The following is a 124879-nucleotide window of genomic DNA, read 5'->3' as shown; positions in this document are numbered from 1 at the left end:
TCGAAAAATGCAGCTCCCCCCCCTTCCTTCTGATCCCTATCACCATGACTCTCTGGATCCCAGTTTCTTCCCCCCTTTCCCTAGGATTCCTCCAGACAATTGCACCCTTTAATAAATTCCATTCCCCACCATTCCTTTAGCTAAACTTCTTGAGTTAACCTCCCTTTTGACTAAAATCCTTTCTGAATTAATCCCCACTTACTTGCTCTGGTCGGGTTTGTTGGCAGCAGCCAGTGTTTCTTTGGCAAGTTTGTTGACTTGGTCAGGCTTTAAACACTTAACTACGATGAGCAACATGGCATATGACCAAGACTTCACATTAACTGTTTGACTCAGTGAGCCATTGCACAGTGTTTGCGCAAAGAAATTATATGGTTATCCCTGGTGGTTTAGTGGTTAGGATTCAGCGCTTTCACCACCGCGACTGGCGTTTGATTCCCGGTCAGGGAATCTGGGTTTATTGGGGTGGCATGGTGGCTCAGAGGTTAGCACTGCTTCCTCACAGTGCCAGGGACCCGGGTTTGATTCCAGTCTCGGGGGACTGTCTGTGCGGAGTTTGTAAGTTCTCCCCATGTCTGTGTGGCTTTACTCTGGGTGCTCCAGTTTCCTCCCACAATGCAAAGATGTGCAGGTTTGGTGAATTGGCCATGCTAAATTGTCCATTATGTCCAGGGATGTGTTGGTTAGGTGCATTAGTCAGGGGTAAATTTAGAGTAATAGGGTAGAGGAATGGGTTTGGATGGGATACTTTTTGGAGAGTCAGTGTGCACTTGTTGGGCTGAAGAGCCTGTTTCCACACTGTAGGGATTCTGTAGGTTATGGAAGGAGCCAGGTTTATGAAGAAGTCTGTCTCCACTACAGCTTGGAGGAAGAACTCTAGCCTGCCACATACATGTATACATCTGGTTTGTGTACACACATGTTTACTGTTCATAACCAAACAAGATTGCCTGTGAACAAATTCTCATGGACTGGGGTGCTAAAGTGTAGTCATGGAATGCTAATGAAAAGTAAAAAGCTGAGAATTTAATATCAAAATTTTAATCCACCATCGGGAGCTGAATTATTGCCTCCTGGCCAATTAGGTTCCCCCACCTGCCCTTCTAAAAGCTCCAAGGAGTTCTGGAAGATGCTGTCCATGATCATTATCAGTGCGACCAGCTTTATATCCAGATTATTCATTAATAGAGTTTAAATTTTACCAGATGCCATTTAAACCCTTGTCTCTGAGCATTAACTGCAGTCTCTTGATTACTAAACAACTGACAATAGCACTATCCTACCACTTTCCCTTAAATGGGATGTTCTGTGATTTGGAGCAGACATGGAGTTGGTGATGTTTTCATGCGTATGCCAACTTTGTCCTCTGAGTCAGCAAACGTTTGGAATGTGCTGTCAGAGGAGTCTTGCGGAGTCGCTGCAGTCCATCTTGTGGACAGTACACACAGCTGACAAAGGTGGAAGGAGTCAATGTTTAAGGTGGTAAATGAGGTATCACTCAAGCCACTACTTTGAGCGAGATGAAGTCAAATTTCTTGAGTATCATTGGAGCTGCACCCACCAGCTGGATGATGAGCTTTCCATCACACTCCTGACTTGTAACTTAGAGATGGTGGACAGGCTTTGGGGAGTAAGGAGATACGTTACCCACTACAGAATTCTCAGTCTCTGACCTGGTTCTGAAGCCACGATATTTAGATATCTGTTAAGTTAAATTTATGGTCTATGGTGAAACCCCAGGTTGTTAACGCAACTGAAATTCACCAATGGTAACGTTATTGGATGTCAAGAAGTAATTTTTGATCATATTGATATAACTATTGGGAGAAGTGGTCAAATGCCTGCTGTTTTGGGCTCCAGTTTGCTGAATAGGATCCTGTAATCTCTGTAAGCTCAAGACAGGGCTCGAAGGCTTTTGAAAAATTAATAGTGTCAGGATGTATTCATGATTAAATACAAAAGTGAAGTTTCAACCTTCCTATCCAAAAGGTCTTCGTTACATCACATCTAAAGCAATGTGAACTATTTAAAACTCCTCAGTTGGTGTGTGATAAAGATATCTTAGAAAAGACTTTGAGGAAGCAATATATAATCGGCTCACAACCTATTATTACAATAAGCTTCAAGGACTGTGGACTTCTACTCTGGAAAGTGTGAAGATTGAGGAGTTAAATGAAAAATGCTGATTGGAAGGAACAGATGAGAGGTAACTGACCTGGGATGTTAAATATGTTTTGCTGTGCACAGCCTGAGCTGCTAAGTAGTTCTAGAATTTTCTGTTTTTATTTCAGATTTTTAGCATTGCAGTCTTTTGCTTTCATAGAATTTAAGCCAGTTTGATTTATGTTTCTAAGGATATGATTTAAGGAATTAGATTTTGCCCATCCATCATAAATTATTGAGTTTGATAGGTTAAGAAGGATCAAAGGACAAGGGACCCAAGCATCCTTCACTCCGACTCTCAGCTTTCTGTCACTCAGCCAAATTTGTATCTATGTTGCCAATTTCCTTTTTTTACAACTTTGTTGTCAACTTTGATATACAGTATATGTTATCAAAGGAGTCCTGCAGTGATTGATGATTGGTGGCTCATCTGGGCAGCATTTTCACTTCTGAGTCAACTAGTTTAGGGATTCAAGTCCCACTTAAATGATTTGAACTCAAAATCTATCCCAAATAAAATGCAAAAGAACTGCAGATTTGGAAATCAGAACCAAAACCAGAAATTGCTGGAAAAGCTCAGCAAGGCTGGAAGCATCTGTGGAGAGAAATCAGAATTAAGTTTCGGGTCCAGTGACCCTTCATCAGAACCCTGGGAGATGAAGAGATCAGGCTTGAAACATAGACTCTCCTGCTCCTTGGTTGCTGCCTGACCAGCTGTGTTTTACCAGTGCCACACTTTTTGACCCTTCATCGGAATTCTGTTCAGTTAAGTTTGTGTTCGTGTTTAAGGTTCTGAGGAAGGTCAGAAATGGTTTATAAGATGATCAGAGGAATAGATAGAGTAGACAGTCAGAAACTTTTTCCCCGGGTACAACAGAGTGTTACAAGGGGACATAAATTTAAGGTGAAGGGTGCAAGGTATAGGGGAGATGTTAGGGGTGGGTTCTTTACCCAGAGAGTGGTGGGGGCATGGAATGCGCTGCCCGTGGGAGTGGTAGAGTCAGAATCATTGGCGACCTTTAAGCGGCATTTGGATAGGTACATGGATGGGTGCTTAATCTAGGTTAGAAGTTCGGCACAACATCGTGGGCCGAAGGGCCTGTTCTGTGCTGTATTGTTCTATGTTCTATGTTCTATGTTCTGTGTCACTAGACCCAGAATGTTAACTCTTATTTCTCTCCACAGATGGTACTAGACTTGCTGAGCTTTTTCAGTTATTTCTGTTTTTGTTTGAAAATCTAGACTGACCTTCTGGAACTGTAACAAAGATGTGCTGCATTGTTGGAGCTGCTGTATAGTGGTTAAATATTAAATTGAGGCTAGATGTACCAATTCAGCTGATTACAAATGATCTTCCAAAGGAAGAACAGGAGAACAATTCATCAAATGTTCCTAACCAATATTTAAACCTCAACCCTTATCACACAGAGAGGTGTACTGTTCATTGCCTTATTGCTCCTTGTGGGAGTTTGCTGTGTACAAATGGTTTGCTGTGTTTCCAACATTACATCAGTGATTATACTACAAAAATATTTTATTGGATTTAAAGTGCTTTGGCATATTGTCAGGTCAACAAAGATGCTGGATACATTCCAGTCCTTTCGTTATGTCAGCATAGAGCCAGTTTAAATGTCAGGGTGGATTTATTTTTATGCGGATTCACTGATCTATGGAACAAGATGGTGCCTCGTGCAGTGAATGTGGACTGGTTGCAAACATGCAGAAGAGAGCTTAATGCATTCCCAAGTGTTTCCAACATAACCAAGTACAAGATAGAACTGAGGTTGAATGTTGAGTGATGTGTCTTCCAGCCATTGTGAATGCCTAGAACGTTAAAATTGTTTTTCAAGACAAGAGAGGAAGTTTACAGGCTTTTTTTTAGCCAGCTACAAAAGTATGGTCATAGGGAACTGCTGCACCACCACTTGCAGAAAACGATTGTGTTTTAAATTGGAAAATCTTTCGACTATTATGATTGTTAGATCATTAGTTAGCCATTGCAGATATGATGGGCTGAATGGCCTCCTTCTGAATCATAACAGTTCTGTGATTCTGTTATTCCTTCCTGGTTAAGGAAGCATGAGGAAAAAAAAACATTTCTATTGTATTGTGTTTTTCACATTGCCCAAAGGAGTTGGCAGCCGATGAATTGTTTTGGAGTGCAAACACTACATGGAAATGATAAATGTTACAGTATAATTGTGTATTGTAAGACTTAAAAACATTGAAACAGAATTAAGGGATTTTATGATGTGCTGTTAGTAGAGTAGGATGTCAGATCCAGATTATTGCTCTGCGACATGAGTTGAAATCCGACCAGTAAGGGGAAGTGACAACCTGGTAGTAGTATTGCTGATCTGTTAACCCAGTAATGTTCTTGAGACCTAGGTTCAAATTCTGCCATGGCAAATGGTGGAATTTAAATTCAATAAAAATCTAGAGTTAAGAGTCTAATGGTGTCCACTGTCAATTGTCAGAAAAACCCATCTGATTCACTCTTGTCCTTTCGGTAAGGAAAATAGTCTGATCTACATATGACTGTAGTCCCACAGTAATGTAGTTGACTCTTAATGCTGGCTTAACCAGAGATGCCCTGATCCTGTGAATGAATAAAGTGCAGTTTGTGCATCTTAAATGTAATTAATAATTGAAAACTAGTCTTCGTTCTGATGACAGTGAGACTATTATGTTGTAAAAGCCTATATAGTTCACTAATGTCCTCTAGGAAAGGAAATTTGCTGTCCTGTCCCATTCTGGGACTCCAGACCCACAGCAATAAGGTTGTCTCTTTCTGAACTGCTCTTAACTGCTTTCTGAAATGACTTTGCCAGCAGTCAGTTTAAGGGGTGGGCAACAAATGCTAGTGATGCCCACAACCCATGGAGGCACGAAGAAGCATTAAAATTGTCAGTAAAATTGTTAGTGGTGAACTTGGTTTGGGGATAAATACTGGGCAGAAAACCGAGGAAAGCTCCTCGTCTGTACAATTTCCTGACAGGCAATAATATCATATACACTTTGCAATAAACAGGAGTTGCTCTGGAAAACGTTGCCCGCGAATGATGTCATTGTGATGGAAAGAAGTGACTGAGCTGAGCTCCTTCTCGCTGCAGATGGGAGGACCGAGGGGCTCCCGTGGGACAAACCTTCCTGAGATTTCCAAAGCGAAATAATGTCGCTCTTTACCGCGACAACTTAGACGTCTCAAAGCTGCCTGATTGCCACAGATGTACTTTTGAAGTACAGTAATCGAGGAGGGCTTGCCAAGGAAGCCAGAACTGGGAACATACCCTCAAAATTCCGAGGAGTACTGTTCACAGCCTAATGCAGGAATTGAGAATTACCCCTTCAAACCCTCTACTTTCTTTTTGTCTCCATAAATAGCCTCTTGCTGTTGAGGTTATTTCTGTCTTTGGGAGGGTTTCCCAATTTTGCGTCATGAGAATTGAAAGGAATCCCCTCCCACATCTATTCCCTGTGTTCAATTTGGCGGATCAGAGATGTCCCATTTGCCTGCATCAGACCGAGCTCGCGGTGGACGGAAGTCGCGGGGACAGATTTGCCGTTGCACAGTTGGGAATAGGCTCTATCCGCGGTGTGGAGCGGAAACCGGGCGGGGGATTATATGAGTGCGACGCCAAGCGGGGCGGAAGTGGCTCTTGGCGTGGGTTCCAGGTGGAGGCTTGGAGCGAAACTGTAAGAGTTTTGGAGAAGGGAGAGAGAGCGCGAGAGAGACAGAAAGAAAGAAAGATTGAAAGAGAGAAGTGGAGTGGAGAGGTGGGAAAGAAAAGCAGAGCAGAGGAGGAAGGAAAGAAGGGATGGAGAGAGAAATGAGGGAATGGCGATATGGTAAGGAGTGTAGAGATACAAGGTGAGGGGAGTGGGAGGCAGAGATGTGGAATTACAACAGTGTGTACTGATTGTAAAAGGTTGCAGGGTAAATCTTAACTAATCTGATAACAATTCAAGGGCACAAGTGACAGCTTTAAATCTGGGAGGATGATGGATTGGGCCATACTTACTCTGGATTAGAGTGGTGCTTGAAATTCAACATTACCTGGTGTTTCTCTGGAGCTTCGCTCTGGCTTTGGCATTCCCGCCACATTCTTTGTAGAGGAAGAGAGTGTGTGCTTAGAAAGTGCATGATTTGTTGGCCTCTGTTTTCTCTTGGCTGGCTAAGCTTTGTGTTTTTGCCCTTTCAACAGTCACCCCCACCAGGGGGCACGGCTGCGAATGATTGTCTCCAATTGACAGTATCTGCCATCTCACTTGCAAGGTATCCTTATTGCAGAAGTATGGACACTCAGGAAGTTGTGACCCAGCATGGTTGAATCAGCACTGACTTTGTTGCCTTACCACTGAGTGTATGCTTGAGGAATTAGGATACTCCAAAACCTCTGAGTTGGCGACCTTGTTCTGCCAAAAGATCCGGCATATACATCGGACACAGCAGAAGTGGAAACTATTCAGCCTTTGCTCTGCCAAGTATGTGTTGTCTACGTTTGATAAATATAGAGGAATGTACTAAGGCTATAGGTTTAGTAGATTTGAAGTTTCATGTTCTCAAGGTGCTATACCACACTCTCATTCAGATCATACAGAACAGTTGCAGCTTTTGTGATGTGTGTTGATTTCAGCATTAGGTGACAGATTGCTGGTGATTGTGGAATCTTGATACTAAAGCTTTAGTGTTGCACTGTCAATAGCAGTGTAGCAACGTCTTGGACAGTGGTAGTAGCCTTCCTGACGTTGATGGTCTAACTGAACCCTTCACAGGTGTGACAGTATCTGCTTACAGGTAGTCACCACTATCCTAAAGTAGAATGTTCCCAGGAAACCTTTCACCAACCGAAAATGGTGTAAAGCGAAGGTGCATGATTTATATGGGAAAAAGTATTGCTGTTTTTCGTAAAAATGAAAATCCTCTTTGGATTTATGAAAACAGGTACTAATGTAGCTCTTTCGTAAAAGTGAAATTGTGTAAAGCGAACATTTGAAAAGCAAGGGATGCCTATATTTGCTGCTGAGGATGTTTCTCAATATGAAATGCTTATGCAGCATAGTCAGTGTGGGGCAACTCCCTGCTGAAGACTTGGTGTACTTTAGTCTTGGATCTTGGGTGAGGCAGGTTGAACAAATCTCTGTCAAATCTGGTATACATACACCCTCTGTAAGTTACCTGGTGACATATGACAGCAGCAAAGAGGAGGCCATGTCAGAAGTGTGAGTGCCAGAACACAATCCTGTTTGAATCCACTGGGAATCTTTAAAGTTTATTTTCTTGATGACATTTTCCATCATGTTGTCATGCACACAGAAGATCACATTGCTGGGTACCCAGTGTTCAGCAATAGCTTACATCGACCACCTTAACTCATGTAGTTAATTGCCTTTGTGAGCTTACTGTGAAAATGCACACTGGTCTCCTCTGTCCTTGACGTTTCATCTTGCAACTCTGAACTGGAGAGAACATGTCAATTCTATATTTTCTAGTTCTGATACAACACTGGGATTTGGGTTGGACGTCTTCTGACCTCTGACAACGGCAACATAAACAAATACTTCACCCGTGATGCACAGCAAAGGGGACACCTCGATTGTTGTTGGAATCACAGTGGTTGTCCTTTTACAGAGTCACAATTGTTGAAGCATGCAAATTCTTGTGGTATTGCCCCCTCTCCCCAGAAGAGACAGAGGAGTTTGTGCAGATGCTGCAGGAGTGCTGGTTTCTCCTGCTAGATGAGTTTGGATGGTATGGTATCAGTACCTTGAGCTATGCCAGTGGTAAGTGAGTCAATAATTTTGCTAATTTCCTCAATTGTGGGTTCAATATCCTGCTTCAGTGTCCAAAGCACCCTTTTTAAAAAATGTCAGTCTGGGCTTATCTCTTGTAACTACTGCGTCATGTTAATGCTGTGCAGTGAAACTGGAGTGTCCTTTCTGGGACACCATCCAGAGCAAAATCTGTGTAAGCCCTAGGCTGCCCAAAATGCCAGGGTACACTTCATGATCTTCGAGGAGAAAGTGAGGACTGCAGATGCTGGAGATCAGAGCTGAAAATGTGTTGCTGGAAAAGCGCAGGTCAGGCAGCATCCAAGGAACAGGAGAATCGACGTTTCGGGCATAAGCCTGAAGAAGGGCTTATGCCCGAAACGTCGATTCTCCTGTTCCTTGGATGCTGCCTGACCTGCGCTTTTCCAGCAACACATTTTCAGCTACACTTCATGATCTCCCTAGTTTATTCAGAATTAATGCTTGGCATCAGCTAATTGCAGGAGATGCCAGAAGGCAGCATATCTAGATGTTAATATGGGTTTTTTCCACATTTGTGAGCTCAGCATCAACTCTCCCAAGGTATCCGCATCCGGCGGAATTACTTCCCTGTAGTTTGGGGTTTGAGTCATGAACCTCTTGGCCTATCCACGTGCAGACCTACAAACTACATCTAGGAATCAGACCTCCGTCGAGTTTCTCTGAAGATTTCAGACTGGAGTTGTGAGGGACTCAGTTCCCATGTGTTGCCAGAAGGAGGCACTAGTTAATGGGAGAGGCTGTGTTAGTCATAGGAAATGATAAACACATTTGGCTGACCTTTCACATTACAACTAGGCAGCAGTGTAGGCTGAAAATGAGAAACAAACTAGTATGCACAAGCTGAAAGTATGTTAAGTTTCTTCACCCACATACAAGACATCACGTTTATGCATTGGACACAACTGTAGGAGAGGTAGGCATTTGGAGACTGGAGCAAAGCACAATGGGAACATGCAATACATGGGCCAGGAGCAGTACAGAGAGCTGAAACAAGAGAGACAGAGAGAGAGAGGCACTGATGTGTGCTGCTGCCTCTAGTTGTGCCTTTTCCCTCCTTGACATTTCTTGCTCCACTTTTATTCATACTTTATAATTTTATTTCCTGCCAAAATGAGCTTACCTAACATGAAGATAGCAGAATGAGTGGTCTGGGATGGGTCAGACCAAAGCAAGTGTTTTCTCTCTGAAATGTGCTGATGCTTCTTTCTATCCTTAATTGAACATATACATTTGCTCTTGGTACAGATTAGTCATGTTGTATCTTTAAATCGATCCCACTAGCCAGGTAACTACCCATCCCTCCCTTTCAGGTGGGTTTTTGATTTTCATGCTGAAAGATTGACTCCTGTCCAGTTCAGGGCTCAGTGTAGGCTGGAAGACCTGACATGGATCAGGGCTGAATACTGGACTCTGGAGTGTGTGTATGTGTCAGTGAGCGACCACTCTCTTTATCAGATGTTGATTTCAGTTGTGGGTTTTGAGCAGTTGCAATGTCAATGGAATGGACCATTGGTTCCAGAGTGCATGGATTTCTAAACAAAGTTCCCAGATGACCTTATTTTATGTTTAAAGATTGCAGGGTGATGGTAACAAAGAACAGCTTCCAGTCTTTTATTCAGCAGTTTATAACAGTTAAGAAGAAGGTATTAGTCGTGGCTTATCATTAGGTCTCTTGCCTCAAAATCAAGAAGGTCACAATGCAGAGGTTTGAGTCTAGACTGACACTGCAATGTGGAACTGATAAAGTGCTACACTGTTGGAGATACCATTTCTCAGATCAGATGTTAACCCATGGTTCTACCTGGCCCCTCACATCATCCTATTTCAAAGAAAAGCAGGAGAATACCTGGCTTTGTGGTAAATATTACTGTGCCACACAGATTTAGAAGGTGTTGGTTCTGATCTTGGGTCTCTACTGAGCTAGTTATTTATGGGTTTTTTTGGCCTTTTTGCATCCAAGGTGATGAATAGTGAGATGGTAAATGAACCAGTGTTTACTTTGCTCCCACTCACCTGATTGCAGTCAAAGCCACGTTCCCTGATGGTTTGGGTGGACAGCAGATTGAGTCGAGAGAAGGTTAGGCAGTGGAAACTCATGCAGTGAAAGATCTGTTGCTACTCGCAGCTTGGATTAATGGGTAAATAATGGCCAGTGACCCTGGGTTTGCACTTGCCAATGGATGGCACCCTAGTCAGCAGCTGGAAATCAGCAAGTGCTGATCACTGTTCTCTGTGATAAGGGTTGGAAGAATGGGATATTGGATAACTGGTTAGGCCCCAACTGTTGTATTGTATGTCCAATTCTAGGCAGTCCATTTTAGGCTTTGGAGAGAGTGGAAAGTAGATTCATTGGCCTGAGTGACTGCAATTTTGTGGAGAGATTTGAGAATCTAGGGTTGTTTGCCACAGAGAAGGCTCGTGTAAGATTTAGTGAAGGGATTCGGAATTGAGTGGTTTGATAGAGTAGACGGTGAAACCGTTTCGCGTGGTGGCAGTGTTGGTAATCAGAGGTAGTTATTGAAAGAACCAGAGGAGGAGAATGATAATTTTACTTTAGGCAGTGACTTGTTTTGATCAGCAAGGGTTCAAAGGGTTGATGAAATAAGTTCAATGGTAACTATCAAAAAGGAATTGGATCAGTCCTCAAAAAGAAAATGTTTGCAGTACTGTGGAGAAAAAGGTAGTGCATGGGATGAATTGAGAGCTCTTTCAAATAACTCTCATTGGCCTAATGGCTTCCCATGTTGGACACTTGCTACTCAGTGAAATCGCAGCTTAGAAATGTGTTGTTGGAAATGACTTATCTCTGACATGTACCTTCAAATGCAGTGAGGCTGACTGGACCACTGTCCCATTTACAGGACAACCCAAACCGAGAAGGATGCTGGGTAGGCCGAAGCCTGGAGAATCGGAGGATGATCTCCTTCGGTTCCAGCAGCAGTTCCTCGCAGCGGGAACATCTCCAGCTGCCAAGATTGTAAACAAGAGGAAGGTGCAATCACAGAATGCTGACGGAGGTCCAGTCAATGCAGGCCCACGGGACACGGTCACATTGGAAGGTTTGAATTGGAATTCGTAATTTAACCTTACTGTGCGAATCAGATGCTTGGATCTAATATAGTGATGTGGGAAATGTAAAGAAGTAAACCATTTTTTTCTCCCCTTCTGTAGGAACCTGGAGTATTGGGACACTTGTTTATTAATTGAAATAATAAGAGCAATGAATACAAATTGGGTAGGTGAATTAGCCCTCGCAGCTGTCACACCACTCAATCAAAACATAGCCTATTAGCAAATCAAACTCATTGCCCTGTTACAGCTCCACATTCTGTGATTTTGTTGCCTAACAACTAACAATCTATCTCAGCTTTGAAAGCTCCAGTTGATCCATAGCCTTCAGGCGGAGTGTTGAGAATTCCAGATTTCCACTACCCTTTGTGTGTTTCCCCTGAATGACATAAACTCATAAGGTTACCTTTCCTTGTTCTTGGTTCTCCAACCAGAGGAAATGGTTTCTCTCTATTAAATTGCTTCTAACAGTTGAAGTACCTTGATCAGGTTGCCTCTCAATCTTCAAAACCTAAAGGCTAATCAGATGAGATTGAACAAATTGAGGACCAAGGTTGTCAAACTGTTATTGAGTTTGTCTAAAGCAGAATGCTGTGTTGGAACATTATGCTCTGGTTTTGACTTAGAGATACACTCTGTTTTGTTTCTTTTTTTTTGACCTGCTGTTCATAGCAAACCACTCCAGGATTTCTGTGCATTTCCCGTTGCTGCAATATTGTTAGTCTTAATCTCTTAGACCTGTGCTTTATCTCTGAATATTGGGAATCCCATGCCTGCCCAGGAGTCAAACCAAGCATCAGTCTCTTCAGCTCATGTCCCTTTTGACATTATTATAAGGACGTAGAGGCATTGGGGAAGGTGGAGAGAAGATTTAAACAATGCATTATATTATAGATATCGTTACTATTATGAAGAGTTTTAAAAGAAGGTTTAGAGAGAGTGTCTTACTTGTAGGCAAGAACATAACTAGACACTATCAATATGAGATAATTACCTAGAAATCCTTTAGGGAATTCTTTCACCTCAGTGTGATGGGAATGTGGAACTTGCTAATACAGGGGGTGGTTGAAATAAGTGGCATTGAGGCATTTATGATGAGACAAACTTGTGAAGGAGATGGGACTATTGAGTTACAATGATAAGTTTAGAAGATGGAAGTAAGGCAGATTGGCCCCTAAACATCAGCATGGATATGTTGGACTGAGCAGTCTATTCCCGTACAGTTTATCCCGTGTAATTCTACATTGTTTATTCCCTTCTTCCAGATTTCTCCTTTAAATTTTTAGGAAGATGTACATTAGAAGTGATTTCAGTAATTCAGTAACCTCTCCTCACTGTTTACGTGCTTTGTACTGTTTACGGTGACACCAACACTGTGGGTTCAATATCCGCACCATCTGAGGTCACCATGACCTGCCTTCTCAACCTCATCCCTTACCTGAGACATGGAGACCTCAGGTTAAACTCGTCTCCAGTTGTCCATCCCGAATGAGAGAGCAGCCTTATGGTCTTCTGGGGCCATGGCAACTTTACCTTTACGGCATACTCCATATTGATAATTTTTCTATTTCTGACGGGGCACCTTTTGAGACGTCAGTTTGAAACATAATAGCAAGATTTTATGAAAGACAACTCTAGTAGGATAGATAAAGGAGAACTAGTAAACATGGCCCAGTTTTCTATGCTTAACACAAATTACTATTCATTACAAATAAATCAATTATAATGACAGGTAAACAACTATAAACTGGTAAACATATCACTTTACTCGTTAAACTCTAACCTCCAGGCTAACTGCCCCAACTAATTGCACTTTACAGGTACACACAAAAAGATTAGTGTTATGGGTGGAAGGATAAAATTCTTGGGAAGCAATTTACTGACTCCTTTTCTAACAGTTTGTTGAGATGGTCACATGTTAGTATTACAGGTGTGGTCTAACTAGAACATGGTGTGACTGTGGCGGAGCTTGTTCACCTCTGTATTCTTAACCACTTGTTATAAAGGTTAGCATTGCATTCGCATTTTTGATTAGTTTTTGGATCTGCCTAGTATACTACTCTTGTGTATGAATCGCTCCATCTCTTTGACTGTTCCTAGCTTGCCACCAACTAAAACTACTTAGTAGTTTTGGTGACCGAAACGTTAACTCTGATTTCTCTCCACAGATGCTGCTGGACCTGCTGAGGTTTTCCAGCAATTTCTGTTTTTGTCTCTAAAACTACTTCATGCCTTTTTAAAATCAAAAATGGATGAATTTTGTATTATGTTAAGATGACCACATTTCAAAAGGTATGGTATTCTGACAACACCAATATGGAATCTCGGCACACATTTGAGTGCAGTACTGAGGGAAGTGCTGCACTGTTGGATGTGCAATTTTTCGAATTTTAAATTATGTCTCACCTCTCGTATTGATTAAACGCTGTTGGAAGAAGGGGTTGGGTGTTCTCCTTGACCTTCCAGCCAATACTCAAATCCTCACTAAAGATAATGACCTGAATATGACCTTCCTTACTAATTGTGGGACCTTGCAGTTACAGACCAGAAACCAACAGCCTCTCTATTTTGTTTTAGCTCTTCCTGACCTTCCTCCATCATTACTGCCAGCTCCGCCAAAAAGGTCCAAAGCAGGCCATGTTAAATTCCAAGGAGATGATAGCGAGGAACAGATGGATCTACAGGATCGACATATCACTGCCGTCCTGTCAAAGATCATTGTAAGTTTTAGTACAAATACGAGGTATGCTCACATCTTGATGCTCCTGTGCTTATTTGTGAAAAGGTTGCAGACAGCCTGGATGTCTTATTCTCTGTGTTGTTCTGTTGCTGCATCAGATACACAATCACAGTATGTTAATAAACCTTTGACACCACTCAATAGGTTGGTGATCCCTCCACTGTCATTGGGCATTGCATGGCCAAGTTCCTTTTGGCTTAGTTGCTAGTACTGTCACCTTTTGAGACAGAAGGCTTTGTGTTCAGTCCCAATTCAGAGTCTTGAATACAAAAACTAGGTGTGCCCTCCAGTGTAGCACCAAAGGAGGTTATTTTTTAGCATTTTGAGCCGTTAAACTAAAATGCTGTCCATCCAACTTTTAAGATTGCATGGCCCTGATTTTGAAGAACAGTAATTCCAAGGCTGTGCAGGTTAGATGGATTGGCCATGCTAAATTACTCGTAGTGTCCAGCGATGTGCGGACGAGGTGGATTAGCCATGGGAAATGCAGGGTAACATTGATAGGTTGGGGGGTGAGGAATGAGTCTGGGTCAGTTCTTTAGAGGGTAGATGCGGACTCGATGGACTGAATGGCCTGCTTCCACACTGTAGAGATTCTATGATTCTGTTCTAAGAATCAAGTCAATTGGCCACTATTTCTCACTCAAATTGTTATTAAACAAATTGTCTGGTCATTATCACATTGATGTTTTTTGGATCTTGCAGTGTGTGCTCATGGTTGCTGTATTTTCTATCTTAAAACTGATTGTAATTCAAGAAGAATTCATTGGCTGTAATACATTTTGGGCAATTCTGGGGTTGTGAAGTGTGTGATTTAAATGCAATTTCTTTATTTTTGTCATTGTTATGCTGAACAAAGTTTTAATTTTTGGATCAGCACCTTAGAGCACTTCGAGGCTCTTCACTCTCCCACAGCTTTTCCTATAGAATCGGTTCATTCAGTAGATCTGTATTGCATGGAACAGGACAATTATAAGATTTTGAGTATTGAAACTGAATGGCTGAAGGAACTTCTGTATTTGTTTGGATTGTTCATATTATGGTAATTTCTGTTTCTGTGAAGTATCTCATGGCGACAGTACAGATGATCGGATTGTTATTATCAAGCTAACTTGGGGGAATTTGTGTTCAAATTTGACTGCTGTGGTTTTTACATTAGACTAGAAACAGTACTAGAAAAATATTTAACAAAGTGCTGAGGGAAGTCCTGAAAACCATCAAAAGCAAGACTTTGTCATAGAGTCCTACAGAACGTACACAGGCTCTTCAGCACAAACTGGTCCATGCCAACAAAATTGTCCATCTACGCTAATCCCATTTCCCTGGGAAAAAGACAGTGTATTCACCCTATCCGTCTCTCTCATGATCTTATACACTTCGATAAAGGTCCCCCCTCAGTCTCTTATGCTCTAAAGAAAGAAATCCTAGCTTGTCTGACCACTCCTTATAAATGAGACTGTTGAGTTCCGGCAACATGCTTGCAAATTTCTTTTGCACTCTTTCTAGTTTAATAATATCCTTCCGATAGCAAGGTGTGTGGCCTCACCAACGTTCTGTACAACTGTAACATAACTTCCCAACTTCTATACTCAGTGCCCTGACTGATGAAGGCCAGTGTGCTGAAACCCTTCTTCACTGCCCTTTCTACCTGTGACTCCATTTTCAGAGAACCGTGCACCTGAACTCCAAGGTCCCTCTGTTCCACTACAGACCAGATGCTGCTTGTCCTTTTGATTTCCTTCATTTTTCTCCTTTCTCCTGATGGAGCTTGGTCCCACATGATCTTGACCTCCCAGTCATCATCTCCAAATTTCAGGGTTTTCTTCACTGTATTTTCATAAGATTCACAAACGAGTTATTTTATAAGACCAGAAGAGGAAATATATTCAGCCACTTGAAAAGTAGATAAAAACATTTTGGTGCTGTAACCTCTACAATTTGTATAAATTGAATCAGCTGATATCTGATTACAAAACCTTCTGTTGATAGCAATAATTTCTACTTTTTACCAAAATCCTTCTTCATTTTCAGCAGTTCTGTTCAATCTCGTGATCACCTTCTCTGTTGTAAGAACAATCTCACTGCTTCTAGATTCTTCGCACAAGGGAAAGTCCATTTTAGAAGATTTTGACAGATTGTGAAGTTTGTCACTTTACTAATTTCTTTGTTGTGTATTTTTCTTGCAGGAGAGAGACACAAGGGCATCTCCAGTATCCCTCCCTGTATCGACAGGTCTAGCCTTCCCAAAGGTCTTTCATCGGTCAGAAGTACAGAGTGAGGTAGTGCTTTGTTTTTACATAGATTAGTTTTTCTCATTTGTGTGAAAGTAGGGACTTAATAACTCTTTTTTTTTCATCTGTAGCAGATGCTAAAAGAATTTAAGATGTATTTTGGATTTTTGTGTTAGGAAAAAGGCAATGGAAGCATGGAGAAAGTGCCATAAAGATTTAGTAGAATGATGTCAGAACTGAGAGATTGTCCCCACCAGGACAGATTAAACAGCATGTGTAGATAAGAAAATAACCCAGGAATTTTGATGGATAGGTTTAAGGTTATAAAAGCATAGAGTGGTCATGGATAAACTGTTTCCACGTGTGGGGGGGAACGACCAGATTTATAAAACTGAGGAGACAGTGCCATAATGTGATGGACTAGTAACCCAGAGGTGTAGGCTGTATTGTGGAACACAGGTTTAAATCCCACTGTAGCAGCTGGTGAAACTTAAATTCAATTAGTAAATCTGGAATTGAAAACGTAATCATGAAAATATAATCGATTGTTGTTAAAACCCCATCTGGTTCATGGATGTCCTTTAGGCAATTCTGCCATTCCTACCTGAACTGGCCTTGATGTGACTCCAGAACCACTGTAATGTGTTTGATTCTAAACTTCCTTTGAAATGTCCTAGCAAGTCACTCCATTCAAGACATTTAGGGATACAATCATAGAATCCTTACAGTGTGGAAACAGGCCCTTCGGCCCAAAAGGTCCACACCGACCATCTGAAGAGTAACCCACCCAGATCTATTCCCCTATTACTCGACATTTACCCTGACTAATGCCTCTAACCTACACATTAATGAACAAAACAGGACAATTTCCGATGGCCAAGTCACCCGAACCTGCACATTTTTGGATTGTGAAAGGAAACTGGAATACACGGAGGAAACCCATGCAGACATGGGGAGAATGTGCAAACTCCACACAGATAGTTGCCTGAAGCCGGAATTGAACCCGGGTCCCTGGTGCTGTGCGACAGCAGTGCTAACCACTGAGCCACCGTGCTGCCCCTACAATGTCATTGAGTATCACATGTTGGTTTTGCCAGTGACATCCATATTGCAAGACAGAATGAAGGCAAAGTAAAAAGAGCCCCTTTGTTTGGGGTCTATAAGTACTCCTCTGTCAAAGTTATGGTTTTGTTTCTGAGAATTGCCACTTATAAGTGAAAGGACTTAAAGTGGGTCATGAGTTTCTATTGGAATCAATGTTAAACTAGATTCTGCAGGACCTTTCCAAAACAAAATTAAAACATTATCTCTTTTAAATTGAAATACATAACATTGCTAAATTCTTACATTTCTAAATTAAATAGCTATGAAAATAAAATACATTTTAAAATGTAAAACAAAAATGCAGTGTTCGACTTAAAGTTCAGTTACCCCCTGAGCTTTCACATACCTGATCTCCAAGAGATGATCTTAACCAAACTGAAGCAGAAAACATTTTCATTTGGTTCTGGTGATTTTTGTTAGGCTAGGATGTCTAATATTAAGAATTAATCATGGGAATTGCCCTCCATATTAAGAAAATTACATTCTAATGCCGCTCCCTGGGGGTAGGCATCAGGGCTAGATTTGAGTTTGTCGATTGCACCCCTAATAGGCATTTCCCACTACTGAATCCATTGGCCCAGCCCCAAATTCTCCTGTCACCCTGCGAGTAACAGGGTTTGACTGATCCTGATCCCCACACACTGTTTCCAGCAGTGATCACTGGATGTGGTCAGAACCCTGCTGTTTTGGCTTTGTTTGTATTGTCCATCTCTATGTTTACTATGCGACAACTATTACATCACACACAGTTGAGAAAATTGCATTTGTAAATTGTTCATGTGTATCTTTTTAGATTACTTACAGTGTGGAAACAGGTCCTTCGGCCCAACAAGTCCACACCGACCCTCCGAAGAGCAACCCACCCAGACCCATTCCTCTACATTTACCCCTTTACCTAACACTATGGGCAATTTAGCATGGCCCATTCACCTAACCTGCACATTTTTGGACTGTGGGAGGAAACCGGAGCACCCGGTGGAATCCCACACAGACACAGGGAGAATGTGCAAACTCCACACAGACAGTTGCCTGAGGCGGGAAATGAACCCGGGTCTCTGGCGCTGTGAGGCAGCAGTGCTAACCACCCTCCCACTTGGCACAATATGGAAGCACATTGATACAGCTGTTGCTGCTGTCCCTCACTGGCACCGCTTATTTCCAGAGTCCTTTTCACAATTAGACCTCCAGCATTGCACCAGATCAGGGAGAGGCCGCAAGTCACTGGAGTCAGGCATTGGTAGAGGCTGTAAGTCAGGAGGTAGGGACAGTCACAGGGACGGGTTACAGAAAATGGCATCAAAATGAATTTTGCAATGTTTATTGAGATTACAGACCCTATTAACTTCACATGTGAAAGCGAAGTGCTCTATAACAGGGAAAAATTAAGTTAATTGTAGTTAGAACGTGGAATTTTCGACTGCACAGGGCGTTTGAAGTGAGTTGCATCGGAGTGGCTAGCATCTCAGCTTGATAAGTACACAGAAAAAAACACAAGGTTTTGCTGATGGGGTTTGGTGAATGTACATTGAATGACCGGTTTCAGCAGTGTTGTTTTGAAACAATAATTTGGGACAAACTTAACAAATCATTTGAGGAAATAGGGCACAGCTTTGTACAGGGCAAATGAAGTTTAATTAACTTGGCTGAGATATCTGATGAGGTAACAGAAGGTTGAAGGTAATGGGGTTGATTTGGTGGAGATGGACTTCCACAAGAGATTTGATGAAGTGCCATACAAGAGACCTGTGAGTAAAATTCAGCTTAAAAGGACAGTAACATCATGGATACCAAATTGCCTGAGTAACAGGGGATAGAGCAATGGTGAGCGGTTGTTTTATGGACCATTATACTGGAGCTCTCCAGAGATTGATGTTAGGATTCCTTCTCTTCTTGATATGTATTAATTACCTAGACCTTGGTATACAGGGCACTATTTCAAAATTTGCAGATAATATGAAACTCTGAAGTCCCGAGGCTCCAAAATTTCAGCATGTTCCACTGAGATGAGCAACATCTGTGTTTAACTGTCATTCTATCTGAGATTGACACAGAACAGTCAGTGTCACTGGTGGTCAACATGATGAACAAGCTATATGGACGTTCAGTGGCCAACTAGTTTCAGTTTAACTGCTGGCAGCTTAATAACCGCAGGGAGACAGTGAGGTCTGCAGATGCTGGAGATCAGAGTTGAGACTGTGTTGCTGGAAAAGCACAGCAGGTCAGGCAGCATCTGAGGAGCAGGAAAATCGGCGTTTTGGGCCGGAGCCCTTCTTCAGGATTGTGGCCTGACCTGCTGTGCTTTTCCAGCAACACGCTCTCAACTTAAAGAACTGCATTGTCAGAATGGAGTATAGTAGTTGGGAAGTCGTGTTGAGGTTGTACACGACATTGAGGTTTCTTCCGGAGTACCGTGTCCAGTTCTGATCACCCTGTTATAGAAAGGATATTATCAAGCTGGACAGGGTTCAGAAAAAGATTTACCAGGATTTTGACAGAATGGAAGGTTTGAGATATAAGGAGAGGCTGGATAGGCTGGAACTTTTCACCGGAGGTTGAGGGGTGACCTTATAGAGTTTTTAAAAAAATTATCAGGGATATGGGCCAGCACAGGCAGATGAGATTAGTTTAGTTTGAAATTATGTTTGCCATGGACTTGTTGTCCTGAAGGGTCTGCTTCTGCGCTGTATGATTGTATAAATGCTGTGTTTTATTGAGGAATTAAACTAAAACTCCCTTCTACCCTCCCAAATGGTTAAAAATCCAATTGTATTATATTGCAGGCAACATGCAAGTCCTCACAGTGTCCTGACCAATGTCTATCCCTCAAACAAAATCTTAATCAAAAAAAATGCAGATTATTACAATATTGTTTGTGGGATCTTGCTGTGTACTGATTATTGGCTGTATTTCTTACAACAGTGACCACACTTCAATAAAAAGACTCAGCTGCTTTGGGACATCTGAATCTTCCTGTCTGGACATGCAACTGGAAAACAATTTGTGTAGCTTTTTAGAAGCTCATTCTACTTTTGCAACATCTAGTGGAGGATCAATAGATACGTTGCTGGCATCTCTTGCCCGATACCTCTTATGTCAATATTTGGAATCTGTTGGTTAGGTAGGGGAAAATCAACACGACTTGAGATTGTGACTGCTGGTGTCCCTGGTCGGATGTAGGTTGGAACAAGACTAGTATATCAAAGTTCTTGCTCCGGTTCACAGTTGAACAGGAATGGGATCCCAGGTGGATGTGGCACCCTAGAATTATTTAAAAGCTAATTAGAATTTAAGGCCAACTGAGATGAATAAATCAGATTAATCCAATGGCCCTTCTCACTGCGAACATTCTGCAGTCATAGAGTCATAGAGATGTACAGCATGGAAACAGACCCTTCGGTCCAACTCGTCCATGCCGACCAGATATACCAACCCAATCTAGTCCCACCTGCCAGCGCTTGGCCCATATCCCTCCAAACCCTTCCTATTCATATACCCATCCAAATGCCTCTTAAATGTTACAATTGTACCAGCCTCCACCACATCCTCTGGCAGCTCATTCCATACACATACCACCCTCTGTGTGAAAGTGTTGCCCCTTAGGTCTCTTTTATATCTTTCCCCTCTCACCCTAAACCTATGCCCTCTAGTTCTGGACTCCCTGACCCCAGGGAAAAGACTTTGTCTATTTATCCTATCCATGCCCCTCATCATTTTGTAAACCTCTATAAGGTCACCCCTCAGCCTCCGACGCTCCAGGGAAAACAGCTCCAGCCTGTTCAGCCTCTTCCTGTAGCTCAGATCCTCCAACCCTGTAAACATCCTTGTAAATCTTTTCTGAACCCTTTCAAGTTTCACAACATCTTTCTGATAGGAAGGAGACCAGAATTGCACACAATATTCCAACAATGACCTAACCAATGTCCTGTATAGCCGCAACATGACCTCCCAACTCCTGTACTCAATAATCTGACCAATAAAGGAAAGCATATCAAATGCCGCCTTCACTATCCTATCTACCTGCAACTCCACTTTCAAGGAGCTATGAACCTGAATTCCAAGGTCTCTTTGTTCAACAACACTCCCTAGGACCTTACCATTAAGTGTATAAGTCCTGCTCTGATTTGCTTTTCCAAAATGCAGCACCTCGCATTTATCTGGATTAAACTCCATCTGCCACTTCTCAGCCTATTGGCCCATCTGGTCCAGATCCTGTTGCAATCTGAGGTAACCTCCTTCGCTGTTCACTACGCCTCCAATTTTGATGTCATCTGCAAACTTACTAACTGTACCTCTTATGCTCGCATTCAAATCATTTATATAAATGACAAAAAGTAGAGGGCCCAGCACCGATCCTTGTGGTACTCCACTGGTCACAGGCCTCCAGTCTGAAAAACAATCCTCCTCCACCACTACCACCACCCTCTGTCTTCTACCTTTGAGCCAGTTCTGTATCCAAATGGCTAGTTCTCCCTGTATTCCATGAGATCTAACCTTGCTAATCAGTCTCCCATGGGGAATCTTGATTAATTGTCTGTATTGCACAAATACCTGACATGCTTGTTGTGTGTTTGTCTTTTTATTTTGTAACAGGTGAAGCCAATTTCAGGAAAGAAAAGTATCTTTGCCCAGAAACTTGCTGCAAAGAAGGCATCCGAAGCGACTCGTGTAGTGCCTTCTGTGAGTGGGGTCAGCACCCTGACTGGGATCCCACAGGAGCAAAGATCAGCTCCAACTCGAGTTATAGAGATGTCGGAAAAGGAGCAATCATCAGGTGAATTTGCGGGAAAAGCCCTTATTATTGTAGACATGTTGAGGAATTAAGTAGGAAAAGCAAGTGAGTCTGGGCCATTCTCAGCTCTGAATCCTCTCATGGGATGGCAGGGGTGCTTAGACTGCTCCTGAGATTGAAACCTCTGTCCCTGCTGTTGCTGTCAGTCTGTTCTGTGAAAGCCCTATATCTTAGACTGGGCAACTCACCAATATGACTGCTTCAGCAATATGATGAACAGAATTAACAGAGACAGAGTGAGAGAGCTATATGGCCCTGGTTGATCACAGTGGGCCCAGTTTAAATTGGAAGTGTGCAGGTACACCTGCTGAACATTTCCGTTAAGTCAAGGTACAGTTTGGTCATGATCTCATGGAATGGCAGAACAGACACGTGGGGCTGAATGGAGTACTTCTGAAACTGATTGTGAAGTTTGTTAGAGCCTCATTGAGAGAGTTTGTTTTTGTATGGATTATGATATTTCATCTTTAACTGGTTGCAGATAGTGGATCTGGAGAGAGACTGGGTAGGGAATTAAGCCCTCAAGAATTACAAAGGATTCATGAGGAGAATGTCACCAGACTGCGGGCCATGTCGAAAGAGGAGATTGAGGAGGAACGCAGTAATTTGCTGGCTCGCTTAGGTGAGTAATTGTATCACTGCAATAAACCACTAAAACTTGGCTTTCTTCATTCCAATTTCTTTCTCCAGCTTTCTCCTCTCCTCCTCAAGGCATGGAATCGATAAGTGCTGAGTGTCCAACAATTTCACTGTCTTAGTATTCCCCTGTGAAGGGTGTCATTTTCCCTACTATCTGGTATGGATCATCGAATGACAGTCAAAAACAGACGTCTTTTGCTACTGCCTTTATCTCATACCTCCTTTAGCCAAATGCAAAGGCCAAACTGCCTGCTGCTGCAACTCACAAACTAAGTTTAGTGAATTCTGGCCCATATTTATGCCTGAACCAATTGTCCAGTCATTAAGAGCTTGCTTTGCATGCACTATCTGTTGTGTTTCCTAAATTACAACAGTGATTTTACGTAAAATGCACTTAATTGGCTATAAAATACTTTGAGGTATCCTGAGATAATGAAAAGCATTATATTAATGTAAGTCAATATTTCCATCTCTTGCCCTAAGTTCTGTTTTGTTCTACTACTACCTTGTCTGATATTAACCAACTAACTAAGCACGAAAGAAGTCAAACGTGGGGCTTTTTGATGGTGATACCTTGTCATGTATGAAAGGCACTGAACAATGATATATGTAAATCCTATATGCTCGCAAAGTTACTGCATGAATACAATGGCCAGGTCAGAGGGTGGGATTTAGTGATGTGGACCTCCCCTCCTGACTCCCTAAACCCTGTTCCCCATCTACAAGGCTAAAGTCAGGAGTGTGATGGATACTTCCTACTTGCTTGGATGAGTGCAGCTTCAAAAGCACATGAAAAGCTTGCCACCATCCTGGACAAACAATCCACTTGATCGTTACTTCATCCACTAGCTTGAGCAGTTGCTCCCTTCACCACTGGCATACAGTGGCAGCAGTGTGTACCATCTGCAAGATGCTCTGTAATAAATCACCAAGGCTCCTTTGACTCCTTCTAAATTAGTGACCTTTACGATTAAGAAGGACGAAGACAGCAGATACATGGGGACATCCACTGCATCCTCTCCAAGCCATTCACTTTCCTGACTTGGAACTATGTTGTTGTTCCCTTGCTGTTGTTGGATTAAAATCCTGGAACTCTTTCTGCAGCAGCAATGTGTATGTCTTTACTGAGGACTGCTGTGGTTCAACAAGGTAGCCTGTCACCACCGTTGCAAGGGCAATCCACATTATAGGAAGGATGTGATAGTGCTTGAGAGGGTTCAAATGAGATTCACCAGGATGTTGCCTGGACTGGAGAGTTTCACTTTTGAAGAGAGATTGGACAGACTGCGGTTGTTTTCCTTGGTGCAGAGGAGATTGAGAGGGATGTGATTGGATATACAAAATAAAGAAGGGCACACATAGTCCCACTGCTTCAGAGGTGTATAATAACATCTCTGAACAGGTCACTTCAAAATAAACGAAAACAGAAATTGCTGGAGAAAGTTGGCAGGTATGGCAGCATCTGTGGAGAGAAAGCAAAGTTAGTTTTGATCCAGTGACCTTTCTCTGGCGAGAAAAACATTGCTATATATTCCTGAAGATGGGGTTGGGGGTAGTAGGGGTGAGATGGACGCCAGAGAGAGAGAGAGAGAGTTGTGCAGACAGAGGAATGAATAGCTGCCTCTGTTTTTCATCATCTATATAAGTGATTTGGATGTGAACATAAGAGGTGTAATTAGTAAGTTTGCAGATGACACCAAAATTGGAGGTGTCGTGGACAGCGAACAAGGTTACCTCAGAGTACAAGGTGTCTTGATCAGATGGGCCAATGGCTGAGGAGTGGCAGATGGAGTTTAATTTAGATAAATGCAAGGTGCTGCATTTGTCAAAACAAATCAAAGCAGGACTTACTTTTAAGTGTATAAGTCCTGGGGAGTGTTGTTGAGCAAAGCGAGCTTGGAATGCAGGTTCATAGTTCCTTGAAAGTAGAGTTGCAGGTAGGTAGGATAGTGAAGAAGACTTTTAGTATGCTCTCCTTTATTGGTTAGGGCATTGAGTATAGGAGTTGGGAGGTCATGTTGCAGCTGTACAGGACATTGGTTAGAACTTCTGGAATATTGTGTACATTTCTGGTCGTCTTCATATTGGAAGGATGTTGTGAAATTTGAAAGAGTTCAGAAAAGATTGGCAAGGATGTTGCCGGGGTTGGAGGGTTTGACCTGTAGGAAGAGGTTGAATAGGCTGGGGCTGTTTCCCTGGAGTGTCGGAGGCTAGGAGGTGACCTTATAGAGGTTTATAAAATCATGAGGGGCATGAATAGGATAAATAGACAAGGTCTTTTCCCTGGGGTATGGGAGTCCAGAACTAGAAGGCATAGATTTAGTGTGAGAGGGGAAAGATTTAAAAGGTACCTAAAGGGCAACTTTTTCACACAGAGCATGGTACGTGTATGGAATGAGCTGCCAGAGGAAGTGGTAGAGGCTGTTGCAATGACAGCATTTAAAAGGCATCTGGACGGGTATATGAAGAGGAAGGGTTTAGAGGGATATGGGCCAAGTGCTGGCAAATGGGAGTAGATTAGGTTAGCATATCTGGTCGGCATGGACGGGTTGGACTGAAGGGTCTGTTTCTGTGCTGTACATCTCTATGACTCTATTATGGGTTGGTAACTGTTGGGTTGGATAGGAAAATGGGAGAAGATGCTCAAGCTGTGAAACTGTTGAACTCACTATTGGGTTCAGAAGGCTGCAGTGTTCCCTTATTGCTGGTTAATCCTTTCAGAGAGCTGTATGTATAACACTGGCGACACTGATGTTGTTACTTGTTTATTGGATTGGAATTACATGTGGCAGTGATAGTTTTTAAAAAGTAATGAGAGAAGAACAATTTTTCATTAGTTTATAACTTGTTGAGATTTATTAATTGATTATCATATGTTTCAGCTTCATTGGACATTAGATTTTGTGATGAGGTTATTTATTCACTAGGTATATCACATTGGCCATCAGTGAACAAATTGCACCAGTATATGTCATTGAGTATTACATAAATGATTTGGATGCGAGCATAAGAGGTACAGTTAGTAAGTTTGCAGATGACACCAAAATTGGAGGTGTAGTGGACAGTGAAGAGGGTTACCTCAGATTACAACAGGATCTGGACCAGATGGGCCAATGGGCTGAGAAGTGGCAGATGAAGTTTAATTCAGATAAATGCGAAGTGCTGCATTTTGGGAAAGCAAATCTTAGCAGGACTTATACACTTAATGGTAAGGCCCTAGGGAGTGTTGCTGAACAAAGAGACCTTGGAGTGCAGGTTCATAGCTCCTTGAAAGTGGAGTTGCAGGTAGATAGGATAGTGAAGAAGGCGTTTGGTATGCTTTCCTTTATTGGTCAGAGTATTGAGTACAGGAGTTGGGAGGTCATGTTGCGGCTATACAGGACATTGGTTAGGTCACTGTTGGAATATTGTGTGCAGTTCTGGTCTCCTTCCTATCAGAAAGATGTTGTGAAACTTGAAAGGGTTCAGAAAAGATTTACGAGGATGTTGCCAGGGTTGGAGGATCTGAGCTATAGGGAGAGGCTGAACAGGCTGGGGCTGTTTTCCCTGGAGCGTCAGATGCTGAGGGGTGACCTTATAGAGGATTACAAAATGATGAGGGGCATGGATAGGATAAATAGACAAAGTCTTTTCCCTGGGGTCGGGGAGTCCAGAACTAGAGGGCATAGGTTTAGGGTGAGAGGGGAAAGATATAAAAGAGACCTAAGGGGCAACTCTTTCACACAGAGGGTGGTACGTGTATGAAATGAGCTGCCAGAGGATGTGGTGGAGGCTGGTACAATTGTAACATTTAAGAGGCATTTGGATAGGTATATGAATAGGAAGGGTTTGGAGGAATATGTGTTTGGTGCTGGCAGGTGGGACTAGATTGGGTTGGGATATCTGGTCGGCATGACGGGTTGGACCGAAGGGTCTGTTTCCATGCTGTACATCTCTATGGCTCTATTACATTTTGATGCAGTTTATTAGTGGGAATTGTGTTTGAACACTATTTATTCATTGGACATTACGTGATGCTATTTGCTCATTGCAGCATTGCTCGTTGATGTTTGGGTACTGATTGTTGTTTATTGTGTATTGGACATGGCCATCTGTAGTTGGTTCATTGGGCTGTGCACTGTGCTATTTCAATTTTAAATCTTGACACAGTTCATTTGTGAAGATGCTTGGCAGTTTCCGACTGTGACTGCTACAGCTCCCACTTACTGACATTATGTCAAGAGTAAAAGCACCAGAAAACACCATCATTTGTTTCATTACAAAAGCAAACAAGTGACTTGTCCTTTCTCCTGCAGGCATGTGATTAACTTCATTTTGTCCCTCCACTTCCTGTTTAACTAGATCCAAGTTTGGTTGCTTTTCTAAAATCAAGGAAATCTGGAGTGACTTGCAGTGAAGACACCAAAGGTAAAATGGAATCATGTGAAACAGAGAAGACCCATGAAGAGGATCAGATACAGAATCTAGCTAGAGAATCTAAGACCAACCCAGCCAAGGAAGAACCAATGGATCAGAAGCCTACAGGTAAAAACCCACCTAACCCTGAGCTTGACATTGTCCCTCAGAATGCAGCTTCTAAAGGTGGATGTTTTAGATGATGGGGAGTTTGGGATGATACATCAAGTATCTGAGAGTTGGAGTGATTTATGAGTAATGCAATTGGATGGAAAGGTACTGTAATGTTACTGAATTCCAGGACAAAATTTGAACTCGCTTGAAACTCATTCACTTACACAGAGTTAAAATTAGACACAACATATGTGCCACAGAAAATGAATTCAGCTGATAGCATTATATTAACAGACACCCCGGTGGTCAAATCACAGTCTTAGGATAGTTGGAAACGCCCTTCCAACTGTAGAGTCAGGAACCAGCTCTGTGTAAAATAATATGAGGAATAAGAAACAATGCAGTAAGTTTTTTTTTTGTGGAGTAGGATTTTGCAACCTGCTGCTCAATTACATCTCTTCTGAAATGCCCATGTCCCAGTTTTCACATTTGACTATTTATCTTCAGTTCAATTTTTTTTTTGCCAGTTTATACATTCACACATTCTGAGCAGCACTGGCTGGGCTAGCATTGATGCCCATTGCTAATTGCCTTTAGGAGGATGGGGGTGACCTGCAGCATTGAATTGCTGCATTCTGTTGGGCAACTATGCACACAATGCTGTGAAGGAGTGAGTTTGAGGGTTTTGACATTGCGATAAACAAAGACAAGTCGATACAATTCCAATTCAGGAGGGTGAGTGGCTTGGAGCGGAGCTTGCAGTTGGTGACGTTCCTATGTGTCTGCTGCCTGTGTTCTTCTAGATGTTAGCAGTCACTGGTTTAGGAGGTGCAGTTAAAGGAGCCTAGATGAGTTGCTGCAGTGCAATTTGTCAATGATACACATAGACACTCCTTTGTGCTTGTGGGGAGGGAATGAATACTGAAGGTGGTAATTGGTATGGATAAATGGACTATTTTTTTCCTAGATACTGTTGGAGCTGCATTCATTCAGGCAGGGTGGCTAATGGTCCTTCTCCATGTGTTCCAGTGACTTTACCTGATAGCTTTTACCCTTTTTATGTATTTTAAAATAGTTCCTTTTGACAACATGCTGTATTCCTAATTTTCAACTTGTTTTTTTCACTTGAGCCAGCTCTCTAAAATGCCCTTCATAATCTTGAAAGTTTTATTTCATTTATGTCAAAGTTGCAGCTAAGTGCGTAAACTCAACTTGATATCTCTGTGTATGTTTAACTCATGCTACTAAGAGAGATGTGATGGCTCAGGTTTGAGCACAACCTAGGGCACCAGTGCTACTGTTGTATTGATAAGCAAGACTATAAAAGATGTGTTTTATATGTAGAAGGAAGCACAGATGAGACCTCTTAACTTCTGAGATGCTTCGCAGCTAATATCCCAACTCGAATGACCTGCAATTGGTACAAGTAATTGTGGGAGCTTTCAGCTCATAAAAAAGGAAAGTACATGTCTGGAGTGCGCTCAAAATTCTGACAAAATGCAGTGTGCCCAGAAATAGTTGTAAAGAGTATTTTCACTACTTATGGGGATTGATAGCTATGAAATGGTCCAGGCCTCAAATTTAATCCATCATTACTCATTTTGCAACATTTTATATTTTGCTATGTAATCCCTTTCAAGTGTTTTTCCTCCCCATTGAAAACTCTGTCTGAGGTTGCATGGAGTCATGTTTGCCCATCATACTGAACCTTGAGACATACTTCCACTCAAGCGTTGTCTTGTTTTTAAAACTCTTGCTCCTCATTCATATTTTTTCATTTTGCTCTCTAATCCCTGAGTTTTACAGCCCTCTGCATCCCTGCATCCATCTGGGCTCGAATGCATTCCCTTTTGTTTTGCTCTCTCATTATGGTTCAGCTGTCTTGGACATAATGTCTGGAATTTCCTCCTTAAAGCTTTCTTCATGTAAATACCTCTTTTCTCCTTCAAGCTGTTCCACCTATGAACAAGGATTCGTTCACTTCTAAGATCTCCTTGTGTGACTCTGTGCCATATTTTGTCTGATGTTGCTTCTGCACAATGTCTAGAGACATTTTTATCATGTTAAAGATGTTCTGTAAAGGCAAGATTTTGCCATGAGTATTGGTAATTCCTGTTGAAATTCTGCCACTAATGTTTGGTTAAGACGCAGCAGAGTTTCCATTCCCAGCAGTGTTGATGTAGTTTCAGATTCTATGTCAGTGTTTGCTCATCACCTGCCAGTGTTTTGGGGCTCAGACCAATATTTTAAATATTAGCTATAGTGTTATAACCATGTCAAGCTAGTTTGTCCCCAGAGTTGGAACTGTGAGGTTGAGACACTGATGGACATTGATCAGGCCAGTCTTGCTAAAATCAATTAGAATGAACGATATTGCTGAGGGTATCAAGTAGTTAATAATAATGCTACAGAAGATCCTGACACTCGGGCGTCCAGCCAGCAAGCCTGCAGTCCTGTTCCTGAGTTTTGTAATGTAACCTGTGCTCAAATTACTTTTTTGTTTTTGGAGGCTTTTCTTGTATGTAGACTTTACTCAGCACTGAGCTCAGCTATAGAGTTCTTGAATTCTACATTATAATTCTATGGTTCTTGAAGTTTCAGCAAACATCTGTAACTTCCCAGAGTGGGACTGACCCAGAACACCCAGCAAGATTCCAAATTGACCTGTGCTGGTCTTTCTCAGGATAGATTACTACAATAGGTTCCAATGCCCACATGAGTGGAAAAGGGCAATGCCAGCAGCAACCTTATTATAGTAAATATCCCTAGCTGCATAACACATCATCAGACAAAATTTGATAATGAACCACATTATGATACAGTTGGGGCAGGTGACTGAAAATTTGTCAAAGAACTAGATTCCACAGGGCATCTTAAAAGGGAGAGGTAGAGGGGTTTAGTTGGTGGGAACCTTCAACTCATTTATAAGGATCCTGGCTCTGCGTGTGAAGCAATTTAACTTAGAAGATCACAGACCAGATGCTGGGAAATGAGATTAGGATGGGCGGCTGGTTTATTCAGCCACAAAATAAACAAAGACCTTTCTGACATGTAACGTTTCTGAGTTTCAAAAGGAAGTTTCCGAAATTGGGGGCTAGGCAACAAAGGGCACATTTATTTAAAATAGTAACATTTATTAATGCTAAAATTGGGAGGAGTGTGGATATCTCAGATGTTTGTTGGGCTGGAGGAGGTTACAGAGGTTGGGAGGGGCAAAACCGTGGAGGCATTTGTAAACAATGGTCGAAATGTTAACGTTCAGGAAGTGTTGTCAGGGAAGGAGTCTGTGCAGGACACTAAAGCACAGAGTTAGCATTCAGGCAGTGAACAGGCAGCAGAGCTTTGGATGGTTGTGGGTTTATGGGGAGTGGAAGATGGTGATCATGAATCTTTTGGATTAATTAAACCTAGAGGTAACAAAACCAGGGATGAGGGTTTCACCACTGAGCTGAGACAGGACAATATTATAGAAGTGGAAGTAGATGATCTTAGCATGGGAGTGTGGTCAGGAGTTTTCCTTGGAATCAAAACTGACTCCAAGATCAAGATCAGTCTGTTCACCCTAATTGCTAGGAAGAATTATAGGATTGCTAGCTCAGGAATGTAGTTTGTACTAGGGACTAAAGATAGAGGCTTTGGTCTTCCCCATTTAACTAGAGGCAGTTGCTGCTTATCCTACTAGAAGAAGTCAGAAGTAATGTGCTCAGTCAGAGAGAATGAATGAAGGGAGATGGTGATGAAATGGATTTTGGTGTCACCAGCATTCATGTGGAAAATGCTGCTGCATTTTCAGTTGGGGAGGATGTCGGTGCTGAGCAAGAACAGGAAGAGAAGTCATTACAAATGGTTCTTTGACTGCAATGACATAAGAATGGAGCCAGCCGAGTGCAGTCCCACCTACCAGGGTCAGGGTGGAGGGAGGAATTGGAATTTGAATTGACTGATGTCATCCACTGTGTCAAAGACTGCGAGAAGGATGATTGAGAAGATGATGAAGGACATTTCACGCCATCAGATACAGGTTAGAATGTATGGTGTTATCCAGCAGCCAATGTAGGACAATGAACACAGGGGTTATAGGTAAATGTGGCTTAAATTTGGACAAACTCAAATGGGGGAGCAGCAGTCACAACTTGTGAGCAGTTGTGAGGTGAGAAATTTCACAGTTGAACATTCCAGTATGAATGAATCCCTGTGATCAGAAGAGGCTGAATTGGGGTCTCTCTAACTTGTGTAGATGATGTGGCCAGTGGCCAATGGCCAGTGTCTGCAGGCTCCTGGTACCAGAATGCATGAAGAACCAATAGTGCTGCTTTAATATGTGAACCTTTGATGGATGACAGCACCTCCCTTTGCCTCTGGGAACCTACATTGTGTGAGGAGAAGATTGAGGCTTCTGAAAAAAAAAATCCACAGGGTACAGGGCAGAGAAGAGAAAAGAGATTGCACTATTTTGGAGGTGTACAGAAATCAATCTTGACTTGAAACCTTTGGCTAAGGTCCTGTCCAGTTCCCATCCACCTCTGTACTGGACAGACAGGAGAGTTGTATGTTGTACATCCTTGGATAATTGAGGGTTAATAATCAAACTTCTTTGTGCTTTGGAGTTCTGAGCTTTCCAAGATAGATGACTTGAGAAAAATCATGGCTTGTCTAAGGCTTTTAGTGTTTGAGCATTATATGTGAAAAGTAGTTGTGCAGGGAAATAAGTGATAGTAATGACTGAGTGATTAGGGCATAACATTAGTAATGAACGTGGGTGGCAGGCTCCATTAATACTGTACGGACGACTAATGGTTAATACATCTACACTATATTGGACTTGAACAATTAAGTTTGGAAGACTTTTATTTGAGAAAAGTATGTTTGAAATAAACAATTACGTCTGTTCACAGATGGATTTTAAAGGATTCAGGAACAGGTATGTCTGAAAGCATGTCTTAGATTTGGAAAAAAAAAGGAACATGATGGGGCCTAGTTTTTAACAGTTATCTTGAAGGTTTGAAGGATAAAATCAGAAACCGAAAGCCACTCTGTGTATAGTTAGGTTGATCGTGTGTTGTACCTGAATGAAGTCTGTTCTGTACACTTCTCCATCAAGTGTCTTATGCTTTCTCAAAGTATGCCATTGTGAATCATGAAGGGAAGGAGGTTGACTAACAGTTAATCTTGAACATTCTTGCTTCATTCACTCATCACATCCTGGCTAAGGAAGCTACAAAGAGCCACCCCTCTGCTTAGCTTAGTATTAATGAGAACTTAATTGGGTTTCACCTGATAAATGATTTGGCAGACCACTGTGTGGGGATTTTTGGTTAGTGAGCTCTACAGCTGAGCATTATCCTGGTCTCGCTAATTGCCGAATCTATGAGATAATTTCAACATTTATGCGTATATGATTATAATACATCACTGCCTAAACATCACTGAAATAACTCCATGAAGGCTGGTTGCCTTTTATCGCTGAGTTGCCTTTTATTTACATGTATATACTACAAGACACTGACCCAGTTAACACAGAGCTGGTTCCTAGAGTGAGCAGAATCCCTGACACTCCTGTTTATATATTTTCTTTTGGTTGTTATATACTTCAGGCAATTTAACTGTACAGAGTGTAGTTCCTTCCAAAATGAAGATCAAACAGTCAGCTTCATGAAACAGATTGTCCCAATAGTCAAATTACTCCAGCACGTTTATGATTGCTTCTTTAGTTTCTATCCTAAGCAAGGCCTCTGCCCGTTCTATCTTACCGGATGCTGCTGATAGTTCAGCATTGGCTTTGTCCAGATTAGCCTATGCAGCTGTTAAGTCAAATTCATCCAGAGCCATTGCTTTGTCAGCCAGGAGCATTCACTGTGACAGAATTATGGCGCACACAATATTTTGTTTGTGCACCTTCTTCATCACACACTGTTAGGACCATAGGTTTTAGTACTTGCAATGTTAATATGTGGGCAAGGAGAATACCAAAGCTTCCAGTCAACTTGTTTCACATTAGCTTCATTATAAAACACCTCAGTGGGATTTGCGAGTGTAAAAGACATCTTGGTGGCTGCAGCTGCACTGCTATTGCATAGCGCCTGACGAGTAACCCCTGCTGGAACAGGTGCAGCCTGTCAGGGACAGCTGTGGTGAAGTTGGTGCAAATTGACGCCTCCCTCAATAACCAACCCACAATTCGACAAGGACAAGCCAGCACCCAGCCTGCCCTACGGCTCTATGTAAGCACAGAGGCCTGCCCGACACGTTAATCTCCTGTTTATATCTGTCAGCTAGGACTCCCCTATTGCACCAGGTTAACAGCCCCTCATATTCTGAGAGATCCACCTGGCAAACATTGCTCCGATCACTAAGTGAATAGTTCCCAATTGAAATCCTGTCAAACTTTTTGTCAGCACCTTAGCTCCTTGACCATAATATGAGAAATTGCCTGGCTTATTGTTCTGTTAGGCAGTTCCATCTTTTTATATTTTGAGTGTATAAAGCACCAACTCCTTTTATTGACTTTGGTTCCCTCCTGCATATGACCACTCATTATGTGCTTTTTTCAAAATTTAAGCACTGGATTTGGTGAAAACCACAATAGTCACCATTTTTCTGCTAGCAATCCGTGCAGGAATTGATTCCATGGATAAATCTCTTGCTGCATTAGAATGTAGTCAAGGCATTGAATCTTTGAACCTCCTGAAGTTCTGTAAATGGAACATTTCCTATTTATTGCTGATGATGAGATGTCAGTGACGAACAGTGTGGAAATAGCTGTGGTCTGCACTGGATTGCAGTACTTTTGACTATTTGACTGATGCCCGCTGCTGTAAGGTGTGATGGAAGTTGAAATGTGATGATGGCCAAGTGTTGTTGAGATGAGGCTACTTGGATTGCAGGTTGTTCCTCTTTCTCAAAGTTACAGGAGATTTGTTGAACATTCCATCCTAACTAGAATATATGACTCAGTGTTCAGTCACATAGTGTGTTTATACAAAGGAAAAACCAAAACAAGCCTTTCATTTATGCAGCACATTTACAACTTCAGATCATTTCAACAGCTGATGAAAATCATTTGAAGCTTTGATTTTGATGTGATTTCTTCTAGTCAGTTACTGATGTAATATGATAAACTTGACAGCCAATTCTGGTATAGCAAGCTTCCACAGACAGTGGTAATGACCTGATAATCTGATTCAGTGATCTTGATTGGTGTATAAACATTGTCCAAAATATTAGGAAGGAATAATGCCACAAGGTAATTTATGTTCACCTGGGCAGACTGGCAGAGTGTAAGGTTTCAAGTGGAGACTGGCACCTTTAAATGTTCAGCTTTCCCTCATTATTGCACTGTCATATAAGCCTGGATTCAGTTGGCTTCATAGTGATGCAGAGCGACACCAACAGAGCGGGTTTGATTCCACATCAGCTGAGGTTACCAAGACAGCTGTCCCTCGCCCAAGATGTGGTGATCCTCAGGTTAAAACTCATCACTAGATGAGAGAGACCAGTCCTATGGTCTTCTAGACTATGGTGACTTTACCTTGCATTGCTGTATAAATAATGTAAAGGTGTTGCATATTGAAAAGGTGAGTTGCATGTCGTAAGTAAAATTTTACAGAAAGCATTTACCCCCCCCCCCCCCCCCGTTCCATTTCAATTGGACCTCAAGTGTTACACGAGGGCTAAAGAGCAGACATTTCAGTCCTGACAAAGGATTTGGCCTGAAATGTTGACTTTCCTGGTCCTTGGATGCTGTCTGACCTGCTGTGCTTTACCAGCTTGACATCTATTGACACTGGCTTCTAGGATCTGCAGTCCTCACTAAGTCCTGCCTTGTTCTTAAAATTTTGGCTGCCTCATCTGCATTCTTTGCTGTGCTTAGATCACTACAGCTCATTTAAAGCATTAAGCATGGTCAGTAATTATTTAGAGAGAATGAAAAAAAAATTGGAAAGATTCCAATCCATTTTACCAGGTAATAAAGAACTGTCAGTCTACGGCATGAATGCATTGCTGAAATCTTAAAGAACAAAGCTGCAAGATATTAGTCTCGGGTTTACAAAAAAATGACCTCACTTAGAAACCATGGTAAACAGGAACCAGGGCTTTCCCTGATCTACAATGAATAAAAACTAACACAGGCAGAAGGCTAATATTGACATATGCAGTAAATTCTCAGACAGAAAAGCAGAAATTACTGGAGAAACTCTGGTCTGGCAGAATCTGTGAAGAGAAAGCAGGGTTAATGTTTTGAGTCCAGTAACCCTCTTTCAGTTCTGGGCCTGAAACGTTAACTCTGCTTTCTTTCCACAAATGATAGTCAACATGGCTTTTTGTGCATGGGAAATCATGTCTCACAAACTTGATTGTGTTTTTTTGAAGAAGTAACGATGAAGATTGATGAGGGCAGAGCAGTAGATGTGGTCTACATGGACTTCAATAAGGTTTTCGACAAGATTCCCCATGGGAGACAGATTAGCAAGGTTATAGCTCATGGAATACAGGGAGAACTAGCCATTTGGATACAGAACTGGCTCAATGGTAGAAGACAGAGGGTGGTGGTGGAGGGTTGTTTTTCAATCTGGAGGCCTGTGACCAATGGAGTGCCACAAGGATCGGTGCTGGGTCCTCCGCTTTTCATCGTTTATATAAATGACTTGGATGTGAGCATAAGAGGTATAGTTAGTAAGTTTGCAGCTAACACCAAAATTGGAGGCGTTGTGGACAGCGAAGAAGGTTACCTCACATTACAACAGGATCTTGATCAGATGGGCCAATGGGCTGAGAAGTGGCAGATGGAGTTTAATTTGGGTAAATGCGAGGTGTTGCATTTTGGGAAAGCAAATCTTAGCAGGACTTATACACTTCATGGTAAGGTCTTAGGGAGTGTTGTTGAACAAAGAGACCTTGGACTACAGGTTCATATCTCCCTGAAATTGGAGTCGCAGGTATATAGAATAATGAGGAAGGCTTTTGGTATGCTTTCCTTTATTGGTGAGAGCATTGAGTACAGGAGTTGGGAGGTCATGTTGCGGCTGTACAGGACATTGGTTCGGCCACTGTTGGAACATTACGTACAATTCTGGTCTCCTTCCTATCGGAAAGATGTTGTGAAACTTGAAAGGGTTCAGAAAAGATTTACAAGAATGTTGCCAAGGTTGGAGGATTTGTGCTATAGGGAGAGGCTGTACAGGCTGGGGCTGTTTTCACTGGAGTTTCGGAGGTTGAGGGGTGACCTTATAGAGGTTTATAAAATGATGAGGGGCATGGATAGGATAAATGGACAAAGTCTTTTCCCTGGGGTCGGGGAGTTCAGAACGAGAGGGCATAGGTTTATAGTGAGAGGGGAAAGATATAAAAGAGACCGAAGGAGCAATTGTTTCACGCAGAGGGTGGTACGTGTATGGAATGAGCTGCCAGAGGAAGTGGTGGAGGCTGGTACAATTGCAACATTTAAGAGACATTTGGATGGGAATATGAATAGGAAGGATTTGGAGTGATATGGGCTTGGTGCTGGCAGGTGGGACTAGATTGGATTGGGATATCTGGTCGGCATGGGCGGGTAGACTGTGAAGGGTCTGTTTCCATGCTGTACATCTCTGACTCTAATTGTGAGAGGCTGCCAGACTGCTGAGCTTCTGCAGGATTTCTGATTTTGTTTTAGGTTTCCAGCATCCTAGTTAGTCTTTTCCTTGGTCTTCTGAATAGGGGCAGTTCATGTCCAGATGTTAATCTTTAACCGGTATCCCTGCAGTTACCCTTCACCCTCTCCTTCTGCACCATACCCAACTGATAGTTAATCTGATGAGAGTTTAGTCAGTGCAAGCAGCCCATTTGATGGTGCAGAACATCAGAGTTCATTGCAATCCTTTCCTTGGGACCTTGGATATCAACTAGGACTACAAATGCAATAAATTTTTCATGCAGCACCACAGCCATTGATGTCCATGATCTATTGGGGATGCAATTTGGCCTGTTTTGGGCAGAAGTATGTAATTGTGAGATTATGTCAACCTCAATGTACCAAAACAGGTGTCATCTTTGGTTCAGCTGGGAGTATTAAGTTTTTCTTTTTTTTTTTGTGTGGCTATCTCAGTTTGAGATAACCATGTTGAAACATTTGTTACCCAACTTGTTAGACTTACTGTGTATATTACACACGTCATATTATTCAGTTTTGCATTTTGATACAAATGATCAAAAAACAGATTAATACTTAACCATAAGAGGCCAACTCTGCCATTCAATAGGATCGTGGCTGATCTGACACTCCTCATGCTCACATACCTACCTTTTCCCATAATCCTCGATTCCCTTGCTGATCAAGAATCTATCTCAACCTGAAATATACATAAGGACCCTGCCTGCATAGTGCTCTGTGCCAAAGAGTTCCAAAGAAACTCAACCCTTGAGAGAAGAAATTCCTTCTCATTTTGGTCTGAAATTGGCATCCTAATATTCTGAGACTATGCTCTCTGGTCCTAGATTCTCCCGTGGAGGGAAACATTCTCTCTGCATTTACTCTTTGGGTCCCATAAGAATTCTGTATGTTTCAGTGAGATCATCTCCCATTCTAAACTCCGTGAGGAGGGTCCCAACCTGTTTAATCTCTGCTCATATGTCTCCATACTGGGGATCGTTTTAGTGAATCTTCTCTGAACTGTCTCCAATGAAATGATATCTTTCTTTAAATAGGGGGACCAAAACTGCTCACAGAACTGAAGATGTGGTCTCACCAGTACCTTGCACTGTTGCACTAAGACTTCTCTACTCTAATACTCCAGTCCTCTTGAAGTAAGGGCCAACATTCCATTAGCCTTCCTGATTACCTGCTGTATCTGTGTGCTAGCTTTCTGTGTTTTGTGCATAAGTATCTCCAAGTCCCTTTGTGTTGCAGTTTGCTGCGGCTTTTCTTTGTTTAAATAATACTGTTCTTTTGTTCTCCCTTCCAAAATGAACAATTTTGCACTTTCCCACATTATACTCAATTTGCTAACATTTTGCCCATCAATACATCTCCATACAGCCCCACACTCGTCCACACAGGAAACAAGAATGTCAAATATGCTTTGCAACCTCAAGAGCTGAGGCTCCTTCAGCACTACCTCCTGGATCTCTCTATTGCCTTATTGGTAGTCACACACTCCTATACCTGACCACTGACCGAATTCGAGATAATTAAGGGATGTTATTGCCGCTTGAAACACAGTGTCCAGATAACTTCCTCTCCATGATGTTTGAAGTTCAGACTCCAGCTCATCAAATCTGAGCTGGAGTTCCTCAAACAACTAACTCTTGCAGCAGATGTGGTCACTGAGAGCTACAGTGTGGTCCATCCAGCTCCTATATCGTGCAGGTTCAGCACATTGCTTGGCCTAGACTGAGACTCACTGCAGATTTCCAAGAAGCAGAGGGATCAAGGTGTTCTACTGTATGAGTCACAAAATGGTGGTATGAACATATAGCAAGTATTTGAGAAGGCTAATCCAATGTTATCCTCTATTACAAGAAGAATTGAATAGAAAATTAAGAGAATTATGCTTCAGTTTTCCAGATTGCCTTTTGAGTGCAGTTTTGCCCTTCTTATTTAAGGAATGTTATAAATGCATTAGAGGTGGTTCAGGGGAGGCTTACTCGATTAATATCTCGAATGAGGGAGTTGTTTAATGAGGATTGGTTGGACAGGTTGGGCTTGCTTTCACTGGAGTTTAGAAGAGGGAGGGTGACTTGATTGTAGCATATTAGATCCTAAATGGTCTTGACAAAATGGATATGGAAGCTTTCCTCTTATGGGTGTGTCCAAAACCAGGGGCACTGTTTTACAGTAAGTGGTTGCCCTTAAGAATAGAGATGATTTTTGGAGGTGTATGTCAGAAGGTGGTGGAGGTGGGTTTTTTGAATATTTTTAAGGTGGAGATAGATAGATTTCTGGTTGGACAAAGGACTCAAAGAAGTAGATGGGCATGTGGAATTGAAACAAACAGATCAGTAGTTGTGGAGCAGGCTCAAATGGCCTGTTTCAGTCAATTTGTAAATTTGTAGTCATTGTATTCTGCAATAATCCATCAATTCTCAGTCTGAGGTTTTTTTTTAAAGTATATTAGGTTCTAAGCAAATGTTTACATTTGTGTAGTGTCTTTCAAGATCTCTGGATGGCTTAAAGCACATTATAGCCAGCTAAGTCCCAAAGGATTCTAGTTACAGTTGTAATATAGGGATTGCAGTAGCCAATTTGTAAATAGCAACTTCCTATCAGTAACAGGAACAGGAGTAGGCTGTTTGGCCCCTCAAGCTTGCTTCATTAGTATGTACAAACTGCAACAAATTAATGACTAATCCAACACTCCTCACATCCACTTTACTTGCCTTTTCCCCATAACCCTTGATCCCCTATTTATCAAGAATCTATCTACCTCAGCCTTAAATTTATGCAAGGTCTCTGTGGCAAGAGTGCCAAAGACTCTGAGAGAAGAAATTTTTTATTTATTCATTTTGTGGGATCTGGGCATCACTGATTGGCCCACATTTATTGATCTTGTGAAGGTGGTAATTATCTTAGTGGAAACAAGTCCACAACTGATCCTCTGAAGAGTAACCCATCCAGACCCACTCCCCCGCCTTATTATTCTACATTTCCCCTAACTAATGCATCTAGCCTATACATCCCTGAACTATGGGCAATTTAGGCACTTGGGCAACTGTCACCAATTCACCTAATTTGCGTATCTTTGGACTGTGGGAGGAAACCGGAGCACCCAGAAAAAACCCAGGCAGACACGGGGACAATGTGCAAACTCCACACAGACAGTCGCCCAAGGCTGGAATTGAACCCAGGTCCTTGGCGCTGAGGCAGCAGTGCTAACCACTGAGCCACCGTGCTGCCCTGCTGGTGAGCTGCCTTCTTGAGCCGCTGCAGTCCACCTGCTGTGGGTTGACCTATGATGCTATTAGGGAGGGAATTCCAGGATTTTGACCCAGCAAAATGAAGGAATGGCAATATATTTCCAGGGACATTCTGCCTTGGACCTTTGGGTGACCATCCGCCAAGGTGGACTTCAGGACAGGCAAAGTGGCTGAGCAGAGGCTGATAGTCAAGTTTGGTACCCATGCGCATGGACTCAACCTGGACCTTTGCTTCATGTCACACTACAGTGACCCCATTGCAGTATACACTCTCTCTCACACACAAGCACACACACACTCTCTTACATACTGTCTCACTCATGCAGACCCTCTCTCATATGTACACACAGAGACCTCCCACGCACGCACCCTCTCTCAGGCTTATGCCCCATCACACGCTTGCTCACTCTGTTTCTCTCCCCTGCACATGCGCACACATATAAGTTTATAGGGTGAATTTGTATATGCAGATACATTCTATTTTGCTTAAAAAAATGCAGAATCTGTAAGCAGGCAGTCAATCCATGTAATATTTGTAAATTCCACTTTTGAAATAGAACCAGTCTGACTCAAGATTGAGATACAGACTCTAATCTCACACCTTTAATACATTGTCTGAGCTGAGATGTCACCTTTTGTGATAAACCTTAAATTATCTTGAATGTGACTGGGATTTACATATTAAAGAACTGAAACCAGCAAATCCATTCTAAAAAAAGGAAGACTTAACAATCGAGGTTTGTTCAATGTATCATTGTATCACTGTAATCTTTTGCAATATAGTCTGTATCTTGTGGTCTTGCTTCACACCCACCTGATGAAGCAGCAGTGCTTCGAAAGTTAGTGCTTCCAAATAAACCTATTGGACTATAACCTTGTGTTGTGTGACTTTTAACTTTGTCCACACCAGTCCAACACCGGCTCCTCCAAATCAATATCTTTCCAAGTCAGGATGATGAGTGGCTTTGAGGGGAACTTGAAGGTGATGGTGTTCCCACGTATCTGCTGCCCTTGTCCTTCTAGATGGAAGTGGCCGTGGGTTTGGAAGATACTGTCTCGGGATCTTTGGTGAATTTCTGAGTTCATCTTGTAAAAAGTATATACTAATGCTACCGAGCGTTGGTGGAGGAGGGAGTGAATGCTTGTGGATGTGGTGTTAATCAAGCATGCTGCTTTGTCCTGGATAGTGTCAAGCTTCTTGAGTATTGTTGAGACTGCACTCATCCAGGCAAGAGGGGAGTATTCTATCACACGCCTAACTTGTGCCTTATAGACAGTCTTGTAAATTTCTCCTCATCTTAGTCTTAAATTGGCACCCCTTAATTCTGAGACTATTCCCCCTCATCCTAGACTCTTCCATGAGAGGAAACATCCTCTTGGTATTACCCTCTCAAGCCCCTTAAGAATCCTGTACGTTTCAATGAGCTCACCTCTCATTGTTCTAAATTCCAGGAAGTAGGGTCCCACCCTGTTTAACCATTGATCACAGGACAATCCCTGCCTACCACGGATCATCCTAATGAACCATTTCTGAATTGCCTCCAATGAAATGATATCTTTCCTTCAATAATGGGACCAAATCTACTCTCCGTACTCCAGATGTGGTCTCACCTGCAGCTTGTCCAGTTGCATTAAGACTTCCCTACTCTTATACTCCCTTGAAATAAGGGCCAGCTTTCCATTAGCCTTCATGATTACCTGCTGTACCTGTGTGCTAGCTTTCTATGTTTTATGCACAACTACTTCCTTCCCCTTGAGTTGCAGTTTTTCTCAATGGGTTTTGATTTCCCTTCCAAAATGAATAACTTGACATTTTCCCACATTATACTCTGTCAACTTACTGTCATGAGTAAGAAATAAGGTAAGCATCCAATTAGTCTACTTTTTTGTTGTATTTGTTGAGGAATGAATGTTGACCAGGATACTATGGAGCAGTTTTCGAATAGTAACTTGCGGTATTTTGCAAGTGAGTGCCAAGGGTTTGTCCAAAAGCTAGTAGCTGCGATTGTGTTGGATTCAAACCCATTTAAACATCTTGATCAAATCACCCCTCAATCTTTTATGCTTAAGTGAATATGAACCAAATTAAATATATTTATCTTATAATTTAAGCTTCTAAGCTCAATTGAACGATGCACTGTGTATAAAGAATTACGAAGAATTATAAAGAATTTGGGGTTACTGAAACATCAATTAACAGTAAGACCAATGATGTAATGGTTCATGAGATTCTAGTCAACCCAGCCTGAGTTTAACTTAATGACATCAGGGTAAGAAGTGACTGCTAAGTTAGGCTAGCTAAACAGGAGACCAAATACGGCAGGTTATTTTTATTTGTTCTGGATATACACCTGTGCCCAAGAAGGTAATGTTGAGCCACTATGCACTGCTGATGTCATTCTTCTACGTTGTAGATATTGGGGTGTGGATGGAGCCTTGGTGAGGTGCTGGAGTGCATCTTGAAAGCGGTGCACACTGCTACTACTGTGTGTCAATAGTAGAGGAATGATTGTTTAACATGTTGGATGTGGTGCCAATAAATGGAGTTTTGTGTTGGCGTTAAGTGCTTGAGTGTTCTTGTAGTTGCATTCATTCAAGCAAGTGGGGAATGTTTCATCCAATCCTTATAGGCAGTGCACAGGGTTTGGGGATTCAGGAGGTTAGTTGTTTATCACAGATTTCCCAGGCAGCAAAATATTTTAATGACTGGTCTAGCAAAATTCTGGTAATAATTGACACCCCAGAATGTAGATAGTGGAGAATTCCAAGTAACACATCAAATGTCAAGGAGATGATGGTTCCCTTCTGTGGAAATGGTCATTGCCAAGCACTTTCTGTGGCACAAATGTTACTTGCCACTTAGCCCATGTCTGAGTATTAGCCAGGCCTTGCTTTATATGGACATAGGTGACCTCAAGTGTTTGAGGAGTTGCAAATTAAAACTATGCAGTCATCAGTAAACATCCGTAGTTACTGATTGAGAGGAAGTTATTTTTGCAGTAGCTGGAAATGGTTGATCTTGAAACACTACCCTGAGGAACTCCTGCAGCAAAGCAGGGGTAGATTGATAGCCTTGAAATTGCTCCACGACCCACTGGAGTGAAAGGTTTTTTTGGGTTAGCCTAACTGTTTAATGGAGAGAACAAAACATGATGGGTCAGGAACATGCTGCTATGTCTTGCATTTATCCTAACATTGACCTTCACACAACAGTTGGACTGAGCACAGACCTCAAAATTGCAGGGACAAAGACATTGTTCCAATTTGGAAGAAAAGCTGGACCACAAAAACCACTTTTATAATTGGAAAGTGAATTAAGTGTTCCAAGCCAATGCCAGATAGGAGTATACAGTGCAGATGGCATGCATTGATTCAAGGCCATACAGAGGTGGCACCCTGCCATTAACTGTAGAGACGTTCTCCACGGGTTTAGGATAATATTGCTGTGCCACAGATCTGCAACTCTGCTGTCTGAGTAGAAGCAACTTCTCCATCAAGAATCACGCAATCATAATAATGTATGAATAGTACTTGTATCACTAAAATGTGCATCTTCAAACCTTACTAGTCTTTTATAATGTACTTTGCTGGAGAGGATGTTACCACTGAAAAAGTGTACATCTTACCTTACAGCCATCTTGTGTGAGCATCAAGATATCTTGCAGATTAAATGCACAGTGAAGCTCCCTCTATTTGGCTCCGACAACATTGCAGATTCTTAGCCACAGAGAATTCCACTTAACTCAGTAGTAATTTAGTGAGTAACAACTTCACCTCTGAGACCAAAAGAAAGTTTTTGGGTTCAAGTCTTGCTCTAGAGCCTTCCATGCTTATTCTGTGCGAATGCTGACTATATGGTACTGGGGAAGCATTTGAGGGTACCACCATTCTGGATGTAATATTTAACCAAAATCCTTTCCATCTAAACCAAAACAATGGAGCTACTCAAAGAACAGCAGGTGAGTGCTCCCTAGTATCCTGCCCAATATTTGTCCCTCAGTCAAGATAAGTGTGGCTAGGTCAATTACCTAATCTAATAGATTAGATAGTTCTTGTCTCATTGGTTTCTGGGACATTGCTGTTGCATTTACAACACTTCAACATTAGCTAGGTTATGGAACTAATATTAAGATTCCTCAGGGAATGGTTGAGATCAGATCATTGAATATCGTTGAGAGAGGTATTTTCTAGACTAACAAGAGGGTTGATGGTTACACCTAGGCAGGATTATGGAATGAAGCCACAATCAGATAATCTTGAACAGGCTAGAGGGGCCAAATGGCCTAATTGTGATCCTAATTCATGCTGCTATTCACTGGGGTAGTGCACTGGAAATGAAGCCTCAATATTCCTGGAGTCATCACAGAAGTTAAAGTTTTTTTGTAAGTGCAAGGTGACCCCATATCTGTGGGTCTGGTTACTGCAGTTTCAGTTACCTGTTTACCAAAGCCTGTGCATACTATAGGGAATGTTCCCGAACCAGGAACCAGGAGGCTGCTGGTAAGGTACGGTTCCCATTTAAATGAACGTTCGTACCTATCCGCTGTTTTGGGGTTTCTGCGGTAGATCTTGGAATGTATCCACACGGGTATGAGTGGTCTACTGTATGTAATAATTCTGTTTACCTGATTTTTCAGTCTCAGGCTGACAGAAAGCACAAACCAGGTTTCTGTACTTAACTAGAATGATTATTTATTACAAGTAAGTAGACCCTAGCTACAGCTAACAGTTACAAACTGTCAGCATATTAACATTGCAAATTAAAACATGAATCCCCTTATAAACTCTCCCTTACACATGCAAAGACAGACACAGGAAAAAAACATGGATTATGGTCAGAGGGAAAAACACTGGAAAACAATTCAAAGGTTCCTATTCACGAGGGTTGCTGAGATGATTCTTGTGCTGGTCAAAATACTACTTCAGTTGTTCTTCTCCAGATGCTTCCACTGGTTTGCAGAAGGCACAAGGTAACTGGTTCACTTATTACAAAGCTCTCGATCTTATCAGTTAAAATTCTCAGCTTACAGAAAGTGTTGAAGGAACAATAAACTTCAGGTTTGAAGTTGCTTACTGTAGAGAATAGCAAGAGAGCTCCTGGCTGGTAAAGACCTGATAGTTTCTTTGCATCTTGTTCCTTACTTCAAGCTATTCACTTACATAAGAACCAACCACATGGTTGTTGGCAGGCAGAAAAGGCCTTTGTCATCGATAACTGGTCACCACACCTCAAACCAGTTAGCTTGTATTTGCCAATCAAAGCTCCAACCTCCAGAGAGCCATTGACTAACACAGCTCTAACCTACAGCTGTACAAACATTGTGCGTAATGAGTATCAAATTACTTGCAATCAAATCATTGGCTTTTAAAAGAGGTCTTTTCTCGTACCAGTCATAATTAAGGCGCATAAATAAAGGACACTGTGTTTGCAGTATATTCAGTAAGTGGAAATACCTCCTAGAATTGTACTGCACAGAAGCTTGTTTGACCCATGGTTCTTGTGTCAACTCTTGGTATGGCTACCTAATTGGTCACTTTATCCTCATTACTTTGGCAATATTTTCCCTTCAGGCATTTATCTAATTTTCATTTTGAAGTTATTTCTGAATCTACCCCCAGCCCGCCAAGCCCTTTCTGACACTGTATTCCAGAAAATGATTACTTGCTTTGTGGAAAAATTGTTTCCTGGTGTTGCTCCAGTTCTTTGGCTGATCACCTTTTAATCTGTTCCTTCTGGTTACTTACTCTTCTGCCACGGTGGGGTAGTATCTCCTTCCTTACCAAAACAGTTCATGATTTTATAAACTTCAATCAAATTTTCACTTTGCCTTCTTTTCTCTAAGGAGAAACCCCTCCAGCCTTACTGTTACTGAACCCTGGTACTGTTCCAGTAAACCTTGCTTGTACTCTCTCTATACCCGTGACATCCTTCTTTAAGTGTGGTATCCAGAATTGAACAGATACATGTGGCTGAATTAATAACAGCATGTGCAGAAATCAATGGATTAGTCTTAGTGGCCGTTACAGGGATGTAGGGTGGGAATTTCAATTATGACTCAGGAACCAAGCTGCTGGTTCAATTCCAGATTCTAGAAACATAGAATGTAGCAGCAGAAGTAGGCCATTCACGTCTTCAAGTCCGCTGTGCCATTCAACTCTCAGTGTGGCACGGTGGCACAGTGGTTAGCACTGCTGCCTCACAGCGCCAGAGACCCGGGTTCAATTCCTGCCTTGGGCAACTGTCTGTGTGGAGTTTGCACATTCTCCCCGCGTCTGCGTGGGTTTCCTCCGGGTGTTCCGGTTTCCTCCCACAGTCCCAAAATGTGCAGGTCAGGTGAACTGGCCATGCTAACTTGCCCGTAGTGTTAGGTGTAGGGGAATGGGTCTGGGTGGGTTGCTCTTCGGAGGGTCAATGTGTACTTGTTGGGCTGAATGGCCTGTTTCCACACTGTAAGTAATCTAATCTAATCTAAACTACCCTGCTCCCATTTTCTTCCCCTCCCCTTTGACACTTTTATTCCTAAGAACAATATCTATGTACTTCTTCGCATGGATTTTAAAGAGCTAAGTTACTTCGTGGCCGAGGACTAGGCGACAGGCTAGATTGTGCACTGCTCTCTTCCTCAGTAGCACTGAAACATGCTGATCATGAACGTTATCAGTGCATTCCCTCCGTCTTTGATTTTAGCACTCTATTCCAGTGTCTGGTAGCATAATTAAAGTTTTCTGCAGTCAATAGTTTAGTTCTTGCGCCTTTCTGTAATTTGCCTGTGAATTTGCTTCTTTGTTGTTCTTCCCACTGTTTGGTGGCTGGAAGTGCGTAGCCAGTACTGTAGTAGCTCTTCTATTGATATTTAAATTGACACATAATATAAATACAATAATAAAATTTATTTGAAAGATTTTTTGACTCATTATTTTCCCATTCTATAATAATTTCTTTTTATCAGTACTGCCAATCCACCATCTTTTTTTTCCCTTTATCTTTTCTGAGTTGTTTGCAGTCAACGTGGTATTCCAAATCCTGCCCTGCTTTGAGCCAGGCATCTGATATTGCCCCTAAATTATTGTCCCATTTGGCTGCAGCTCACCAACCTTATGTACCATGCTTAGTCAATTTGAGCATTTGTAATCCAAGGCCATATTGGGCTGATCTCTTAATAAACTATATTCTACTCTTCCTGCTTTTAGCCTTTTCTGATTTTGTATGTGACTGATTTTGCCCCCTTAATGTCCACTTCATTAGCTGCAATCCTGACATCCCTAAGACCAGGTATGGCACTGTATGAAGTATTCCGATAATTTTCTTGCATCAGTATATGCCATACTCAATAACAGTGAGTTAATGACTTGTGTGGTTGTTGGGTTCTTAATCACGATTGGATTTCAGACAGTTTTGTAGTCCCAAAACAACCAGGATGAGATTTGAGATTGCCAAGATGCAATTCCATTGGACTGAATGTTCATCTTATTAGTCTCGGTAGAATGTCCACCCAAAAGTCTGAGCTTCGATATCATCAAGTACTTGGAATAGTAGATTCAATCTGGTAATGGTAAATACAGATTTATATGTAGACCAGAGAACCTAAAGTGGGGAGTGCCTGCACAACAGCTGACACAGTACGTGGGAGGAGAGGGGCATGAATTGTGCTGCAGTGATGAGCAGAGTGTGTGTAAGATCATGTGGATGAGGGGTACATGTTTATGCTGATGGCTGCTGGATTGTACACTCTTATGAGATTATTGCTGAATCTCTACAGAGGCTGATATTCCACTGAAGCCTGAGAAAGGATGGGTCCATATGGATGTCCCAGAATATGAGAAGCTGGAGTGGATGAAAGACCTGCCCAAACCCAGGCGACGGAAAACTAAGGAGGTGAGCAGTGGCAATTTGTGAACATTCTGTATAACTAATTTTAGTTAAGTCGGAGATTGGTGACAGGGTCACTTCATCCCACAAACCATGAAACTGGCTGTGGACAGAGCAACAGAAACTGAGTGGCTCTGTGATGGAGCAGGTTGTGATCGAGTGGCTCTATAATGGAGCTAGGAAGAGACAGAATGATTCTGTGATGGAGCTGGAGTGTGACCGAGTAGCTCTGTGACGGAGAGGCGTGTGACCGAGTGGCTCTGTGACGGAGCTGGGAGAGACCGAGTGGCTCTGTGACGGAGCTGGGAGAGACCGAGTGGCTCTGTGACGGAGCTGGGAGAGACCGAGTGGCTCTGTGACGGAGCTGGGAGAGACCGAGTGGCTCTGTGACGGAGAGGCGTGTGACCGAGTGGCTCTGTGACAGAGAAATGTGTGACTGAGTGAGTGGTTCTGAAATGGAGCTGGGAAGAGACAGAGTGGCTCTGTGACTGAGCCAGTGTGTGACCAAGTGGCTCTGTGACAGAGCAGGGACAGACTGAGTGGCTCTGTGACGAAGTGGGGAGAGACCGACTGGCTCTGTGACGGAGCAGGGAGAGACCGAGTGGCTCTGTGACGGAGCCGGGGTGTGACTGAGTGGCTCTGTGACTAAGTGGGGAGAGACCCAGTGGCTCTGTGACGGAGCGGAGAGATAATGTGGGATTGTGTGGCCAAGTCACAGAATCATAATGGATAGTGAGACTGAGTGCTTTGAGTTCAGTAGAGAAGTTGGAAGCAGCTGGATGAAGTGGGCTTGTTTAGGATCACTCTGGGTTTGAGTTATGTAGAGTCTGAAATGTCAATGTTGTTTTAAAAACTTCAATTTTCAAACATTAGAAGCTGCGACCCCAATAGTTATGAATACACAGCAGTCTAATCTTCACCAATGGACAGAAAACCTTTCTCTGGAAATGCTATTTAATACTGTATCTATCTTTTCATATTCAGGAGATGCAAGCAAGGTTCAGTTTCCATGGTGACTTAATACCTCCAGATGTCGATCTTCCAACTCACCTAGGACTGCACCACCATGGAGAGCAGCCAGAGGTAAGACATTATTATTGTGTATTCCAGTCTAATGTGTTGGAGCTCCTGCTGAAGTGAGGGCTGAAGTATAAATTGTTGTAAGTTATCTTGCACCTCTGCAGCACCCTAATGTGCAATTTGTTGTTATGGTGTCTGCATTTTGGGAAAAATATATTAGCCCTTGAGGGGGTATATTAAAAGAGTTAAATAATGAGAACATGGTGTGGATTAGGCCTGTACTCCGCTGAGTGAAGAGGATGAAAGGATGATCGAACTGAGGTGGTTAAGGTGGTTAAAGGATTTGTTAGGATGGGTTGAGAGAAGTGATTCCCTCTGAATGTGGGAATCTGGAAGCAAATGAGCTCAGCCTTAAAATTAGGCTGATGCTAGGAAACAGTTTTTCACACAAAAGGTGGCAGAAATTGGCAGCGCATGTCTCCCCCTCAAAAAGTCTGCTGTGGTTGGTGGGGGCCGGGGTTCAATTAGTATATTCAAAGCTGCAATCAATAGAGTCTTTGGGCGTTTTAAAGGATGAGGTTGATATAGCTCAATCTTTTGTGGTCTTCACAAGTTTGAGCATTTTTCCTGAAATGTCAGAACAACACAAGTAATATGTGTGAAGTTGAAATGTGGGTGCTCACTTTAACACTGCTGTGGAGCCTCTGGTTAGCTGAATTCTAAATTTGGCCTCAAACTGAATGGGCAGTCTCCGATCTTTGAATATATACACAGCCCATCATGTCTGCCCCAGCTCTCCGATTGGCCCCACTACCCTGCTGGTATCTCCGCAGCCTTGAAAGTTTCTCCTGTTCAAGTATTCATCCAATTTCCTTGGGATAATTAGTTCAAGCACCACATGCCAAATCATAACTACTTCTATCAACCACTTTTCTGCGCGACTGGAGTCATGTACAAGCCAGGCTGGATAATGACTAATGCTAAGGGCAGGGGTGAGCTGGTGTAATGACTCCCCCTTTGCCTTCCCTAATCCTCGACTCACTGTACAAAGCTTTAGAATGAGGTTTTAAACCTCTGAATGTTGTTGCTCTGGAGCACAGACACAAGGCAGTTTTTCTTTTAAAGTTAACAATCTGAAAGATAAATTCATTCTCATTCCAGCTCTCATCTAAGACACACATAAGACAAAAGAGATAGCATGCACTTAAGGTTTTAAGAAATCCAAACAGATACTATTCCACAGTCTTTTAAGATGGTAACTGGAAATATTGCAGGCTCGTTGATTTATTTTCGGTAGCTGCAGAAAACGGCTAGTAAGTTTCCGATGATAAATTTACACTGGCTTATCCTTTGCAATAAGAAGTATCGGCTTTGCAGATTCAAAGTCCTAGTGGTCAAGATATGGCTCAGTCTGCAAATTTGCAGGTAGCAGATAACCCTAATTCTTTGTCTGCAGCCAGGATGGAATTGGAGGGTTGCACTGCTAATTTCATATGGTATCATTCCTAGTGTGCTTGGCCTGAAATTCCATGTTAATATGGCGTGATGAAGAGCAAGCAAGTTCTTTTCTATGTTCTGGTTGATATTTATCCCTCAACCAGCGTGACTAAAGCAGGATTTTTGGTCATTATTAGATTGCAGCTTGCGGGAGCTTGCTGAGTGTAAATTGACTGCCACATTTCCCATTTTCTCAACAGTGGTTGCACTTCAGAAGCACTTTGCTGTCTGTAAAAGATTTTAAACCAGTTCTGATGAAGCAACTCGATACGTTCACTCTGTTTTTTCCTCCACAGATGCTGCTAGGCAAGATGAGTTTATCCAGCACTTCCTGTTTTCATTTCAGATCTCCAGTGTCCATAGGACTTTATTCTATTGTGCCTCCTTTCTGTGTAGTTTCAGTGGTTCCAAACTGTTGGTCATTGCAAAACTGCCCAATGTTTTGAACTGTTTACTTGAATTACCTTGTACTATTGCCTTCTCTTTTTCAGCAAGCCGGATATTCACTGCAAGAACTCTTCCACTTAGTTCGCAGTCAAGTCATTCAGCAACGAGCCCTGGCACTCCAGACGCTGGCACGTATTATTCAAAAGGTGAGCTTGGAACAGCTCAGAATTGCGTACTGCAAACACTTTGGCCATCTGGAGTACGTGACAAATTGAACTTTTCTGTAGCTCCCACAGTGTTAAGAACATCAGAAATGGCATTACAGCACCTTGGGACTGTCTCTCCGTTCAGTAAGATAATTATCATTGGGAGAGGCCTAATGGTTTTATCACTGGATTGTTAATCCAGAGACCCAGGGACCTTACTGTTCTAAGGACCAGCCATGGCAGGTTTGTGTCCAGCCATGGCAGGTAGTGGGATTTGAATTCAGTTATTAAAGAGAAATCTGGAGTTAAGAGTCTAATGATGTCCATGAATCCTCTGTCACTTGTCAGGGAAAACAACCATATCCAGTTCACTAATGGCCTACATGTGATTCCAGACCCACAGCAATGTGGTTGACTCTTAACTGCCCTCTGCGTAATTAGGGATGGGCAATAAATGCTGAATAACAAATAAAATCTGCTTTGACTCCACATATCCGCTTAACCCCATATTCCTTGATTCACTTGGTTCCCAAAGTTACTCTGTCTCTGTGTTAAACATGGACTAACGTGCACATCTCTCGGGGTTGAGAATTTAAAAGATTCACAACCTTTAAAGTGCAGATATTTGTCCTTGTCTCCGTTCTAAATGGCTTACTTTTTATTTTTGAGACTATGACCTTTAGTTCTAAAGTATTCTTTTAAGCTCTTTCTAAAGCTTACTTAATTCAAAGCAATTTCCTTGCAGTTTTCAAACTTCTAGAGAGTATAAGCCTAATCTCCTGTAGGACAACTGTCTGAAATCAGTGAGAGGCAAGTACATTCTTTCTTGGGTATGAAGAGCAGAGCTTAAAAATGTGTTGCTGGAAAAGCGCAGCAGGTCAGGCAGCATCCAAGCTTATGCCCGAAACTAAATTGCCCATAGTGTGAGGTGCATTAGTCGGGGGTAAATATAGGATAGGGAAATGGGTCTGGGTGGGTTACTCTTCGGAGAGTCGGTGTGGACTTGTTGGGCCGAAGGGCCTGTTTCCATATTGTTGGCAATCTAATCTAATCTAATCTAATCTAAAAACTTTTGGATGCTGGAAATCAGAAACAAAAACAGATTTTGCTAGAAAGGTTCAGGCGTAGCTGCATCAGAAATCTGAATGAACGTTTTGGGTGCAGTGACCCTTCTTCAGAACACTGGACCCAAAATGTTAACTTTGATTTCTCTCCATAGATGCTGCCAGGTCTGCTGAGCTTTACCAGCAATTGCTGTTTTACTTTTTATTTACCGAAATGGATAATTTCAGACTGCCTAACTTTATATTCCAGCTTCTACCTTCTGGCGCAATGGTTTAAACAAAGTATGTATCTTTGGAGAGACTTTTCTTCCTCTTCGCAACTTAATTTCCCAACCAATTTTGTACTGTCAGTAGACTTGCCTTATTCCACAGTTTTGTTTTCTAAGTCATTGATATAGACTGTAGATAGCTGTGCCCAAACGTTGATGTTTTCCACTGTTATGCCCTGTTATTACAAAAATTACATTTGAATTTCTAATCTGTTTTCTGTTTGGTAACCAGTTCTCAATACATTTTAATATATTACTCGATACGCAAGATTGGGCAGTAAACATGGTGTTGATTACTGGGGGTGAAGCAGGTATGTGGCAGTAAAGGGATGGTTTTGCATCTGAGAGGGACATGCATGTGCTGTGTTTGAGAGAGAGAGAGAGTGTGTTTTTGCATGTGTGTGGGAGAGAGAGGATGTACACACACTTGGCAGGGAGAGAGTAAGAGGGCCTATGTATGAGAGTGAGAGAGAGGTTGTTGTATGAGTCAAAGAAGGTGCAGTGTGTTTGGAGAGTTGTGTACGCACACGCGTGAGAGAGGGTTCAGGTGTGGGAGCAGGAGTGTGTGCACCACATGGATTAGAGAAGGAGAGTAAGTTAGGGTGTGTGAGTATGTGTGGGGTGAGGTGGGGCACTGTGCATGAGAGGGAGAGGTAGAAAAGGCATGGGTGAGGTAAGGTATGCCTGTGCTTGGGAAAGGAAAGAGGAGGGCATGTGTACATATGGGAGCATGAGAGGGTCTGTGTGGATTAGGGATGGGATAGAGGTCTGTGTGGCTGGTGAGGAGAGTCGGGGGGTGGAGTGGGAGGGCATGCATGGTTATGGGATTGAAATGGGAGGGCACTTCAAAGAAGAGAGAGAGTACGTAAAAAAAGGGCATTTGCACGTGCATTTATGGGTGTTGGGGGAGGGTGAATGATGAGCAATTGAGTGTGTAAGACAGTTTTGCATGGTGCGTGATAGTGAGTGAATCTCCCTGTGTGTGAGAGAGTGGCATCAAGCGCTTGTGTGGGCAGTGTTATGTGCATTAGACAGAGGAAATAGGGGATATGGGGACACGGGTTGAGTGTGAGGGGCAATGGACGGTGTCATGCATGTGTGGGAGAGAGATAAGATGGGAGGGAAGGAGAATGCAGAGGGAGTGAAAGCATTTGCTCTGTCAAAGGAGAGTGTGTTGCCAATGAGATGGGAGATGGAGGGTGGTGAAACAGGAATGAGAGGGACGGTCTGTGGATCCACGTGGGGAGTGCCATGTATAGCATGCGCCACAAAGGAGAGGCTGGGAGGTGGCTTAGAGAGTGTGTGAATTGGTAGGGAGTGGGATGGTGTGCATGAGGGGAGAGATGCATTGATGGGAGAGTGCAAAAGAGCATGTGTGCAGGAGAGAGGAGGGGAGGGTGCATGGTGTAGGAAGAGTAAGGATGTGTGTTAGTGCGGGGGCAAGAGAGAGGGCATGTGTGCAAATGAAAGGGAAAGCACAGGACAGTGTACACATATACATTAGTGGGAGAGGAAGGGTGCGTAGGTGGGGGACGACAGATCATGTCCTACTCACAAGGGCACAATGGATTTGATGTGGAATTGGGGACTATTTAGATCCGTAAGTACAGAGGTGAGTGAGACTTAGTCTGGTTTAGAATACCAACAAGATTTTGAATGAACTGAGGTGAACTGAAATGAGGCCATCAAGGAGTAGGTGTATTGGAGTAGTCCAAGTGAAAATTGGCAAAATGAATGAATGAATGAATGAAGGTTTCAGTGGCAGATGAGCCGATTCATGTGGAGAGAGCTGAGCTTACAGAGGTGAAGGTTGGTGAACGTAGTAATGAGGTGGACATGTTTAAGGATTCTCTGAGAATGGACCCTACAAACTCCTACGCTCCAGGGAAAAAAAATGTTTGGGGTTGAATAGGATGACAACGTAGTGAACAATGACGCAGATTGTAAATGGTTCAATCTCTCAGAACGGACGGGGAGGGGAATGGAGTTGCTGGTGAGAAACAACATTTTTGGGAGGAAGCTTTGTTCTTCCCAGTATTTGACAGGAGGAAATCGATGCTCATCAACCTCTGGTGAAGCAATATGCTGAACTGAAAAAGCTGTGTGCAATAGACAGAGCAAAACAATACCACAACCAGAGTGCTACAGTAAACACTGCTTGTCAGTGATATCCATATGTTGTGAGCAAATAAAAAGAAACTATATGTTAGTTTGGAGAAATCTAACAGCTAGGAAGTGTCAGAATCATCAGTTTAGCAGGGGAAAGCTAGAGGCAGCTGTCTGTCAGCCTTTGTGAAAGTTGGCTGTGCCTTATGATGCAGGCTCTGTGCAAATCGGGCAAAAAAGATCAATGCTTGAGAGATCCAGATCTGATTTTGTAAAGACTAGGAAGAGAAGCATTGCTGGAAATCCTCACTTGCAGTCAAAGGGGAAAGAATGGAGCCAAAGGCTAGTGATTCCACTCAGCCGGACAACAGAGTCATACAACATGGAAACAGGCTCCTTGACCCAACTCGTCCATGCCAACCAGGTTTCCAAAACTGAACGAGCCCCATTTGCCTGCGTTTGGTCAGTTTCCCTATAAATCTTTCCTATCCATGTAGGTTTAAAATTTTATTGATACATTACGCTGCAATTTTGATCAAATGTGTCAAACAAAGATTTTTTTGTGATTTTAAGCATGTACCAAAAAAGAAGTGTTTGCTGCAACAGAATTTTAATTCCAATCTTTCACAAGACACAACTAGGATTGTTTGTGTTGTTGAGGTGATAGACAGGCTGCTCACAGCGTTTGGGATCCCATGTACCTTCACTGCTTTTTCTCCTCTTCCCAAATTTATTTTAAATGTTGTAATTGTCCCCACTTCTACCACTTCCTCTGGCAGCTCATTCCATACACACACCACCACCTGTGTGAAAACGTTACCCCTCAGGTTGCTTTTAAATCTTTCCCGTCACCTTAAACCTATGCCATCTGGTTTTGGATTCTCCTATCCTGGGGAAAAGACCTTGGCTATTCACCATATCCTTGCCCCTCATGATTTTATAAATTTGTATAAGGTTACCCCTCAGGCTTCCACGCTGCAGGGAAAAACATCCCATCCTATCCAATGCCCTGACAACTCAAACTCAGAAAAGCATTGGGGGAGGATCTTTTTGTTGACCATGGCAACGTGTAGAGTCATAGAAATCCTACAGTGCAGAAGAAGGCTATTTGGCCCAGTGGATTTACGCTAACCCTGCAAAAAAATGTCCCATCCAGACCTACCCCCCACCTTATCCCTGTTGGTGGGTGGCACAGTGGTTAGCACTGCTGCCTTACAGCACCAGAGGCCCGGGTTCAATTCCTGCCTCAGGCTACTGACTGTGTGGAGTTTGCACATTCTCCCCGTGTCTGCGTGGGTTTCCTTCGGGTGCTCCAGTTTCCTCCCACAGTCCAAAGATGAGCAGGTCAGGTGAATTGGCCATGCTAAATTGCCTATAGTGTTAGGTGAAGGGGTAAATGTAGGGGTATGGGTGGGTTGCGCTTCGGTGGGTTGGTGTGGACTTGTTGGGCTGAAGGGCCTGTTTCCACATTAATCTAATCTAATCTAATCAACCCTGTATTTCCCATGGCTAACCCACCTAGCCTGCACATCTTTGGACTATGGGAGGAAATTACAGAACCTGGAACAACCCATGCAGACACAGGGAGAATGTGCAAACTCCACACAGACAGTCGGCTGAAGGTGGAATCCCTGGCGTTGTGAGGCAGCAGTGCTAACCACTGAGCCACCAAGCCGCCTGCTTATGTAGAGGTCAAAGGTGCAGGAGCTGGTCCAGCTAAACTGAGAGAGGACATAAAGGACAATAGGAGGGAAATAAGATTTGGGGATATAACAGAATCAGCAAGGTAATGTTCACCTTTGTGCAAAAGCAGCAGAAGATGGTGAATTCAGGAGTGGAATTGACAGTCTGTGGAGCGTGTCTGACTCCATTATTCAGTTATTCCACTTACTATTTTAATGAGATTCATAGGAAATATCATTGTTGCCATGGTTACAGTCCAATTTGCCAATAAAATTTCAAAGCAGCCGCTTAATTTGATCAAATGTGTCAAAGCAAACAGATTTTTTTTGTGATTTTAGGCATTTACCAAAATAGAAGTGTTTCCTGCAGCAGCATTTTAATTTGCTCTTTCACTAGGACTGTTTGTGCCCTTGAAGTGATTCACAGGCTGTTCACAGGGTTTAGGATCCCATGCACCTTCACTGCTTTGCCTTCTCTTCCACTTCCTTATGTGTGGGTCTTCACACCATAAATACTTGGTGATTACCCCCTTCTTCTGATGCTTGGGGCTTAACATCCGTTCGTTCCACTTTCTTACTTTCCATCTCACTAGTCATTGTTGTGCACTCTCTCATTTTCTCACTCAGTTATTTACTCCTGCATGTACGCATCTCTTTCTCTCAATTTCTTTCTTGCTCTTACCTCTCACACAAACAACATAACCTAATTTCCCTGCTTTCTTTCTCTATATCTGCCTTTTTTTCTCCAACTCTCATACGCTTTCTTCTGTTTCCACGTACTCCTGTTACTATTTCTCTCGCTCTCTCATTCTCTCACTTGGTCGCTGCCTCTTAGTTTTTTTGTTACATCCTGCATACTGTGGGGTGTCACCATGACTGAGAGCTGTTTCAGTGACTGTAATACTACAAAGCCAGACCGATTGTCTCAAATTTTGACCTTCAAATGCATCAACCTGTTATGTAGGCATCGCAAACCTCAGTTTAGACATGGCACAATCCCATAGACAAAAACTTGTGGAGAATGTGGTGGTGCAGACTTTAGGCAAGAATTGTATTCTGGTCCATCTTGGTGACTCATGCATCTGTGCAGTGCTTGATAATATAGTCACAGTTCACGCCTGAAAAGTGGTTACATGACAAGGTATCACGGGGTCCATACCATAGACAGTTTTGTGGGAGATTAGACAAGCGAATTGAAAGGGGGTGGCTTCAAAGGAAGCCAAATGAGTGGTTATGAGTTGTGTGGTGCCCTTACATTGGGTTTTTGTTCTCTTTCTTTACCAGGCAAAAGCTGGTGACTTTTCCTCATCGCTTAAGTACAGTATCTTGCGAATGCTCCTGGATGCTGGTCTCCTGTTTCTCCTGCGGTTCTCACTGGATGACAGTGTGGAAAATGTGATCGCTGCCTGTGTCCAGACCCTGAAAGCACTTCTAGTCTCCCTGTCCGATGAGGTAAGAATCCTGACCCTTCAAGCATGTTTGGTGTTTGAGAATTTGATCGTGTGCACCTTGACTCCTGGGATGTATTTGTACAGCTGTGGCTTGGTGTAGCTTCAACCAGTTATTGGGTGTAGAGCTGAGTGAAGGGTAACTAAGATTCAGATCACGCCCAGTCTGTAACTGCCCTGTGCGACTGCATGATTACAGGGTGCTCTTCAGACTTCCTGCATCTCATATTGAAGTTCACTCTGTTTACTCAGACAAACAAACCTGCTCTGACGTTTCAAATCAATTCCCCAGGAACTGACCTATTTATTATTATTCCCACAATCACTGACCCTCTGGGATATTGCTGCCAAAATCATCGAACCTCTCGGGTATTAAATCCACAGTCAGTCATCCTCTCAGGTATTCGTTCCATTGTCAATGACCCTCTCAGAAATCACTCCCACGACCACCGACACTTTCGGATATAACTCCCACAATCAATGACCCTCTCAGATAATTGCTCTCACTGACCAATGCCCCCACACAAGTTGTGTGTCTGTGACCTTTGGCATGGGGGTTGAAAGCAGAAACTATTCCTCTGAAACCTCAGTGTTGTCTTACCTGGCTTTTCTCTGCTGGTACATGCTTGCTTTGCTTCTACTAATTGCTTTGGACTACTCTCTGTCGAAGTGGTGCATCCATTCGTTGCATTCAAATGCAGAAAGGAGCTCCTGCAACTCCTCTTTCCTGCTTACAACAGTGCTTACAGGCCGTTGGATGTTTTGCTTTGCTGCATCACATTCCCTTATGATGTGCATGCAGCACTTCCATTATGCAGTTAGAGGTTTTCTCTGGTAGTTTGCTGAATCCCTTTCACACCTTCATAGCTCCAGGCTCTCACAACATCAGCCACCTCAGAGTGATGCGTGGGCCTCCAAATCCCCCGGTCTGCCTGTTCGCCGTGCGCAGTAACTGCCCAGAGAGGGGCTTCTAATCTATTGCTGATCTCCATTAACCTGAGTTTACATCCCACCAGCTGGATGACTCTTAAATTGGGCTCCAGTCTTCCAGGATTGTCAAGTTTATTTTAAACTGCGCTGGATTATCTGTGGACTTCGTGTCTTGAAAGGCGACAGGCAAATGTGTTCTGTCTCTTTCTGCACTGTCCCTGAGGCACTGGAAGCAAGTGCAGTTTCAGATCAAGCAACATATGCAGTTTCAGATCAAGCAACATGTGCAGTCAGGAGCTGGGAGAGAGATCACAGAAATACCACAGAGGAGGCTATTTAGCCATTTGTTTCTGCACTGGCTGTCCAAATAGCCATTATGACCCAGTGCCATTTCCACATATCCATGCACATTTAACCTATTTAAATAGTCATCCAGTGCCTTCTTGAATGCCTCAATCATACTTACCTCCACCACCTCCAGGCAGTGCATTGAAGACCCAATTGCTTGAAGTGTGAAAGTATATTTTCTCATCTCACATGTAATTTTGTTTTTGCAATTCACTTTGAACCTGTGCCATCTCATTTCCAATCCTTTTACAAGTGTGAACAGTTTCTCCCTGTCTACTCTGCCCTGGACCCTTTTGTCAGCTAATGTCCTGTCAGCTTTCTTGTCTTCAATGCTATAACCAGACCTTTGAAAGAAGGTAGCTAGTTAGAAGAGGAGAGGCAGCTGTTGAGTGAGGCGGTGGGGGGGAGGAGGGGATGGGAGGGGTGAGAGGCTTCAAAGAAAAGAGGCTGGAGTGTTCGGAACAAGACAGAGACAGAAAGGGTAATTCAGAAGGAGGCTTACCTGAGAGAGAGAGATGGGGATGGAAGGGAGAATGGAAGTAATTGGGATGGAAGGAGAGCAAAGGGAAGGCTGGAGGAAACAAGTATTGAGGAAGGAAACCGAGTGGATGGAGGAAGTTGAAGAAAGAGGTGGAAGAGGAATGATCTGTAACAAAGGCGGAGAAATTAGGTCAATTTGGAGGGTAGTTCCAGAATTAGGAGTTGTGTGGGGCAGCTTCAATTTCCTTCAAAAGAACCAGAAGTGCAGTTGTCATATACTCATAGTCATAGAGATGTACATCACGGAAACAGATCCTTTGGTCCAACTCATCCATGCCAACCAGATATCATAAACTAATCTAGTCCCATTTGCCAACATTTGGCCCATATCCCTCTAAACCTTTCCTATTCATATACCCATCCAGATGCCTTTTAAATGTTTTAATTGTACCAGCCTCCACCACTTCATCTGGCGGCTGATTTCCATACACGTACCACCCCTTTGCGTGGAAAAGTTGTCCCTTAGGTCTCTTTTAAATCTTTTCCCCTCACCCTAAATTTATGCTGTCTAGTTCTAGATTCCCCCAACTCAGGGAAAACACCTTGTCTATTTACCCTATCCACGTCCCTCATGGTTTTAGTTTGTGAGAGAGGGCCACACTGGTGTTTTTTTTAACTGGTAATTGTTTCCCTCATGCTATCACTTTAAATGGCAGTCACTCAATCTCTCTGCAACGCTCCTACAAGACTGGGCTGGTGACTTGGCCTTAAAATAAGATTGTGAAGCAATACGCGTCACATATTCTGTTCTCCTCAGAGTCTGCAAAACATTCTTTTTTTTGCGCCAGTCGCAGTATGTGTGAAAAAGTTAAATAGACTGACCCAATTGCTGCGAATAAACATGAGCCCTTTCCCTGCAGGAATATCTCGACAGGACCTTCTGCTGGTACTTGGGAGCTTCAGTATTTCCCCTTCGACCTAATGAAGCGGAGGAGGATGATGAGGAGGATGATGAGGAGCTGAAGGTGAAAGAAAATGAAAAATCCAAGTCCAAGGAGGATAAGAAAGCAGACCCAGATGTTGCTCGTGCTGATGCAGTGAAAGTAATGTCTTTTAAACATCTTGCATTGCTTTACAGAGACATTTCATGTTTCATATGGTACAGAATAATTAATTTAAGGCCACTCGACCAGGGTCTTGCCTTGGGTTTTTATCGTACCCTTATCCATTCATAGGTGGCAGCTCTGTCCATTTGAACTTGTTACCCACTGCCACTCCACCATCCTTGACCTGCATCATGTTGGATTGTGTGTAATTAACAGGGTTGTATCACAGAGCTTACAGAAAACGAACTCCTTTGAAGTTGTTGGAGCGGAGAGGCCTGTGAGCAAGCTGATCTTCGGGGTAGATTGTAGGGAGAGGAGTTGGTCTTTTAACAAGTAATCATATGCTACAGGTTCAACCTTTTGGTTAATTCTCAGCCTTAATTGCATTATGGATTTGAATTATGTGGTTTACACGAGATTTGTTATTTGATAGTGTCTTTCACACCCTTAGGACATGTAAAATATCTTTATGGCCAATTCAGTCACTTCCAAGTATGGTCGCTTTGTTATCATGTCAGAGGCGTAACAGTGAATTTGCACAAAGCCAGCTCCCACAAACATCTTATGCAGCATGGTCAGGCAGCATCTGTGCATTAACCTGGGAACAGTAGTTTAATGAATAACAGAATTGTTATGATGCAAAACATAAGGAAGCCAATTGATCCATTGTATTTGTAACAGCTACCCAAACAAACAAACAATAATTTTGTGCTGTTCTCCTGCTTTTTCCCCATAGCTCTCTGCATGTAGTTTCTATATTTGGAGAAGCATCCAATGCTATCTTGAATGATCTAAGTGAATTTTCCTCCACCACACTGCCAGGCAGTGCATTTTAGACTCAAAACTATTTGCTGCAAGACATTGCATTTACCTCTTGTGAAAGTTATTTCAAAATTTGTGTTCATAGAATTTCCCTGATAATTTCAAAAGCACACAAAACTGGATGAAGGCACTGAGGACATTATTGGGAAGCTTGTAGGTGACACAAATATAGGTGGAGGGACTGGTACTGCTGAAGAAGTGGGGAGACTGCAGAAGGACTTGGATAGCTAGGAGAGTGGGCAAAGAAGTGGCATATTGAATACAATGTGGGAAAGTGTGAGGCTATGCATGGTAGGAAGAATAGGGACATAGACTATTTCCTAAATAAGGAAAAGTGTCAGAAATCTGAAACACAAAGGGACTTTTGGAGTTCTAGGCCAGGATCCTCTTAACATGCAGGCAGTTAGGAAGGCAAATGCAATGGTAGCCATCATTTCAAGAACACAAGAGCAGAGATGTACTGTGGAGGCTGTATAAGGCTCTGGTCAGACCATATTTGGAATATTTTGCCCTGTATCTGAGGGAGGATGTGCTGACCTTGGAGGAAGTTCAGAAGAGGTTCGCAGGAATAATCCTGGCGATGAAGGGCTTAGAATATGAGGAGTCTGGGTCTGTACTTGATGGAGTGTAGAAGGGTGGGAGGGATTCTCATTGAAACTTACAGAATAAAGAGGATGATGTTTCCACTGGTAGGAGAGAATAGGACCTGAGGGCTCAGCCTCAGATTGAAGGACAATCTGTTAGAAATGAGGCAAGGAGGAATTTCTTCAGCCAGACAATGGGGAATCTATGAAACCCATTGCCGCAGACGGCTGTGGAGGCCAGTCAGATAGAGATGGATAGTTTATTGATTAGAAAGATAGTCAATAAGTTATGTGAAGTAAGTAGGAGAATGGAGTTGAGAAATAGGTCAGCAATGATTGAATGACCTAATTCTGCTTCCTTATCTTATAGTTTTATGGTCTAAATTTCACTTCTTAAACTGTGCCAGTTTGCCAACTATGTTCAAAGTAGAATCTCGCTTATCTGATGTCCAATATTTCTCTGTTATTCTTTGCCCTGAATCAGGGTTTGTTGAAGATGAAGGTGCTTCAGCGTTTACGTTATATCCTTGAGGTTGTTCGACCGGTCGCCTCGGTCACTCTTGATATATTGGAGATCTTGACTCGTATAGCAAGGCACTCCTCTGAGGCTTGTAATCAGGTAAGCAACTTACTGTCAGTAATTGCTATCGTTAGTCAACAGCTCTGCAAGTGACAATTCTGAAGTACGAAGTTGCATTTCTGGAATGCTTGTTGTATATCAAAACATCCCAAAACACTTTAAAGCCACTGAATTGCTTTTGAAGCATATTCCCTGTTGTAATGTAGCAATTGCAGTAGCCAGTTTCTCCCTTGCAAACTCCCACGATCACCACGTTTATCAATGAAGCTAAAATCTAGTGATGCAGATTGAGGGAAATATGTAGACTGAGACATCGGGAGAATTTCTCTGAGGTTCTTTGAAACTAAGTTCTAAAGTTACATGTGTCAAGGTACATGTTGGAAATTCAACACCAGAATGATCTCCTGGCTCCCAAGCTCAGGCAAAGAGGAGATTCTTAGATCTCCCTCCCTCCCTTTGATACCTCCCTCCTCCTCACCAAGTTGGCCTGGACTTGTATATAGTTTCCCATTTCTCTCTGGAAATCTCATGGTTTGAATTGGAAAGGAGAATTTATGTTGTGACGTGCACATGGTGTTCAAATTGTATGAGATGGGCTGCATTGATCAGAGTCGCTTTATTGTCTTCAAAGTGTCTCTGTAAAAACTATTAAAGGGTTCAAAGGTTGTTTATAGAAGATTGTTTCTTTGATCTCCAGCTATCTGCCTTTCTTCTTCACCCAGATTCTGGGGTGCCCGAGGTTGCTGGAGACTATCGTTTCGGAATTTCTGCCATCTACCTGGAACATCCAGACCCCGAGATCAGGCGAGCTGATAACTAATATCCATGGTGTGCCAGTTGCAGCTGCCATGAAACTTACCCGTGTCCTGGCATCTGCTGGAAGGAATATGTCAGCTATTTTGGTGAGGGCCATCTTAGTTTAACCCACTCTTTCTTTGCCACACTTCAGCAACAACTGAAGAGAATTATCTTCGACAATCCCTTTTAGATTGTTTTTGTTTGGGTTGACTTTATTGATGCTGGTGTTTTTCACCATGAAGTCTAATTTTACTTTCTTGTGTTTTTTAACTTCATGCCTTCTAATGTGTGTCACTTTCAAGAGATGATGTCACTGTTTAATGGCGGAATCGATGAACATTGCTTCAGTTATGGTCAATAGCTGCAACTTTCATGTTATAACTGCTGTCTGCATGCAAACAGTTCTAACCTTAATTTTAATTCTCGTGATGTTGCTACCTTGGCCAGCTCACATCATTTGTAATCTGTCAGTATTTTCCTTATCATCACCAGAATTATGAAGAATATACAGGTCTTTTGGCCCAACTGGTCTTTGGTAGTATTTATTTTGCACACAAATCTGTATATTTCAAAGTCTGGGAATACTTAATGTGGCAGTGTAGAATGAGCTTTAGGATCTGTTTCACCTGACCGTCCTTGCCCTTGGAGTGTTCGAGTCAACTCTGGGGGCCTGAGCAAAAAATTGCTGTTTTTCCAAGCATTGTTATTTCTGACTTCAGCTCACACACAGATTGTTCCCCCCAGTCAACATTTAAAAACTATTGGGAAAAAAAATAGTCCATTTAGGAGAAATAATTCATTAGGGAACCAAATACAACATTTGCAAGTTTGCTGATGATGCAAAACTAGACAGAATTGTGAGTTGTGAGGAGGATGCAAGGAGGTGTGAAGGTCTTTTAGACAAGTTTAGTGAGTGGGCAGCACATGGCAGATGCAGCATAGTGAGGCTCAATGTGAAATTACGCACTTCAGTGTGGAAAGCAGAAAGGCAGTGTACTATTTAATTGGTGATATATTGGGAAGTGTGGATGAGCCAAGAGATCTGGATGTCATGATTCACTAGTCAGTGAAAGTAGATAGGCAAGTGGAGCAATTAGAAAAGCAGAATAGCCTGCATTGCAAAAGGATTTGAGTTCAGAATTAGGCATGTCTTGCGGCAGTTATACAAGGCTTTGGCGAGACCACATCTGGAGTATTGTGTGCAGTTTTGGTCTCCTTCAGAAAGGGTATACTTGTCATATGGAGAGTGCAGTGGATGTTTATAAGGCCGATACTAGAGATGACAAGACTGTCCTGTGAGGAGAGATTACTTTGACTGGGGCCCTATTCACTAGAGTTTAGAAGGATGAGTAGACCTTTGATTGAGATATATGAATTCTAACAGGGCTGATCAGATGAGATGCAGGGAGGTTCTTTACCCTGGTTGGCAAGTGTAGAACCAGGGACCATAATTTCAGGATAAAGGGTAGACCATTTAGAACTGAGATGAGAAATATCTTCTTCACTCAGAGGATAGTGAGCCTGTGGAATTCTCAATCTCGGAAGGCTGTTGAAACCAAGTCACTGAATATATTCAAGAAAGAGAGAGATGCATTTTTAAATAATAATGGCATCGAGGATATTGTGAGAAAGTAGGAATTTGGCATTGAGATAAAGGATCGGCCATTATTTTATTAAATGGTGGAGCAGGCCTCAAAGGATCAAATGGCCTACTTCTCCTAGTTTTTAATGTTTCTATAATAAGTGGTTTATAATTGTGGACTGCACACCCTTGCCATGTCTAACTTGCTCAAATGCATGAATTATGTTATGATAATTTATGAAGCAACAGACTGCTTAATGACCTATGTTTGCTGTTGTATGTACTTTTATGCAGTTAAACAAACACAACATGAAGGAGCGAATTGGGAGGTTTGTAGCAGAGGACCCTTGTGATCTGCCATTGGAGCGACAAGAGGCCTTTGCGTTGAGCATTGAGGCCTTGCGCTTATGGGCTGTTGCAGCGAACTATGGGCAAGCATGTGATCTGTACAAGTGAGTGTGAGGAGATAGACGTCAGACAGATGCATTGCTCTGAAGATGTGTTGAATGAATGTGGGTTTAAGTGGTGGGGCTAAATATGTTTGGAAGGGTTTTGCATATGCTGAGCGAGTGGTTGGGTACAATGAAATCGGAAGATTGGTAGTCATGCATGGTACAGGATTTGAAATGTAGGCTGTGGTGTGTGGGTACATTCTGGGGTTTGTTTTATATTTCTGGGGTCGGAGGATGGGGGTGTGCTATTTTCAATTTCTGCATGGTCCTGGGAGTTGTGTTACCAGAATGGAAGATGAAGAAGTAGGCTAAGAAGGAGCAAAAGGTCTGATGATGACACTGAAGGCAAAATGGACTTACTGTTTTCTTTTTCTGACCTGCCATTCCCATATATTTGCAGCTTTCGTGAAATCAGGGGCATTCGCAATCCTTGTGAAGTTCTGTTTTCACACAACAAATGGCAATGTAATGCTCAGGCAACCTGTTTTAGTTTTGCTACTTGTGGGATAAGTGTTGGGGCCTCCCTTTCCTTTGTTTTGTTTTAAAATCTCTGAATTACAGACAAGTCTGCTTCCCACTGAGTTCTGGCTAGTGCAGACCAAATGAGTATATAGTTTCTCCTCCCTATGGCAGGAGGGCTGTGCGAGTTGTCCCAAAATAGTTTTTGCACCGATTTGGAGAGAGAGCAGTTATCCTCTTCTCGTGTGACTCATTTCTGTTTGTGTTCCAGAGACTTATATCCTGCATTGATGAAGATGCTTCAGACACTACCAAAGCTTACCTCTCAGCCAATGGAGGACGACGAGTTGTATGGTTTTTACATGCAGAGAGCTGAAGTGTTGGTTTGCCTCTTGATCAACGTTACTAGCAGCGCAGGCTGTACTGCTGAACTGCAGGCCCAGTTCACCCATAGGTACCTCTTTGACTATCTCCTCTTAAGCACCAATTTGAACTAAATGCCTTTCTTTTCTGCATGTGCATCTGTACCAAGGCTCCAGATCAAACTCTTCTCGCGTCTGCGCTGGAAAGTTGTGCACCCTGGCACAATTATCACTAATCTCTCATACCCAATTATATTTTGATGACTCTGGTGGAAACCCTTTGCAATGTTTAGTCTCCAATTTACTGAGAAACCCACATAGAATTTGGGGTAATCCTACAGGGAGTGCAGGCTTTAATACAAACTCAAAATTGGGGCCCTTCCCTGCATTGGTATGCTTTTTCATTTTGCAACTAACCTACTTTTGTACCCTGCTTCGTTATACATTGTGGGACACTACTGAGTTTGAAGCTATTGCTGAGCAGGTATTGTTGTGAGTCAGGTCAGCAAAGATTGCCCCTTATGTTAGCCAAGTAACCTTTGACAGTCCTTGTTGAGACATACTCGCAGGGTGGCTGAAACCATGTTTTATTTGTCACCCCATAATTCATCTCAGTCAGTTAAGAGAACCTTGAAATTCAAATTTGGTAATTGCACCAAGTTAGGAAGTTGCAAAGGGATATCCATTTTCTGTAAGCTTGGTCAAGGATTTACAGAGGATTGGTGAGGCCAATCTCTTGGAGACAGAGGGTAAGGCGTGGTATCAAATGAGGGCTTAAGTTGACTTTTATCAGGGAAGAGAACTGTATCACAACTACTGTAAATGAGCTCGTTGATGTGCTGGATGTAGGGAAAATAGACAGGATAGGTGTTTGTACTCAGTGCCAATACATCCTATCTAGACGGGTAATCTATTATGGATTTTTGCTGGAAGTAAGGGTAAATATTACAGAGATGTTGGCCTCTGTGTTCCAGTCCCCTTTTAGCTTAAGGGGTAATCCCAAAGGACTGGATGATTTCAAATGCTAGCACACTTACTCAGAAAAGAAGAGAAGGCTAAACCTGACAATTAAAAGTATTTAGAACTTTCTGAAACAACAATCTAGGAGGAAATATTCTGAATTGGTTGGACAAGAGACTTGTTCGTCTGCATTATATTCTGTGTGAATAATAATAGACACTTCGACAAACATGGAATAATTGTGATTTTTGATAATGTAACGGAAGATGGATTAGGGCAGCAATAATGCTGTTATCTCTATAGATTTTCAAAAGGTGTTTGATAAAGTAATACACATTAGGCTGCTTCAGAGATTGAAGCCAGTGGGATAAAAGGTGCAGTGGAAGCATGGATATGAAGTTGACTGAGGAGCAAGAAAACAGCTGTGGTAAATGGAACTTAAAGTATACAGTGGAGCTTCCTAAGGATTGCTGCTCAGTTCACTGCTGTTTCTATGTAATTTACTGACTTGGTTTTGAGGATATGGGGCAATATTTTGAAATTTGTAGATCAATTAAAATCTGTAAATGTAGTTTCCATGGAGGAGTAAGACGTGCTTGGTGGAACAGACAGACATATAGCAGACGCAATTCAGGGCCAAAAGGAATGACATGATGCATTTTGTAGGAAGAATAAGTGAGATAGCAAGCTCACTGAAAATTTGCTAAAAGGGCTTTAGGAAGAGAGAAGGAAGAGTCAGATCTACCATTGAAAACGTTAACAAACCAGTTACGGAAAATTATGTCATAAGTTAGAGTCATAGAGATGTACAGCATGGAAACAGACCCTTCGGTCCAACTCGTCCATGCCGACCAGATATCCTAACCCAATCTAGTCCCACCTGCCAGCACCCTGCCCATATCCCTCCAAACCCTTCCTATTCATATACCCATCCAAATGCCTCTTAAATGTTGCAATTGTACCAGCCTCCACCACTTCCTCTGGCAGCTCATTCCATACACGTACCACCCTCTGCGTGAAAATGTTGCCCCTTAGGTCTCTTTTATATCTTTCCCCTCTCACCCTAAACCTATGCCCTCTAGTTCTGGACTCCCCGACCCTAGGGAAAAGACTTTGTCTATTTACCCTATCCATGCTCCTCATAATTTTGTAAACCTCTATAAGGTCACCTCTCAGCCTCCGATGCTCCAGGGAAAACAGCCCCAGCCTGTTCAGCCTCTCCCTATAGCTGAAATTCTCCAACCCTGGCAACATCCTTGTAAATCTTTTCTGAACACTTTCAAATTTCACAACATCTTTCCGATAGGAAGGAGACTAGAATTGTACGCAATATTCCAACAGTGGCCTAACCAATGTCCTGTACAGCCGCAACATGACCTCCCAACTCCTGTACTCAATACTCTGACCAATAAAGGAAAGCGTACCAAACGCCTCCTTCACTATCCTATCTACCTGCGACTCCACTTTCAAGGAGCTATGAACCTGCACTCCAAGGTCTCTTTGTTCAGCAACATTCCCTAGGACCTTACTATTAAGTGTATAAGTCCTGCTAAGGTTTGCTTTCCCAAAATGCAGCATCTCACATTTATTGGAATTAAACTCCACCTGCCACTTCTCAGCCCATTGGCCCAGATTCTGTTGTAATCTGAGGTAACCCTCTTCACTGTCCACTACACCTCCAATTTTGGTGTCATCTGCAAACTTACTAACTGTACCTCTTATGCTCACATCAAAATCATTTATGTAAATGACAAAAAGTAGAGGACAAAGCCCCGATCCTTGTGGCACTCCACTGGTCACAGGCCTCCAGTCTGAAAAATAACCCTCCACCACCACCCTCTGCCTTCTATCTTTGAGCCAGTTCTGTATCCAAATGGCTAGTTCTCCCTGTATTCCATGAGATCTAACCTTGCTCACCAGTTTCCCATGGGGAACTTTGTCGAACGCCTTACTGAAGTCCATATAGATCACATCTACCGCTCTGTCCTCATCAATCCTCTTTGTTACTTCCTCAAAAAACTCAATCAAGTTTGTGAGACATGGTTTCCCATGTACAAAACCATGTTGACTATCCCTAATCAGTCCTTGCCAGTTAACCTTGTATTTAAGATATTCATTTTTGCATTTGCTCTGCATTTAGGTTGACTCTCCTTTTCAGCTGCAGTATGCTGTATGTGCATTAGTAGTTTAGTTCAATGCATGTTTTACAGACTGGTATCTTTAGAATTGGAGATCAAACTGGTGATATTGGCTTGTTTTGCTGAGTGAGTTTAAGGCATGCCTATTCTTTGTATGGGACATCAATAACGTGGTCACTACCCACACCTATGCCAGTAGTTCACTTTTATGTTCAGAGTATAATTGCACCTCTGTTTTTGGAGAGGTTTTCAAGGCTTCAGAGCCTGACTTGTATGTGGACATCTGTGGTATTAAAACACGGTATCCTGGTTTTTGTAAGGAGAGGCCTAGACTGCAAAAGGTCTGCATACTAACTTGATAATTAAAACATGATTTAGCTCCAGCTGGGTTTTGTGTCCAGCACTTCAGGAAGGGCATGAAGCTTCAGGGAGGGTGCAGAAGAGATTTGATGGAATAGTTCCAGGGATGAGATTCTGCACTTATATTGACATAGGAGTTGGGGTTGATTTCCTTTTAACAGAGAAAACTTAGAGGAGATTTACACATAATGAAATTCATGATGCGCAACTAATAAAGAGTAACTGATTCTATTGGCTGAATAATGAGAGAGCACAGATTTTAAACGGATTGGTGAAAGAACCAGAGAAAACATGGGTGATGAACACTTTTTTGCATTACGTGGTTATGGTTTGAAATGTGAAACTTGATGGGATGGAGGATGCAGAAGGAATAGTAGCATAGAAAAGAGCAGGTGTTTGGAGGAGAAAACATTCCAGAGCTGTGTTGGTGTGATGAACTTGATTGCTCTCTGTAAGAGCTAGTGCTGACCTGTTGTTGCATTATTCTGTCTTTCCAGGTCAAAAGGAAGAGAGTGGAATGATATGTTGACAGGATTAGTTAAAGAAGGGGAGGAGGAGGCTTTTGCATTGGATAAAGTTAAATTGAATGGCTCAATTCTGTTGCTGCAAATTCTGAAAAAAATTATTGAAAGCATATCTCTTCGACACTGCTTTACATCGCCTCCCTTAATTTTGCCACCGTTTCCTTCTCCCTGCTGTGGTGGAGCACCCTGGAGCTTTAACAGTACAATTTGAATGTGTTATAACAACATAAGAATTTGTCCCATGCCTAATCTCATATTATTATCACCCTGCTGTACACTACAGTCCTGCTGGGCAGCTTGGCGCCACAGCTCATGATTGAAGCAGGTCTTATACTGACATAAGGCGGCTGTGGTAGGTTTGCAGACAGATGTAACATGACTGGAGCTTGATAGTGGGCATGCGGAGTGGGGGGAGGGGGCAATTATGTCAGGGTCGATGACTGTTGCTAAGCAACTGTTCTATACAGCAACAAAGGCTGGTTTTGTTTTCCATGGCAGGACACTTTTTTTGAATTAATGCTACCTATTTTTGAATGCTTCCCGTCAGTACTTACTGGCAATTACACAGTCAGCGTTAAAGTGATTGACACCTCCTTAGTGTGCACAGCATTTTAGTGTGGGGAATTAAAGGAAACACAAAGATACACATTAAATGTCAGTAATGTGATTAAGGGTTATAGTGGAGAGCACCTTTGTCAATCACATTAGGTCATCAGTGATTCCAAGTGAAACTCATTTCAATGCCTTTGTGATTGACACTGCAGCAATTCCCTTATGTATTCTCAGAGCTTGTGATCAGGCTGTTTCCAAGGTTACCACTGCTGCTCATGTTTCTGAAATGCTGTCTGCTTTAATTCGGAACCCATTGAAAGATTTAGACAGCCTGTTCGATGCAGTAGCTCTTTCCCATTTGAGTCACAAGGTCATGGGTTTGACAGACCTGAGCACGAAATCTAGGCTGACACACCAGTGGAGAACTGTGGAATTGCTGCATTGTCAGAGATGCTGCCTCTCTAATGAGACATTAAACTGAAGCCTTGTTTGCCACATTGGGCGGATGTAATAAATCTCTTTGTGCTGTCTCAAAGAAAAGCAGAGGCACTCTCTTGGCATTCTGGCTGTTATTACTCTCCCACTCCACCAACATTGCAGTGTAAAAGGTAAAATATCTGGTCATTTATGTCCCAAATGAAACAAAGTTACTAGTAACTACTCCATTTATGTCCTACAATAGCAAGGACCAAGTGGAACATATTCCCCCTCCTCCACTGGACTGGAGCCATGTGGCAGGTATTAAACCCTTCCTGGAGGCCTGTGTCAAAAGGTGCCTTAAGGAAGTCAGCTGTCCAGCAACATGGAATAAAGTGAGACAACTGACAGCAACGTACATTATTTACCTGGCGACATACTACAGTAAACTCATCCAACAGGTACGTAATTATTGTCTTTATCCACATCTGTTCCCATGCTTTATGTCACGTGATACTTGCTCCTTTTAACACTACACCTTGTCACATTTTCCTTTCTGTGTCACTGTCACACTCATTTCATGACTTCTGTTAGTTTTTTTTGTTTTGTGGGGTCTGGTTGTGTTGGTGATTATGATCATGGACTGGTGCTGCTCTCAGGATTAGTAATGCAGTGTTTATATCCGATACTTAGAAAGCTGCAATTTGGTTTTGACAAAGTTGAAAGAGGTTCTCACATTTAAATGAGGGAACAGTTGTAAAAACTCAACTGGTTCACTAATATCTTTTAGAGAAAGAAATCTGCCTTTCTCAAATGGTCTAGCCTGTCTGTGATTGCTGTTCCAACCCAACCATCATCTGTATCACACTGCCCAGACCCACCATCTCTTCCTGAGGACAGTTAAGATGGGCAATGTATGTCGCTATTTTCCACACCCTGAGAACGATTTTTTGAAAATTACCTCTGGAAAGAACTTACATTTATGTAAAGTCTTTCATGACAAATTTTCAACAACCAGCAATCAGTCAAACAGCTCAATTTACTTTGGTGGCAATAGTTGTGGGATAAATATTGGCCAGGGCAGTGGAGAAAATTGCCCTGGTTTTGTCACAAGTACGCCCATGGCTTCTTCACATCCACTTGAGAGAACAAATCAGGCTTGGTTTAAGGTGAAAGTTGGAATCTTCAACAGTGCATCCCTCCCTATTACTGTTGTGGAGAATCATCCTGGATCATGTATCTTTGAAATGGGCATTGAGCTCTGACCCAGAGGTGAGAGTGCTGTTAATCTGATTGAAACCTCTGTATCTGGTAAGTATGATAATTGGCTTACCTATTTGGAGTTCTAGATTTTCCCCTCTAACCTAATTGATCATATTAGCAATCATGATTCTACTGCTCGCAGATCACTTGCTGGAAGTCTACATTTTAATCAGTTATTTGTAGCATTGTCTGCATTGTCTTATCACTGCTGTTTTTCATGGTCTCCTACTTTTTTGCCCCTGTCCCTCAGCTTCTCCCCAACCTCTGGCCAACTACTTCTGTGGGTAATTTTTATATATCAAGTATATTGGCACCATGGTGGCTCAGTGGTTAGCACTGCTGCCTCACAGCACCAGGGACTCACCCTTGGTGACTGTGCAGTTTGCACGTTTTCCCTGTGGCTGTGTGGGTTTCCTCAGGGTGCTCTGGTTTCCTCCCACAGTCCAAAGATGTACAGGTTAAGGGATTGGCCATGCTCAATTGCCTGTGGTCTCGAGGGATGTGCAGGCACGATGGGTTAGCCATGTGACATGCAGGGTTATAGGGATAGGGGAGGGGGTGTGTCTAGGTGGGATCCTCTTCAGAGGGTTGGTGTGGACTCGATAGGCTGAATGGCCTGCTTCCACACGGTAGGGATTCTATGATTCTCAGAGATACAGTGATCAGAGTAGCACAAATCCATTTTAACACATGGATCATACTGTCCCCAGCTAAATGCAAATTAAGTAGTATGTTCTGGCTACTTTTTTGTGTAGGTCTGACATGGAATGATATGCTCTGACTTATATTTAATTTGAATTATACACATGATAATGACACCTTACATCGGTCAGGCACAGGCAAGTGGGATGCTATAATGTTCTCCTTGTCTGAGTTGTGGACACATCGATAACTTCTCACTATATTCTAACGCTATTCTCTCTTGAATTTTCCACAGCCGTCCTGTAGATCGGTTGAGTGTTTAGAAGAACTGGAGCAGTTTTGCTCCGGGACCTTTTTTCCATTCCTTAGCCTGCCAGTGTTAGAGAGCATGTTTGAGGATCTCAGGTAAGATCCTGTTTCTTTTGGGGCTGTGAATCCCTACCATTTGTGCAGTTGGATGATCATTGTTTAAGGTCTAATTTGTCTGAAGCTAAAGAGTGGAAGACAGATCAGAAATTTAAGTTTTCAGAGAGCATCAGTTTTGAATACATGTTGGGGATGGAGCGACAGTATTTCATTATTCACACATGACTCAGCGATGGAGCAACCATCTAAGTTCAACTTAGCATGTCATTGTGTCTCAGAATGTAGCATCCTCCATGTATTTTGAAACCAATCAATTTTCCCATCCATCAGCTCAGTTGGGCAGTCATGTTTTCATACTGGCCTTGAATGACATTCATGGGCAGTTATGTGCCAGCTATAGCAGGAGGATGAAGTAATTTTCTTGCAGTATTGTTCTGGGATACCCAGCAGAGTATGTCCTACCTTCAGAATGCTCGTTCCAGGCCAGATCCTGGCTCCTAGTCGAACAATTGCTAAAAAGCAGTATATCTGTGAGGGGCAGGTATCTTTTTTTTATTCCTAGTTGTTGACTACATATGCAGCCACTTTCACCAAACTTCCTCAGTTATTGACTTCCTTCCTGCTTCCTTCCACCCACAACAAAAATGCTATTTCTCAACAAGTCCAGACCTGACGGATCTTTAGACGTGCAAAGACATGAATATGCAAATCAGATGCAGAACACTCAGCCCCTGAACTTCCTCCATTGTTCAATACAATGGCAGCTAATCTAATTGTAACCGAAATTCTACCCTGATAATCTTTCACTTTCTTGGTCATCAGCAATCTGTCCTGTGTTACAAGTATTCAAAGACTCTGCTTTCACCACCTTCTAAGTCCAAAGACTTGGAATACTCTGATAGAAAATGTTCTGCCTCATTCTGCTTTAAATAGTGACAATGTATTTTTAAACCTAACTCTTATTTCTAGATTATTTTCAGAGGACACTTCCTTTCCACATGCAATCTGTCAAGACTTCTCAGAGTCTTACGTTTTATCAAAATAGAAGAACCTAGAAAATAGGAGAAAATGGAGACCATTTGGCCCATCAAACCTGTTCACCATTTAACATGTCCATGGCTTATCCTCCATCTCAGTCCCACTCTCTCCCCATAGCCCTCGACACCACTAACTTCTAGAAATTTATCTGTTTCTTTCTTAGACCTATTCACTGACTTGGCCTTCAGAGCCTAATGCGGTAGAGAATTCCACAAGTTCGCCAACCTCTGGGTGAAGAAAGTCTTCTTGTATAAATCCACAATGTCCAATCATGTTTCCTGACACTGTGACCCCTTGATCTGGATATCTCATCCAGGGGAAACATCATCCTTGCATCCATTTTGCCCAGACTTATCAGAATTATCTACAGTTCAATGGGATTTCCTCTGAGTCTTTTAAACTTCAATGAAAATGGCCCATTTGACTCTCAGACTTTACAACAAACTTACCATCCTTAAATGAAGAGACTAATAAGATACACTGTATCCAAGATGTGGTTTTATTAATAAAGGGAAGCATTTATATTAATTCCCTCCACAGCAAACAATCGCATGCTATTTACTTGCTGTAGCTGAATAATAGCCTTTTGTAATTCATATATACTAGGATGTCCAGATCTTTCTGTATCTCAGAGTTCTGCGATCTCTCACCAAGTCGACAATATGTTTCCTTTCTGTTCTCCCTATAAAAATGGACAATTTCATTTTTACCAACTTATATTCCATTGCCAGATTTTTGCCCACTTATCTATCTCCCTTTGTAACCTACTTATGTCCTTTTCACAACTTACTTTTCTATCTTCTTTAGTCAGCAAATTTGTCAACCATACTTTCAGTCTCTTCATCCAAGTAAATACTAAAAGGCTGAAGCCCCAGTATTGTTGTGTGGAATACCACTTGTTAAACCCTGGCAATCAGAAGAAGACCCATTTATGCTTACACTGTTTCCTATTAGCTCATCAATTTTCTATCCAAGCTAACATGTTACCCTTCATGCCATAGCTCTTATTTTTAATAGTACCCTTCCATGAGACAGCTTATGATCTTCCTTCTGGAAATCCAAGTACAACATGTCTCCCAATCCTTTATCCAAGCACTTGCATACTTCCTCAAAGAACTCCAGTTGGTTAAACATGGTTTCACAAAACCATATTGATTCCACCTGACTATTTTGAACTTCTCGAAATGCTCTGCTGTAACTTCTTTGATAATGGCTTCCAAAATCTTCCAATATCTTCCCACTGACAGATTTTAAGCTAGATAGCCTGGTTACCTGCTGTCTGCCCCCCTCCGTTTTGAATAAGGTAGTCACATTCTCTATCTTCCAATCTAATGGTAACCTTCCCTGAGTCTTGGGAATTTTGGAAAATTAAAACTAATGCTAATTAATTTGCCAACATAATAAAATCCATCAGGATATGGGGACATTTTAGCTTGCAGTGCCACTGGTTTGCTCAGAACCATTCCCCTGGTAATTGTAATTTTCTTGAGTCCTTCTCTCCCTCCATTTCCTGATTTCCAGCTAATTCTGGGATATTACTTGTATTCTTTACAGTGAAGGCTGATATAAATACCTATTCAATTTATCTGTCATCTCCTAATTTTCTATTATTAATTCCCTGACTCACTTCCTATAGGATTATTACTTCCTTTTTTCTAGTTCTTTTTAACATATTTATAGGTATTCTTGTTATCTATTATTTATATTTCTCGTGTCTCGTGTATTAAATTTACTCCCCTTATTAACCATTTAGTTTTTCTTTGCTTTTTTAAAATCTTCCGTCCAATCTTCTGATCTGCCACCGGTCTCCGCACAATTTACACACTTTTTTTTTAGGCTTCATACTATGTTTAACTTTTTCAATTTAACCACAGATGCTGGGTACACCCCTTGGAATTTTTCTTTCTCACTGGACTTTTCTGTTCTGAAATATCATCTTAAATGTCTGCCATTCTGACCCATCCCTTAACCTAAATTGTCAATTTACTTTAGCTACCTCTGTTTTCATGACCTCATAATTGCTCTTCTTTAAGTTTAAAATAGTAGTTTTGAACCCACTCTTCTCTCTTCCAAACTGTACGTAAAATTAATTGATATTACGATTATTGCTATTTTCTATCAATGCACAGTACCAGCTCTGTTCTCCAATCAGCTCTAGAATATACTGTTCAGAACTAGCTCAAAAAAAGCTATGAACTCCTCAGCTAAGATCCCTTTGTCCATCTGATATTTCCAGCCTTGTGTGAAGGTTAAAGTCCCTCCATGATTTAGTTTTCTGATAAGCTCCCATTTTTTTCTTCCTTTTATACTCTGCTGTACTGTTACACAGGAGGCTCTACACTCCCACAAGTGGCATCTTACCTCTGTAATTTCTCAGCTCTACCAAGACTGTTTCCACAACTTGATTTCCTGACCATAAGTCATCTGTATCTATTGGACCAACGTGATCATGAATTAACAGAGACTGCCTCCACCTTTTCCTGGTTTTCTGTCATTCCTAAAAATCGTGTGTCTTTCCGTATTCAGGTCTCAGTCTTTGTCATCTTGCAGCCATGTCCCTTTCTTGGCTTTCAAGTCATGCTTACTTACTAGTATTTCCATTTGCATTCTAAGTTCATCTGTTATGTTTTGAATGCTGCATGCATTTGGATTTAGTTTTGTCCTTTTGCTCGCTTTGTAACCTCTAGCTTTATCTATTGATTTAACCTCTTAGATTTGTGCTCTCTATCCTTTCCTGTCACAGTCTGTTTATCATTTCCCATGTTAATTCCTTTTTCTGTCTTGTTATCTCTACTCTTTCAGTTACCATATCTTCCCAAAACTAATCCCTTGTCTCTACTATTTGGTTTAAAATCCACTCCCTTTTTATGCATGCTCATTGGAACACTGGTCCCAGTATGGTTCAAGTGGAGACTATCCCAATCTTGCAGATCCCACAGGACAGGTGCCAATCCCCTACTTTCAGAACCCACTTCTCCCACATCAGTCATCCATTTATTTCTCTAGTCCTACTTGTCAGTGTCAATTTGCACGTGGCTAAGGTAATAATCCAGATTTTGTGGCCTTTAATGATTTTGCTTTTTAATTTGGTGCCTAGATCCCCATACTGATTCTGTGCAGAATCTCTACCCTTACCCTGCTATATCATTGGTATCTCCATGGACCACAATGAGTGGATCCTCCCCCCTTCACTGCATATCCACTCTAGGCGTGGGCAGATGTCCTGAAGCCAGACAGGCAGTGCAGCCTTGGACTTATGCTCTTTGCCGCAGGTAGTTCACAGTTCAATGTTGTGAGTGCAGCCAGAATGTGTGTTCGGGACACGATTGAAAGTTAGGGGCAACTATATTTGAGTGATATCTCACTGGATCTTGTATCCCCTTTGCCTACAATCTACAGCTGGCACAGTATCAATTTGTGACTAATTGCTGTTGTCTCTCCTCAGGTCACACTCTGCCCTGTGCAACCCGCAGTCCTGTAACCCAGGGCCTGAGACCATCCACAGTCTGGTATCACTGGGATTCACTGGGAGAGAGACTCCTCTTAGCCTCCTGGGGTCCAAATCCCCCTTTGCATTCCTGACTGCAGTGCTTTATATGTTGAACACCATCAGCAGCGTGCACAAGGGCTTGACGGAAAAGGTAAGGCATTTTTATACTCTGAGGGTAAATAACAGCTAGAAGATGGGTTTCTCTTCCATTCCTCTTAGAACACCATTAAAGCTGAAGTTTTTGAGAGTTTAGATGTATAAAACATGCCAAACAGCTTTTCTTTACCTAACCTTGATCTATTTTTAAAATTGGTCTGTTTGTCCCCCACAACCTCATGGTTGGGTACTACGTCCTTGCCTCTCGGAAAATCAAGTTTTGTTTAGTTCACTGATCACAGTCAGGGCAGCGGTGAGGATTTTCACATCCTTTGGCTCAGGAGGGGAATAGGAGCCTTCTCCTGATGCTATCCAGGAATATCAACTGGAAGTTTTTGTCAATAATTAGTCTTGTGCTTATTGGCCTACATTGGTTCCTGGTTCCACAATGTCTTGATTTTAACATGGTCAGGGTTGAAGAGTGATCCAGCACAGTGTGAAGTCACTTTGGCCCAGTGTGCTTGTGTTAGTTCTTTGAATAAGCTAGTTCAATGATCTCACTGTTTAGCCCCTTTCCTATTCAATCTGTAATTTCTCCTCTTGTTTGATGTGTTCAAATCTCTCTGTAGCGTCACCTTCTCGATCTCCCTCATATGTTCCAGCCTTGCAGCTCTTCGAGATCTCTGGGTGCCTCTCCAGTTTTCACTGTGCTGTCCTGGATTGCATGCCTATAGCTAGCAAAGGCGAAAGCTCTGCAATTCATAAATCTGAGTCTTTCCCATTCTCTCCTTAAGAGGCTCCTTAAAATTTAGCCGCTTCTCCAAACATTTGGTCAATTCCTGTAAATAATGTTCTGATGGAATGTTTTACTGTGTTAAATATGTGAAATAAGTCTGAGTTGTTGTACAAACCTGACTGTAGCCCTTGTCCAGAGGATGTAGTCGTCAAGGTTACAGATTTGATTCTTTCTACTTGGTCCAGACCATTCAAGATCCTTAGCACCTCTATCAAATCTCCTCTCAACGTTTCCTTCTTTAAGGAGAACAATACCAGCTTCTCTAATTAAGTGACAAAATTAAGTCTCTCATCCCTGGAACTGTTCTCTGAAGTCTTGCCTGTGCCCTCTCTAAAGCCTTCACCCTTCCTTCTGATCGTCTGGACACAGCGCTTTATTTGAGAATGTAGCCCCATTGTTAGACTGGGTTAGAACAACATTACAGCAAGGCCCCTTGATTGGCACTACATCCACAAACATCCACTCCTTCCATCACCGATGCTCAGTAGCAGCAGTGTGTACTATCTACAAGATGCACTATAGAAATTCACCAAAGATCTCAGACAGCACCCTCCAAACCACAACCACTTCCATGTGGAAGGACAAGGGCAACAGATACATGGGAACACTGTCACCTTCAAGTTCCCCTCCAAGCCACTCACCGTCCGGATTTGGAAATATATCGCCATTCCTTCACTGTCGCTGGGTCAAAACCCTGGAATTCCCTCCCTAAGGGCATTGTGGGTCAACCGACAGCAGATGGACTGCAGTGGTTCAAGAAGGCCTTCTCAAGGGCAACTAGGGATGGGCGATAAATGATGGCACAGCCAGTGATGCTCATGTCCCATGAATGAATAAAAAAAAATTGTTTTGATGTCATGTGGCTTTGAATAATTCGCTAACATCCATTGCCACAGTGAATAATGTACAAGAGTTGTATCTCATGAGTCATTGTGAAAGGACAGGACAGGATGGAATGGTATGTCCACAGGCAACTTCTCTTTATACTACTTATGGCCACATCGTTAAGTACAAGTCTGAGGGATAGGGGAGAAACTGTTTTGTTGTTCTGAAGGCAACCTGGCTGGTGGTGCTGAATGAAAGCTATTTGAGGGAATGATTTTAGTGGGGAGTACTTTGTAGGGAAGCATTCGGCATTGAGCAATCTCCAACTGTAGCTGGACCCACCAGTTGTAGAGATGTTGTAATTTTGAAGTCAGTCACTTGAGAAAATCATCATAACAGTAAGTCCTCATTTAAAGTTGCGACTTTAATTGAAATGACTTCAAGTAAATCACTTTTTAAGCGAATTCTACCCAATAGAACTAATGTAAAGGCTGTGGTTAGATTCTGTAGGACCCTTCCTTCTCAGAAAAAAGAATTCTGCCTTGTAAATTCAAACAATTTGCAATGCTAACTTCCTGTATTGGTAAATGAAATAATTTTAAAAATAAAATAAATCTAAAAACATATGAGAAGTTCATAATGGTAACTTTCCTTTTAAAGTCTCTTGCCAGTAGTACTGCTGTCAAGCTTCCTGGTTGCCACTTGTCCTGGTCAATGTGGACCCTGACTCTCACTGATCCTCTGGTTCACCAGGCTGTCCTGCTCCCTAGCCCACCCACTAGCTGCCCTGCTTCTGACTCACAGTTGAAGATACTCCTTCCTCTTACTGCTCAGTTCTCAAACAATTGAGGTCTTCGACAAGTGGGAGACCTGATGAGAGCTTCGATCAGTGAGACGCTGAGTCAGGGAGAGGAAGGGGCTAGAGGGTCAGCAAAGAGGGTTAGAGAATGGGTAAGGAGCATGTTAGACAATTTGCAGTGAGAGGAAGGCTTTTGGGGCAGGAGGGACTGCACAAAATGGTGCTACAAGTTATGCAGCCTTGTGTCAGATCAGATGCAGATTGCTTTAAGATAAAATTTGCAATGCTAAGGAAGAATACAGGCCCCATTAACTAACCCTGAAAGTGAAACAACATCAAATGGACTTATAGTCGCCAGCCATTTTTCTGACATTTCATATGGTTAAACTTGGTGATGTGCAATCGATTAGCTTTCAGGAATGACTTAGAGTCACTTGATGTATAAATTTCCAGTGCTTCATCAGTAAGCATTAATATTAATGAATGCCGCTGGTTGCACTTAGATTAACACGAGTGGCGATGCTGAATAGATCTCCCTCTTGTCTAATCAGAATAGGTGAATTAGTACTGGTTTGCAGTTCTGACTGTCTTTCCCTCCCCTGAATATATTTATAATTGTTTGTCTCATCCTCGATAGTCAGTCAGATTCTGGATAAATGCAGTAAGGTATACTCTGCAAACTGTGCCCTCATCTGGTCAGGTCATTCTCTGATTAGACCCCATCTCAAATACTTTGTCAGTTCTGGGCCCTGAACCTCATGGTGAAAATATTGACTTTTGGAGGGGATGCAGCACAGATTCACCTGGACTAAAAGAGGTAAGTTATACGTACGGATGGAAAAGATCAGGCTTGCATTGCATTGAATATATAAAACTAAAGGGGTAATCTAATTGGGATGTTAAAGATAATTAAATGAGTTACTAGGGTAGAAACAAGAGACGGAATGTCCAGAATGATAGGAGCAATGTCAGAATCAGAGCTGGGTCATTCAGGGTGAAGGTCAGGAAGCAGTTCCTCACACACAGACTTGTGGCAATCTCAGACTCTTGCCCAGGAAACTTATTCAAAAAGGTCATGACCCAAACAGACTCAAAGAGCCAAGTGGCCTCATCTGATCCCATTAGCTGGTCACTCCCCACATCCCTTACTATTAATCTGTTTCTTCACACGGTTTATTTGCAGTGCTCGTCTGTTCTGTATAGCAAAGGTCTGCGAGATTACCTGGTCCACAGTTGCAGAGAAAGCCCACCGATACACCACCGGTCTGCCTGGCTGCTGCGTCACGAGTTTCACTTTCAGCACTTTGTACTTCAACTGGCTTCCAAGGCAGTAAGTCGCTCCCCTCATCACTTGTTTAACCCACTTGTATTAATGTACTTCAGCTGGAGGCTGTGGATTCAAGCCCAATCCTCTCTCCCATGCCCCACCCCTCCTCACGCCCACCTCCCCATTCTCCACCCCTCCCTCTGGAGATCTGAGCCCATTATCCAGGCTGGCAATGTAGTGCAGTACAGAATAAAATACTGTACCAAAGAGACATCCCCTTGAGCAGATGTAAAAGATGCCATGGGATTATTTTGAATAAAAATAAGGTGCTCCCATGCAGTCCAGTCCAATATTTATCCCTCAAATTCTCCCAAAGAAAACTAGTCATTAATATTTGCTGTTTTGGCATCTAGTCGAGTGCAGATTGGTGGCCATTTTTATCAACATGACAGTAATAACTGTGTCGTGTTTTGAGGTGGTATATAAGTAAATGTTTTTCATCTGAATAGGTAAGATTTAGAGAGATATAGGCCAATTGCAGGTAAATCGGACTAGTTTAGTTTGGGAAACTTGGTTGGCATGGATGAGTTGAACTGAAGTATCTACTTCTGTGCTGTATGACTCAATAAGATCATGACTAGAGTTAATAGATGTTAATGCCGTGGCCAATCCATTGCTTTGAATTACTTCTGACAGACCTATAACTATCAGGTCTTAATAGCTGAAAATTCTCCCTTCAGCCACAACCACGTTTGCAGGAGCAATCTTGGTGAGTAGACTGCCAGATGCTTTGCATATTTAACTGGATGTGGTGTGAAGTTGTCACGCTCACATTAATGATCATAATGCACGTGGAGTCACCTGTGAACACTCCTTTTCAACAGTATCAAAAGATTGTGTGTTAAGTATGAGGTCCGACAGGTAAGTTCTCCCAAGTCAGGTAAACCTTCCTTTACTCCTCAATGCTAGCCAACGTCACTCCTCAACTCCTTACACCTAGACTTGCTCCCCCATCACTCCAGATCCCAGCCTATAAGCCTCAAATCAGTTTGTGTACCCTCCTCGTCCATGTCCTGATTTCAAAACTCCAGCCTTCTCCTTTTCCAATTATTATGTTACATTTTTCAAGACCCTGTAAGCCTCTTTTGCACCTTCCAGATCACTATCAGTCCTCACATTACACGGCAAGCTCCACTTTATCACTATGTTGCTGTCACTTTGCTAAGTCGGCTGCTACCGGGGAGTGAGCATTTGGCCCATGAACTCCTGTCGAGATTGGCCTTTAATCAAGATATGATTCCGTAAGTATCTTGGTGGGAAAATGTGCTCGTTGTTTTTAGTAAGTCAAAAAGAAGCTTTTTTTCTCTTGTGTCACTGGTTTTATGTCTGAGTTGTCTGATGAAAACTTTCCCTCCCTGGTCACAAGCTGAAAGGAGTGAGGGGTGTTGAGTCCACTCTACAGAACTAGCCATAATGTAAAGGAAGGAATTGTTGAATTTCTGTGGGGCGTTCCGGAACTATGAATCATCGCAAAGCACTTTGTAGCCAAATATTTTGAAACGTAGCCGTGTGCAGTGTAGAAAATATGGCAGTCAATTTGTACACAGCAAACTCCTATAAACATCCATGAGATAATGACCAGATAATATACTTGTACTGATGTCAGTTGGGCATACTGAGGTGAGCTCAGCAACTCTTTTTTTTAAATAGTGCCATGTGATCTTTTATTTCCAAGTGAAAAAGATCAGATTCATCCTCCGTTTAAAAGGCTAATTTGAAAGATGTCACCTCTGACTCACCTCTCAGTCCTGTTCTGCAGGAACACTGCAGGTTCATGTGCTCACCTTTGGAATAGGTCGTGAAACCAGAACCTCAGCCAATGCCCAATTTGGCACTAAATTGGAAATGCCATTGAGTAACCACAGGAGCAACTAGTGTAAGATGGGAAAATAATAGACATATTGTGTGGGGGTGGATCAAGCACAATGCATCAAGTTCTGCTTTGCATTTGGCTCATTGTGTCAGTGTTTGATGAGGCCCAGCATAGGGCAACTGACTAGTAGTCTATCCTGAGATATGCCCGACCTTCAGTGTGCTGGAAAGGGTAGGCGATAGAAGCTTTACTCTGTTGCTATTTGACCAGAGTACCTGGCAGAGATGTTCCCCAATGTAAACATCCCTTGTCTCAATTATCACCAAATTTTATCAGTCGTTGTGTTTTACATTTTGCTGCATTTGCAGTGTTTATGGTGTGGTCCTCATGTGTTTGTGGGCATAGTATGGGTCAAATATGCAATGCTTATGGTGTGGGCCACACATAGTTGGGTATGGTATGGGACATATATATGCAGTGTTCATGATCTGGGGCATATGTGAAGTGTGTATAGTGTGTGGAGGGGGTGCATGTGCTTGTTTTGGAGTGTGGGACATGCAGTGTTAACATTGTGGTTTGGGAAAGCATTATTTACTGTGTGGTATGAATGGTGTATTGACAGAGAAGGTAAATCTGGTGGCCCTGAAGCAGAAGATCTCTCCTACATTCTCCAGCTTCAAACAGATGGGGGCACTGCGGAACAAGTTCACTCCAACCCAACTCGTGGAACACTGCTGGGAGCAGCCTTCAAACAGCTTCCCACCATCCGTACCCACTACCTGACTCACTTTGCTCACGTCCAGCCTGCTGTCTTGCGGTCCAAGGCTTCCTACACTGGGCAGAATCACTTGGTTCAATCTGTCCTGCTCCCCGACATGACAGGCTCTCTTCTGCCAGCTGACTGGGCCTTCCTGCCCCTGATCAACCTTTATGACCAGGTGAACCGAGAGGAAATGAAGGGCAAGATGGTAGAGTCGCTTGCTGCCAACTTAGTGGAAATGGTGACCAGCTGCCTCCAGTGGGCGCTCTTGCTGGAGACCTGGCGAAGTGAGCTCTTGCAGGGCCTCCCGCTGGCTGCCAAACTGGCAAGACTCACGTGTGTGTTCCTCACAGGCAATAACCTGTTTCTGGAACCAGGCATTCACAACAACCTGACAGCCCTCCTGCTGATCTACTGTCAGAGCAAGAAAATGGACTCCCTGGACCTGAGTGCCCCACTGCCAGGACTGACCTCCTTTCAGGATCTGTATATTCGACTCCTCGAGCAGTTTGAGAGCGTCTCATTCGGCGATCAGCTCTTTGGCTGCTTTCTCCTGCTGCCCTTACAGAGGAGGTTCAGTACCCAACTTCGCCAGGCTGTTTTTGGGGAGCATGTTAGCGTATTACGGACACTGGGAGTGCAGCTGAAGCAGGTATGTGAACCTGTTTTTAACATATTGAATAGGTGGCTGTACCCAACATTTTTTTGCCGAGTAGACTGGGATTTGGTTGCCAAGTCGGCCAGCACTGGGTCCCTCGACTGGGCAGAGTGGGCTTGATAAACCAATGGTTGTATCGTCTAACCAGCAAAAGCTTATCTATGTCTAAGAGATTAGCCTGGGAGCCCTTGGTGCTGTGGGTATGGGGTGGGAAGAGATGTGTGCTGGACCCTTCCTCTCTAATTAACTGTCATTATTCCTTTAAGATTGGGGTTAAAGTTGGAATAATTTAGATTTAGGTATTATGGTCACAAGTACAGAAGGTCAGGAGTGCAATGAAAAGTGTTTAATGTCACCACACAGCACACCACCTTAAATACAAAGGTACCAGATACAAAAAAAGTAGGTACAAAGTTAAAAAATGTTAAGCATTACCTTCATAGCCTGTCAGAAAATGTATAAATAAGGTAATAATGAGCCGAGGGGTACATTGTCTGACACACACATAGTTTATCCTGGAAGATTGGTGTCAATACAGGGTACCTGGTTTGATCGTCCCCACCCTGATAGTCCCCATGCCACCCACAAAACTTAGAAAGGGAAAGTTCAGATGCTGTTTTGCGCGAAATCCTGGAACTTGTTACATAATGGCAATGTGGGTGTACCTACACCACATGGACTGCAACAGTTCAACGAGGTAGTTCACCATCCCATTCTGGTCAACTGGGGATAGGCAATAGTGAATTAATTAAAAACAAGTCTCTTTTGCTGCATCATTCTATAGGAAACAAAAGAAAAACTTGCTTTGTAGAACACCTTGAATACAAATAATAAATTAGCTCCAGCTAATTCCACAGGAACATGAACAGACAAAAAAACTGACAAAGGGCCACACTAGGGGAGATTAGAAAAATTGAGCAAAAACTTGGCCCAAGAGGGAAGTTTTAAGAAACATCTTAAAGGAACAATGAACTCTGAAGACTGAAAGCTTAAAATAGGGATTTTCAGAGTCGAGAGAGCTGAAGGGTAGATTTCAGTTGTGGAGCAAGCAAAATCTGGATTCTCAGGGAAGGGTTATGCAGCTGGTGAATGTCAGAAACCTGGAGCACCAGCCACCATGAGATTTGGACATTAGGGTCGGGTAGGTAAAGTAAGGTCCTGCTGAAGTTGAGCAAAGGGGTGGTTTGTGAAACTTCTGAGATCACTCCCACAGAAAGCATTCTACTGACAGTTTTCAACCTGCACAACCTCTTGTGTATCAAAATAGCTGCCAGTCCCGTTGGAAAATTACATCCATCCTGCTGAGACTTGCCTGGACCTGTTGCGGCAGTACTTCAAGACCTTGGTGACAGGGACTCTCCGTCTCAGCTGGTGCCCCGTGCTCTACGCGGTGGCTGTGGCTCACGTCAACAGCTTCATGTTCTCTCAGGAGGCTGTGGATGAGGTAAGACATTGTCTGACTACAAATTCTGTATGGTCAGTGGGAATGTTGGGAGGTGATGCATTTTCACAGTTAAGGTATAGAGAGAAGAACATGTTTACTTGACACAGTTTGAAAGATTGTGCAGGAATAGGGGAGACCAGGAGGGGTTAAGGGGGTGGATTCATGTGCACAGATCTTTGGAAGTGGTAGAGCATTTCAGAGTAGTTGTTAAGGCACATGGCATTTTGGACTTCATAGTAGGGGTATTGGGTATAAAAGCAAGGAGGTTATGGTGAACCTGTATGGTGGTCTGATTAGACCCCATTAGAGTGTAACATTTAGTTCTGGTCAGGAAGGATAGGAAATCCATGAGACAATGCAGAGGAGACTTATTATTTCAGCAATGGAGTACTTTAGCTACAAGGTTTGGTTGGAGACGTTGGGTTGCTCATATTGAACCAGGGCAATTTTGGTAGAGGTGTAGAATATTATGACATGTTGGAAAAAAACGGTAGAACAATGGAAGCTTTTCCCCATTAGGGTACAAGAGCTAGGGAGAGCAGATTGAAAGTGTTTGGGCAACACATACAGGCAGTATGTGAGGAAGGTGTTTTTGACACAATAAATGGAACTTGCTGCCTGTGAGAGTGGCGGAATGGAGATGGTTGATAATTTCAAAAGGAAATTAGATGGATGCTTGAGATTGCTCTGGAGAGCCAGTGTGGCCTTTGTGAGCTGAATGACCTCCTGCGCCCAACACCTATATTCATTCCTCACACCTGGGCACATCATTTAGTAGTTTTTTTAGATTCGATTACTTAGTGTGGAAACAGGCCCTTCGGCCCAACAAGTCAACACCGACCTTCCGAAGAGCAACCCACACAGACCCATTCCCCTACATTTACCCCTTCACCTGACACTATGGGCAATTTAGCACGGCCAATTCACCTAACCTGCACATCTTTGGACTGTGGGAGGAAACCGGAGCACCTGGAGGAAACCCATGCAGACACTGGAAGAATGTGCAAACTCCACACAGACAGTTGCCCGAAGCGGGAATTGAACTCAGGTCTCTGGCGTTATGAAGCAGCATTGCTAACCACTGTGCCACCGTGCCACTCACTTCCGCTTAACTTCCACAGGGAAGTTAAATTTAACATTTAATTCGGCAATTCTATTAAATTTTATTCAGCAAAGTGTTTGTTTGTACTTTTCTTATCCCTTCCCTTTTACTTACAAACGCAAGCTGATTTAAGTCCAGTCTAAGTAATATGAAAATGAAGAGGAGCTGGAAAACCTCAGCAGAACTGGCAGCACCTAAAGTCAGAGAAATGAGTTTAAGTTTCAGGCTGGAGTTCAGAAGAAGAGTCTTTTGCGACCCGAAATATTAACTGCATTTCTCTCCCTCCAAAGAAACTGCTTAGTTTCTCCAGCACTTTCTGTTTCTGTCTCAGATTTGCAACATCCCACAGTATAATTTTAGCCTTAGTGAGGATAGCTCACTGGGTTATTGTTTTATCCTTCAAAAGAGTGCATATTGTAAAGAAGAGAACTTTTGGATAGGACATTATATACGTTGGTCCCCTCAGGTGTGTGTCGAGGATCCCATTGGCACAATTTTGATAAAGTGTGGGGCAAATTCTCCCCTGGTGTTCTAGCCAATATTCAACTCTCAATCATCATCTCAGAAACCCATTGGTTGATCATTATTGCATAACTGTTGGCAGGATTCATGATGTTTGCAGATTGACCGTTGTGGTTCTCACATCTTAGCAATTAGCCCACTTTGAAGATAATGTTGTTGATTGATTGTTCTGATCTTGATAATGGTTGACAGCTGACTATTGTACTTTAAGTGCCTGTCAGATTGACCTAGCCTGGACCTCGGGCACTTGGATAGAAGATAAAAATTGTAACTCCTGACTCATTTATTTTAAACCTCCCTGTTCCAATGTCTCCGTCTTCCACACTTTCCACCATTAATATATCTGAGATGATTGGTGTCATTGGCTGCGAACCCAGTTTGATCGCATACCGAGCGCACTGCTGGAATAATTTGTGGAGGATTTGAGCTATCAGGAGAGGCTGAACACGCTGAGGCTGTTTTCCCTGGAGTGTCGGAGGCTGAGGGGTGACCTTATAGAGGTTTACAAAATTATGAGGAATATGGATAGGATAAATAGACAAAGTCTTTTCCCTGGGGTCGGGGAGTCCAGAACTAGAAGGCATAGGTTTAGGGTGAGAGTGGAAAGATATAAAAGAGACCTAAGGGGCAACGTTTTCATGCAATGAGCTGCCAGAGGATGTGGTGGAGGCTGTTGCAACATTTGCAACATTTAAGAGGCATGTGGATGGGAATATGAATAGGAAGGGTTTGGAGGGATATGGGCTGGGTACTGGCAGATGGGACTAGATTGGGTTAGGATATCTGGTCGGCAAAGACAAGTTGGACCGAAGGGTCTGTTTCATGCTGTACATCTCTATGGCTCTATGACTCTAAGTAATGCAAAATTTGGAATTAAAGCTGGGGCTGAATTGGGACTGCAGTGAACTCAGCGTGAGCTGACTGCTAATGGTGTCTGCTTGAGTTAGGTAGGGGATACAGTAGGATTTAAAGATTTGCAGTAGCTAACTGCATTTAGTTAGCATTTTAATGTAGTGAGATGTCCTGAGGTGCTCACAGAAGTGTTGTTAAACTATTTGACTGTGAGTCCATGTAGTGAGGTATGAGGACTGTGACCAAAGAAAAGGGAGAGATTGATGAAGGGCATTTTGAAGCTGAGAAGCCAGCCACGTGAAAGAATTGGACTAGAACTCAGAGTTAGAGGAACACAAAATTGTCAAGGGTTTGTAGAAGAGGAAGGAGGCTACCGCAAAAGGGAGAGACAAGACCAAGAGGGTAGGGGTGCAATTTAAGCAGGGGAATTTTGAATTCAAACTGAAAGAACTGCGGATGCTGTAAATTAGAAACAAAAGCAGAAGTTGCTGCAAAAACTAAGCAGGTCTGTCGGCATCTGTGGAGAGAACGTCCTGGGGAAGGGTCACCGGACATGAAGTGTTAAGTCTGATTCCTCTCCACAGATGTTGCCAGACCTGCTGAGCTTTTCCAGCAATTTCAATTTTAAGTTCAAGCCTTTGCTGGACTGGGAGTCAATCTGGATGAACAAGCTCAGGAATGGAGGGTAAACATCACTCCACTTACTATTCAGCCTGGTGCTTGAGAAGTTATTGATGCATTGGGTGGGGGGGATATCTGTTGACTGTGGAACCATATTCCTGGAGTAAGGCAAGAAAATTGCATAAAAATTGAAAACGATACAGAGGGGGATTCATTCAGTGGTAGATCAATTGCTCAAGTGTTAGCTTTAGATTTGCATATAAGGTAGCAATTAATCTTTGAAGGTGTCCTTCCGAAAGTCAGAAGTGTTTATGGCTGTCAATTTCCAAGGCACACAGCAGCAAATTCTACAAAGTAGCACTTGTTGGTTGCTCTTGAGTATGAAGATTCCCAAGAGACGGGGTAGACTCTCTTGCCTTCACACTTCCATTCTCTCACCCCCGCAACATCTTCTGGTGTTGATTCAATGGTGATAATTAATTTTTAATAAATGGTTTGTGGAGAAATGATAAACAGTGGTACCTGGTGGTCAGATTGTGCAACTACTGTATGTGGTGCCAAATCCACTCAGGTTGGTCAATTATAAATGTGGAAGTGAAACTCTAAAATGAAATAGCTAGACCAAAAATGTGACAAATTGTAAAGCGTAAACAAGAAGAAAGCTTTTTTAGACAGGGAGTGCAGATGTATACAGATAGTCTTTGTTAGGGTTAATTGGTAAGTGGATAGATAAATGACACAAATAAAATACTATTACCATTATCAATACTATAACGGAAAGTATCAAACAAACTTGATCTACTTAGTATGACATCACACAAAGTTATCCGTGTCCTTCTGAACCAAGTTCAATGATCACCACCCTGACTTAATTTTTTTTTTCAAACTGAGAAATCGATGTGTATCTTGCACAGGATGCTGTTGAGGTTGCAATCTGGTGGTAATGACTAGCTGACTCTGTCCAGAAGTAGAAGCACTCTGTCATAGAAGGGAAACAAAGGCATGCACTAATACACGTATCTTTCCTTGCCGAAGGGCATTTTCAGCATTTCACAACCATTTAAGTAATTTCTAGGGTGGTGCCACTATGGTAAAATGGGAAGTGTAGCCATCAATTTGCCCACACAGAGTTCACACAGCAGCAATCTCATAATGATCAGTTAATCTATTTTAGCAATGCTGGTTGAGAGCGGAGGGAAAACATCCCTTCCTGTCTTCAAAATAACATCATGAGATCTTCTAGTTCCACCCAAGAGAGAGAACAAACAGAACCTCGGTATAACATCTCATTTACAAGACGGCATCACTGACAGTGCAGCACTCCTTCATAACTGAAGTCCAGAATTTGTTTTTAAGTCTCTAGAGTGGACCAGAGGGGTGTGTGTGTGTGTGGGGGTGTGTGTGTGTGTGTATGTGTGTGTGTGTGTGGGGATGTGTGTGTGTGTGGGGGTGTGTGGGGGTGTGTGTATTGAACTGAAATACAAGATTTTGTTTTCTGCTATGTGTGAGCTACAATGGGCCTTGTACCTTAACTAAAAAAATTGAAATAGACTTTTAGGATGTTATCCCGTAGTTGTTGTGGTTATAAGTGCATAAAGTGCCACATTGCATACGTTGGAGCTGTAACTGCGTTCTTTAGCTGACTTGATGGCTGAAATGGCAGCTTTCCATTACCTAGCCCTAACTGTCATAATATATAACCGATAGAGGGTTTTGTAGGGACAGCATAGAGAATATGTTCCTGTTTGTGGAGCCTTTCAAAGCCAAGAGCTGTAAAAGTCTCCAATAAATTCAATACAAAATTCAGGAGAAATTTATTTCTAACAAGTACTTTGGAATTTGAAATTCAGTATTGCAAGATTTACTGCATAGATACCATGAAGAGGACACTCGATAAACACATGAAAGAGGAAGGATTAGATGAAAATGTTGGTTGGACTGGCCCAATTTCTTTTAAATTTGTGCTTGGGATGTGTTGGCAAGGTGTTGTTCATTGTCCACATTGAACCATGATGTAGTTACACCCAAAGTGCTGTTAGGGAGGGAGTTACTGGATTTTAACCCAGAAACACTGAAGAAATGGGGATGTAGTTCCAAGTTGGGAGGGGAACTTGCATTTGGAGGTGTTCCCATGTTCTGCTGCTCTTGTCTGTCTTGGTAGATTCTGCAAGTTTGGAAGGTGCTATTGAAATGCCTTAGTTGACATTGCTGCACTTTGTATGGGCTACTCACTACTGCCACTGTGTGCCAGTGACAGACAGATGGAATGAATGTGTACAGTGGTGAGTAGGGTGCCATTCAAGCTGGATGGGTTAGAACTGGGGTAGAGTGTTGTTGGAGTTGCATCTGGATTGGTGGAGAGTATTCCATCACACTCGTGACTTGTGCCTTTTGATCATGAAGAGACTTTGAGGGAACTGGAGGTGATACTCACTGAAGGATTCTCAGTCTCTGACCTGCTGTTGTGATCTAATGACTAGTGCAGTTGAGTTTCTGGTCAATGTTAACCCTAAGGATGTTGATATTAGGGGATTCAATTTGTGTTTCTATTAAATGTCGAGAGAAGGTGGCTATTGCCTGGCATTTCTATGGTGCAGATATTACTTGCCAGTTATCAGTTCAATGTGATAGGTCTTGTTGCTGGTGTGCTTCAGTATCTGTGGATGGAAACGGTGTTGCAAACTGCAATTATCAGCAAACATCCCCATATGATTGAAGGAAGGCCATTGATGAAGCAGTTGAAGATGGTTGGGCCTGGAACACTACCTTGAGGAAATGTAGTGACGTCCTGTGTCTGAAGTGATTGAGGTCCAACAACCGCAGCCATCCTCGTTTGTGCCTGGTCTGACTCTAAGCAGATAGTTGTCCCCGTGATTCCCATTGACTTCATTGCCAGGGCTCCTTGACAACACAGTCAATGAAATGTTGTTCTGATGTTGGGGGCAGTTGCCCTCCCCTCATCTAGAACTTGGCTGTTTTGTTCATGCTTGGAGTAAGGCTGCAATGAGATCTGCAACTGAGCATCCTGGCAGAACACAAACTGAGCATCGGAAAGCTGGTTATTGTTGAGTATATGCTGTTTTGTAGCATTCATGACTTCTATGACTCTGAGGATTGAGAATATGGCGGTATCAGTTGCCTAGATTGGATTTGTCTTGCTTTCCATGGGCAGAGCAATTTTTCACCTTGTTGATTATAGATTCGTAGAGATGTACAACACAGAAACAGATCCTTCAGTCCAACTTGTCAACCAGATATCCTGAATTAATCTAGTCCTATTTGCCAGCATTTGACCCAAATCACTCTAAACCCTCTCTATTCATGTACCCATCCATATGCCTTTTAAATGTTGTAATTGTACTAGCCGCCTCCACTTCCTCTGGCAGCTTATTCCACACATGCAGATGCAAATGTACATCTTGGCCAAGCTTGGAACAGCTTGGGTGAGGGGCATGGTTATTTTTGGAATACACTTCTCCACACTGGAACGAGAATGTTGTCAGGGCTCATAATCTTTCAGATGCCTTAATTTCTTGATATCATGTATGGTGAATCAAACTGGCTGAGGATTGGTGCCTATGCTCTTATAGATCATAGGAGAAGGCTGAGGTAGATCACTCAGTATGTCCAGCTAAAGACAGTCACGAATGCTTGAGGCATGTGTTTCACACTGATTTGCGGAACATCATAATTGTCTGAGGATGGAGTTGTTTGTGGAGCCTTCTCCTCCACTTAGTTGTTGATTTCTGCTCTCCATTCATGATTGAATATAGAAGACAAGTTGGATGGCCTATTTTTGTCCTGTACATTTTATGTAATCAGTCACATTGAGCTCAAAGTTATTAGCTAAAGGGAAATTTTGTTAAACTGCTGGTCTGTTCAATGGAACAATACTTTGGCCTTGAAAGGATTGAGAACAAAATGTAATCTTTGCAAACCAGAAGTGCTGGCGTACTATCAGGGTGCGATTCAGCAATCCACAGGGATTAGATGTCTTGCATCATCTCTAATGCAAGATTAAATTTGATACTCAAATGGCTGAAACTGAAAAATGCACAGTGCTTTAGCAAGATATATAATGTTTAGGTCAGGGTTCCTGCATTTTCCAGATAAAGCAATCTATTTGAAACACCAGTCACAACCCATCAGTCAATCTTTTGGGTTAAATCAGCATGGCACAGAAACACTTGACAAAGAAGTTTTAACTCGATCAAAAGCGATTAGCTTTCTAAAGTGTACACTGTTGCATATGCAAAGTATACAGAAAGTGTGTTGAGAGTATAAGGATTTTGCTCTGAAATTAACATAACTTATACCATAGCTAATTTGCAAACTGATGGACTTTATCCACATCTTTTGAGCTTCATTGTAGTCACTGATTTAGAGTGATCTGTTTGTTTGTCCAGTCATCATGTAGATTAAAGTCCAAAAGACAAGCAATTTATTTATAATATGCCATTGAAGTGCTTGAGTGTTTAGTTATAGTAAATTAAAGCAGTTAGCACAAAGCAATATTTCAATGTTGATAGTGAGCATCACCTTTTCCACATTTTTTTGTACGATTTTTTTTGTTTTGCAGGTGTTTGATGCTGCCAAGAAGAGCATGCTTCGGAAATCTTACCTATTAACAGATGAGGTGGGTTTTTTTCTGTTTTAATTTCATTTTACCAAAGTCTGTATTACTTTGCTGTAGCACTCTGAGGGCTATTAAGTGCAGATTATGCTCCCCACCCACCCCCAACAAACATGTCCTTGTCCTTGTACAAACATATGCCTGTCCTCTTCTGTCCTCGTACAAGACTTAGGTCATGTCTCACTTAGAATGCTGTTTCCTGTAATAGTCTCTTCTTGGGACTGGTAATGTTGAGGGTCTGGAATGGGTGCTGGTGAGAGCCACTGGACCCATTCCCAGTATGAAGCATTGTAGTTATCATGACAGGGCTAACTGGGACTGTACACTTCAGAGAAACAAGGCTGAGGGGAGGTCTATCTGATGTTTATTAGAGAATAAAGGGAGTAGATCATTTGTTCAATTTAAATCAGTTCAGGAAAATGGGATCACAATTTTAAGTTGTACAAGATGGGATCCAGGTTCGGTGTCCAGGAGCTTGTTCCTTTCTTAAAGAATCCTGGAGTTCTGGGATGGCTATTGTGTGTGTGCGCGTGCGCGCGCACATGCGCATTTTGACTGGGCGGGAGGATGCAGATTTGACAAATTCCTTCAAACAAACAAAATGTGGCTATCTCTAGCTCGGGCAGCTATCATTTTTTTTTGTCTATTCCCAGAGATCATGAGGCTTTTGACTGGGGTTAAGATAATTGTATATTGAGAGGCACACAAGGCATCATCTTTGTGTGAGACGAAGTGGATGGATCAGGGTTTCTGTTCCTGTTTGGAACTCCTGCCCTGTTATCTCAGCATGCCCAAAGGCAGTCTTTCAACAAGGCTGTGCGGAAAATGAGGCCCTCTGATCTTGAGTAGCATTGCTGGAGCCTCTGAGCAAGCTAGTTGTAAGTTGGTGTCCCTCTCCTGTGACAAGATGATTAAATCACAGCTGACATTCCAGTGCTGAAATGCCACTGTAGTTAGGGTGGAATGGTAGCTCGGTGGTTAGCCCTGCTATCTTACAGCGCTTGGAGATACTTGAGTATACTTGAGAGGGAAATCAGGAGGACAAAAAGGGGACATGAGATAGCTTTGGCAAATAAAATTAGGGAGAATCCAAAGAGTTTTTACAAATATATTAAGGACAAAAGAGTAACTAGGGAGAGAATAGGGCCCCTCAAAGATCAGCAAGGCGGCCTTTGTGTGGAGCCACAGAAAATGGGGGAGGTACTAAATGAGTATTTTGCATCAGTATTTACTGTGGAAAAGGATATGGAAGATATAGACTGTAGGGAAATAGATGGTGACATGTTGCAAAATGTGCATATTACAGAGGAGGAAGTGCTGAATGTCTTGAAACGGTTAAAGGTGGATAAATCCCCAGGACCTGATCAGGTGTACCCGAGAACTCTGTGGGAAGCTAGAGAAGTGATTGCTGGGCCTATTGCTGAGATATTTGTATCATCGATAGTCACAGGTGAGGTGCTGGAAGACTGGAGGTTGGCAAATGTGGTGCCGCTGTTTAAGAAGGGCGGTAAAGACAAGCCAGGGAACTATAGACCGGTGAGCCTGACCTCATTGGTGGGCAAGTTGTTGGAGGGAATCCTGAGGGACAGGATGTACATTCAAAGTTTGGGAGAAGATTTGTAGCTTGTTGTTGTAATTCTGTTTGCTGAGCTGGGAATTTGTGTTGCAGACGTTTCATCCCCTGTCTAGGTGACATTCTCAGTGCTTGGGAGCCTCCTGTGAAGTGCTTCTGTGATGTTTCCTCCGTCATTTATAGTGATTTTTATCTGCCGCTTCCAGTTGTCAGTTCCAGCTGTCCACTGCAGTGGTCAGTATATAGGGTCCAGGTCGATGTGTTTGTTGATTGAATCAGTGGATGAGTGCCATGCCTCTAGGAATTCCCTGGCTGTTCTCTGTTTGGCTTGTCCTATAATAGTAGTCTTGTCCCAGTCAAACTCATGTTGCTTGTCATCTGAGTGTGTGGCTACTAAGGATAGCTGGTCATGTCGTTTTGTGGCTAGTTGGTGTTCATGTATACGGATCGTTAGCTGTCTTCCTGTTTGTCCGATGTAGTGTTTTGTGCAGTCCTTGCATGGGGTTTTGTACACTGCGTTGGTTTTGCTAGAGGCATGGCATTCATCCACTGATTCAATCAACAAGCACATCGGCCACTGCAGTGGACAGCTGGAACTGACAACCGGAAGCGGCAGAGACAAACCACTATAAATGCTGGAGGAAACATCACAGAAGCACTTCACAGGAGGCTCCCAAGCACTGAGGATGTCACCTAGACAGGGGACGAAACGCCTGCAACACAAATTCCCAGTTTGGTGAACAGAACCACAACACAGGATGTACATGTATTTGGAAAGACAAGGACTGATTTAGGGATAGTCAACATGGCTTTGTGTGTGGGAAATCATGTCTCACAAACTTGATTGAGTTTTTTGAAGACGTAACAAAGAGGATTGATGAGGGCAGAGCAGTAGATGTGATCTATATGGACTTCAGTAAGACGTTCGACAAGGTTCCCCATGGGAGACTGATTAGCAAGGTTAGATCTCATGGAAAACAGGGAGAACTAGCCATTTGGATACAGAACTGGCTCAAAGGTAGAAGACAGAGGGTGGTGGTAGAGGGTTGTTGTTCAGACTGGAGGCCTGTGACCAGTGGAGTGCCACAAGGATCGGTGCTGGGTCCACTACTTTTTGTCATTTACATAAATGATTTGGATGTGAGCATAAGAGGTATAGTTAGTAAGTTTGCAGATGACACCAAAATTGGAGGTGTAGTGGACAGCGAAGAGGGTTACCTCAGATTACAACAGGATCTCGATCAGATGGGCCAATGGGCTGAGAAGTGGCAGATGGAGTTTAATTCAGGTAGCTGCGAGGTGCTGCATTTTGGGAAAGCAAATCTTAGCAGGGCTCATGCACTTAATGGTAAGATCCTAGGGAGTATTGCTGAACAAAGAGACCTTGGAGTGCAGGTTCATAGCTCCTTGAAAGTGGAGTCGCAGGTAGATAGGATAGTGAAGAAGGCGTTGGTATGCTTTCCTTTATTGGTCAGAGTATTGAGTACAGGAGTTGGGAGGTCATGTTGCGGCTGTACAGGACATTGGTTAGGCCACTGTTGGAATATTGCTTGCAATTCTGGTCTCCTTCCTATGGGAAAGATGTTGTGAAACTTGAAAGTGTTCAGAAAAGATTTACAAGGATATTGCCAGTTTTGGAGGATTTGAGCTACAGGGAGCGGCTGAACAGGCTGGGCTGTTTTCCCTGGAGCGTCGGAGGCTGAAGGGTGACCTTATAGAGGTTTATAAAATTATGAGGGACATGGATACGATAAATAGACAAAGTCTTTCCCCTGGAGTCGGGGAGTCCAGAACTAGAAGGCATAGGTTTAGGGTGAGAGTGGAAAGATATAAAAGAGACCCAAGGGGCAACTTTTTCATGCAGAGGGTGGTACGTGAATGGAATGAGCTGCCAGAGGATATGGTGGGAGCTGGTACAATTGCAACATTTAAGTGGCATTTGGATGGGTATATGAATAGGAATGGTTTGGAGGGATATGGGCCAGGTGCTGGCAAGTGGGACTAGATTGGGTTGGGATATGGACGGGTTGGACCGAAGGGTCTGTTTCCATGCTGTATATCTCTAAGACTCTAAAACAAAATCAGAATTACGTAGCCATTATAATTTGTTGTTTTGTCTCTTACATTTTCCTTATTGAAACAGCGATAACACTTCAACATTAACTGTAAATCCTTTTTGAGATACTGAAGCTATTAAAAAATTAAGCTCAAATTTTTTTCTCTTCTCTATCTAGGCACTGAGAAGACATCTGCTTCACTTTAAGTTGCCCAATGTAGAGTCACCCTGTGGCTTTGATTTGTACGAGGAGCTGCCTCCGATCAGACGCAGGTGGATGCAAAAAGTCCTTGGGGACCTTCTACCTCCAGAGGTTGGGTTGGAGGCAAAGTAACAGGCAAGAAGCTGACACCAGGGAAGTGGGGTGACGTAGCCACTTAAGGAGGGGGGGCGTGGGGAGTCCCAGTCCAGAAGGTACCTTTCCATTCGGCAAATGAATCCCCAGAAGAACGGAGGTGAATCCACATGTCCTGAGATCTGAAACTGAGTGAAATGGCTTAGAATTGTCTACTTGAGCAAATCGACAAAAGTAATTTTATCATCTGAGAACTTTTTGTATGTTTATAAAGGCGAATTTTAATTCGCAGTCAGCCTAGGCCCCAATGACAGAGGCCTGGACAAACCAGGTCATACAGGATGACACCACTGCCATCCCAAACGCCCTTCTACCAGAGCAGGTTTTACCTTGATGATCAGGAGCTCATTCACAACTCAGTGCTGGGTGTATTTTAACTGTACCATGAGATTGGATGCCTGGGCCCATGTTACTGTGTTAACCTGATGAGCCGATTTCCTATCTTGACACCGAGAGGTGAATTTCTGGACAGTCCAGGTGAACATTGTGGCTGTATCTTCACAGAGGAAGATTAGGACATCTTGGAATGGCCTGGCTTGACATGAATTGTATAGAGAGATTCTTGTTCCATCTTCCATGGGTTGCTATTGCTTGCTGCTGAAGCAGTTTGCACGGGTGAGATTTTATAACGGGTGTCTGAACTGTGAGCCACAGATCCAATGTACTAATTTTTGAATAAATTATACAACCTTATCTTTCATATTGATGTGCGTATGTGTTTGGGATATGATGGAGGATGACCTGGGAAGGGTTTGGATCAGTTCAAAACAGGGTGGATGGAGGTTTCCACTAAACTATCGTTATATGTTGGCCAGAGACTTATATTCTATTCTAGGCGGCAAGCTTAAAGCTGGATGTCAAAGTATTAGAGAGGGTGCAGATGAGATTTACTGGATTGGGAGTTGCTTGAGAAATGAGGTAAATTCAGTTAAATGCTGAGAGTGGAGAACCTTATTCTGTGCCTTAAAGCAGAGAAGGTTAAGTGGAGAGTTAAAGGCAGTGACTCCATAGTGAAGCTGGGAAAGAGCTAGTTCTCCTGATAGTTGTTTGATAAGTCGAGGACTTGCCTTTTAGAAAATTGGCAATAAAAGCAGAAGAGGCAAATGTTAGGGTGTGGGACACACTGCTTGAAAAGGTGGCAAAAGCAGAATCATTAATAAGCTTCAAAACAAAACTGAATCAATACGTGATAATAAAATAAAATTGGCTGGGCTGGTTAGCGAGGGAAGAACAGGGCAAAAGGATTAATTGGATAACTTATAGAGTCATAGAGATGTTCAATATGGAAACAGACCCTGCGGTCCAACTCGTCCATGCCGACCAGATATCCCAACCCAATCTAGTCCCTCCTGCCAGCATCCGGCCCATATCCCTCCAAACCCTTCCTATTCATATACCCATCCAAATGCCTTTTAAATGTTGCAATTGGACCAGTCTCTGCCACTTCCTCTGGTAGCTCATTCCAAACACGCACCACCCTCTGTGTGAAAAAGTTGCTCTGTAGGTCTCTTTTATATCTTTCCCCACTCACCTTGAACCTATGCTCTCTCGTTCTGGACTCCCCCACCCCAGGGAAAAGACTTTGTCTATTTATCGTATCCATGCCCCTCATGATTTTATAGACCTCTATAAGTTCACCCTTCAGCCTCCAACGCTCCAGGGAAAACAGCCCCAGCCTGTACCAGCATAGGTATGAATAGCCTCTTTTAGGCTGTACAATTTTATGAGATGGAGGTGTACAATTTTATGGTGTTCATTAAGATCCCTCAGCTGATTTACAATATCCATATTAGAGTGGCTATCACGGTATGGCCTAACCAGACTTTTTAAACCATTTCCAAGTTGGTCAGCTGGCACGGCTAGTAAAGAATTTCTAAGTAACCATCAGCTTCTGCTCCTTGCCAACTTGCATTTAAGCAATGCCTTCACAGGAGCGTAATTACATTAAAAATCAACACCAACTGAAAGTTGGGTGATCAAACCTGCGGCTCGGCAAATGAATTGGTTTAGAGTGGGAATCCAAAAGTCAGGATTGAAGGTGTGGGGATGCCATTGGCAGAGTGATGAGAGTGGAAAGTGAAGAAAAAGTGGAAAATCTTGGAAAGTTGGTTGGGGGCCATGGGAGCAGGAAGAGAATACAGGGATCGGGAGGGCTGAGACCACGAAGAGACCTGACACTGTGAGCCAGTGGTGCTCCTTTAATTACATGTCAATACCATAGATACTCTAGGTGACTGAACTGCTTTGCCTGTCCTGCCTTATTTTGTTGGCTGGGATGATTTATTGTGCTTTCCATGCGTGTGTACAGTTGCTGACTAATCAGAGTTAAAGTTGATGAATGTTTCTTGTCAAAGATTAAAATGAAGAGCTGCCTCTTCGAGTAACATTTCAATTTTTAAATGTGAAATCAGTTTGAATCTTCTCTGCTCAGTGTAAAAGCTAACTTGATTGCTACATCATTTTGCAATTGTACTTGATGCCCATAAGATGACTTGTACAAGAAAGGGAAAGAAATTACTTGCGTAAAATATGAGGCTGTGCTTCTTAATTTGGTGCTGAGATGCTCAAGGAATTATGTATCTGACCTTTGACCTCTGTGCTAACACAGGTTTCTAACTGACTGGTTATCATTCACCAGCACTAACATACCTCCAAAAGCAAAACACAATATCCTACATTACAATTGTTCAAATACTTTTTTAAAAAAAGGGAATCTGTATAGCACCTTTCACAACCTCAGGATGTCACAAAGCACTATTCTAAGGAGTACTCTTCTGAAGTTTTGTAATTGTGTCATGCTAGAAGAGTGACAGCTAATTTGTACACAGCAAATTGCCACAAACAGCAGTCTACAATTGACATGGTAATTTGTGCCGCTGATGTTGGTTGTGTCGTTGATGAGGGTAGATATTGGCCAGGACACTGAGGAGAACGCTTCTACCTGTTTTATATACCCTGGAGAGAAGGTCGGACCTTGGATTAATATTTTATGTCAAAAGACGGTGCCTCCAACTGTACATTGCTATCTGACCAAGGCATTCACATTTCAGAATTGAATCTTGTGTTCACGTCTCTGGGATTGGACTGGAACACAACCTGAGATGATCTCAGCTGATGGTTGTGCTTGACAAGTCAGAACCATCGGTTTTATTTTTACAATTTGTTAGTGTGGTGGTCAGCCACTGAACATATCCAAAAGAGGCTGTCAGTGTACTTTTGATAAAGGCAGATGGGTTTATTATACAAACGAAAAACAAAAAATGACGATTTGGAAAAATCACATACACACAGCACTGAGATCCTGACCTGAAAAATGACTTAAATTTTCAGACTTCCTGTGATCATCAGGATTGGCATCAGGTTCAGCTGCAACACCAATTCTTGTTCAAATCACTTTGCTCAGTGTGGGTTCTGTAACACTTGCAGAACCAATAGCTGATGATTGCTCTATTGGTAGTGTATTTAGATGGTGAAAGTTTACAGTATGTTATTATTTCGGAAATTTTGATTCTGTTGCAAAAAGGGTTTTGGTTTCCAGGGGCAAAAAAGACAGATTTTTATTTCTAATGATTGCACCTCACTGCAGCAAGCACTGGAGATTTATTAAGGTGGGAGCTCTAACTCATTTGCCACACAACCTCCCAACACCATTACCAATGAGAATGATGAGGCATCCAGGCTTTTTCAGGTCTTTGGCCATTATAGTGATCTCCTGAATTGGCCTGCTGTCGTAACCCTACATAACCTGCCCATACGTAAACTCTCACTATGAGTTGTCTTTAGGTGCAGTTATGCATTCTCCAGCTCATGTTCAAGTGTCTCTCTAGCCTCATCTCTCCCTGCTTCTGGACTTCCTGCAGCCTTTGGGCTCTCTGTGTTGCTCCGACTGTGTCCTTTGGTATATTCCCGATTGTAATCACTACACCATAGGTGACTGTGGCGTCAGCTGCCTGGGCTCTTAGTTGTGAAGTTCCCAAATTAAACCTCTGATTCTTTCACCGTCTTGTAAGATGTTCCTTAAGACTTAGTTCTTTATATCCAAAGTTTATCTGATTGCTATCCTGGATAGTGGGCAAAGTTTAAAAAAAATCACACAACACCAGGTTGTAGTCCTCCATCTCCGTGAATGGGGCACTATTGTGGTATGGCTCATTTCCACAGTGAGTAGTACTGTTTATCTTGGGTAGGGCAGGGTGTCATTTAGCCAGTGCTTTAAAACACTGTGTCCTGGAGACAAGGGACTATGTAATTCAATGATATGAATGTGTAGCAGATTAAAGTCGTGATTAAAAAATAGGCACCATTTTTCAAGAAAATGTATTGCCCAACCTTCCTTCTCTGAATTAAATGGATTTCAAGCTAGCTGCATTGATTAACAAAGTAAATAAGCAAAGTTGGTTTCCCTCGATATAGTCTCCTATTAGCTGGAGGCTTTATTCTCTCTAACTGTGTCACTGTCCTGATGTCTTGTTTAAATAAGTGTCCTGAATGCATCTGTCATGTCAAACCCCTGCTCTTCCCCTGAACCTCTATATCTGTAGCCCAAAGTAAAGACTCGTCGTCTGACACATTGGAGGAGACTGTGCCTGTGTGGTGTGGAACTATTGTGCTCTTTTAATAGCAAGGATTTGCTGACCTCTGGTGGAACTTAGAAGGATTTATCATCCAATTTTTTTACTGGGCATTGTTTTAAATTAGAATACCTACAAAGTGTATGTCTCTGTGTTTATATGGCTCTCTCTTTCCCTATGACGTATGTGTGAATATGTGATATGTGCATTTGGTATTTAATGGAAAGAATAACATCTCTCAAATCAAATTGTCTGTCATCAAATAGAACAATTGCAGAAAGATTAATTCAGACACAAAATACTGTGCAAAGGTGTTTTTCCAATTGTATTTTTCTTATTATTCACTTGTGAGATGTCGGTGTTGCTTTTGTCCATTCCTAATTGCCTAGAAGGAATTTAAGAATCAGCAACATTGCTGCAGAATATATCAGGTAAGGAAGGCAGATAGTGAACCAGATGGATACTTTTTTTTAAAACAATCACAGTCACCATTAGGCTAATTTTAAAATGAATTTTGTTGAATTCAGATTTCACCATCTGCGGTAGTGGGATCTGAAAACATGTTCCCATAACATTAGCCTGGGGTTCTGGACAACTAGACATTACTATTACATCACTGCCTCCTTTGGCTCTAGAGGATTTTTATTGTTTCACTGTTGGTGGCTGTAGCTATCTAGGCCCTTAGCTCTAGATTTACTTGCACAAAACCTGACCACCTTTTATTCCTTATTCCTCATTCAAAACTCTCCTTTAAAATAGTTCTGAGACCAAATCTCTGGATACTTGACCTCACATTTCCGGATGTGACTTTGTACTTTAATGCTTCTAAGTTGTGTTGGGATATTTTGCTGAATTAAAGGAACTATTTAAATGCGGATTGTTGCTTAGCACAGCGAGTACAACTTGTACTTATGCATCTTATGAGGTGTCTCACTGCTATTGTTCAGGTTTCCAGTTACTGTTTAGAAAATAGAACAGTACAGGCCCTTTGGCTCTCAATAATTGTGCTTACCTTTTATCCTACTCTAAGATCAAACTAATCTACATACCCTTCATTGTACTATCATCCATATACATATCCAAGAGTCACTTAAATGTCCCTAATGTATCTGACTCTACTACCACTGCTGGCAGTGCATTCCATGAACCCACCACCCACTGTAAAGAACCTGCCTTTGACATCTCCCCTAAACCTTCCTCCAATCACCTTAAAATTATGCCCCTTCGTGATAGCCATTTTCATCCTGGGGAAAATAGTCTCTGACTATTCCTTCTCTCTATGCCTCTCATCATCTTGTACACCTCTATCAAGTCACCTCTCATCCTTCTTTGCACCAATGAGAAAAGCCCTAGCTCCCTCCACCTTTCTTCATAAGACTTGCCCTCCAGTTCAGGCAGCATCCTGATAAATCTCCTCTGCACACTCTCTAAAGCTTCCACATTCTTCCTATAATGAGGCGACCACACTGAACACAATATTCCAAATGTATTCTAACCAGGGCTTTATACAGCTGCAGCATAACCTCGCGGCTCTTAAACTCAATTCCCCTGCTAATGAAAGCCAACACCATACGCCTTCTTCACAACCCTATTAACCTTGGTGGCGACTTTGAGGGATCTATGCACATGGATCCCAAGATCCCTCCTCCACACTGCCAAGAATCCTGTCTTTAACCTGTATTCTGCATTCAAATGTGGCCTTCCAAAATGAATCACTTCACACTTTTCCAGGTTGAACTCCATCTACCACTTATCAGCCGAGCTCTGCATCTTGTCAATGTCACGTTGCAACCTACAAATGCCCTCCACACTATCTACCACAGTAACCTTTGTGTCATTGGCAAACTTACTAATCTATCTTTCCACTTTCCCATTTAAATCATTTATAAAAATGATAAGGAGCAGGTGACCCAGAACAGATCCCTGAAAAACACCACTGGTCACCAAGCTCCAGACTGAATATTTTCCATCTACTCCCACCCTCTGTCTTCTATGGGCCAGCCAATTCCGTATTCAGACAGCCAAATTTCCCTGTATCCCATGCCTCCTCACTTTCTGAATGATCCTACCATGGGGAATCTTATCAAATGTCTTACTAAAATCCATGTACACCATATTCGCTGCTCTACCTTCATCAATGCGTTTTGTCACATCCCCAAAGAATTCAGTAAGGTTTGTGAGGCATGACCTGCCCCTCTCAAAGCCATGCTGACTATCTGTAATCAAAATATGCTTTTCCAAATAATCATAAATCCTGTCTCTCAGAATCCTCTCCAATAATTTGCCCTCCGCAGACATCAGACTGACTGGTCTGTAATTCCCAGAGTTATTCCTATTCCTTTTCTTGAACAAGGGAATAACATTTGCCACCTTCCAATCATCTGGTATTACTCCAGTGGAGAGTGAGGACGCAAAGATCATTGCCAAAGGTGCAGCAACCTCTTCCCTCGCTTCCTGTTGTAACCTTGGGCTTATCCCATTTGGCCCAGGGGACTTATCGATCCTTGTTTTTCAAAATTTCCAGCACATCCTCCTCCTTAACATCAACTTGTTTGGGCATATCAGCCTGTTTCACAGTGTCATCACAAATGACAAAGTCCCCCTCACTAGTGAATACTGAGGCAAAGTATTCTTTAAGAACCTTCCCTACCTCCTCCAACTCCAGGCACAAGTTCCCTCCACTATCCCTGATTGGCCCTACCCTCACTCTGGCCATCCTCTAGTTCCTTGCGTAGAAGGCTTGGGGCTTTCCTTAATCCTATCCAACAAAGCTTTTTCATGCCCCCTTCTAGCTCTTGTAAGTCCATTCTTTAGTTCTTGCCTGGCTACTTGTAACCCTTCCAGAGATCTGTCTGATTTGTGTTTCCTCAACCTTAAGTAAGCTTCCTTCTTCCCCTTGACTGCATGTTCCACATCTCAACCAAGGTTCCTTCACCCTACTAGTAAAGGTCAAGGAGTTGTGATCATCACCGAAATGCTCTCCCACTGAGAGATCTGACACGCTTCCCCTCTAGTTGGCCTATTTACATATTGAGTCAGAAACCCCTCTTGGACACACCTGACAAAATCTGCTCCATCCAAACTATTTGCACTAAGGAGGTTCCAATCAATATTAGGGAAACTGAAGTCACCCATGACAACAACCCTGTTACTCCTGCACTTTTCCAAACTCTGTCCCCCAATCTGCTCCTCAGTGTCTCTGTTGCTATTGGGGGGTCTATAGAAAACTCCCAATAAAGTGACTACACCTTTCCTGTTTCTGACTCTTTCCCCCCCCCCCCCCCCCCGCGCTCCCATACTGACTCTGTAGACAAACCCACCTTGATGACCTCCCTTTCTACAGCTATGATTAGCAATGCCATTCCTCCACCTCATTTACCTCCATCCCTATTCCTTTTGAAGCATCAAAACCCTGGAACATCCAACAACCATTCCTGCCCCTGTGATATCCAGGTCTCAGCTATGGACACAACATCATAGCTCCAAGTACACATCCATGCTCTAAGTTCATCACCCTTATTCCTGACACTTCCTGCGTTAAAAGAGACATACTTCAACCCATCACACTGATTGCAACTTTGCCTTATCAACTATCTATCTTTCCTCACAGATTCAGCATTCTGTATCTACCTGTTCACCAGCTACTCCATTCTCTGATCTGTGCCTCTGATTCCCAGCCCCCCCCCTTGCCAATCTAGTTTAAACGCTCCCGAACAGCTCCAGCAAACCTCCTGGATATTGGTGCCTCCAGTTTAGGTGCAACATCCTCCTTGTGCGGGTCCCACTTTCCCCAGAAGATATCCCAATGATCCATGTATCTGAAGCCCTCCCTCCTGCACCAGCTCTGCAACCATGTGTTCAGCTGCACTCACTCTCTGTTCCTAATCTCACGATCCTGCGATTTCTAGACAATAGACAGTAGGTGCAAGAGTAGGCCATTCTGCCCTTCGAGCCTGCACCACCATTCAATATGATCATGTCTGATCATCCTTAATCAGTATCCTGTTCCTGCTTTATCTCCATAAACCTTGATTCCACAATCCTTGAGAGCTCTATCCAACTCTTTCTTAAATGAATCCAGAGACTGGGTCTCCACTGCCCTCTGGGGCAGAGCATTCCACACAGCCACCACTCTCTGGGTGCAGAAGTTTCTCCTCATCTCTGTCCTAAATGGTCTACCCTGTATTTTTAAGCTGTGTTCTCTGGTTCGGCACGCACCCATCAGCGGAAACATATTTCCTGCCTCCAGAGTGTCCAATCCTTTAATAATCTTTATATGTCTCAATTAGATACCCTCTCAATCTTCTAAACTCAAGGGTATACAAACCCCGTCGCTCCAGTCTTTCAGCGTAAGGTAGTCCCGCCATTCCAGGAATTGACCTCGTGAACCTACGCTGCACTCCCTCAATAGCAAGAATGTCTTTCCTCAAATTTAGAAATCAGAACTGCACGCAGTACTCCAGGTGTGGTCTCACCAGGGCCCTGTACAGCTGCAGAAGAACCTCTTTGCTTCTATACTCAACCCTAACCCTAACCTTAACCCTCTTGTTATGAAGGCCAGCATGCTATTAGCCTTCTTCACTACCTGCTGTACCTGCATGCTTACCTTCATTGACTGGTGTACAAGAACACCCAGATCTCTTTGTACTGCCCCTTTACCTAAATTGGTTCCATTTAGGTAGTAATCTGCCTTCCTGTTCTTGCCACCAAAGTGGATAACCATACATTTATCCACATTAAACTGCATCTGCCATGCATCTGACCACTCATCTAACCTGTCCAGGTTATCCTGTAATCTCCTAACATCCTCCTCCCATTTCACCCTGCCACCCAGCTTAGTATCATCAGCAAATTTACTAATGTTATTACTAATACCATCTTCTATATCATTAACATATATTGTAAAAAGCTGTGGTCCCAGCACTGATCCCTGCGGTACCCCACTGGTCACTGCCTGCCATTCCGAAATGGAGCCATTTATCACTACTCTTTGTTTCCTATCAGCCAACCAACTTTCAATCCAAGTTAGTACTTTGCCCCAAATACCATGTGCCCTAATTTTGTTCACTAACCTCCTATGTGGGACTTTATTAAAAGCTTTCTGAAAGTCCAGGTGCACTACATCTACTGGATCTCCCTCTTTCATCTTCAGAGTTACATCCTCAAAAAAATTCCAGAAGATTAGTCAAGCATGATTTCCCCTTCATAAATCCATACTGACTCTGACCTATCCTGTTACTACTATCCAGATGTGTCGTAGTTTCATCCTTTATAATAGACTCTAGCATCTTTCCCACCACTGAGGTCAGACTAACTGCTCTATAATTTCCTGCTTTCTCTCTCCCACCTTAAAAAGTGGTACAATATTAGCCACCCTCCAGTCCGCAGGAACTGATCCCGAATCTATCGAACTCTGGAAAATAATCACCAACGCATCCACGATTTCTCGAGCCACCTCCTTCAGTACCCTGGGATATAGACCATCAGGCCCAGGGGACTTATCAACCTTCAGACCTAACAGTCTCTCCAACACCAATTCCTGGCAAATATAAATTCCCTTAAGTTCAGGTCCTTCAGCCACTGTTACCTCAGGGAGATTGCTTGTGTCTTCCCCAGTGAACACAGATCTGAAGTACCAATTCAATTCTTCTGCCATTTCTTTGTTCCCTGTAATATATTCCCCTGCTTCTGTTTTCAAGGGCCCAATTTTAGTCTTAACCATTTTTTTGCCTTTCACATACCTAAAAAAGCTTTTACTATCCTCCTTTATATTTTTGGCCAGTTTACCTTCATACCTCATTTTTTCTCTATGTATTTCCTTCTTAGTAATCCTCTGTTGTTCTTTAAAAGCTTCCCAGTCCTCTGTTTTCCCACTTATCTTTGCTATGTTATACTTTTTCTCTTTTGACTTTATATGTTTCTTAACTTCCCTCATCAGCCACGGCCACCCATGCCTCCTCCTAGGATCTTTCTTCCTTTTTGGAATGAACTGATCCTGCATCTTCTGCATTATACACAGAAATATCTGCCATTGTTCCTCCACTGTCATCCCTGCTAAGGTATTGCACCATTGAACTTTGGCCAGCTCCTCCCTCATAGCTCCTTAGTTCCCTTTATTCAACTGAAATATTGTCACTTCCGATTGTACCCTCTCCCTCTCAAATTGCAGATTGAAGCTTATTATGGTCACTACGTCCCAATGGCTCTTTCACTTCGAGGTCCCTGATCAATTTTGGTTCGTTGCACAATACCAGATCCAGAATTGCCTTCTCCCTGGTAGGCTCCAGCACCAGCTGCTCTAAGAATCCATCTCTGAGGCACTCCACAAAGTCTGTTTTTTGAGGTCCAATACCATCCTGATTCTCCCAGTCTACCTGCATATTGAAATCCCCCATAACAACTGTAGTAACATCTTTGCGACAGGCCAATTTCAGCTCCTGATTCAACTTACATCCGACATCCAGACTACTGTTTGGGGGCCTGTAGATTACTCCCAAGAGGGTCTTTTTACCCTTAGAATTTCTCAGCTCTATCCATACTGACTCTACATCCCCTGATTCTAAGTCCCCCCGCGCAAGGGACTGAATAGCATCCCTTACCAACATGGCCACCCCACCCCCTCTGCCCGTCAGTCTGTCCTTACGATAGCACGTGTAGCCTTGAATATTCATTTACCAGGCCCTGTCCACTTGAAGCCACGTCTCAGTTATCCCCACAATATCGTATCTGCCAATTTCCAAAAGAGCCTCAAGCTCATCCATCTTATCTCTAATGCTTCGTGCATTCATGTATAGTATTTTTAATTTGTTACAGCCCTCACCCTTCCCATCAACTCCTATTTCACTCAACTTTACAGCATGATCCCTTTTTGAGTTTTCTGCCTCATTGATACAGTTGTCTTTCTTGACTTCCCTTGTTCTAACTTTCCCTTCAATTTCCTTCTTAAACATCCAGTTTGCCCCCTTCCCCCCCCCCGCCGGCTACTTAGTTTAAACGCAGCTGTGTTGCAGTAGCAAACCTGCCTGCCAGAATGCTGGTCCCTAACCTATTAAGGTCCAAACCATCTCTCTTGTATAATTTATGCTTACCCCCAAAACATACCCCAGTGATCCAAGAATTTAAATCCTTGCTTCCTGCACCAGTTCCCCAGCCACACATTCGAGTCCATTATCTCCCTGTTTCTGGCCTCTCCAGCCTGAGGAACTGGAAGCAAACTGGAGATAACCACCCTGGACGTCCTGCTTTTCAGCCTTCTTCCTAGTTCTCCGAAGTCCCGCTGTAGTATGTTCCTCCTCTTCTTCCTGACATCATTTGTGCCGACATATACCGCCACCTCTGGCTCTTCACCTTCGTCCTTGAGGATTTCCTGCCCTCTGTCTGTGATGTCTTTAACAGGAAGGCAACACACCATCCTTAAGTCCCGCCTGCTGCCACAAAAACCCTGGTCAGTTCCTCTCACTATGGAGTCCCCTATTACCACAGCTCTGTGCGATGTCCGACTCTTCCGCTCTGCCTCTACGCCAACTTCTGATTGACAGACCTGGCCGCCTCGCGGACTGGCAGTGTCATCTGCCTCTACTGTTTCCAAAAGATTCAACTTGTTCCTGACAGGTACTTCCCCCGGGGTCTCTTGCACCTGTCTCCTCATCGTCTGCTCTCTTCTGATGTGGTCGGTGTAACAACCTCGCTGAAGGTCCTGTCCAGAAAGATCTCATTCTCTCGGATGAGCCTAAGGTCCTAGAGTTCTTTCATCAGTGCTGCAATTTGCTCTGTCAGTAGCTGAACATGCACACACTTTCCACACTTATACGAGCCAGACACACCAGAGTCGTTGACCTCCCACATCAAGCACGTAGCACGCTGAACCAGCTTGGCACCCTCTTCAACTGTGGCGTAATCACTTCACTCAACCCCCTTGTCAAAGACTCCTGAGCTAAAGCCTCACTCTTCAATGCACAGGAACTTCCTTGGACCCTCTTTTTGGGGCAAGTCTGTGGACTTTTAATTTAGGTTAGAGGAGGAGGGAGGGAGGGAGGCCCTACTTTGTAGGACCTGGGTCTAGAACACACCCACTCAAATAACAATCACTTACCTTCCCGACCGGCTTTGCGCTCTGCCTTCACTTCTGCCCAGCTCCCACCGATCTCTGCTGCCTTTTAGCTTCCAACCTAACACCCTATATTCACTTTTCAGATCTTCATCCCTTTTCTGAACTATTTCATTGGTACCAATGTGTACCTCAATTTCTGGCTGATCTCCCTTCCCCTTAAGAATCCTGGAGACTCGATCCGAGGCATCCCTGACCCTGGCAGCCGGGTGGCAACATACCATCAAGGAGTCTTGTTCGTGATGACAGAACCTCCTGTCTGTTCCTCTAAACATTGATCTCCTATCCCTATCGCTCTCCTATTCTCCACCCCACTCCCCCTCCACCCCCCCCCCCCCCCAACCCCCCATTTCCCTTCTGAGCCACCGAGCCAGACTCAGTTCCAGAGACCTGGCTTTCCCCTGGTCGGCCTGGTTTGGTCCTTTATGACCAAAGCTGTAACTCATTGAAATGTTTTCTCTCCTCTTTATCTAAGGAAGAGCATGTTATAATCAGTCTGGTCGATGGTAACCCACAAGATGTAGATTGTGGGGAATACAGTGAGGGTCATGCCATTGAGTGTTTAGGAGATGATGGTTAGATTCTCTTGTTAAAAATGGTCATTTACACGGCCCTTGAATGGCATAGAAGTCACTGAGGTCATGGACAATGTGAATGTAAGTTCGGTTCTTCCATATTCTCCTTTTTTAAAATAACTTTTGCAACATGGCTTTTGTGGTTACTAAAGCAACTTTCCTCAAATTAAGCTGCAGATGTCACTGTTGAACACAGAATGCAGCACAGCCCCACAGAGCAATTAGTCACAACAGCAAACTCTTTCCCCCATTGAGAATTCCTATCTAACAATGTTGAAAATCATACAACACACTTCTAACTTTGTCCACCCCAGTCTAACACTGGCACAGCGATATCATATCTAGTGTGTATATAATAGATTCAGAATTGTTTTTTGAAATTGGAACTGAAAATGCTTTGAAACACTCACAGGCAAACTATCAATGACATTTCAATGCAACCCGTAGAAATTTAGCAATTCTTGAGTGAGTATGGAGTCAGGAAATCTAGAGGAAACAAAGCAGTGACACTTGGAAATGACAGTCCTGGATGTGCTGGAGCTCCATTTTGAAGTGTCGACAATGAGTCAAAGCATTTTCCTCATTTTCAAATTTAACTGGGGTTTCCTTTTGGGGAGGGAGGGAGGGAGAGGAGCAAACAAAAGGGTCAGGATCAGATGGAAAAGGTTGTGACAAAGGAGTGCTGGGATGCAGTAAACAAGGATGGTAGTGGGGTAAGTAAAGAAACAACAAAAAAAGATTGCATTTATACAGCAACTTTGATGCTGAAGAACATCACAAGGCATTTCACAGGAGTGTGCAGTAGCCTCCTGGCTGCTAAAGCACAGATTGTTAACTGGGCCAACAGCAAGGGATGCTGGGTATATTGGCCAAGTAAAACCCTGCAATCACAAAACCCACACACCAGGCACACTGCAAACATAGTCGCCAGGTCCTAATGACATTAAAACAATGTCAAAGGCAGTAGTTATCCTGAACAGACACTCCCCAACAACTTATTCACTAAACAAAGGAGGACCCAAGCTGAAAGGTACCGGGTCCTGTTACACAAAGAAACAAACGGTGGCAAGTCATTCAAATGATTTGACTCTGTTTCAAACAATCAAGTGTATCTCCTTGATCGGCCAGAACCATAGAAAGCTCCACAAAACCGTCTAACAGGTACAAAAACAAGTTTCATCTGCAGACCTCACTTTTGGAATCTTCTGGAGGCTTTATGAGCTAACCAGCCAGAGGGAGAGCGACTGTGGACTCTACAAGAGACTCGGTAAGTATTGTATCTTTAAGGTGCCAAATAGTATTAGAGATAGTATGTTTAGTGTGAAATGTTGTTGTAGCTTTCTTCCTAATAAAGTTGGGACTGTTTTGCATTGGTACCGGCTTGTGTTTGTATTGATTTGACCACTGCGGTATTGTAGGACACCTGGGCAAATTTATTCGTAACATTTTGGTTGGAGTTTCTAAATTGTTTTAAGGAGAGATTAAACAACGTGTTATCAGAAGTAGAATTAGACAGGTTTCGATAGGAATTGCAGAGCTTAGGCCTAGGCATGAGAAAGCATAAACACCAAGAATTTTTAGATTAGGAATTCTTCAAAAAAAGCCAAAATTAGAGGAGGTTATGGAAGAAGGAAGTTTGAGCATTTTAAAATTGGAAAGTGTTGCTGGTCCAGGAGCCAGTGTAGCTCATGAGGGTAATAGGTCTTGGCATGAGTTAGGAGACAGGTAGAAAGTGTGGTGCTGGAAAAGCACAGCAGGTCAGGCAGCATCTGAGGAGCAGGAAAATCGACGTTGCGGGCAAAAGCCTGAAAAGTCGATTTTCCTGCTCCTCAGATGCTGCCTGACCTGCTGTGCTTTTCCAGCACCACTCATATCTCCAGCATCTGCAGTTACCCACTTCCGCCTTTAGGATTATATCATCTAGCACTATCTGATATTCCTTTGTTTGTTCATTTTAATGTTCCCTGACCCCTTTGTCAGCCAATTTCCTGCATACTGGATAAATTAATAGCATGTCACCTTTATTTCAACGAATGCATCCAAACGACAGGAAACTCATCAGCTCATCCACCCTAATCTGGGAAATTCTATCAGTCCCTGCTCCTCAAAAAGGGATCTTCTCTACTTTGTAGAATCTTACAGCCTCTTATGACTGTACTGTCTAGCTATCCAATTACCACCACCTTCTCTTTCCCTAGAACCTATCTATCTGATTGCTTTTAATTACCTCCTGCAGTTTGCTGTGAATTCAGTAAATTTGTTGTTAATCCACCCGTGAGCCATTGTCCTGTTTATTAGGAGACAGGAGATCCATGCAAACACATCATAGTTTGGGGTGGAGGGAAGGTGAAAGAGAGAGCTTCGAGAGGGTGGGGACTGGGTTTGAGAGTGAACCATGTGTGTCGCGATCTCTAGTTTGATGCGTTCCTCCAGGTTTGACCTCTTGCCACCAACAGCCAGCTTTACAAAAGAAATAGCCAGGTGGATGGTGTCATTGACTGTGGGGCAGGGTGAGGAGAAGAGGTGTGGACTGGGGTGGGAGCGGTATCAGTGACCACGGGGCAAAGTAGGGGTGGTGGTGAGGGTGGGGGCAGTATTGGTGATCGTGGAACAGCATTGGGGTGTGAGTGGGGGCTAAGGGAAGCTGTGTTGGTGGAGCAAGGTGGGGTGGGGGAGATCTTGAAGTTGGGGAGGGGTTGTGCAGGGAGGGGATGTATGTGGGGCAGTGCCAGTGACTGTGGGATGGGAGTGGTGTTGGTGACTTTTATGCTCACAGAAACAGATAAAGGTGTGAGGAGCCTCCATGGCTCTAGCTCTGGCTCCAGCAGGTTAACCTGCAATGGCTCACTCAAACAGCTTTCCTTTTCCATCTTCAATATTTTCATTGATAAATGGAAAACGTGCTCAAACAAAACATTAAAGGAAAACAACGATTTCAACACTGTCTTTCCATTCTCCTCCTGAGTTTGCTCACTGCAATGTCTGGAAGATTAATTTTGGTTCCTGGTGACTCATGGACAAATTTTGAATCTTGGCAACCCAAGGTAGAGAGGGCATAAGGGAAACTTTTCTATGGCATGTTCAGGAGAATTATCTTGACAAGTATTTTTCTGATAAGAAAGGAAAGAGGTATCACTGGGCTTGTTTTTGGGATAGTGAGGTTAATCAGATACATCAAACGTCATTAGGGGAACATTGGGGGGATATTGATTATTATATCAAAAAAATTAAAACTGCGGCACTTCAAAAAAGGAGGAAGACAGACAAAGGCAGTGGCAGTGACCACATGGGAAGTGATCTAAATGAGAAAGAAACCACACTGCTGTCCGACCCAGGAGTAAATCTGCACAGTTACTGCCTCTGCTGTTTGATACCAAAGAACTCCAGACACTGGCGGTTCATCCAAGAAAAACTAACAAACAGTGAAATTCACAGCTGACCTTGGAGAAACCTGTGCAGGAAAGTCATAGCAGGGGAGCAGCTAAGTGGCTTTTTAAAGTGTAACCTTACTGTGTGTTTTGTAAAGCTACAATAGTGAATAAAGAGGGTTTCTTTTTGATTATATGTTTTACTGAGATCTGTCTCTTGAGTAAACTTTAAAAATATAGAATGTAAGTGCTAAGTTAGCCTGGAGAAATGTTTTATAGAGCAGTAAGACTGTGCTATTTTCTAGGTCTGTAGTTAATTAAGGTGCAAAGATGAGCTTCAGTAGAGCAATATGCTCTTCCTGTCGGATGTGGGAGTTTAGGGAGAGTTTTCATGTTATTGATGATTTTATCTGCAGGAAGTGTGTTTGGTTGTGAATCCTAGCAGATCGCATTGATCAGTTGGGACTGTAGTTAGAGGCAATGAGGAATTTACAAGAGCTAGGGGGCAGCTGCAGGAAGAGAAAAGCCACAGATACAGTCCGGAAGATGGGTTAACTCCAGGAAAAGTAAGAGGGGTGGCCAGGTAGTGTAGGAGTCTATTGTGGCTGTCCCCATCTCAAACAAGTGTGCTGTTTTGGAAAATGTAGGGGGTCAGGGACTGTCAGGGGAATGTAGCACGAACAGCCAAATTTCTGGTACCGAAACTAGCTCTAATGTAACGAGAGGTATGTCAGGTTCCAGGCAATCAATGGTGCTGGGGAACTGTCTAGTCAGTGGCACAGGCAGATATTTCTGTGGTGGACAGCAAGAAATCAGAATGGTGTGTTGCCTTCCTGGTGCCAGGTTTGAGGATATCTAAGAGAGAGTGCAGAATGTTCTCAAAGGGGAGACAGACCAGCAGTAGGTCATTGTACACATTTGAGGAGACAATTTAACAAGTTAGGCAGTGATTTAAAAAGGAGGTCCTTGAGGGTTGTATTATTTGGATTACTCCTGGTGCTATGAGCTAGTGAGGGTAGGAATAGGAGGATAGAATAGATGAATGCGTGGCTGAGGAGCTGGTGCAGGGGAGAAGGGTTCATATTTTGGATTATTGGAATCTCTTCTGGGGTAGAAGTGACCTATACAAGAAGAACATATTGCACATAAATTGGAAGGGGACTAACACACTGGCAGGGACATTTGCTAGAGCTGTGCAGGGGGATTTAAACTATTAAGTGGAGGAGCAGGGAGATAGTGAGAAAACACGTTAGTCTGAGACTGGTACATTTGAGAAAAGGAGCAAATCAAACAGTCAGGGCAGGCAGGAGCAATGCAGAAAACAAGGTAGAACTGATAAACTGCATTTCTTTCAATGCAAGAGGCTCAGCAAGGAAAGCAGATGAGCTCAGGGCATGGCTGGGAACATGGGACTGTGATATCATATCAATTACGGAGACAGGGCTCAGTGATGGACAGGACAGGCAACTTAATATTCCAGGGTATGTATGCTATTCGAAAGACAGGAAGATGGCAAGAGAGGAGGGTGAGTGGCATTTTTGATTAGGGCTAACATTGTGGCTGTATTTAAAGAGGATATTCCTGGGACTATGTCCAGAGAAGTTATTTGAGTGGAACTGAGAAATAAGAAAGGGATGTTTACCTTATTGTATAGACCACCCCCCCCCCCCCCCCCCCCCCCCCCCGCCACCCCCCCGCCACCCCCCAGCAGTCAGCAGGAAATTGAGAAACAAATTTATAATGAGATCTCATTATCTGGAAAAATAATAGGATGGTTATGGGAGCAGATTTTAACTTTCCAAACATCGACTGGGACTTCCACAGTGTTAAGGGTTCAGATGGAGAGGAATTTATTAAATGCATACAGGAAAACTTTCTGATTCTGTATGTGGAAGTACCTACCAGAGAAGGTGCAAAACCTGACCCACTCTTGGGAAATAAGGCAGGGTAGATGACTGAGGTGTCAGTGAGGGAGCACTTTGGGGCCAGCAACCATAATTGTATTAATTTTAAAATTGTTTTGGAAAAGGATAGACCGGATCTAAAAGTTAAAGTTTGAAATTGGAGGCAGGCTCATTTTGACGGAATTAGGCAAGAACTTTCAAAAGCTGATTGGGGGCAGATGTTTGCAGATAAAGGGATGGCTGGAAAATCGGAAGCCTTCAGGAACAAAATAACAAGAGTTTCGGGACAGTATATTCCTGTTAGGGCAAGGCTGGATGACTAAAGAAATTGAGGTTTCGGTCAAGAAAGAGAAGAAGCATCTGTCAAGTACAGACAGCAGAGATAGAGTGAATCCTTAGAAGAGTATAAAGACAGTAGGATTATACTTAGGAGGGAACTCAGGTGGGCAAAAAGGGGACATGAGATAGCTTTGGCAAATAGGGTTAAGGAGAATCCAAAGGGATTTTATAAATACATGAAGGACAAAAGGGTAACAAGGAAGAGAATAGGATCCCTCAAAGATCAGCAAGGAAGCCTTTGCGACAGGAGATGGAGGAAATACTAAATGAGTATTTTGCATCAGTGTTTACTGTAGAGAAGGAGATGGAAGATATAGAACATGGAGAAATAAATAGCGATATCTTGAAAAATGTCCGTATTACAGAGGAGGTGGTACTGTATGGCTTAAAACACACAAAGGTGGATAAATCCCTGGGACCTGATCAGGTTTACCCTAGAATTCTGTGGAAAGCTAGGAAGGTGATCGGTAGGCCCCTTTCTAAGATATTTGTATAATCGATAACCACAGAGTAAGTGCCAGTAGACTGGCTAGTGTGGTGCCACTATTTAAGAAAGATGATAAGGAAAAGCCAGGGAGCTATAGACCGGTGGGCCTGATATCGGTGGTGGGCAAATTGTTGGAGGGAATCCTGAGAGACCGGCTTTACATGTATTTGGAAAGGCAAGGACTGATTAGGGATAGTCAACATGACTTTGTGCATGGGAAATTGCATCTCACTAATGTGATTGAGTTTTTTGAAGAAGTAGCAAAGAAGATTGATGAGGGCAGAGCAGTGGACGTTATCTATATGGATTTTAGCAAGGCATTTGACAAGGTCCCTCATGGTAGACTGGTTAGCAAGGTTAGATCACATGAAATACAGGGAGAACTAGCCATCTGGATACAAAACTGGCTTAAAGGTTGAAGACAGAAGGTTGGGGTGGAGGGTTGCTTTTCAGACTGGAGGCCAATGACTAATGATGTGCCACAAGAATCGGTGCTGTGTCCACTGTTTTTAATTATTTAAATAAATAATTTGGATGTAAACATAGGAGGTATAGTCAGTAAGTTTACAGATGACACCAAAATTGGAGGTGTAGTGGACAGTGAAGAAAGTAACCTCAGATTACAACGGGATCTTGATCAGATGGGCTAATGGGCCAAGGACTGGCAGATGGAGTTTAATTTGGATAAATGTGAGGTGCTGTATTTTGGAAAGGCATATCAGAGCAGGACTTATGCACTTAATGGTAATGTTCTGGGGAGTTTTGCTAAACAAAAAGACCTTGGAGTGCAGGTTCATAGTTCCTTGAAAGTGGAGTTGCAGGTAGATAGGATAGTAAAAGTATGCTGGCCTTTATTGGTCAGTGCATTGAGTATAGCAGTCATTCCTGACAAAGGGCTTGTGCCCGAAACATCAATTTTCCAGCTCCTTGGATACTGCCTGACATGCTGTGCTTTCCCAGTGCCACACATTTTGACTCTGATCTCCAGCATCTGTAGTCCTCACTTTCTCCTGTATGAGTTGGGAGGTCATGTTGCGAACATACAGTACATTAGTTTGGCCACTTTGGAATACTGCACTCAATTCTGGTCTCCTTGTTATAGGAAAGATGTTGTGAAACTTTAAAGGGTTCAGGAAATATTTAAAAAGATGTTGCCCGGACTGGGACTGAACAGGCTGGGGCTGTTTTACCTGGAGCGTTGGAGGCTGAGGGTTAACCTCAGAGAGGTTTATAAAATTATGAGGGGCATGGTCAGGGTAAATAGACAAGGTCTTTTCCCTGGGGTGGGGGAATCCAGAGGGCATAGGTTTAGGGTGAGAAGGGAAAAATATAAAAGGCACCTAAGGAACAACTTTTTCACACAGAGGATGTTGTGTGTATGAAAGAGGAGCTGGACGCTGGTACAATTGCAACATATTAAAAGGCATCTGCATGGGTATACGAATAGGAAGGGTTTAGAGGGTTATGGGCCAAATGCAAATGGGACTAGATTAATTTAGGATATTTGGTAGTCATGGACGAGTTGGATGCAAGGGTTTGTTTCCGTGCCTTACAGCTCTATGACTTATATCCTAAAGCTGAGGTTTGCTTTGTAAAGGGACGCAAAACAAACCAGAGTAAAATTACTTGATTGGGGAGAGCCACTAACGCTGAGGTGAGAACTGATCTGCCTTCAGTAAATTGACAATCAAACATTGGCAAGCAAAACTGTAATGAGACAATAGGCTTTAAAAGATGACTAGAGAGAATATAGCTGAGGTATATTCCCACGAGAGGGATGATAGTACAATTGAAGTCAAAGCTCCCTGGATGATGAAAGAGATGGGGTGTTAGAGGATCAAAGAGTACATGTATACTAGATGTCAGTTTGGTAATGCAAGTGTGAAGCAGGCAGAATAAACAATGTTTAAAGAGAAAGGCAGAGAATGTGAGAAGAGACTGGCAGCCAACATAAAAGGGAATCCCAAAATCTTCTGTATAAGTAATAAAAGGAGGAACTCAGCTGATGAGGAATGAATAAGTGGATCTACGCAGAGGGAAATAGTTGTGCTACTAAATGAATACTTTGCATCTGCCTTCACCAAAGGAGAAGATACTTGCAAAGTTATAGTGGAAAAGAAAACAGATGAGTCACAAGGTGGACTAAATATTGATACAGAAGATGTGTTAAAAAGATTGTTTTCGAGTCATAAACAAGCCTGGGAATGCATCTGAAGAACCTGAGGGAAGTAAGGGTCAAACACACTGGTCATAATGTTCCAATCCTCCTTTGACAGGGAAATGTTGTTAGAGGCCTGGAGAATTGCAAATGTTACACATTTGGTTTAAAAAGGGTGCAAATATAATCCCAAAACTGCAGTGCAGTTATTTCAATCTGGATGGTGGGAAAGCTTCTAAGAAACAATAATGTAGATGAAGTTGATAGTCACTTGAACAAGTGTGGATTAAGTAAGGAAAGCCAGTGTGTGGATTCATTGATAATGCAGAGGGGGTTGATAAGGGTAATGCAGTTGATGAAACATATGTTGACTTCCAAAACACATTTGATAAAATGGTACATAACATTTTCAGCAAAGTTGAAACACATGGAATAAAAGTAGCAATCAGCAGATTGCATTTGAAAGTTGATGACTGAAAAGAAACAGATAGTAGTGGTGAACAGTTGTTTTGTGGACTGGGGAAAGCTGTGGTCTTTCCGAAGGAATCGTAATGGGAACACTGCATTCTGGATATATTTTGGATATACATCAATGACCTTGACTTGGCTGTAGAAGGCATGACGTCAACATTTGCAGATGACAAGTTACTTGGAAGTATTATGAACTGTGACGATGATAATGACAGACTTCGAGAATACATAGCCTGGTGGAATGGGTGCGTATATGGGAAAATACAATTTAATGCAGAAAAGTGTGAAGTGATTAATTTAAGAAAAAGGTGAATCAGCATACAATTATAAAGGGGGTGTAGGAACAGGTATACAGGTATGTGCAACAAATCATGGAAGGTGACAGGATAAGTTGGGAAAATGCTAAAACAGTCATATGGTGAATACTGGAGCATGTAAAATAGAGGTGTAGAGAGCAAAATGAAGAAAGGTATGTTGAATCTTTATAAATGATTCATTCATTGGAGTACTGCATCACTCCCAGGACACCACACTTTCAGAAGAATACGTAAAGGCTTTTGACAGAGTGCAGAATAGGTTTGGGGGCACAAATCCAAGGATGAGGGACTTGGTGACGTGGCTAGATTGGAGTAGCTGGAGTTGTTTCCCTTTAATGGATCAAAAGTCAAGAGGAGATTGAGTTGCGAAGTTTTCAAAATTTTGAGGAGCCTGGCTAGAGGAGATAGAGTAAAACTATTCCCGTTGACCAAACAACAGAGACCCAGAAATAAGGCAAATAGTGACGGAAGTAATGGATTGTTTTTGACATATGTGATAAATGGTTAGGATCTGGAATGGTTTGTCTGAAAGGATGGTGGAGGCAGAGTCACTTGGGACTCTTGAAAAGGAACTTGAAAAGGGAAAATGTTTGCAGAACTACAGGGAAAAGACGGATGGAGAAGTCTTGCAGAGAGTTGGCATAGAAATGTCAGTCTGGATGGCTCCCTTCTGTGTTGCAACCATTTTATGACTTTTTGATTCTATTCAAGTCCTGGGAACATCTGCATCCATCATCTGTGTTCCTGCTGGGACAATCCATTATGTACTTTTGTTTCTAAATTGCCTGAATCCACCAGCTGATCAGCTGCTCAGAAGAAAAGGAATAAGAGACTTGATTGTTTGTGTTGATGATATCTGTTCCTGAGTTGGATTGAGCCCATTAAGTCCACTCCTCTAGCCTTCCTTCATACGTTTTAAGTGTATTTCCAGTTGCTTTTCTGATTTAGTCAGAGAACAAAAGAGAAGTACAGCACAGTAACAGGCCCTTCGGCCCTTCAAGCCTGTGCCAATCATCATGCCCGAACTAAACTTAAAAAACAAACCTTCTACCTTTTATTTGGTCCTCCATCCATCTATTCCCTCCCTTTTCCTGTAACCATCCAGGTGCCTCTTAAATGTCCCCAGTGTGCCTGCTTCTGGCAGTGTGTTCCAGGCTCCTACCACGCTTTGCATGAAAACCTTCCTTCACACATCTCCCTTAAACTTTCCCCCTCTCACCTTGAACCTATGTCCCCTTGTAATAGAAACTCCAACCATAGGAAAAAGCCTCTGACTATCTACCCTTTCTATGCCTCTCATAATTTTGTAGACCACTATCAGGCATCCACTCAGCCACCATCTTTCCAGTGAAAACAATCCTAGTCTTTTTAACCTTTCCTCACAGCCAATGCCCTTGAGACCAGGCAACATCCAGATGAATCTTCTCTGCACACCAAAACTGCACACAGTCTCCAAATGTAGCCTAACGAGGGTTTTATATAGCTGCAACTTGGTTTGCCAACTCTTGTACTCCATGCCCTGGTTGATGAAAGCAAGCATGCCATATGCCTTCTTAACCACCTTGGCCACCTGTGTTGCCATTTTTAGAGTACTATGGACCTGCACACCCAGATCCATCTGTATGTTATTTGTTCCCTCTGAGTTCTGCCACCTAAATTTGATCATCCTAAATGCATGATCTTGCATTTGTCTGGATTAAACTCCAGCTGCCATTTCTGTGCCCAAGTCACTATTTCCTGATGTATTCTTTCACAATCATTGGCACTATCAGCAACTCCACCAACCTTCGTCTCGTCTGCAAATATACGATTCAGACCACCCACACCCACTCCAGATCATTTATATATATTACAAACAACAGAGGACCTAAGACTGATCCCATTGGAACACCATTAGTTACCGGTTTCCATTCTGGAAAACACCCTTCCTCTACTACCCTCTATCTTCTATGAACAAGCCAGTTTTGTATCCATCTAACCAGCACACGCTGAATCCCTTGTGATTTTAGTTTTTGTAGAAATGCCTGACAAATGTCTGTATAAACTGCATCCACAGCCCTTCCCTCCTCAATTATCTTTGTCACCTCTTCAAAAAAATCAATCAGGTTGGTGAGACGTGACCTTCCCCATACAAAACCATCCTGCATGTCAGTAACCCAGTCCATTTTCTTCCAAATGTACATATACCTTGTCCCTCGGTATCTTCACCAAGATTTTCCCCACCATCTCTTGTTTTGATTTCCATGGCACCTACAGGCAAGATTAACTCTACTTTTGTTTAACCATGACAAATTACTGTTTGTCAGATGCTGCAACCATATAATGTCTATAACGTTGGCCTCTCACTGCTGGGCTGCTTCTGCAACACCTCCTGGCACTGCCCCAGTCTCACAGTCACACCCCACCACCCTCCCCACATTCCCTCACTGCTCCCACCCATTGGCTCCTTTCCAAATGTCCTCCACTACTGCTACCTAAGATGTTTCTACACAATGATCAATAAATGAAAACAATAAGAAATTTGCATTTCTTAAAGCTACACATTAATGTGGTCTAGTTTAGCTCTTTTTAAAATTGTACTGAAGAAACATCGTCCTGCTTTTTTTTTTGTTAAATCATGGAATTTATGCCTCCCGTGGCAATTAATGAATTATTGGGAATTAGGAGAACATGTAGAGATAGATATCGGGATTTGCTCCCAATAAGCAAACAGAAGCTTGGGCAGCAAAATGCTTACTCAACCACTTCTAAAAACTCAAACCTATTCCCATCACAGTCATAGGAGTTCTAACATAGTCTCCTCCTTCCCACTGCTAATGATATCCATGGATCCTCAGCCTTTCCATGAAGCTCCCTGGACCTGCTGCCGCCGTCCTTAGTCTCTCAACAATGAGGTGGGAAGCCAACTCTTTTGATTCCAAAGCTCCAATTGTAAAGGACTTGCTGACTGCATCTCAGTCTGCCAAAGCAAATTGCAATCCTAACTCTATTGTCAGTGCTGTCACCTCTCAGCCAGAATCTCTGTGGGTTTGCATCCTGTCCAGAAGCACAAGGTGTTAGAAAGTGGATGTTGACACTTTGCTAAGGTACACCAGGAGTGCTGTGCTGTAAGAAATGCCACCTTTCAAATGAGAAGTTAGGCCCAGGCCCCTTTTGCTATCAGAGGTGAATTGTTGTGCTATGTGAAGAAGAATAAGGAAGTGTTCCCAGACTCCAGGCCAACATTTAGCCCACTCTCGGTACAATTAGAACAGCTTTCCAGTCATTAACTGGGATGAGACATCCAATATGAGAGATCTTGCAACTTTTAAATTGGTAGCCATGTTTCCCAAATTCTAGTCCCTACAGTTCCGAAGTACTGTTACAGCATGTGGACATCTAGGGTTGGGATAGACTGTTTAAATACAGGCAGTGTAATAGATCAGAGAGAACTGATAACTATAAAGTCTGTGCTAGCAGCCAGTGATGGGTTGCTAGCCCACTTGTGTCATGTGCTTCTTTATAAACTGTTTGGGCCATTGAATGTCCATTGCAGAATAAGCTGGCAGAGGCCGAGGTCAAGTAGCATCTAAATGAGAGGGTGACCTGACCTCAAAACATCTTTTGCAATAGCAGAAAAATATCTGGGTTAATATCCAGGCTGTTTAGTCCATTTTGTAGCGATGTTCTGTTATTTCCACTATTTGCTGCAGCATTAATCAAGCTTGCATAACATTTACCATTTGGAGTACTGCGTTAAGTTTTGAGCATCACATTCTCGTGAAGGATAACTTGGCAGGTGATAGTGAGGACTTGCTAGAAGATATTGCATAAACTTGGCTTGTTCTCCCTTGAGCTTATCGCATTGAGGGGTAATTTCATTGAGGTCATAGAGCTGTACAGCACAGAAACAGACCTGTTGGTCCAACTTGTCCATGCCGACCAGATATCCTAAATTAATCTAGTCCCATTTGCCAGCATTTGATTCATAGCTCTCTAAACCCTTCCTATTTATAATCATCCAGATGCCTTTTAAATGTTGTAATTGTATCAGCCTGCATCACTTCCTCTGGCAGCTCATTCCATACACGCACCACCCTCCGTATGAAAAAGTTGTCCCTTAGGTCCCTTCTAAATCTTTCCCCTCTTGCCTGAAATCTATGCCCTCTAGTTTTGGATTCCCTGACCCGGGCTAAAAGACATTGTCCAATCACCCTAACCATGTCCCTCATGATCTTACAAACCTCTATAAGGTCACCCCTCAGCCTGCAGGAAAAATAGCCCCAGCCTATTCAGCCTCTCCCTACAGCTCAAACCCTCAACCCTGGGACATGCTTGTAAATCTTTTCTGAACACTTTCAAGTTTCACAACATCCTTCCTATAGCAGAGAGACCAGAACTGAATGCAGTATTCGAAAAGTAGCCTAACCAGTGTCCTATACAGCTGCAACATGACCTTCCAACTCCTCTTGAGAAAATGTTCAAAACATTCAATAGACTAGGTCAAGAAAATCCATTTTCTCCGATGGGGTGGGGGTGGAGATCAAAATGTCACTGAAAACGTTGGCATCCAAGATTGCCTATCCCTTTTTGTTTGCAGTTACTACTGAGATGGTAAAC

At 42.7% G+C, this 124879-nt stretch overlaps 1 protein-coding gene across 5 annotated transcripts; it reads left to right on the top strand.

The window, feature by feature from the left end:
- Positions 1 to 5795: 5795 nt before the first annotated feature.
- Positions 5796 to 98676, top strand: rpap1 (RNA polymerase II associated protein 1). 5 transcript variants are annotated; one of them, XM_072569270.1, is made up of 25 exons: positions 5796 to 5859; positions 10839 to 11036; positions 13624 to 13766; positions 15973 to 16065; positions 21712 to 21892; positions 22392 to 22532; positions 26891 to 27073; positions 47710 to 47825; positions 48804 to 48902; positions 50828 to 50929; positions 57335 to 57502; positions 60177 to 60359; positions 62253 to 62387; positions 63071 to 63250; positions 65023 to 65180; positions 65911 to 66093; positions 71218 to 71413; positions 73153 to 73262; positions 77707 to 77902; positions 81451 to 81597; positions 82693 to 82835; positions 84030 to 84819; positions 86093 to 86269; positions 93946 to 94002; positions 97807 to 98676. In XM_072569270.1, exons 2-25 carry the CDS (start codon positions 10859 to 10861, stop codon positions 97960 to 97962), a joined length of 4215 nt encoding a protein of 1404 aa, XP_072425371.1. In that variant the 5' UTR covers positions 5796 to 5859; positions 10839 to 10858; the 3' UTR covers positions 97963 to 98676. The 5 variants fall into 5 exon arrangements, with proteins under 5 accessions (XP_072425371.1, XP_072425370.1, XP_072425372.1 ...); XM_072569269.1 differs by lacking the exon at positions 5796 to 5859 and adding an exon at positions 5887 to 6012; XM_072569271.1 differs by lacking the exon at positions 5796 to 5859 and adding an exon at positions 6040 to 6648.
- The last annotated feature ends 26203 nt before the right edge of the window (positions 98677 to 124879 follow it).

The sequence above is a fragment of the Chiloscyllium punctatum genome, chromosome 4 (genome assembly GCF_047496795.1).
Source record: "Chiloscyllium punctatum isolate Juve2018m chromosome 4, sChiPun1.3, whole genome shotgun sequence".
Classification (NCBI taxonomy): domain Eukaryota; kingdom Metazoa; phylum Chordata; class Chondrichthyes; order Orectolobiformes; family Hemiscylliidae; genus Chiloscyllium; species Chiloscyllium punctatum.
This window is presented reverse-complemented; position numbering and strand designations above follow the sequence as displayed.

Coding starts and splice junctions, on each gene's coding strand:
- rpap1 (XM_072569267.1), top strand. CDS start 9,759: ATGTTAACCCATGGTTCTACCTGGCCCCTCACATCATCCTATTTCAAA. Junction 71,414..73,152: donor ACAGTAAACTCATCCAACAG/GTACGTAATTAT, acceptor AATTTTCCACAG/CCGTCCTGTAGATCGGTTGA. Junction 86,270..93,945: donor CTCAGGAGGCTGTGGATGAG/GTAAGACATTGT, acceptor TTTGTTTTGCAG/GTGTTTGATGCTGCCAAGAA.